This window comes from Argiope bruennichi, chromosome 3, assembly GCF_947563725.1.
Source record: "Argiope bruennichi chromosome 3, qqArgBrue1.1, whole genome shotgun sequence".
NCBI lineage: Eukaryota > Metazoa > Arthropoda > Arachnida > Araneae > Araneidae > Argiope > Argiope bruennichi.
The window spans coordinates 35,828,640-35,972,818 of record NC_079153.1 but is presented as its reverse complement, the minus strand read 5'-3'; the positions used below and the strand labels follow the sequence as shown (position 1 = coordinate 35,972,818).

The window sequence follows — 144,179 nt, the reverse complement described above, 5'->3', positions numbered from 1 at the left end:
TTATAAAGGTGTCACACGATTAAATGTTTTATTTCTGATTGTTGTAACATTTATTACTAATAAAAATGTTCATACAGATATTAAATTAAAAGCAATAAAAATATTTTATTTGGGAATTTTAAAGGAGGCCCCAAAATTTACATTACTTAAGGACCCCCTACCGAGTTTAGTTCAACCTTGTGTATAGTTTCATTTTTTTCAGTTAAAGAATTCACATACTTACATAGGCAATCCATATATTGACGGATTTTCCGTTTTGAACTAAAATCTATATATAATTTAGTCGTATAATCCTATAAGAAAAAAGAAATCCTCAAATGAAAAAAGAAAATGAGGTGTTTTTTTTATCCAAATGCCATCTGTGTAATAAGAAAAACCAGACATTTCAGTATAAAGTCAGTCTACAATATATAATCCACTTGTTTTGATATTCACAATTTTTTTTTTCTGTTACAGGCATCACTTTTGAAAAATACAAGACATTAATTCATTTTGCCAGAGGTGGCATTTGAAAGCAACAAAAACTTTTGCGTTTTCCTTTGACTTAGTGTCACTTTTAACAGTATTGGACATTATAGTTCAGAGCATTTTGGAGTTTTAATATTCAGATTATTAAACAGTCAGCAAATTAAGCTGTGTTTAAATTTTAAAAATGTTTTTTTTATTCAGTTATTCTTAGTTTAAATCTTTTATTCGACCTAATTTTATCAAAAAGGTGTACTTATTGGAATATTTAAAGCACTTTGTTGTTTTTACTTCCTTCTGTGAGAAGAATACAAAAAGAAAGAATTATAATCGTCAAAAAATTCTAACTCGTAATCTTGATAAATAATAATCTTGGACCTCTCTGAATCAGAAAGAAAAAGAAAAAAAAGAAAAAAAAAACATTTTTTTTTTTTTTTTTTTTGAGATTATGTCTTTCTATCTGTCTATGAACCCCGTAACTTAAAAACGTTTTGAGCTACATGGATGAAATTCGATATGTGGCCTATCTATCCAATTTGTAAGATTTTGTCGAATTTTGAATGAAATCTATTCACAAAAAGTCTGGTTGATTGATTGTCGGAGTGCAAGTGAAGATGATAACAACAAAACATAAATAGTTATATAAATAAAATTTGGCTCACAGTTTTAGCATCTAAAATAAAGAAGCCTATAAAATTTTGAATCAAAACCAATGATGGATTGATTCTCTATTGGTTTGGCCTATACTTTCACATGTATGCAAACAATAAATGCAACAATTGAAATAAATTAAATTTAGTGTGTTAATTTTTTATTAAAATTAAAATTTGAGTCAAATTTTGTTTTCAACCAATCAAACGAAAAGTCCAAAATTGCATATTTAATTTTCTTTACTATACCACGAAGCACAAACTTCTCACACGTAGGACTCTGAAAATAAAAATCTGAGCACTCGTGATGTTCACTGCCAACCCCAAGGTCCGTAATTTCATGCAGGTGGAAGAGGGAATAACATATTTATTAGAGCATGCGAAGAAATTTTGGGAAGACTTTGACTGCTGGTTTTATTGTTCCTATTCTTTATCTAATCAGTGTATCAATTTTTCTGCATTTCTTTTATCTGCAAAAGGGTCTAAACGGATCAATTTTTTTTAACAAGAAATCTTATGTCTTGATTGTTTACCTTAATAATTAACTTAATCGCTAATTATCGTCTCTTAATCGATAAATATCCAATTTTGAGAAATTTATCCTAAGATGTTTGAAACACTGAAATGATTTCTGTTTTATTACTTGATTGATCATTTGATTAGATTACAAATATCAATATAAAAAAAACCTGTAAATCGACGCATAAATGCGATAAGTAATTGCATACGAAAGGGCTAAAAATAATTGAACATCATGAATCGGATATGATTCTGTATGACGTAATACCTTTTCAATATTCATTTGAATTATATGATTGAATGACAAATAAAATAATGCTCTGAAGTTCGAGATTTTTCTCTCTACTCTATTCGAGATTTTACTCTCTAAATAGATATTGTTTTAGATATAAACCTTTAAACATTCCCTTTTAAACATGAATTTATTGTACATCCTAAAAATAAATTATTTTCATTAAATATTATTTTATTAAATATTTCATTCAAAAATTTCGAGCAGTTTTATCATAATATATCTAAATGCTTTAGAAATTTTTCTTGGGTGACATTTTTTAATAGAAAAAGCTTCAAATGTTTTATACAATATTCTTTTCCTCTTCAAATTATTTACTAAGTGTTTACATAAGAATACGAAAATTAGAAGTCCCACGAAGCTCGTCCATCAACCCAAAACAAGATAAGTCAGATAGGACCAAATAGGAACCGCAAAATAATTCTTTTTCTCGAAGTTGAAAGTGATTATAAATAATTAGTAAAGCACATTTTCCAAGCATGCATTAAGTAACGGATATCTGGAAACAATTATCATCATTCTTAAATCTACATATGCGTAACCCATTTGCCACCCAAGTAGATTGCAGTGTTAAATAATATGCATTCCATATCTATTAACAATTGTATAGTTACTTCTTAATATTTACTTACAACATATATTTATGGCTGCAAATTAAATTTTATTCTGGAAATTTCAGTCAATCTTACTTGTTTTAGGGATATAAAAAAAATATTGTAATTACTAAAAACCTTGATTACGACCTTGATGAATCATGATGTTTTAAATCTCTTTGAATCAGAAAAAGATTTTTGAAATTATTTGGTTTTAATGAATCATCACATTTTAGATATCTCTGAATCAGAAAACGATTTTTAGAATCATTTCTCTCTATCTGTCGGTGAAGATAATTCTTAAACTTAAAATTTCATCTTCCGCATTATTTTGGAAGATGAAATTTAATGCATCATCATTATACTGTTATAAGTGATCGAGTTAAAAAATTAGAAAAAGATTTTTGAAATTATTTGGTTTTAATGAATCATCACATTTTAGATATCTCTGAATCAGAAAACGATTTTTAGAATCATTTCTCTCTATCTGTCTGAAGATAATTCCTAAACGCATTATTTTGGAAGATGAAATTTGATGCATCATCATTTGTTATAAGTTATCAAGTTAAAAAAAAAATTACAAAAAGGAATTATTATTCTCAAGTTGGTTGTAAAACACCATCTTTGCCCATGTCACTTAATGGTATTTTAATAGTGCAGCCAATAGAGAACAAGTCTTATAGAGTAGGATTCCCATAATTTACAATAAAAATGACTAACCATGGTTTATCGTTTTTATTTTATATTAGTTGGTAAATGACAATTAAATTAAATACAACTGTCTCACTTAAACATTTTTACGTACGGATAATTCGTTACATAATACTGATTAACTACCTTCGATTATTTTTAAAGATTATTGGTTATTATAAGGAGATTGTCTGAAATAATAAAACAAGTTTGAAAATAAAATTATTTTTTTGTTTTTCAGGACCAAATGACTTTGCTTGCCTTTTCATTGTTTTATCAAGATTTTCGAAGATAATGGTAAAGTAAGATTTTTTTTCCCTCTCTAGTAAGTGAATGATTTTTATTAGTTGCTATTAAAAATAAGAATATTTTCCATGCAAATGAAAAGCAGTAAGTGTAACTATATGGTTTTGCACAAAAATTGTAGATAATTATTGGATGTGATTCGTTTTATAGAAAAATACATCTGTCTCACACAATATATTAGAATATGGTGGTTTAAAATCGCAGCGAGCAAAATAGAGAAAATTTCACTTGTAGTTTTGTCACCAAAACTTTTACTGCCGACATTTTATTGCATATTGTCTAAAAATGCAATTAATTAGTTCTTTACTTTAAAAATACGTAACAGCTCTTAAATCTGGAACACGAAAATAAAGTAAAGCTAGTTATCCAGATTTATGTTGAGGCACACGTTTTTCTTTTATTGCATTAAAATTTGAATTTTTCTTACAGAATATTTATGCACATTTGCATTAGACTTTATTATTACACTTTCATTAGGGAAAATGTTCAAAACCTGAATAAATCATAAAATTAAAAATGAATGAATCATAAAATTGATTTTAATACTCATGAGAATTGATTGAAACTATTTTAAGATGAAAACAATGGACAAAAGTAAGAAAGAAAACACTGCTATCGAGTCATTTAAAAGCTTTATAAACTGTTATGTATTTCACTTAAGTATTTTAATTGCAGTACAATTTTTTAAAGTTTTCTAAAAAAAATTAATTGAAAGGTTAGTTTTACGAAAATAGTTGACTCAGATATAAAGCAGCACTTATTAAATTCGTAAAAATTTTTTTAAAAAAAATCGAATACATGTTTGTTATTGAAATAAATTAAATATTTAGTATATTATCCAAGACATAAATTTTATTAGAGCTATAAGCTTATTCCTTTGTTTCTCCAAGAAATACAGTAATCCAACATATGAAATAAATATGTAATAAAGTCGAATATTCTGGTATTAAAAGATAATAAATGTTACACTTTTATATTAAATATTGTAATAAAATTTACTTCCTGTACCTGAATTTGTTTACATCAGTAAAGAGAGTGAAGTGAATGCTTATCATATATACCTATTATAAATCATATATCATAAATCATATCAGATATCTGTAAACTACAGGCTCCGTCCAGGCTGTGTGTGACGTTATTGCCCCGCCGCTCATCATCCGGGTATGCTTCTAAAAAAAGCTATTCTCTCTTCGGAACGCTCTCGCGCACTGCGACGGTGAAGCTCGTAGTAAAAATCAAATGTTCAATTTCTTTAGTTAAAATATAAATAAAATTATTTTTCTAAAACGTCCCAATAATTGGAGTCGTAACAAATACACGCAACCCTAATTACGACAAGAGAAAACATTATTTGTTTTAATGACTATTGGAGTTATTTAGCTAGCTAAATGATGACATAAATCAATACAAAATCAATATATATATAATCAAATTTTTTTAAAAAGGAAATAATGTTTATGAAAAAAAAAGTGCGAGTAAAATTAAATTTAACAATAACTTTTAAAAATTATCTTGCATCACCAAAAACTTTATTGAAGAAACATTTTAGAGAATTTCTGGTTTAAAGCAAGACTTCAAATTCGTCTATTTTTCTGTTTAAAAATTTTTAATATTTCTTATCGATTCTCACTAATTTTTAAAATTTCTGTTGGAATAAAAAAAATATGTTGAAAATCTTTGTTGTATTTTCTTAAAGTATATACTCCCCCCCTCCTCCTCTTCCCTCCCCTCTCTTTCTTAAGCCGCGTTCCTACGACCTGTGGCCTTACGGATTTGGTCATAAATCTGTCAACTAACCCATTATATAACCATCCTCGCTTATGGACGTCGGTCCGAAGTTTTCCTCAAATTACTGAACAGACATCAAAGAACCCCGGAAAACCACAAAGGAGGGGAAAGTGTGCCTATCTCCAGACACGCATAGGTCGTTGGAATGGGGCTTCATACATAGAAGGACACGCTCACATTTAAAATCTCTATCGGCTTCCCAGGCTCTATTCTCCTTAAAGGCAAATTCGTAAACATTATGACAGTGTTTTTATAAATAGGTTTTTCGGAAAGTATATCAATTTCAGCTCTGGTAATAGTAACATCTTCATTGAAGAATTATATTGATCATATTTTATTTTCTTCAAAAAATATGTGAGATAAAAAGAAAATAATTATGTTGTAATAAATTCTAGTCCATTGGTTATAAGTTTTTATCCGAGAAGAGCTCTTTATAATCATTCATAAAATTACTATACAAGAAAAAAAGATCAGACGATTCATTTAAAGATGCTTATTATATTAAAATTCGATTTAAAAATACCAGGAAAAAAGGCTTAGTTTACTATACAAGAAAAAAAATTCATAATTTCTTTTTCTTTATTTCAGAACTCTTTCTAGTAAAGAAAAGCACTCTTTTCAGCAATTTTTTTCTTTATTTCTTCCAAATACATGTTTTCCCCATGGAATATGTATAAAAATATAGTAACAATTCCTAAGAAATTCGATTTTTGCTAATCATTTTGAATATCTGAATAGTAAGAAAATGGTAAATTTAGTATAAATAATGATTTTGCTGTCCTTCTTTGTGGTATGTAAATTGCCACATTGGATGCATCGAAAAATGTTTTTGCAAATGACTTGTTGTTTTACAGAAAGGTTTGTGATGACTAACGTATTTGATTAGATCGTTTTTCCTAGTATGACAATATATTTTGCATATTTGAAATAGTTTATGGAAAATACGAAAACAAGCAATTTACTGACATTTCAATCACTTCCGAGTTGTAATATTACAGTTTCTCGCAATTTTTCTGGATTGCAAATTTACAGAAATATTTTTATAAACGTGATATGCTTTTAGAGCATATAATCGTTTCTTGTTTGTTTATTTGTTTAGTCCAGATAATATTAGTTGATTTTATATGGAAATTAATTTCATTTAGATTTTTCTCTATTTAAATTCGTTGGACCTATCGTCTAAAAGACATAGAAAAAACGCTAATAATTCAACAAATCAATATCCAAATTTGCACTCAAACCAGCGTAGTAATTTAAAAGCAAACATCACTAAGGCACACTGAGTGTTGTATTTTTTACATTCATTTTATTAAATTAATTCTTAGAATGAAAAGGTTAATAAAGTTTAGGCTCAAATTAATTTCATTAGACTTTTTTTTTTCCTGTCTAAATTTGTTGGACTATCTTCTGATAGATCAGAAAAAAAATCTAATGAAATGTAATGTCAATATCCAAATTTGTAAACAAACCAGCGTAGTAATTTAAAAGCAAACATCACTAAGGCACACTGAAGTTTTGAATTTTTATCATTAATTTAATTAAATAAATTCTTCGAGTGAAATGGTTTATGAAGTTTAGACTCAAATTAATTTATGCGAAAACAAACCTTTTCTGAATTTTTGTCAGTAAAAAAAAAAGCAACTAAAATCCTTTTTATCTATATTTGATCGTAAAAAAATATTATAAAAAGCACATAGTACAATTGGTTAAGCTAATTCCAATGCTATTAATTTTAAATAAAAAAATTCCTCTCGGCAAACTGGAAGACAAATGCAGATTCCAGTACTTGACAAGTTACAACTATCTGGCAACATTAATTGTTGATGTTAGAAACAGTCAAAATTAGAGTGTGAAAATCACTTTTCGGCCTCTAACTTTTAAGATATTACAATTATTGTAAAACTTGAAATGCAGAAGTAACTCGTCTTAACGAGGCGCTAATTTGACTTATTTTTCTATCTTTAATATTAAGAATTTATCGGGGAATGAAAATTTCAACCCCTTAACATTTCCACCCTCTTTCAACTAGATGGGCCGTTTACGAACTCGTCAGAGACTTTAATATTTCTAACAAAATATTTAAAGTCAGTTAAAATTCAAACAAAATTACTCTAGTTACACACACACATACAAAAACACAGATATAAACTTTTGAATGAAGGGTGTTTTTGATTTCTAAGGACCGTGATCGTTGAAGAACTGAAGAAATTTTTATGAAATATAGTCATGAGAACCTTTGCAATATGTAGTCTTCCGATAGGAATCTACCAAAAGATTGAGATAGAACGAAAATTATTTTTTTCCCTTGTTTTTTGACTGTCCTTTTGAAATAATGCTAAAAACATTGTTCAATAATTTGAGTTTACATTTTCTAATTCGACATCAAAACTAAAAACTGCGATTTTTTTAAAAAAAATTTTGTATTATTTTCAAAAATTGAAAGTTTTCAAATGTACATAGAAATTTTATTGAACAAATTGCTGCCATTAAAGTAAACCATTGTTAAATTATTATTTTTTATGTTTCCTTTTTTAAAATATTCCTTTTCTCATGCCGTACATATTTAGGTCCAATTTTTCAAGGCTTGAATTTTCGGTAAATTTTTTCGACTAAATTTTTTCTTAGTCTTTTTCAATTAATTAAGATTCACTATATTATTGTTCACTATTATCGCTTTTCAAACTGAGACTTCAATCGGCATATTTTGAACAAAGTGGAAATCGCAATAACAGACGGTTTCTTCACATGGCTATGAAAACGTTCCATCATTGAGTTCTCTTGCTAAACATCTTTGAAATCTGACGCCTTTGGCAGGCGGACTCGAAATCATGACAGATCGACCATGTTAGGTGTCCAGTCCATACTTGAAATGCCCTCACGCCACATGCCCTTATTAAGAAAATAGAGACGCACACATTGCACACTAGTGGAAAATCTTTTCTGACATTGTATTTAGACAATTTGACGGATCTGCCATCCATTGGGAGGTCTTCTGAAGATCAGAAATAGCGGGCGTATCTGAAGATAATGAATCATCCCTTGATCTTTTCGGAAGATTCCTCTTGCCAAAGAGAGATCACCATCTTTTTTTCCCTCGAAGATCTTTCTTCTCTCAGGATCTTTACGGTCTAACTCTTAAAAGTGGATTCTTATCTCCCTGACATCTGTAGTCATTAAGCGATTTTAGTCTTCGTTGTGGGTCCTTAAACGCTTGCTTCCTCTTCGGAGTTTTTGTTTTGGCTTTTCGGGTTGATTTTCTGGTTTCATTAGATCCGGCGGGGTGTTGGAATCAATGTGTTTCTTGTTTAACGGTGATTCCACTTCGTTTAGACAGCGGGGAGCCACGTGATTCGTAATGATTAATTTAACCGAAACTAGTGCTTCCAGTGAGTCACATGACAGCGGCCGAAGCTAATGGAGTTGAAGAAGGTGTACACGCTGATGTACCACGCTATTTTAGAAGCTTCTGTGATTGTGTAGATAAACACAGATGTCTCATGTAGGGCTTTTTCGAGAGGAACTTACGAAAAATCGTTTGATTAATTACTTGTTAGAGTGTTGCGGCGAACACATTTTCAGCTCTAACTTGAAAATACAAAGAACAGCAATGTTTATTTTGGGTGATCACTCAACTTTCCATCATTGTACTGGAACGTTTGTGAAAAGTATAAAGCCCTAAGCTCATTTCCTCGCACAAATGTAAAAAAAATTTTTCTCTCTTTTGTTTCAAACACAGAAAAAAAAAAGCATTTGCTTTATTGTTTTATTTATGGAGATTTGGCGCTATTTCAGGACTAAAAATTTAAATTGCCTATTTATTTTGTGCATAAAATTTTAAAAAATACTACTATCCATAAAATAATTATAAATCTTTATTCAATCTAATCTACATTTTGCTCCAAAAGGTTTGGAAAAAAAATTACAACAAAACTTTCACTTAACAATCCTGTATATTACAATTAATATACGGTGTGCGAGAATTTACTCAAAATTTAATACATGTGTTTGATTATACATTTTTGTACGTTTAATAACACAAACTCTTAATATACAATGTCGTATTAAGCAAAAAGTTTCATTTATAAATTATTAAGTCTTTGTCTTCCAGCTAGTCGGCCGGTGATTTTGATTATATTTAATCTCAGTTAACCCTTTAAAGGGCCATTTTTTTCCAGTCATATTATTTAACATAATATGACTGGAAAAAAATGGCCCTTTAAAGGGTTAACTGAGATTAAATATTTTTAGACTTGAAATTAGAATAAGAAAAGGGATTCATTTAGCTTATTAGATAAATTTAATTTGATGAATTAATTAATTTGGTTAATTAATAATTAACCAAACATTTGTCAGACACATCATTTTGTCTGAGATAAAGAACTGAAGCATCTAAGTTTCTGACTTACTAAAAAAATTTGTCAGAAGTTATGCCAATGTGCATAATTTCATACAAAGATTGATAAATTTGGTGGGAAGCATACTTCCCACGGCTCTAGAAAAGGTTAAATCGTTTAGATATACTTTATGTCCATGATTCTGTTATATTTTTCAAGCATTAAGTCGTGTTATGTTAATTGTTCTTAGACAATTCTCTTGTCATCATAGTGCCATTAAAAACATAAATGCAAATTCATTGTTGAAATAACGCAAAAAAAAAAAAAATTAATTAAAACTTGCTAAGATTTAGAAAAAAAAATTACACGACTATTAAATTGGCATCAATAAAACGATAATTTTAAATTTGAAACGATGTAAAATTTATTTTTGTACAATAATATTGTAAGAAATTATCATGGAAAAACGCCAAAATTCAGTTTAATTTTAATCAATTAAAATTACACCCGTTTGAAGTACATATTACTTACTTCTAAGATATATATTTGTGTCAAATTTAGTATATGTTGGTCGAATAGGCCTATATAGCCCCAACAGACACATATATTCTTGTTTATAATCATTAAAGATTTAATTTACTTATAAACGAAAAAGGCTAAGATCCATAAAATCTTAAAGATGCGTTGTTGCACAGTTTATTAAATGCATGTCAAAGTTTTAAAGCCGCTAAAAGTTAGAGAATTCACCAATTTTTCCAATTAAAACTTATGAATATTTCTTTTAGCCTTTTAAAATTGCTTTTGGCAATAAATTGCAATTAGTTAATTATTGCACTTTTTTTTCCTACTTTGGGTTTGGAAAGAAAAATAGCATCCTTATTTATGATAACCGAGCTGATTCTTTGCATATAATGTCCAATCTTTTATGTTTAAATTTGGGGATAATCTAGAGTAACAGTGGATTTAAAAGATGAAAATTCGTGTATACATCTTATTTTTTCCTATCTAAGCTATTATTTGTTAATTGAAAGGGATATGGGAGGGAACTTGGAAATACTTCATATTTAAAATGTTTCATTCATTACAAAATATTTTTTAATTAATTAAAACTCTTCCTTTATTATCCCTCATCCAGATCTTGATACCCAAGGCCCAATGAAACCCACTCCAGCACAAATTAAAAGTGAAAATACTTAGTAAAAAAAGGACATAACTTCGGTGATCACATATTTTGTTACAGGCTCAAAAATGCTTAATTATCTCAGATTTCCTACACTTTTTTCAAAATTGAAATAAGTAATGATACATATCCTTAAGAAGGTATTAGGAAGTTAAATAAATTGATAATCAATAGTTTAAGAAAATAAACAATATCATAAACTCTTGATCAGATTTATCGGATGGCAATCTCAGTCTCCGAATTAATCTTTGACCCAATTCCATGAAAGATTTGTGGTGCATGTAGACATGGTGCGAGCAAGATCCATGCTTATTATTAATTTTTAATTTTCAACATTTTTATGCAAAAAAAATAATATTAATTAGTTACTATATTTCTTGCAAACATCTTTCCTTTCTTGAGCAAATTTTTTATAAATGCATATTTTACAATAATTGCAAGCTAAACCAATGCTATTTCCGTTGAAATAACCAATTCGGCATGATTTGCCTTGCAAGAAAGTTATATAAATTAAAATTCATAATGTATTATATATGTGCAGAAATCGTATTCATGTCATAATGAAATTGATACATCATTATATAATTCTGTGTATATTCTTATATGTTCTGTGTATATTCTTATATATTCTTCTGTGCATATTATCTGTTCATATATTCTTCTGTGCAGAAAAATCTTTAAAAAAGCATTTACTATTGAAGCTACTGTACTCCAAAATTATATTTTATAACCATATTTGAAGACTCGTGATTTAACTCCTAACGGCGAAAGATTCTACCACGAGGACCTAACACTTACGCATTAGAAAACTAAAGGCCCCGTTGCGGTGACATAGCACTAATGTCAAAGAAAACGAAAAACACCAGTGAGAGGGCATAAAAGGAATTTAAATTTAATTTAATTTATTTCTTATTTATTCTTATTTCTTTCATTTATTCATTATTAATTCTTATAATGTAATTTATATTGACTCTCCGGTCACAAGGTGACCGCCACGGCAATCAAGATGTTAAAAATCTGGGAAAAAAGTATTTACTATTAAAGCTAATGTACTATTAATTTATAGTTATAATAATTAATAGTAATAGTTAATTAGTTACTATTACTATTAAAGCTAATATTTGAAGATTCATGGTTTAACTCTTAACGGCGAAAAGTTCCCCCACGAGGACTTAATACTCATGCCTTAGAAAATTAAAGACATTTCGGAGACATAGCATTTATGCCATAGATGCCAACTAATAACGTTGGAACCCCAATGAGGAAAAACTCCAATAAGGTTGATATGAAAGGAATTTAGTTTTAATTTCATTTCGTTATTATTGCTGAGCTACTTTTGTCAAATATTGCAACTTATTACATCATTCAAAAGACGCTCTCGGCTGTTAAGGGTTAAATAGCCTCAGATTGGGGTGCTCCAATATGAGGCTATGTACAATGCAATATCCAACTTAAAAATGTAATAACCCTGAAATCCACGACCAATGTTACTGTAGATGTAAAATCTCTTAGCATCTATCCGAAGCGTGAAGAGTTAACAAGAAGGTCTGATCTACAACTGGCGCGCCAGAAGACGTGAGAGAAATAAAATTCCGTCGAGTGAAATTACTTCTTGGGAAAGAATTCCAGTTACTGTTGCATAAAAAATAAAAAGAGGGGAAGGAGTTCTGCAGCCAGCATTTTAATGTTACAATGATGTGAATGGGGTGGGAGCGAGCACGTGCACTGGAAAAAAGGGTTCCGGGGTAAAAACCTTCTCCATTCGAAAGTTGGCCATACCATCATCCACACCATTATTATAGGTCTACGAAGATCAAAGTGCGTACATTATTTCGGCCGTTTCTTAACGGAAACACGTACTAGAAGTAGGTATCCTCTTACCATAGATATTATTCTGAGGGACTGGAGAACAAAGCTCGATTTCAAAATGTAGATTCAATGTTAGATAGTAAACCAAATCATTCATTCATTAGGTTTTGTTATAAATTTTTTCCAATTATACGCATTATTAATTTAATTTATATAATTTTGTGCATCTAATGTTTGTTTCCCAGTTATTCTTCTATATTCAAAGCAAATCATAATTTCCTTAGAAATTATAATTTTATAATAAAAATATTTTAAATTCCAGAACGCAAAACTTTACATTTTCGAAAAACGTTGAGTTGTACTAGAGTGTGCTAAAAGTTTACTTCTCATCGCGCTATGAATGGCCTTATCTGGCTATGCTTGTGCAAACATGCAGGCTTATCTATTAACCGTCTATGTCATCGGTTTCAGTCGTACCAGAGCTCTACTACACCTCAAGCCGGGACTACACCCCCCCCCAAAAAAAAAAGTTCTTTTGTCCATTTAGTGGGATTGGAAAGGCGTAATTTTCTACGAGCTTCTTCCTCAAGGTGAAACAACAAATTCTACGAAATACTGTCATCAACTGGATCAATTGCAAGCTGTCATAGCAAAAAACGGCCAGAATTAAAGAATCGACGAGACGTTGTTTTTCAGGACACAACGAGACCACATATTGCATTAGTTAAGAGAAAAGCTCTTACAGTTTGATTGGGATGTTTTACCGCATCCTGCATACTCTCCAGATCTCGCTCCATCTGATTATTACTTCTTTCTGCCCTTAAAAGTTTCTCTTCGCGATAAGCGCTTTAAATCTATCAGCGAAATAAAAGCGCACTTCGATGATTACTTCTTGTCAAAAACACAACAATTTTGGAAAGAAGGCATCGTGAGTAGGGATTGCAATACCGGACCAAAATTTCAATACCGGTATTCGGTATTTTTAAAATCTTAATACCGGGATACCGGTTTTAATACCGGTATTAGAAATTTTAGAAAAAGAAAGAAAACACAGGTGTTTCTTTGTTTTATTTGCCAGTTTTGTTAGAAAGTGTAAATATCTCAAAAAATAATCTGTAACTTATAAATTATAACAGTATATAATCACAAAAAGTAAAGAAACATCTTATTTATTTAAATCACAAAAAAAAAGTGTAAATATCACTATTTAATCAGTGGTACTATTACAAATTTTTGAAATGTGATCTTAAAAAAACTTAATGCATCAATTGTACTGTCATTAAGCCTGAAAAGTAATTTTGTGTAAAATTTACCAGCTGTCGAAAACGCTCTTTCGGCATCAACGCTAGTTGGTGGTACTGTTAGCAATGCGCGATATACTTTTTCCAAGTATTTACCTCTAAATCCCTCATCTTCACATAAATCGATTTCTTGTCGGATGGTTTTGGATATAGCCGATTTCTGTATTGTATTTTGGTTCGTTGAAATCTTTTTATTTATCGCTATTTCTAATTTTTGTTCAAGAGACAATTCCTTTTCACTGTCGACAGTAGTGACATCATAATCTTCGATAACTGAACCGAATTCTTCTGAATGTGGATAGGTTTGTGGGTAAAAAGTTTTAAGAAAATTTACTCTAAACTTCATCAGATTTGAATTGGTTATTTTCTTTTCTTCTTTTTCATTTTTAAGATCATTATAATTATGTAAATACCATAAGACATTTTCTATTTCGGTATGCCTATCTTCTGTGTGATTTTTCAATGTAATATATAATTCTTCAGATAGTGATGTGTGCTGTTCTTTCAGTGACTGCAACATGAAATTTTTTGTTAATTAGAATCTCTCCGACATTAGAATCTAATATTAACTCCGACTCTATAAATTAGAATCTCTCCGACATAATGCCTCAATAGTCAGTTTTATTGGAAGTAGAGCTGATATAGTTCTGGATATTAAGTCGAATTCACTATCTGAAAAATTAATTTACAGATTTAAGTCGATTATTTCTTTTTGGATTGGATTTCTCAGTTTCAAAAATCGTTCCATCATTAGGAGTAAATTGTTCCAACGTGTTTTAGAATCTAATATTAACATATATTCTGTTTTATTATCAGTTAGTATATATTTTAGTAATATATCCTTTTTATAGGGGAACATTTAAATATCTTAACTATTTTTCGAACTTTATAAATTATAGGAAGCAATTCTTGATAGGTTAATATTTCATCCTCATTAGCAATATCTTCTTCAACAATTACATTGCCATTATCTTCATTGTCAATATCACTCTCACTCTTACTCTTTTCAAAGTTGGAATCCGAAATTCCTATATCCACAATATTTCGCTTCTTCTGTTCTTCATTTTTTTTTTTTTTTTTTTTGGTATAATACATCTGTTACTCCTAATTGAATTCCATGTGCATAGCACAACTGCTGATTTGCACCAATCAACTTTCCAACTTTTTTCATAATTGTTGCCCCATCAGTCGTTATGGACACAATATTTTCTTTCAGGATAATCCATGTTTCTCTAATTTAGATTTAAGCAATTAATTAAGCCATTAATTATCTAATTAATTTCCCCCGTTAGGAAGACATAAAAACAAAAACGTATAATATTTTGGTATGTTCGCGATACCTGAACATATAATGGAGACAATTTTAAAAATTTCTAGTAAATACCGAAAAACCGGTATTTAAACTTTGGAATACCGGTATTACAAAATTGTACAAATGGCTCAAAATACCGGTATTCGGTATCCCGGTATACCGGTATTGCAATCCCTAATCGTGAGGCTTTCTGAGAGATGGAAGAAGGTAATACAGCAAAAGGGTTCTTATATATATATATATAAATAATATCTTAAACAGTAAATATTGTGCATTCATTTCATATTAGAAATAGGATAGAAATATATGGGACTCCCTAATAAATTAAAATCTTCATTTATTATGTTTTATTATAATATGCTTTAAAAAGTTTATTCATGGGATTGAATACATTTTTCAAACTATTATTACTTTTTCGGTCAAAAATTAATATATATATGTGTGCGGAGGTTGCGTAAAATGAATGAAAAGAGCAAGCGGACTGTAATAATGTGTTTGTTTTGCTGCGTGTTTAAAGAAACTGTCTCCGAGCATCCCGCACGGCGTTGAAATATGTATATGTTTCAATATAGAAAAATGTATATAAAGTTACATCACTAATTTTGACACATAAAAGTAAAAAAAAATAATAACACAATAATAATTTGCATAATGAACACAGTTAGTGTAATAATTAAACAAATACAAATGAATATTTCAATTCAAATCAAAATTATCTACAATAGGTAAAATGCAAATTTTAGAAATACGTCTTCTAAAATTTCCTTTTGCAGTGCGTATATCTGCTACTCTAAACATTACCATCTGAGCCTGAAATTACCTTAAGGATTCGACCTAAAGGTCAATGGTAAGTTGGAAGTTGAATGTCCTTTATTAGAACTAGCATGCCATTAGTTGAATTTTGTTTGTTAAGCAGCCACTTTGAGCGCTGTTGTAAATGGCTAAAATAACTATTCTGATTAAAATTTAAATTAGAATGCGCAAATCTACCACCTACCCTAATTAGTCCATCGGATGGATCTATGAAGGGATTAAGAAATTTCAACTTACTCGTAGATGGAACTGACTTTCTTTTTTCTACAGCCGAGATTTCAGTAGAAAAATGGTTTACTTGTATCAATTTTAAGAGTACCTTTTCAGCGTTCATGTTCTCTCGTTCTCTTGTTTGAGAAATCTCTTTTCCTTTTCAGGAAAATAGCAATTTCGAACAAACTTAAAAATAAATCCTAGAATTCTGATTAGTTTATGAAAATCATTTGTGATGGCAAGTAAATCATCTAAAAATTTAGAGTCATTATTTAAAGACAAAGTTATGTTGGAAACTGGCTTGAGCTCATTGATATAAAGTTTGTCGGTTGAGCCACTAGAAATTTGCACAGTCTGAAAAGCAGATAAGTTTTATTCTGAAAAGCCTGCTCTTTTAAACCACAATTCACTAGTTACAAGGTCTTCACATCCAGTCCAAGGGAAATGAAATCTGCAGTATTGCCTTCTGATGGGATGTGCTGCCAATGGAAATCCTTGGATTACTGCTGGATTTGGGACACTCTGTTGCTGACGAAGGTCTGGAGTCTGTTTGGAGGGTCTGGAGTCCAAGAGAGAACTATAGTAGAGTCTGTATGAACAACGACATCATCTATTTCTATCTTGAGAGCATGAATTATCCTTTTCACCAATTGCGATAGTAGAAGACAAGCTGACAACTCCAAACGTGGATACTCTGGATTTACTAGCGATAAGCTAAATGACAATTGAGTTGGTTTCACTTATACTTTTCACGTAGACAGCAGCTCCATATGCAACTTGTGAAGAGACAGCAAATCCACCCAAGATTGTTTTCTTGATAGCATCTGCAAAAATGTATCTGTCAATATGTAGTTCTTCAATGAATTTCATAGAATCCACAAAATATTTCCATTGCGATGCAAGAGTTTCAGGAAATTCATCATTCCAATTCATCTTTAGAAGCCATAACTTTTGAAGAATCACTTTTGTTTCTTTTGCTTTTATTATAACAGGTCCAATGAAACCTAAGAGATCTTACAACCTAGCTATCATACTCAAGACATCCCGTTTTGTATAAGATGCCTCCTCAGTAATTGACATCTTAAATGAGATCATTTTGTGGTTTCCATGTGGATTATTTGTAGGTTTCCATGTAATTCCTAATGTTTTTACTGATGGTTCAGCTGTAGATAAAAATTTATGTTCCTGATCACTAGATACACCACTGTTCCATAATTCCTTTGAATTGGAACTCCATTTATGTAGAGTCATTCCACCAAACTTTAGCATGTTTCGAAGCTGGGATTGAAGTTCCATTGCTTGACCTAAGCTTGATGTTCCAGAAACTATATCATCCATGTAAGTATCTTGCTGAATGACATCTGAAGCCCATGGAAAGCTTGAAGATTCGTCCAAAGCTAAATGTTTCTGAGTTCTTATTGCCAAGAACGGAGCACTGGCTGTGCCATAAGTCATTGTTTTGAACCTGTATTCAATTGGGTCTGCATCCTCTCTGTCTTTCCAAATGATTCTTAACAGATCACTCTGCGCTTGATCTATCAGCATCTGGCGATACATCTTTTGAATGTTCACAGTAAAATCAAATTTGTGCTTTCTGACTCTTGTCATGATTTCAAATATGTCTTCCTTGACAAGTCCTTTCAAAAGATGATCATTGAGACTACTGCTCTATGTTGTAGGAGAAGAGGCATTAAATACAACTCGAAGCTTTGTTGATTTCTTTTCAGGTCGAAAGATTCCATGATGAGGAAGGTAATAGCAAAGAGGCGAGACTGACTTTACATCATTAACTTTCTCCATGTGATCGAGATCTAAGTACTCTTGCATGATACCTTATACAATTTTTGCATTGCTTCATCCCTTGAAAACCTTTTCCAAAGTTGATCTAATCTTTTTAGTGCAACAGAACTTTTCAATATCTTTTACTGGCATCTGGACAATATATCTGCCTGATCCATCACATTTATGCGTTGTTTTGTAATGATGCTCTCAAAACTCTTTTTCACTCAACAAATTCTCAGATTCAGAAATTGTCTCTATTCCCAGAATTTTGTCAAAAGCTTCTAAGCCCCTAGACAAAAGGCAACATTTTGTTGAAGTATCAAAATTATCATAGAAATGCTGCCGGAAACGGGATAACCGAAACAGCTAGATTGTAGGAATAAGTTACTCCCTATTTTAATTTTATCTTTCTCTAAGAATGCTATGAATAACTCGGCACCTATCAACAAATCTATCTTTTGAGGAATAGAAAATGTTGGATCTGCAAGATGTTTATTCTTAGGAATACTCAAATACGAAATATTAATCCTCTCAGCAAGCGAAAATTTACTAATTCTTGGAACAAGTAATAAATCAACTTCTCATTGCGTATCAGTTTTTTCATTTGATATCTGAGCGGATTTTTTTTTATATTTATAGATGAGTCATTCAAACCGCTAATCGAAATGTTTATTTTTTCGTTTTTTAATCCTAATACATCTGTTGCACTCCAACTAATAAAGGAAAATTCGGAAGCACTATCCAAAATCGCACGAAAAGGTTTAATACCTGTGACATCTTAGACATAAATCATTGTAGTATTTATCCATAGAGCTGAGATCAGCTCTATGTATTTATCAAAATGTTTTTATCATTCCCATTTGTATGAAATGAAAAGCAAGCATTTTCCGAAGAAGCAGTTAATTCTGAGTTGTTTACAACTTCCGGTGAAGGATCATCGGTTGGTACCAGACTGTCTGGATCAGCCCTGGAATTATTCTCTGGCGTAGAATATTTATGAAGCAATGATGTTTTTTCTTACAGACGAAACATGAAGTCTTCGATTTACAAGAGGATAGAATATAAAATTCACTTAAGCAATTAAAACAAACATGATGTTTTTTAACCAAATCAAGTCTCTCTGACAATTTCATTGCTTTAAATTTATTGCATTGATCCAATGAATGAGATTGCGTTTTACAGGCGGCACACATCTTTGAATTATTAAATTTAATAAAAAGAGATTTTGATCTTTCACTGTTTGATTTCGAAGGAATATTGCTATTGATACTGCTTAAAATTTAGATCTTCTTTCTAGGAATTCCAAACACAGATAAAAACTAGGCACTCCATTATCTTTTAATGTTAACTCATATGTTTTAGCTCTCTGTTGTTAGCTCTTTTGCTTTCGTATCTTTGCTTTACACCTTTGAAAAGCGAAGTAAAGTCGTCATCAGAAGTTTCGATGATTTTAGCTTCTCCCTTTAAAGAACTGCGTAAATAATAAAGTTTTTCATTTTCAGAAAGTTCAGGGTTTTCACTAATTAGGCTATTAAATTGAATTTTGAATAAATTCCATTCCTCGAATTTTCCGCTGAAGTGGAATTTTTGAAAGTTTGATGAATGCCTTTTTAGACTGATCACTAATAATAGTCATCAACATTTTGATTATGCACAGAGTCAATTCTTATAGTTTTTAATTTATTAATAGAGGTTTTAAGGCTTACCTTAATTTTTGAATGTCATCATCCACTTCGAATAGACAGGTTTCGATTTTCTGGAAATCTTCTTTGGCTATTTTGTAGTAGTCATCTTTTAATTCTTCGAATTTGTGTTTGATATTTAGCACAATGCCCAGTTGAGCTTGAAGCTCAGGAATGTCCATCTTGTTTTGTCCTTCGTAAGGGCATTATTTAATTTCGTAAGCTGGCTTTTGATGCTTCCAAGCTTGCGATTAAGCGATGTCTTATTTATATATCTGTCATATTTAGCGTAAGGAATTTATTAAATTCAATGATAAGAATTATTCCATAGGATCTGGATGAGCTCCGGGACGCTTAAGATCAAAATGTGCGGAGGTTGGGTAAAATGAATGAAAAGAGCAAACGGATTGTAAAAATGCGTTTATTTTGCTGCGTGTTTAGCGAGACTGGATCAGAAACTGTTCTGAGAAATTATATGGTTGCCAGGTTGGAGTAGTTACAGAGTGCGCCGAGGAAAGATGCCCCGCAGCCAAAGGCGTGATTTTACAAGTACGAAACAAATTATATACTAGATAAAACTTTTATACACAAGAAATTTCTTAATATAATTTCTATGATTTTATGCTTCAAATTGTTTGCTATTGATATAAACAAATATAAACAAACATTTTAATGCTTCAATTTTATTGAATTCAGTATTCTTTTCGATATTCAGTTTAAAGCACAACTGTCTGCCCTTTTAAATTCCCGTTCCGTTCCGGGGTTTCCCCCCTTCTTTTTAAGGTTTTTTTAGCTGCATCACTATATTCTGACAACAATCTTCACAATCTCTCAAAAATAATAATTTACTTACATTTAGATTCTGACACTGTACACGAGGAAACCTAATTTCACATCTTTCTTATTTATCATGTTGCCTTACATCGTAAGAGCCGTAGAAGAAACGACAAGAAAAAGTATTTTAACTTTAGATATGTGAAATAATGAAACCATTTTAGAAAAGAAAACTTGAATGTAAAAAATTGCAAAAAAAAAATAAAAAAAAAAATCAGGACATTTTAATTTATTTCGAACATTATTTTATATAAAAAAAAACAGCATGCATTATTAAGCAGAAAGTAATAAACCTTATAAAAGCTGATTAGAAACATAGCCTCTGAAATATTTGGTTACAAATTGAAGTGGGCTTGTGTCACTTTTTTTTTCCCTCTAGAAACTGTAAACTGTTAGAACATGCTTTATTTTTCCATAATTGAAAGAGCGCTAATCTTGGGGAGGGGGGGGGGGGCATGGGAAAAACATTAAAGTGTTTACGCAGTTTAAGTTGAAATCTTGTGGGGGGGGGTAAAGAAAATAATGACATATCCTAGAAGCCACTTATCCTCGCTAAGCACTGAATGGAAGGTTTTAAAAATTATATTTGTTTTATTTGTTTATGGTCAAAAACAAAAATTAAGAAAATTGAGCTTGATCCATTTGTCTGTGAAAAAGAGAAAAAATTAACGAAATTATCTGTGACTTGACAAAACATAAAGTGATGATTAAAGCCATAGATTGATTTAAATATAATCGACAACAAAGATTAAGAACTTCTTAGAAATTCTTTAAAAATATAAAACAAATTTTTATAAAACACGTTTTAATATGTCATGGGTTAATTTATCTTTGAATTAATTTTTTTAGATAAAAGTTGAGATAAGAAGAATAATTTAAATTCAATAAATAAATAATGAAAAAAAAAACTCCGGAAGGAAAACAATATTCACATTTCTACTATCATGCCAAAAAATGCTGTTTTACATCGTGATATAGCCATGCTTCAATACACTTTAAAACACATCGCCCAGCATCGTATCCATTACATTTCCACAATTTATATAATTCAGAAATAACACAAATCTTCTGTAATTCTATCTCTTAAAATTGTTTATCCTTTTATTCCCATCAAAAACAACTCCTCGGTACTAACTTGCTGATAGCTAACGGTCAAAACAAAACTTGTCAGAACACACACAAACTAAAAAAAAAATCTGAAAAAAATTTTAAACAGCGAAGAAAACAAACTTACTGGAAAGGATTGTCTCACCAAACATATCATTCGGGCCATTTTATGTAAATTTCACTGTATAATATCGTATACAAATACGCCCTTCATGCTTCGATGCTCATGGTAGCGAATTTTCTGTAATACGGCGTTTGTCACGCCATAGGTGTTGGTCATCTAGTCCTTCACACGTTGAAAATAAAAATCATAAAAATTACATCCATTTCTACTGAGCGGTTCCATTGAAGCCGAATGATTGCATTCCTTTTCGCAACCAAAATTCTGCGAACTTTTTATTCAAAGTGTTCCTCGTCTTTTATTTATTTATTTATTTTGCTCTTTTTGCGGGGTGCAAAATTATAGTTCATACTTTCATAGTGATCTACCTTTCACAAAGAAAGCGGCCCTTTTTTTCCAAGCGGTGTTCTTCTTTAAACTTGTTTTTAAATTTTTTTAATATGACCGTATGTAATGATTCATGAATTTTGACTCATTCGAATTAATGGCCACCTGGGTCGCACAAAAAAAAATTAGAGCGATTTTTTTTTTTTTTTTTTCGCTTAAAACATTAATGCCCCTTTTTTCCTAGTAATAATTACTTTTTGAACTTTCCGATAAAAGTGGTGCAGCTGAGTCTTAATATACCTCCTGGATACAAATTCACGTGCTAAGCGCCTTTCTTTCGATTTCAAGGTCATAGACGAAATATACAGAATGAAAAGAAAACTCATCACGACATTGTTATTGCATAGCATCACAATTAGCAATTATGCTGTCTCGAAAAGATGAGTTTATAAAAGTTATATTGATAAAAAAAATCTGACATTAATAAATGAAACTTTAAAAATAATTCATAAAAGAATGTTTTTAAAAATATTTATGCACTCAAAATGGTTTGTTTTTTCAACGAATGAATTATGTAAATCTACATTGAAGTCTGGAATTTCGTAGGGATGTCAAAATGTCGAAGGGATAGATATTACTTGCAAAATAACATCTAATATAACATTACAAATATTCATTGTTTTATTATTTGCCATAGGTAGTAGTATGGACAGTGCAAGAATTAGTTCTTTTTTATAACTTTCTAAATCTATTCCTTTAAACTTCGCATATCTGAAAACTGTTAACTTAATTGACACATAAATGTGAAGAGATGCAAGAATAAACAGATTAGAATACCAGAAATACAAGAATAAGCAGACTGCAGTTCTTTGGAAGTACACATGCAACTCTGATGTAAATTGCAAACAAAACTATCGTACTTTTTTGGTTAACACTTTTAAAAGTATTATTCTCGCAATAAGAATTTCATTCGTTTTATGAGTTTCACAAGATTTAAAATCTTGAAGTTAAAGTGTTAAAGAAGTTACGTCTTAAAGATACTCAATAGATTGCTTGGTATTTGCTTAAATAGATGTTCCGCGTTCTGTTTAAACAAATACCATTGAAAAAAATCGCTTTTCGTTTGATAGAATAACATTTTTCAAGTAATGCGTAGTCGCAGTTGGAGCAGTTCCTCTTCCAGCGTTTAGTTTCTCACAGCAAAAAAACATATATTTAATTTTTGTTCACGATATATTCAGATCTGTTTAATTATATGAATAGATATTTCAGACTTGAATTCCGTTAAATATAAAATTTAGAAGTCAAATAATGGATATCAATTTAGAATCAAGCTTTAAATTGAAAACAAACAGTTTCATACAGGAACTCTGTTAAAAAAAAAGGAAAACTTAATACATGAATGGTTAAACATTGAACAGGATCACATTAATTAGAGGACAAATGCTTAGGATTCCTGCAATTTCGGACTGACCAGAGGCCTGGATTTTTTTTTTGGGGGGGGGGGATTCTTTTCAGGCATATTTAGTTTTGTGTTTTTATTTCATTCAAATGAGACATCTGTTAGAACTTATTCAAATTATAATCATCGTTTAAATCTATAAACATTATTCTTAAAATTTTCATGTTTTTTAACAGATCTATCAGATCTAATTTATTTTGTAATTCAATGATTATTTACAAATCAGTAGCAAGACAGAAATTGTATTAGAGTGTTTAAGTTGAGCTGAAAAAGTTTAATTTAAAATTGCCTATAAAATAAAAGTTCTGTGAGCACGAAATGTTGGGAATCAGTTCTCTTGAATATATATTTTATAATATTTTTTTAGTTTGTTATAATATTTACTTGAAACAGCTCATATAAATATTGAATTAAAATCAATTAAAAGATATCATCATTTAGAAATTCGAGTGGAAACCTCTGTAAAACTTAATCCATGATTGACACTGATAGAAATCCTATGTTAAATTCTCTTATTTTGCTAAAGATATAGTAAACACTTGCATTGCTTATAATATTATAAATTTAAAATTTTCCTCAATTTTAAATATATATTTATAGCTATCGAAATTGAAAATTAAGTATTATAAAAAAGAATCCATCTCTTATGTTCAAAACTTACTAACCTTTCGTCTTTATCATTAAAAGATTAGATTCCAAAACATTCTTTGTCACAATTAAATGTGAATGACTATTCAAATGGTATTAATCATATGGCAAAAGAGAATTGTATGACAGTTTTTTATTATTATAATTTCAGTTTACCAATAAAAAATTTTAAAAATTGAAAGAATTCCAGACAGAAATTCCTGTATAGAATATTAAATTTCTTGCTGTCCATGTGGCAGTTTACACATTACTTAAAATACAATAATGGCAATATTACCCATTTCACTCCGTGAATTAAACAAATAATCTTTCTCCAACAGAAAAATTAAAATTCAGTTATACGATAGCATTCTATGTTATTTTGTGGTGATTTCTTGTCATTTATCCTTCCGTATCATTAGTGATTTTTTACATTCAAGTTGATAAAATAATGCAATTCGTTTCATTTTTTACATTTCATTCATTTTGGTTGATTTCAATTTTCATACAGTACATTTCATTCATTTTGGTTGATTTCAATTTTCATACAGTGCATTTCATTCATTTTGGTTGATTTCAATTTTCATACAGTGCATTTCATTCATTTTGGTTGATTTCAATTTTCATACAGTACATTTCATTCATTTTGGTTGATTTCAATTTTCATACAATACATTTCATTTATTTTGGTTGATTTCAAAAAAATTTATAGTTTTTGTGTAGCATAACGAAAAGATTTTCGGCATCATTAAACTCTCTATCAACTCAATTTATTATGAATTTTTGCTAGTTAATGGCTTCATCTGATAGGTGAAAATTCTAACCTTATTTTCAAACAATGATTCTGTAAAAAAAAAATAATCTATAGGGTTTTTTTTTTTTTTTTTTTTTTTTGCTTTCTTTAATTAATTTTTTTTTTTTTTTTTGGTTTTAAGCATGTTTAAAATTATGCATTATTAATAATAAAATTTTGGAAACAGGTCCACGAATAAAATTTATTTAAATTCCTTAAATTCAGTAAGACAAACAGACCTCTAATTTTATATCCTCTCAGAGCAGCAACAAATTATTATAGCGAAAACAGTTACGCTTTTTTTTATCTCCAAAACAATATCGAAATTAATTGTTAATAGATTTTTCAATGAAATCATTTTTATCATAGTATTTGCTAAAATTTGGGATTTTAAATACTTTGATTTTATCCAAAAATATAATAACAAGGGATAAAGGTAATTTGCAAAATTTTGTTGATCAAGTTTTCTGAAATTTTTATCGGTTGTAAAACAATGGACATAGTTCTCAAACAAAGGAATCGGAATTAAGCATTTTCTTTATTCCCATGGCGGCATAAAATTTAATTAACGGTCTTATTAAAGATGGTGTTATCTGATGATGATATGGGTTCGCGGCATGGTGCACACATAAAATGGCTTTCTTTGACGAAAACACAGAACCCTTGTTTCTGATACATGACGGCCGGTTATTCATGCATATGCGGGATATGGTAAAGGAGACCAATGTTCCAATTTCAGAGATAATCGAAATTTTCAGCAACAATTAATTCTTAATCTAGTACAGCATGACTAAATCAAATCAGATAGGACAGTAATAAAAAATTGATTTATCTAGAAATTCGTATCAAGTAAAACTGGATCTAAAATTCAGATAGCAAGATAAAATGGCAATCCTGATATTAAAAAAGACAGTTAATAATTTTAATATAGGGAAACACAGATTAACCGAACTAAAGATAACGATTTTTTTTGATAAAACCATGACGTTTTTACTATTTTGTATTTATTTACTGGATGTATTTCTAAAAATTTTTGTGTGTGAAGGGAAATCAAACTCTCTCTATAAGTTGTAAATTTAAAATTAAAATTTTGAGATTACAGCAAACACATCAGTATATACTTAGTGTTACTTTCTGGAACATGAAATGTTCATCAAGTAATCTTTGTTTCATTCCTTTCTACGTTTTGGATCAGCGGAATCCGTCATTTTTTTTTCAATAAAAAGATAACAGACAGCATTAATTCACTACATAGTTTTTGAAAAAAAAAAAAAAAATTGAAGAAAATCTTAAAACAATACATGTACTTTTATTTCTGAGTTAATTAAAAAATATATATAAATATAATAAAAAAATATATATGCAGCATACAATAAGCTACACTTGATGCAATGGTCATTTATATATATTTTAATTTTTTAAAAACAAAGAATAAAATTTTTTTTCAGACTATTAAAGGGACAAGAAAAATTCGAATTAATAATGATTTTAGAAACAATCAAACAAGTCAAATTCATTCAACGTAAAATCTAAATGTCGTCTAATCTAATCTTATTAAAGGACACATTAAACTCTTAGTTTGGCTTACTTATTCTCTTCAAAAATCATTTTCAACTATCATTCACTTCGGCTAACTAATTCGATTAAATCAAATTTTACAGCCGCATTGTTTTTACAACTTCTTGATTGTGATTTCTTCCGAATCATAGCCACAATTCATTCATTCTTCTCCCATCCCCCCCCCACATCTTTGCATCAAGATATTCTCATTAAAATTCCTATGAAAATTCAAGGGCATTTCAGAGAACCAACCCTCTTTAGGTTAGCCGAGTTCGATTTACCGGGGTTTCACTGCAGTTAAAAAAATTATGTACATATTTGTCATTATTTTTTAGACATTGTATAATTAATAAATAAACAGTAGCTAATTTTAAAAAAATAATTATCATAGTTTTAAAAATTAATAAATTTAATAAATATTACATAAACAAACAATATATAGTATTATGTATCTTAATAAACAAATAAAATATAATATTTTGAATATTGCAGCTGGATCCTAAGACTTTCAAGCGAACAGAAAAATATATATGGCGTGTTAATTTCTTTGAAACGATAAGAAAAATTTTTTTACTGCTTTGATTGAACACATTATGCAGCAATATAATCATCGAATAAATTAAAGGCTTCATTTTTTTAGTCACTTCATTGAGGGCATTAGATACAGACGTTTTTATTTAGTATAAACAATTAAAAATAAAAACAATCAAGTTTAGTTTGGATTTGGATCTAAATAGAACAAATTTAAATTTTCTAAGATATCTTAATATTATATTACTAAGATCTGATCAGAAAAAAAATCGAATTAATAATGAATTTAATTTAAAATACTCAATCTAGTCAAACCCATATAAGTCAAAAATGATTGAAATTATATTTGTTTGAATTAACTGCCCAGAAGAGTTCTTAAAAATTAACTCTTGATCAATCATATTAGTGTGATATAGTTTGTTTAATCATATTAGCATTTCAAAATACGCTAAGAAGTTGCTTACAAAAATTAGCGTATTGTGTTTAAAGAACAGAATAAAAGGGATGTTATGATTTATTTATTTTCATATTCAAAATGCATTTTCTTGAAGGAAATTCAAATACCTTACGCAGTCATAAAAATATTGAAAAAATATTAAAAATTAGAGTGAGAAATATATATTTATAAACAAGTTTTAATTTTTAAATATGTTTTTACTACAAAACAGACAGGAGATGCTGATTGCGGCTAATTATACTTTTTTTATTTATAATGAAAAAAAATTTCTTACCCGCAAATGATTCAAGTACAGTTTTTTTTATCAGCTATTTATTGGAACTTGGGTGAGTCTTTTCTTTTGGTATATTGAATTTCTTAATAATATACTATTGAAATATCGTCCATAATTTAAATTTATTTTGGAAACTCTGAAGATGAAAAATTGCTTTCATTTGTTAAACACATTACATCTTGTGCTTTCAGTGCTCATAAATATGTAATAATTTTAAGCCCTTAATATACTCGAGGATTTAAGGTTATACAACATAAATAATCGAAAATAATAAAAAAAAATCCCATTTAAAGTTTAAACACATTTGATATGAATTATATTGTTTCTCTTGAGTTTTTCCTAAAAAAATTGTTGTATTCAACATAACATGCATTGTTTAGTATAAAAATTACTTTCCTATTTAATGATATTATATTTAAGTTAACAAAAATGGTAAACATTATTTACTAAAATTCTATTAAGTTCAATGTTATTATACTAGCCGCCTTTGTCGATCAGTTGGTTCCCGGGATTAATAATTGTTGAAAATTTTGATTAAATATTGTATGTAACTATGTCGTAATGCTTCCTCAGTTAAATATTTTTAAATTTCACATTTTTTATGTACATACTATATATACTATTTTTTTAATTGTTACATTTTGTTCTTAGTGTTCAGAATTTTTATAATTTATCTATATTTGCCTATCTTTGTACATTCAGTTATATCCCAGGAAAAAATAGTAACGTTTAAAACTGGATGCATTATACAAAAAATCTACCGTTATTGATTTCGAAGTCGCAACTTAATTGTAAGTACAACAAGATTTCAAATATTTTATTAGGAACATGTCTTGTACTGAAACCTACACAAAAAATAAGTTGAATCTTCATATCCTAAATACCAAGAATGGGAGGAAAAAAGTTAAGTTGAAATATTAGCAGCAACAACAACAACAAAAAAAAAGTTAAGTTTGTGTTTTTTGTCAACAATGAAATATATATTAACAAAATCCGCCCAAAATATCTTCTTAAATAGATTTAAAAAGAGAAAAAAAACATACAACAAAAATTGGTATAACTGAAAATGTAATTTTTTGAATTTAAAAATGATGTCATTCATGATGAAAATCATTTTTGGACTGTGATATTTTCGTACGTTACCTCGAAAATAATGTCTCTTTTGAAGATTGCGGTTGATGATTAATTATTAAAATTTCAAAAAAAATTCCTCCATATTATATAAATGTGTATTATATAAATGTTATTATATTATAATGTCAATGTATTATATAAATATTATTATATTATAATGTCAAATTTCGGTAGTTTTAAGTAAAATGGTCTGGCTTTTAGAACACCAATACATTCACATTATCGTTTCTATTAATAGAGATAGGGCTAAAAATAAATATAAAAATTAGTTATAATAATTATATATTACAATTTCTTTAAGTTCATTATTAATTACATACTACTCATTAAAATTGATAAATTTATAACTTAATGATATTAAAATTTTCTTTTTTTACTGCGCTCTTTTTTATATTCTTTAAATTCATTTAATTAAAGTTTATAAAAAAATCCGATTTTTACTGTGATTCGCCATCCTTGAATTAGACAAAATTTCACTGCATTTGGAATTTTTGAAACTGCCAATTATATATCCTTAAAACTGATTTTTCAGTCCATTAATAAAGACGCCAAAATACAATAGCAGTTCCCTCTAAGAACTTCACTAAAAAAATCTTTTGTGTAATTTAGGAATAACTCGAAACCATTCCCATTGATAAAGAACGCACAGGAAATACTATACCACCCCTGCGCAATCTACTTTCAGCAAAACGGCACCTCTTCCATATTGCACGCAGTTAAAGTAGCACTTTCGAGCATAAGTATCGCTTCGGCATTCTACTGCAGACCGTTATCGCAAACACACTCCCTGAAATCAATGTGCTGCATGGTAATGTGCTCTAAAAAGACAATTCTTACTTTCGCACACGGAATATAGCCAACCCTTTTTTTCCCCCCCCCCCTTCCCTTTCTAGAACTTTATTTTTCTGTAAAATCTTTTTTTATTACCTTGTTATTTTTTTTTCTAAAATTTTTCCTTATTTTACAAATTATTTTAATTTCTTTTTTTAGGAACTGGGAATAAGAAACCTTTCAGTATATTACTTAATATATTTCTGAATTACTATATTATTTTTATCGGTTTTCACCCTTGATTAATGTGTAATTACATTTCATGTATATCCCTTGCTTTCTTCAAATACATTCCATATAGATTTATGTATGTTTTTAATTTTATCTTCTTAAATTATATTTATGGAATTAAAGTTTTTCTAGAATTTTTCTCAGTTATATAAGAAAGAAGAAATCATGTGATTCATTCTACAGAGGATTTTGTTTCCCTCTTTTTTGTGTTTTTTTCAGACAGTATCAAATTTTGATATTTTTAATATTGACGATTGACTTGTGAAATCGACTTATACTTCGATTAATTATGATAAATACCAAACAACACATAAATACAATATAGCTTTAATGAAATGCAACAATGCATGTATTATAGTGATAGACCCTGAAAAATGATCAATTTCCATGTAGTTTTCTTTATATACATATATAATTTCACTTTAATTTTCTTTTCCATTTATTGCACTTTGAAATAATTAATTTATAATTAATTGTAATAATATAAAGAAAAAGCTTTATTTAAGCTCCGTTTTCTAAGAAAAATGTAAAAACTTTTAAAATAACTTTTAAAGATAAAATTTCTAATTCAGCAACAGAACTTAATGAAATATGCATTTCAATCATCTTTTAAATCTGTAAAAAAGGGCAACCTATCCACTCACATTTATATTCTAAGAAGTACATTTACCTAATTTTAAAAGTATGTACTAAATTATAATATCTAAGTACGGCTTAATTACTTTTCATGCATACTTTTAAAAATCATTTTTTTTCCTTTAATTGTAGCTAAACTTTAAAGCAAATATTTAATTAAAAATGATAAAAAAGTATCAGTGAAAAATGAAATACTTTTTCTAAATTAAACTTTGGAACTTAATTCATATATCCTAATTATTTTGTTAGTAATATCAAATATCGAAGAAGAAAGTCAAAGAAGATTTGAGCCTCATTCTGAAACATCTTAGAGTGGCCATATTTTAGACTTGATTCGTTGATCTTTTGATTATTTTCAAATATTTAATTTTAATCATAGCACCTAATAACGTGCACATAAATGTATTTAATATCAGTGAAATTCACGTGAGTATAAATCCAATTAATAAAATAAAGAACAGTGTTATGATAAAATAAACTTAAAATTATGTTTAAAAATTTACTAAAATAAAAACTGTTCATATATATATACAATATCCTTGTAAAAAAAACTATTTTTTTTAAATTTTGAAGTTGAACAAAAATTGGTTTGTGTAGTAAAAAAAACAACTTTAAATTTTGGTTAACGTTTAATTAAAGTTTTTATTAGAATTCTGAAAATTTTCATAACGATCACTTACTACTCAAGAAGTAATTAAGAGCCAAAATTGAAAACTCTAGGTCCAGTGTAATTTCGAAAGATTTCAGTATTATACTTGTCACATGTCCACAGCATGTAGTTAATTTATAGCATCCATTCTATAAACATTATTATTTAAAAACATTATAGAGCTCAACATTTTACTATAATTTGCTTACAGTTCTTTTTATGAATGGTTTTCTTTTATCATGGTGATTTTATTACATTCATATCTTAATTTTTTAAATATATTTTACATATATTGCTTTATATAATTCAAATCACAATAGCTATTCATTGAATTTTAGCGAAATATTCTATTAATTTTTATTACAAATACTAAAGAATTTGAAAAAAAAAAAAGGCTGCAAAATTTAACACAATTAATTATTTTACCAGATCCCACTTGAATCGTGACCCAACTTTCAAAGAGCCCTGCAGTAGAATACAAATTTTATATCATTGTTATCTGACCACAATTAAAAATTCGGAAAATCTTCTTCAAGAACTTTTAACCTAAATATATAGCATTTTAATATTTAAACGTTAAATGATAAGCATTTGATCCTCAAACCATATTTATAAAGTTAAACAAGACACTAATTAATATTTTCCAGTGTTTATAATATTTATACAATGAAATTGTATAAATAATATAAACATGTTAGCAATAAATTCGAAATCCACGAGTTCGCAACAAAAAAAATTAATTTAAGCAAAATTTTAAATAAAGGAAAACTAGACCTAAATATGACGACAATGATATAAAAAAGGAAGCAGTATTTTTTAAACTAAAAATGGCAAAGATCTCATTCTTATAATAAAACAAGATTAATTACTAATATATACTTAATAAATACACAGTAAATAATTTTAATAAAGTGTTATTATTTAAAATCTTTTAATAATTTTAAAAGCAATAATTTTAATAAATAAACAGTATGCAGTATATTAAATATAATATTTGTTCTTTTGTTTTCCAAAGATGCCGAATGGACGTTTTCAACTTACGAAAATAATTCAGAAAAAGAATGAATTTAGACAAAGAATTAATTAAAATAAAATCGCCTTATAGACGATACATTAATGTTCGGTTAGCAATAAATTCGAAATACTACCTGTTTTAAATTTAAAACATTCGAATTTGCCAAGTGCATTGTAAACAAAATTTTTCATCTAAAATTACTTCAATCTGAAATATGAGTAAATTTCCTTTACTTTTAATTAGGAAATTCAGCAACTAACTAATAATGGGGAAATAGAAAGAATTTTTTTCTATTCATAGTTAAAAAAAAAAAATCAGTAATCATTTTACATGGAACAATTAATGATGCGTTAATAATAATCGTTCATGCTGCCACGTGCGGTTCCACAGACGAATAACTGAATAGCTTTTATATCCTGCTACAGTCACGCAGATTAATTATCGATAATAATGGCGCTATCATTCAAAACCGGAAGCGGTGGAATGTACAGATGAGAATAAAGCAAAACATCGAAAATACAGGAATAAAGAACTGGAAGGAAAAACAATTTCCAAATTCTCACTATCCGCCTTTGGTGACCAGTTTGTTCGATGAAATAAATGACTTATGGAAACTTTAATCAAATATTTTGTGTGGCTTGGTTTTAATGGCCAATATTTAAAGAATTTTTAAAGCAAATTTTGATAAACATGTAACTTACGCTATTTTAGAAACTACATCGGTCGATTCATCATGCGACGTATTTCCCTCATTTTCTGCATCTTTATGCATCCAGTTATATCACGGCATAAAAAAACAGCACGATTGGAAGATGAACATCTAAAATGTTTTCAACATTTGGTTCAGGATTTGAAACTAATCCTTAATTGAAAGTACAACAAAAGTTCCAAAATTTTTTTTTTAAGTGTGCCTTAATTCTGAAGCTAACTCAACATTTAAATATAAACTATATATTGATCATCATATATAGATATTGTTCATTCTTGTATCATATATTGATCATCAAAAATGTAAGAATCTCCAATAAAATATCAGTACTAATAATGAAAACGATTTGAGTTTCACTTCAGCATTGAAATATATATTTGTATGCTTAGAGTATTCTTTCTTTTCATAAAAATCAGTTAAAAATAGAAAAAAAAAATCTATGATAAAAAAAATAATATTATTGAAAAGACAGTTTTCAAATGACGTATAAATAATTTTTATGTTTATTTATTTATTTGAAATTATAATGAAAAAAAAATCTATCTGAGGTACTGATTCTAACTTTCTAAAGTACTTTCTCTAAAACTTTTCGTAGCATTATATGATATCTTTATGCCAGGGAATTTTGTTATTACTCAAAGGTATTGCCCATTTGAGCTAATTAGAATTTCGAATGCTGATATTTTGATGATTAAGATAAGGTTAACTATAATTTGATCGATTAATAATTCCAAAAAAATTAATTTGAGTAATCATTGTTCTCTTAAATGCTGATCGGACAGACAGAGCGACAGACATAGTTTTAAGAAACTCGGGGACATCTGAAACGTCAGGATTCGTCAAAATGCCAAGCGAATTTTTTAATGATTACAATATTATTATTTTTATTTCAATTTAACAAAATAATCTACTTAATTGAATTTATTTTTAATTATCATTTGTAAATGTTTCATTTCACCGCTTATGCCCTAATTAAAGCTATTTTTAGCATTAGATAGTCAAATATTTTTCTAATCGAAATAAAATCGCTAACTGAAAAAGTTTAAGCAAGGAGCATAACATTTTATGTTATTATTTATTGCATTTATGCAGTGTTAGCACCAATCTCAATTTTTTCATGGATCCGTAAATTTTAGAAAACAAACATTTTTAAATATATATACATATTCAAATTTCAAACTAAGCATTACTCTTCAAAAACTCGAATTCCGACTTCACGTCATTTTAGCTTCTAAGTTGCTCCGTCGATCCATTTCCTCCCTTCCAAAACACAGTGTCGCCAAATTCTTTTCTGAATTTATATAAGATCCAAATATATTCTAATGGGTATTTCATTCTCGCTTTCTGCCTTCCAAATCAGTTCGCTACATTGCTATTGCCATGGCTTAGACAAGGAGATCTTCAAAAAAAAAAAAAAAAAATTGGATAATTTTTTTGAATTTGGTGAGAAATAAAAATCGTTCAAGAACTTCACGACTATTTCTTCAAAACAGTTTTTACCTATATATGTTCATATGAATGAGAATATAAGGAATGATATTATGAAAGACAAAAATGTTATAAAAACATTATTACAAAAACATGTGCAGACTTTTTGGGAATATTCCATTGAAATATACGATTCTAATTACTATAACGAAAAATACAGAATGGACAAATCCGAATTTTCGACTTTGTTTCTAATTTATTTTAATATGCATCTACCTTTTTTCAATCAGAATGTCAAATTCCAACAGAATATATTTATATCCGACATATAATAAATATATACTTATTACATTTTAAAGTTAAAAAGAAGGCAAAAACAAACTAATTAGATTATGTTGTTTATTATAGTATTTGAAAAACACGGTATGTGGTTTAGGTCACAGTTGATTTAGAATGATCTAATCGTTTCAAATAAAATGAAAAATATAAATTATAATAGTTAATTTCAGCATAATTGTTTTAAATACTGTCTATAAATTATATGATACAAAATGCATAATACAAACATTACATAAAACACGCTGTAATGCATATCGCTAGATCTAGAGTATCAAACGTATCTCTAGGCAAACGTATCAAATGGCGCATAGCATTTGAGTATTAAATGCTCTTTAATTCAAAATTCATTTTTTAAAAATTTCATTAGTTTTTCAAAATTTAATTAAAAAAATTAATCGATATTTCGACGTTTCTCCTCATTAAGTTGGAAGCATGTTATTGCACAAAAAACTGTTTTTGCATTAAAATATAAAAAAATAATCCTCTAGGTGACGCCAGTTTTATTTTCCTACGATATTTTTTTCAATATTAATGAATTTTAAAATTTTAAATACATTTTATGACAAAAATTTTTATGATTTTAATGACTGCTACCAAGATCATTGTAATGATGTTAAATAGACCATTTTTGTTCATGCACATGATCAGTACCATGCAATTGACGATAAATTTTAAAATAAAATAAAGATAGACGAATCAAGCGTAAAATTTTATCATGATACGATGTTTCAGACAAATGGTTCGAAACTTTTTAACCCTGTGAGAACTATTGTAGAAACTTTTTTTTAAATCATATACTAAGTAAATAGGATACGTATGATATATTTACTCGTCTTTTGAAATTTATTTTAATTATTACCCAGAAATCCGTATACGAATCCGAGCTTATAATAATATCCGTGTAAAACATTTAGAGGTGTAGATTCCGCCCACGAGAATTAATGAAAATACATGTTGCTTCCGAGTAACAGTGCAAAAAAAAAAAAATTTTTTATTAGTTCCATTTGAAATATTTTGCTAATTAATTGAAAGATGAACTTTCTCATTTCATGAACATAATATCCGATTAGTTATATTTGCCAAAGACTATTATTTTCCATATAGCCGTAACAAAATATCAATGTTATGATAATCGCAAAGCAATGAATACAGTATGCTTGATCGCATCTCAGTTACGGCGGTTCTTTTTTTCTAATTTCCTGATAAATCGATAGTTTCTTGATAAATGAAACCGTTTAAGAGCGTTACCACGGTATCGCTTACCGATATCCATTCTCTTATTTTCCGTACATCCTTTTAGAGATATTGCAGAGAGGTTTTAATTTACTCAAATATGATCATAATCCAAGTTGGCTCGTTTACAAAGAGTATTAAGGTTCAACGCCTGTTTCAAGTTTCCAACCCCATATTTTTTTGTTATAAAAAATTCCGTTGGTCTGTTTTTTATGGTAACAAATCCTATTCATGTCTATTAATAATGAAGATGAATGTGTATTAATATATGTGTCTATCTGTATTGGTGGTCTACAGGCCAAGCTATTTGACCAATACTTAACAAACTTTGGGGGATTGGACTATGCACTAATGAGAGATTCTTTTGAAAGTTTAATTAGAATTAATAAAAAATACTAAGAGAAATTATGAGTATCATTTTAAAATTTAAAAAGGTTTTGCTAGAATGATTGCACTATTTTGTCGTATATTTTTTAACTATTTTAATTACTTTTAAACGTATTTTACAACAATACATTTCAGCGTTGAAAGGAAACTTGTTTCATTTCGATGTTGGCTGCTAATCTTGGGGTGATTGTTTTTTCCCTTGTTAGTGATCAAATTATGTAGATTTGTCTTATTTTTTCCATATTAAATAGACTTTAGTATAAGGCATGCCTTTAACAACAATTTTGAAATTTTGTTGTATTTATCATTATTGCTTGATCTTGAAGTTAAAAAATGATTTTTTTTAAATACGTCCATTTTTTTTAAATACTACTGCTTTATGCATCCAATTATATCACATGAAAAAGATATAGATTGAAAATTAGGGAAATGCACAACATAATGAACAAATTACTGTAAGGTTGCTAAAATAATATAAGTTATAAGTCTATCAAAATTTGAAATTTAAAATTATTTCTTTGAGTAAATAATAAAGGCCAAGTTACCCTAGATACTTAATTGAAATTTTTTCCAGTCATTAATCCTGGCGATTCAGCTGGTCGCCAAAAGTGGCAAGTTAGGAATATTTGAACCCTAATTAATATATTAATTTCTCATTTTGGGACTACAAATGATGTTCTGGGGTAGTTCTCGTTATTTCACATCACTTCAGGGGAAAAGTATTTGACATCGTCAGATTTTATTCTCAGATTCGTTAATACGATGAATCTTTTGTGGAATCGAATTTCAAACCTGCTATCTTCTCTGTACCTCTGTTACCAAGATTTCAAACATCTACAATTCTCTATACAATACGAAATTTGTATGAATAAAGTTTTACGTATAATAAAGACGAATTCTGAAATAGCATTATATTGAAAGTTGAAACTAGGGTATTCGTTTAAAATTATGCAAAGTAAAATGATAGATTAAATATGTAAAATACAAAAAAAAAAAAAAATCTCCCAAACTATTTCGACACCTAAAAGTTTTAACTTCCAGACTGATCACTATTTTATCAGAAGTGATTAGATTATTTTTGCTGTTAAATGATGTATATCTTTTAATATAACTTTTAAATCATTCTAGAAATTACCCATGTGCGAAATACAAATAGTTAGAATTTATATTTAACACAAGCATCTTATATTTATAGTCAATGCATTTAGTCATGATTTATTAAACATCATTACTGTGAAGAAAAAAAAAACTACATTTGTGATTTGCGTCCAGTTTTAAAAATAATATAAGCATTCACATCACTGTTCAGATCTTTTAATTAATCTAAAATCACTTTTATTTCATATTACATCTCTGTCATCATTTTTTTCCCTAATGGAACCAAAACTAATGAACTGAATGACGATAAATTTCGTTTATAAATTCGAAAGCCATAGAGAGATAAATTTCTCAAAAGGAAAAAAAAAAAAAAAAAAAAAAAAAAAAAAAAAACTATGATAGGACAAATGTGGGCTCTTTCGGACCAATAACGGATCACAAGAAACGCGTTATCAGATAGATAATGAAATTTTCATTAATGTTCGAGTGTATAAAAGCGAATTCAATGACATATAGTTTGAAAGTCATCGGAAATATTTTTATGAATCAACATTAGCATCGTTTTCAATGCACTAATCTCCTCTGTAAATGTATCTGTAATTTCAGATATTTTGTTTTATTTTTTGAGGAATTCGCCTCCTCATTTTGTATATAAAATATTTAGTTGCATTCCCGAAATTAATTTTAACTGCAACTTTAACTTTGTGTTTTACACACTCCTAAATGAAATTGGCAAATTATGCCGCATTATTTATTAGCGTTATGTTGCGTATAAAGTCATTTGGGAGAAATTTAGTTACAAGTGTGGTTAAGTATCCTTGGGCTTTTTTGTTAGAAAAACGTTGATGGTTCCGATAAGTATGAATGGTGAAATGGCTCCAATGATCTCTGAAATGAACCAAACGTGTGATATTTTGAAACCTGGTATCATCATTTAGCAATTTTTGAAGTATATTGCAAGTACGAAAAGTATATGAATTGTTATGAAATAAATGTATTGCCATTAAACAAGAATTAAAAAATTCTTTTTTGTTATTTCTGGAATCGGATACAGATAACCCAGAAGTAGTTTTTCTTTTACTTGATAGAAATATAGTCGATTTTACTCAATTCAGTTATTAATTCTGAAAACTTTAACCGATTGATAAAAATAAGTCCAAAGGTTATATTTAGCGAAAGTTACTATATATCCAGACGTTTATGTCCAGTGACGGTGTTCTTGAAGAAGAGACAATGAACCGTCGTTTTGCTTACCGTAAAAGAAATGTTGATTCCCATTCCAGAAAACCAATAGTAAGAAATGCAATTAGTTTTCACGGCTATTTGTCATGTGAACAAGTTTTCACTATTATTTAGAAAGGCTTTTGATATTTATTAATTGATAATTAAACAAACACAAAGTAGATTCAGAAAAATCGTTTATTCATCACAAAAATGATGCTTTAATTCGGAAATAGCTATTTTTCGAATGCCCAGAAATGCAATAATCTTATTTTACAAATATGAACATTCTTTCCGATTTCAAGCATTGCCACATCATTCAGATAAATGCTAATAATAAAACATAAATAATTTTAGGCATCTTACATAATTTCTGATCACAACACTCAGCACTAAATTTATATTATCTACATTTTTTCGAATTTCTTTTTATATATAAACACAATATAAAAAAATGCTAGTTTGAAGATCATATGCACATAATTTTTTTTACATCCAAACATCAAAATCATTGCTTGAAGTTTTTTATTTCTAAATCAGGGCTTCTTAAACACTTTTTTTGTTTCGCTTTCTCAACATCTTTCCCTTGCAAAATGAGTTTTCTATGTGTCAAAATTAAAAAAGTCAACGAAGAGACGAACTAATAATTTTTGATAGATTAGTCGAAAATTTCATTCGATTTAAAATTATCACATGACAATTTTTTAAATCAAATGGTATAAAGTATTATCGATAAAAAAATAACATTATAAATTCCGGATTTAAAAATTTTTTTGAATAATTTTAGATCCTGATTTCGTTTTACATGATTTTACAAGCTTGAGATCCTTTGTTTAAGAAGCCCTGGTCTAAATTTTCATCGTTGAAAATTTTCTATGTTACAATTACTTCTGTACTATTTCAGAGTGATAAAAAATTACTAATTTTTATTCGTAATCTTTTATCTATAAATATAAAGAAACAGGTCAGAAAATAATTTTCTTATAATTGATAAGTATAAATATATTACAACATTATTACAATTGTATTTCCACAAAAAACATAAAATCACAGAATCTTTGGTACAATATAATGCTAGATTATCATCGACACATCATGTGTGAAAGACGTATACATGTTTATAAGGAACATACGTAACAAAAGAGAAATCTGTGAATCTTTTGGTACATAAATATTATATATATATTGCAACTTTCTTTTTCAATGTGCTCTCATTTATGCAGCATTAAAGTCACTGTCGTAACTACCGTCCTCAGTTCTAAAATTTACAATTTTTAACTGATGCAATTTAGAATACTTTCTCAATTCTTATTGATGTTTTAATGGCAACCCATCATACCGAGTTCCTGATTGGGAAAAATAGAATAATTATTTAATTATGAATTAGACCAGCATTTTTTTTTTTTTTTTACAGTATTGGTTATTTTAATCTGTTCAATAATTTTTACAGATTCTTTCTAATGTTTTCAGCTGATAAAATAAAAAATTATTGCTATGAGTTCTCCTTTCATGCGCAGATGAGATTATTTCCATTCAACATTACATAGACTGACTGAGTCAGTCTATATAATGAGTTTTATGTTCAAAATTTCTATTTTTAAAGCAGATGACTAGAATAATGAACTAATATTTTTCATTTTTAAATATCTTTTATGGAGATCGATGGCATCTTTTATCTTATTTATATTTACTGTAAGGGGGATAGATGGCAAATAGTTCTGGTGATGAAAAGTCAAAGAATACAATTTCTATTTCAGCAAAAATGTGTGGGTTAGACTTCAAGGATTTCACTTAATTCTCGAATCAGAATTTGGAAGTTATTTTCATTTAGAGAAATAAAGGCACAACTAAGCTATTTGTTAAATGATAAAAAAAAGATCATTATCCGAATCAACAAATTTCTTTTGTTGAAAAAAAAAAAAAAGACCAAATCGATCGATTTCAAATAATTTGTATTTTTATAACTTTATATATGATGCTTTAAGAATGGAGACGCCATCCTCTGTTAAGGTGGTTAGTTTAAAACTGAAGTGTCTAAATAAAACCGAATGTTTAAAATGGCAGCAACAAGGTTTATAGTTCGAATCTTAAACACCATACATAATTCCAGCGAGTCCCACAATGCATTGGCATGTGGTATTAAATGCACGGCGTCGTAGAAATGTACTAAGTACTAAGCTCAGCGATGCAATGTTTAGTCAAATCTCGAAGACTATTTGCCAGATACTTTGTGTCATATCTAACGATTAGTATTGGGCTCTCTACTGCGATCTGCCAAAAAATAAATATCTTCCATAGAGTCAGAATATGGAATTATTGGATATAACAAAATTTGTCTGTATTTTGCTTTATTACCATTAATTGAACTCATAACATGAGGATATCTGTGTTCCGAATTCCATCCAAAAACAATTCCATTCAGAAAATCTTTTTGAGATCTTGCATTTTTTATGTTTGTAAATTCAAATTTGCAAGGCATGTTTAAAATAATTTTATTCCAACAAAGACAGGACTATTCTTAAAACGATTTCTATTGATTACTATAAAATAGCAAATAAATAAATAAAATATACTGATTTAAATGCCGATAAAAATAAAAATTTTAAACTACAGTTTAAAACTAACAATTAAATACTTAATTTACGTTTAGAACAGTCATTGCTTGCTGACATGATGGATTCCGGAAATAGTATTGATAAGATTGGCAACTATTGATTTTTTTTAAAGTAATGCGTGTGAAAATATAATGGTGATCAATAAAAAAAATGCAAAATTCTTTAAACATGATGGGAAAGATAATGAATGAACACATCTGACGATTGCAAGTGAGAAACTGTTCTCACATTTCGAACTTCTGGGTCTTTTGCATTGACTCTTAAACCACCAGTCAACAAGAATGATTTCTTTGCTATTTTTTACCAAATCTGAAGCCAGAACTGGAGACCAATGCCGCTCGAGACGAAACGTCTGTCTGTGATCATACAGCAGCTCTATATGTACATCAAGACTTACAGAAAGAGTCATTTTCTCATCTCATATTTGGTGAAGATGTCCCTGGATCGCTACCATTGGTCTGTTCTTTTCTGGTGTACATATAAGGCATGTACCTATGGTTTGGGGATCCGTCCACTGAGGTTGGATGACTAGCTAAAGGCCTTAGGGCACTGACAGGAGGGGGGCAAGAGCCAGATGCCATATTGTTCATCAACATATTGTATTGACTAAGTCCAGAAAGAGATGATGGACTGCTGGCCCAGTGCTGTAGCATCTGTGGTGGCAACACCATCCCCCCAGCAGCTCGAGACAGTGCATAGGAGTGTGGTGGTAGGCAACTAACCTGAGACGACAAAAGATGGTACGAATCTCCTGGTGGATAACCAGGATTCGGTGGTCTCCAGGACTGGAGGGGAAAGAAAGGGTGTCTAGAAGCGTAGCCAAGAGCTTCTGCTTTATCACGCATAAATAAGAAGTCTTCTCGTTCCATGTCGAGGAAAGGTCTCAGCGGAGTTCTCGAATATGTATGCTCTGTCATCAAGGACTCCATTGTCTCCCTGGAAGAGCAATACATATTTAGTTGAGGCTCAAAACTGAAATCAAAAACAAAAAGAAATGATCAAAATAAGAATTAATGATGAACACGTTGTAACCACAAGCAATTATTTTCAAAAAAGACTAATAAAAAAATGATAAAAATTAATGAACACCTTGTAACCACAAGCAATTATTTTCAAAATAAAAATAATAATAATTTTAAAAAAATCAGCTGCCTTGCCAAAGAGCAAAAGCCAAAACTTTTTTAACAAATACTTTTGAATAAAATGGAGGCTACTTTCAAAGTCCCAGTATTATTTCGTATTCTCATCATATTTGAAAAAAAAAAATCTTATTGCATTTTTTAGTTTTTAATATTTTTGTAAATCATAGTTTGTGCTTCCACTCTATGCATGAGATTACATTAATAGTTGGTTTACTTTTCTGATAGATTCCATACATGATTGGATAGCAAGATTTAAAAGAAATGCAGTTGGTTCTCTTTTCCTCAAAAAAATAATATCAGATTTAAAAAGATGAGTGTGTTTGCTTCTTTTCAGAAGCAGTGACGAATAAGTGTTCCATCAGATATTAATTATGTCATTGGCCCCATCATATACTTTAAGAAAGATAATTAACATAACCATATACGTATGAAATGTTATTGGACAGTACATTTCTATTTCTTGTTGTATATGATGGTATATTTCCATCATTTAAGAACATCATTTCTGTAATAAGACGCACATTAACTACGCTATTCATTTCAAGACAGAAAATATTGAAATTTTATTAAAAAGCATAAACATAGTCTTTTTAGAATCAGTGCAGTTGTTCCATCTCACCTTACTTACGTCAATTACCCCACCATATACTTTAAGAAAGGTAATAATGAAAGGTTATTGGACGCTACACATCTATTTCTTAAATATGATGACGTATTTTCATCATTTAAAAGCATCATTGCCCTAATAAGACCACATTAACTCTGTCATTCAATTCAAGGCAGAAAATATTGAAATTTTATTAAACAGCACAAACATAAAATTCCTGACAATTAACAGATGAAAAAAACAAACGAAGGTGAATCGAAACCACATCTTCCAACCGGAAGAGGCGCGACTCGCGGAATAAGGAAACCAGCCAGAAAAGAGCACCAGAGCGTCTTTGCACGATTAACTAATTTTCATTATCCCACTCTCCGAAGACATTATAAGCATTTTCTTCGCAGCCACCTTAGATGAGGCAGGGCGAGAAAAAATTCACCTCAAGATTGAATTTAGCCATCCATCATGCTCTGACAGCCATTTATCGGCGGGCCTAGATCACAAGCCTGGATGCCGCGGCTCTGCCTCAATAACAGAGCTTCGCAACACACCTTTTGGCGGGTGGGCGGGTTATCTGTCAATCTTTATCACACGTCCTATAGGTCAGGGCCTCAGGTAAGATGAGGCTTCCTATTTTATTTTCTTTCCTCCCCATCATGCATGGATTATTACGGCTTTTGTTTTGATTGTGTTTTGGAGGAGGTTGAAAAGATACTGAATCGCTTCTCGTGATACTTTTAGTCGGTGTTGATTACAGTAACTCCTCCTGAAAACCTCATACGTGGACGAGTTTTTTTTCTTTTCTTTGTGTTTTGTTTCATTTCGTTTCGTGTGGTATTTCCGAACTGAGTTCCACGATTACGTCCATATTTGATGAATTGGATTGAATGAAGTAAGGATTTTAATTTTATGGCCGTTATTAAAAATAATTTTTTTTTGAGGAAATTCAGAGGAACAGGAACTTAAAATCGGCATTTGTACTCATTATTTAAACCACTTCATTTAATGTAATAATATTTAGAATTTTTAGTCGTACTTTTTTCGCATATAAAATAAGTAACTCAAAACCACTTAAATTCGTATATATTTATTAATTTCAACCAGTAATTACCACGTGATATTAAATTCAAAGATATAACAAGAATTTTTCCTATTATTAGTCAAATCTATAGTTAATCAGTGTACAGTTAATACAAAAACTGCCATTTTATATGTATATAAAAAAAATACCTCCTCTTTCTATGTAAAAAAAACTGTTAAATTAAATAGATAAATTGCAGGAAAAGAGGTTCCGCATTTTATGTCCGCTTCGCTTTTGCGCGAAATAACACACTTTAATTGAAATTACTTGACTGAAATGATTTTTTTTTAATTTAATAAGATTCCTAAAAAAATAAGCAGCCTCATTCACTTTTGAGCAAGAAGTTATTCTTCAGAATCTCAAAAGAAATATAAATTGAAAACTAAATTTATTCAATAAAACCTTCAATCAATTTAAAATAAATATTGATATTCATCATTTGACCTACTTTACTATTTTTAGTCAAACACCCAAAAAAATTACTTGCATGACAAGTAATTTCAAGTAAAACTCCCAGGATTATTGAATGAACCTCGCATCCATAATTCACATTTTCATCCGAAAATGAATCTGACTTTTATTATGTGACTGTAATTTCCCTGCTTTTTAAATTAGTAATTCCAACTCGTATATTTCTAGCGTCAAATAAATAAATTGTTTTTATTATGTATGATTTACAAATTCATCGGGTCATTAAATTTTATTTTCGTCCAGGAAAAATAAAAAATCAACCCCAAAATTGAAATTGGAGCACTTCATCCATTTGTTGGCTTGGCTTCCTCTTCAAAATAGCCAACAAATGACTACCCCGCCTGATTACGGCACTTAAAAAGTTACATGATCTCTGCTACAGACATTATCATACGGAAGCAACCCATCCATACGCCATCCCCCACCACAGAATTCTAATATTAGACACCCTTTTAACGTTAAATCATCTGTCACTCCTCGCGACGAAAATCCTCCAGTTTTACGCCAAACCTGCCATCCCAGGGGAAATTCGCAAATTTACACTCTCCAGGCCGCCAATTTCCAGCCACAGGACTTGGGGTTCCTATCTTTTCAGCACGTGTCATTAGCACACTCGGATCTTCTAATCAAATAAGTGCGCTATCTATTCATTATTTCCGATAATACATCATGCTGTCGGCTCTGTTTACTGGATTACAGTCGGCGGAGATGCCTCCGTTAAAGCAATTCAGTGAAGATGGGTTGAAAGCCAAGGAAGGCGCTGACTCATTAATGGTATCAGGGTATTATGACTTGAGGAAGTGAGAATGTGCGAGGACAACAAACAGATATAAATAGGCTGCTAAATCATCGCTCATTGTTGAGGCATTTGGGTATGAAACAGAAATCTAATTATTTGCCCACATAAGCAGGCTGCTGTTAGCAGTAGATGCTGGAGTTGGATTGTTGTCGGACTTGTCTTCACGTAATCGTTAAGAGACTTAAAATTTGCTATAGATTTGGGAAGATGGGTTTTCTGTTGATGAAGATTAGGGAATTCCCTATGGCAATATATATTAATGTAACTTATATATATTATATTAATGTAATATATATATATAATATATTAATGTAAACTATCATATCTACGAATAGTTTTGGAATTTATGATTGGTAAGAATTAAATATTAGATAAGATATTCAAGAGGGAATTACGAGTATTTTAAATCCTATCGCTCTAAAATATTCAAGGAAATTTCTAGTATTATCAAAAACAAAAACTTGGCTAAAAGAATTCGTGGTTCGTCTTCATTATAATACAGAAACAAACATTACACAGATGTAAGATATTAATTACAAGTTCGAAATGGATAATTTAAAAAAAAGTGGCATTAAAGTTTCTGAAACTATTACTGCCAATTGTTAACCATTCAAAACTAACAAATCAACCTTTTTAATTCCTGAAGCTAAAAATAATCAAACAAAATATATCATCTGACTAGTCAATTAAATCTCTGACTGAAAGCTTAAAAATTGAAAGTTATAAATTGAATTGCATTAAAAAAAATTCAGCGGATAACTTTTGTTTTTAATTACAATTAAATTTCTGGAATCTATAAACACTTTGCATTAAAGTTTTTTAAAAAAATACACAAATATATTAAAATTATATTTGTTATTCATATTCTAGATTGTTTTCAAATGAAACACATGAAACATATGACGTGACCGTTATGATAATGTAATTACCTAAATTTTATATGAAAAAATATGTTTTCAAGTAATATTTATTTGCTATTAATGGAATTTAAAAAATAATATAAAGATTTATATTGGATTTCCATAATTTACAAGAGCTAATAAGTATACTTGTAAATTATTAACGAACCACTGCTGCTTTGGGTAAGTACCAAAAAGCTAGCCAGTTTTCGAATCATTTTTCATCCATTTCCCCCTTTTCTTTCGTGAAATATTACATATATCCCGGTGAAAGAAAGAAGGGAAAGAGGGAAAAAATATTACTTCCAGATCTTCCTTGGATGTAAGTGTGGACAGAAGACTAAGTTCCTAGCGAATAAAAACAAACAAAATGAGCAAGGAAATAGCAACAAAAAATGTCGCTATGGTAAGTCATTCCAGTGATCTGTGGGTGGCAAGGTGTCGGGTGTCAAGACACGGGCCATTGCCGGCCGTCATCAGGATTAACCATCTCTCTGCCTGTAAGACGATCCCCAAAAGCTGGCAGGATGAAAGAAGTCAATTAACAGCCTCGACAAGACGGACACGGTGGCTAGGACTGAAGACTAAGGTTTCTGTATCCTACAGGCTGGGTTTCAATGTGGGAGGTCTTTCGCTTTTTTAAAATTTTTTCACCATTTGGGGCGAAATGCCAACAAGCCAGCTTGTTGAAACTCTGCTCGGACCGTAAAGGGGAACATGTTTCTGCAGAGAGCTTAACGTGAAAAAGAGACGGATATTTTTCGCATTCCCACTGCTTTTTTATTTTTACATCATTTTTTTCTTTCCTAAGAAAGATTAAATGCTTAAGGAAGTTGTTAAACGCTGTTGTCACCTAGACTGCTGAAGGACTGGGGGAAACACCATTTTTGATGGGACTAGGGATGGGACTTCCTGCAGAAAAGGCAGCATTTCGCTATTCGAAAAGAAATTTTTTGTATATTCTTTGCCTACTAATAGCCTAAAGAATAAAAACCATAATAATACGGGGACAAATGACTATTATACAAACTTATATCAGAAGGTTGTCAGGAAAAAAAATAGCAACAATCATTGATATGTGTTGCAATAACCATCAACTGTCTACCTTAAAATTTTACCAATGTAAATTAAGGCGGTTTTACTATAGAAGTACCTGAGAAACCGCGCTTAATTAGGCATTTTTTTTTGAAGTATTTAGATACGACTGACATACTGATTACATGTGTATATTTTTCAATCTTATTTACATATGAACTGGCCATTTAAAGAAAAAAAAAATCGTGGATGCACTTAAATTAACATATTATTCGAATTGGTTAATACAATGCTTGCATTGTTGCTATTGAATGTGAGCTGAACGGATTATGTTGGATCATAATGTCATAATGTATTCGAATAATGTCATATAGCACATAATATTTTGAGATATGAGTAGGTTATCATCTTATGGCAACAATGTAAGTATCACAAAAATTTACGAGATGAGGCTATATGGCATTGTCAATAGGAGAGCAGATAGAAAAAGTCTCTAATAGTTAGAAAAAATTATTGTTAGTTAGTTTTTTTTTTTTTTTTTTTTTTTTTTTTTGTGTGTGTGTGTGCGTGTGTGTGTGTAAAACCGCATTTTTGCAGGAAAGACACCTAAATAGGTAACCTTAAAGATCAAAACCATATCTAAATATAAAATTTGATCCAAATCGTTGGAGCCGTTTCCGAGATACACGAAATATATATAAGAATCACACTATTAAAGTTATAAGGTTTTCTAAATTCGAGTCCCATACCGAATAATCACTAATTATATTAAATAATTTCTCTAATATATGATTTGCAATGTTAGAAAATAGCACTGATATCGCTAAATAATTTTTGATAAAGATTTTTAAATGTTTTTATTCAAATTCATGGGAATCCAGCTTTAGCATATGAATCCTGTGCGACAAAATTGTTCCAACTTGCCCACTCTTATGAACGGATATCCTATTCTTTTAACAGGCAAAAGAATAGGATTAGAAAAAAATTAGCAATAAAAGAACAGGCACCGAAAAATTAAGCTATATGGAATTTAACTTCCCAGATGATATAAAGGCAAGAATACTGCATTTCGAGATTAAATTTTTTTTAGATAAAAATATGTAATAATGAACATTCTATAGAACCTATGCGAGGAAAATCTCAAGCTGATAATAATGCATAATAAAATTGCTACCGCGAATTTTATTCATAAGTTAAGATTACTGGGATTATTCAAATGTTAAAAATACATTCTGATTATCAAGCTTATTACGAAGTTATTACAGTTTTTCAATAAAAATTAAGTAAAGTTATTGCAATTATGATGCTTATCATTAATCATTTTAAATAAGCATGAACTTATTTTAAAAGAAATGGAGTAAACAAGTAAAAAAGAGATGCTCATTCATCTTTTGTGAAGTCCCAATTCTTTGAAACAAAATCGGTAAAAACGATATTTAGATTTAAAAATTGCATTAAAAATAGAGAAGAATGGGAAAAAAAAAACAGCGTTCTTTACAACTCGGAAGTATAAGGAGCAAAAACACATTGTCCGTAACCACAACGAAAACCACTCCCAAAACTCGTTGGTCAAAATTTCGGGCATTATGTTGGCAAATTATGTATTTGTAATGCTGGCGCGCCCATTTTTATTTCAAACATGAAAAGATAATGAAAGTTCCTCGCTACCGAAAATTTATAGTCGTCTTAAAAAGAACTATGGGTTTCTTGAAACGAAGAACGAAAAATTAATTTTCTTTTGACAATATTTATATGTGATCTGATTAACACACATTTTAAACTATTAGTTTTATTTTATTTAATAAGTTTCTTATGCTTTGTGCAGTGAAGAAGTTTCTTATGCAGTAAACACTTCGGGAAAAATCCAGATATAATACCAGCAGGAATGGCCACCCAAAAACAGTCTCCCATACTCTGTTATAAATCTATCGTGCCCGAGAACCCATTACATGGCATTGGCGTACAATAGTTACGAAATATTAACTTCTGGCATGAATTTAGCATTTTTATTAAATTTATTGTGTCATCTTGTAGTGGCGAGTTATTTGGCGATTCATTACTGGGATGGGTTAATAATACCCAAAATCGCATTTGTGTTTTAGATACGTTTTTTTCAATCTGTTGAAACAAAAATTTGACACAAAACTTCACTTGTAGTCACAAAATCCCATATCAAATTTGATATGTTTAAATCACTGCGATTGTGAATCATCACATTTACATGTTTCTGAAAGTATAGACCGAGAAAGAGTCAACTCAAGAGTTGGATTTGGCTCAAAATTTGACAAGTATCTACACTATAGATGTAGAATCTTGCGTCGGATTTTATATATCTAGCTCTCTTTGTTTTGCAATTACCGTGTTAATTTGTATTCGAACAATCAGACAGTCGAACTTTCTCTGAGTAGATTTTTCTCAAAATTTAATAGAAATCTGCAAATTTGTATAAAAAGCGTACGTATATCCAATTTCCTCCCACGAACTCAAAACACATTTGAGTTATGTTTGTCGCAGACAGACATTTTCTAAAGATTAATTTTTGAACTCTGCCGGTCTACAAAGTGAAGATTCGAGAAAACCTACAGTTCGAATTTTTCGACGATTACTATTTTTTCTCTATACTACGTATAAGAGAAAGTAATAAGAAGAAGCCTCCTTGCATTAAAATATGGAAAGGAAAGATATATATAACCCTCCAATTTTATATTAAATATAAAATAAATATATTTCTTAAAGAATTTATAACAAAAATCTTTTGTGGATATTTTTAAATTGTCTTTTCTGCTATAAATGTATTATTTTTGGTTAAAGGAAAGTATGGGTAAACAGTAATGTCATGATTGTTCAATATTAATAAGCAAAATAACAATATCTATCGCCTTTATTTCAAATATATCAGAAACTAAAATAATATTTGATGATTTTTATCAATAAAGAATGTTTCATTTTAAATATAAATGTACACATTCGGAAATGCGAAATATGTCCATTAAACAGCCACATAATGTTTTTGTATCCAAAATTGCATTGCACACGTTTAAAGTTTAAGATTTCAGCGAGGCTTTTAAATATTTTCACAGAAGCACTTTTGTAAGAAAATAATTCTGTTACTTCCTTTTTTTTTTTTTTTTCCATGCTCAAACTTTCATCCGATTATCATTTTTGAAAATAAAGTTACCCAAATGATAATTAAAAAAAATACTCAGAATCTTAATAAGATTGATTAATTTTAATGATCTCTACGAAATAAAAATGAAATTCAAATCAAATCCGTTTTATATTTAGAAGTAAAAAATTCCGCAGAAATATAAGCTCAATGTTTTGCTACCTAAGATGATGTAATCTGATGCCAGACTTCCGCTGAAATTTTTTTTATTTTATAATAGCGCACCTCAAGGTGAAAGCGTAAATATAGTTACCGAGGTTCTGAAATTTAAACAAAAGAAAACAAACGATTTTAAAGAAAATTCAGTAAAGTAAAAAACATGATGTTTCTGTTCTCGTGAACAGGCTTGTAAGCATGTAAAAATTCTCAGTTAGAAAGACTACTTTAAAAATAAATTGCGGAATACTTTTTCGGATAAATCATGGTAGAAAATAAAAGTGCTAATTCATGAATTAATAAACATATTAGAAAATTAAAAAATTACCTTTCTAATTCCGTTAGTCTAGAAGAGTCTCTGAATCCTTTGGCAAATGGATTGCTGTCGATTTTTAATTTGGTTATCTAATAAAAAATGTAAAGAATGTAATTTATTATTATAAATTGTAAACAAATGCAAAATTTGAATTCTAAATAAAGAATAAATAAGAAGGATATAAAAATTCCTAACACGAAATGCAATGAATTTTAGCCTATATTTTTTCACGTAAAATTTATACAACTTAAAAACATGAAATATTGCAGATAACTATCATATCTTCTCACTTGATTAATCATGTAAAACAAGGTAAGAGTTTTAACACTTATTCATCTTGAATTAACTGAGAAACTGAAAACCTACCAGTTGATTTTGGTATGCCGTGACTGCTGTGAACACCGTTTCAGGAAAAATATAAGTTCGAAATTCTTCATTTTCCAGTTCTGACGGAGAAGATAATGTTGAATTGCCTGGTTTCTTTACTAAATGTATCCTAGGTTGATACCTGTGCATAGAATTCAAAACAATCTGCAAAGAAAAGTTATTTTCAAATCAATCTTTGAATTGAAATAAATTCTACAAATTATGGAAATTAAGTCCTCATGAAAGTTAAAAAGATAACCAAATATTTTTTTTTACCCCAATTTCGATCGGTATAGTATATGATTATAAAAAGTAAAACATACGTCATTTCTCTAAAATTAGTTGTTTCGAAAATAAAAATTTCACTATAAATATTCTTTCATGGCAGTAAAAAAATTAGATTCTTTAAATAATTAATAGTTAGTTTTACATACAGGATTGGAAGTTTATTCATTAAAAGTAGTTAATAAATTGAGGAGCTTATCACAAATTTTGTATTACTAATTGTTACATTTTTTTATGATTTTTGTAAAATAAATCTTATAGCAAGGTTATAATAATAACAATTCCTATCTTTATTTTTGTTACATGAGATTGCTGTAACTATTCTTATCAAAAAAAGTAGATTAGATTAAATTTAACGTTTCAAAAGACATATCTGACCATAATGCCTTATTCGTATTGTCAAATTAACTTGGATTTAAAATAGGTAGATGAAATAGTTTTGATTTTGTAAATAACTTGTTTATTAAGAGTTGCTATAGTATAAATATAAATTATGCTTAAATTTTAAAATAATCTAACATAATGAATTATCTATAGATTATACTATATGCATAGCAAGTATATAAATTAATTAAAACAATGATTTCGTACAGAACAAATGTTTTCACTAATCAAAATAATCAGATTTTGCTGGTAGTATAAGAACCATATGTAAACATTTAATCCAATGCATATTCATAGCAAGTGTGCAATTTACTTAAATGGTTGATTTTATACGAAACAAATGTTATTACAAATCAAAATAATCAAATTTTGCAGATTATATAAGAACCATATGTAAACATTTAATCTATTTTTACCTTCAAAATTACAATCTTTTGCAAGAAATGCCAAGAAAATTAAATTTTTAAATACCACATTGATGACTTTTCATCATGGCAAAAACACAGCAATATTGAATAACAGAGACAATTATTTATTAGAATTTCCATCCTATAGTCTCCGACTAATGTAGCTTTAAATATACTACACTATTATTAGAATATCCATCCTATAGTCTCCGACTAATGTAGCTTTAAATATATACTATTATTAGAATTTCCATCCTATAGTCTCCGACTATTGTAGCTTTAAATATACACAATTATTATGACAATATAAACACAGTTATTAATATTGTCATCTCATTGCCACTGACTAATGTAGCTTTAAATGTACACAATTATTAGAATTTTCATTCTATAGTCACCGACTTATGAAGCTTTAAATATATACAATTATTGACGAAGAATTAATTTTGAGATGTTAAGACATTTTGCTTCTTATTGGTTTAATATTTTAATTAATATTAGAGACCTATAAATAGACAAAAATAGAATCAGCCTCTAAAATATCTATTTTTATAGCTAGAACCATTTCCAAGTGAATCTCCATGAAAATCTCAAAAATGTACTAGTAAAATTCGATCAGATCTGTTCGTTTACGCCATCTGATTCCACAAACGAATTCCTGACAACCAATTCGGGAGGGCCATTCCACACTCGACAGAGCAGCGTGTACTGTTTCGTGGCAATCGTAATAAGTGAGCGTCACGACCGGGTTATTTATTGGCAATCGAAGGGTGGAATCGGTTGACGTTGTTGTGTGATTTGTTGGCGTCGCGTGAGCCAGGAATACAAAGCGCACCAAGCCTCCTTCCAACTTGCATTGAAATATCGAATTTGTGATGAAAGCTGACTCATTCGTCCATCTGCCGATGGCCGGGGCACGAAAACATCCAAATTTCATGTCTAATAAGGAATTTCAACGATTATGGCTTAAAAGTCAACGAGTTACCCAAGATGGCGCGGTTTATACAGGTTGACATATTGATTTGAGGTTTAAAAAAAAGCTTATGATACAAATGGAAAATGGGCAAGTGGAGAAAAATAAATGAAAATCATTACACGTCGTATATTTTTTTTAAGAAAAAAATATTTAATTATTACTATGAATTAAGAAAAAATATTTAATTATTAGCTGGAGCACAGAAACATCCAAATTTCGTGTCTAATAAGGAATTTTGACGATATTGACTTAAAAGTCAACAAGTTACCCAAGATCGCACGGCTTATACAGATTGATATATCGATTTGAGGAGAGAAAAGTTTGTTACAAATGGGAAAAGTGTAGAGGAGAAAAATAAATAAAAATCATTACACATCATATATTTTTTTATGAAAAAATATTTAACTATTATCATGCTCATATCCTTCATGACTGTTAAGTTAAAAATACAAGGTAAAATACTGTTATGAAGTTAAGGTATCCGACTAGATGAAGACATGAATTTGGAATAAAAATTTGCATTATTATTGCAGTTTCAAAAATAGGTACGTTTCTGTTTCCAGTGATATCTTTATTTTGTCTCTATGTCAATTAGAAGCCAAGTTATAACAAACAATTCACATCTAAATGATACTTATATTTATAACCATTTAAAAACTTTAAACGCATTTTCTAAAAAAGGAGTTTTTTTTTTCATAATTATTCTATACGCGTATTGTCATATCTCAAAAAATAATCGAGATATCCTAATTGAATTTATAATTAGCGCGTGTTATGTGATGCAGAATGTAAGGAACTAGGGATTTGATGCTGAATGCCTCTAGAAGTGGATTTATCATTGTTTAAAGTAAATATTGTTGAAAAAAATTCCACAATTTCATTGATATTACACTTCAATATATTACACACAAAAATTTCATTTTTATATACTTTTTAGATTATAGTTAGTTCAATTCTAAGATACGTTGCACGTGTAATGTTACAAAGATAAATGAAAACACTGTAAAAAAATTTTTTTCTCTTGAATAATCCTAATTTTTGTAAATAAACATTAAAATTTATATCAAAATATGCTTTTTCTTCAAAATCTACATATATATTTAAATCTTTTCACTTTTAGTCTTCATTTTAATTTTCTATTAAAAAATATCATATAGACATTAAAATATTTGCTTTTTTCAAAAATCGTCTCTGAACCTAATCGGACGTCTTAAAAATTTATATCCTTTAGAAAGTCTTTTATATATATTTATCATAGAAAGTAAATTGTGGAAAATTCTGGCTTTGGAAAAAATACTCTGAAATGAATAAGATATTTTTAAATTGAGTCTAGGAAAAATTCTTACATATAAAACAGCATATCATGTCAATTATGCTTCTTAATTAGATAAAATAATTTCCATTTAGTTCTGAAAAATTTCAACTTTTACTAAAGTTTTAGAAAAATGCACCCCTTCCCCCCCCCCCAAAAAAAAAGAAGAACAATCAGCTCCAAGACGTAAGATCATGGAAATTCTACTCGATAGGTTTCATCCGTAATGCAAAGGATGCAACTTGTACAAATACTGTTGCTGATTCAATGCTAGATTTGTATATGCCAAATCTATAATTAAATCCTCAACCATATTTGTACAAGTCTGGTAACATTAGGTTATGAAGCAATTTTCATTTTTGGGAACTCTAAAAAAAAATATTATTCAATCATTGTCATTGATAGTAAAATAATAGCAGTAACCACCTTTTCCATTTTTCTTTGTTTCAATATAATGTTAAGTGTGAAGTAATAAATCGCAATAAAACATCAGAAAGTATATGTACGGAACAATAAATATTCAGTCATTGTCTACCCATGCAAAAAAAAAAAAAAAAAAAAAAAAAAAAAAAAACTAGTTCGAAGAAACAATTCCTCAAAAAAGAAAGCATCTTTTACGTAGTAAAATTCGCAACAATTAAATTATTCCAACCGAAAACAAAAACAGCTTGCTTTCACAGCAGTGTGCCCAATTGAGGCCTCAACCCTTCATGTACACTTTGATTAAGCGGGCGTAAAATGCAGCAATCATTAAACGTACAATCATTACCAAAATTCCGTTCATATTATCCTTGCTTTTTCACGTTCTGCAGAACAATGCTGCGTCCGCCATAAAAGAATATCTTGGCGGTTACGAAGGCCATCGAGGTGGGGTGGGGGAAATTACTAATCACTATCGCGCCCAGTAGCCTATAATATTCCCAGCAGCCGTTGCCCTCCCCCCAGCCTACTAAAAAATTCAGCCTTTGAAGTTCGCCGACAGCGCTCAATAAGGCGGGGTTTCACTACAGATGATTTGTTACTCTGACAGGGGCGTAGAGTTTGAATTCGAGAACCTTTTTAGCAGACGCTTAAAACAAAGAAGATTTAAATCCCGCGTAAATCCTATTGTGTTACTATGTAGAAAGGGAAGATATTGATAAGCTACTTCGCACTGTAGTATGTGCGATAAGCTGCAGATTTCAACTCTTCAAGAAATCATAATATCTAAATCCTTATTCAAGCCAACTTTATGCCGATCGTTAAAATTTTGCTTTTTTTTTACATCTATTTTTATAAATGGAGAGCAAATAGATGAATCTAAGTTTATTAGATATTAATCAATAGTGTTGTAATTTAATAGCGCAAAAATGCAAAAACATGAACTTGTTTCTAGAAATGTTTTTAGTAATTTTGGTTTTAATGTTGGAATAAATCCCCCGTTTCTTGATTAATTAAAGAAGAGTCGATTAATAAGCACAATAATGACAAGGATAAATAAATCAAAACTATAAGAATACCCAACGTATTTCAGTATGGGTATAATTAAAATACTGTTTCTCAGGTAGGCAAAGTAAGCAATTGCTATGATCATCGAAACTTTGGAATTTTTTTTTTTCCCTGATGTTTTCATAGTAATTTAATTTTTTTGCTTTCGTCTGATTCAAAAGAGTAGCACAATCGAAATGTTTCAAATTAAAATCAATTAGTATTTAAATTTTTAGAAAATTATTTTGGAATTTCTAAATAATGATATTTTATAAATTTTAAATTATGTTGTCTGAAATTTCTAAAAAAAAAAAAAAAAAAAAAAAAAAAAATACGTCGTTTTATAATTTAAAAAAATGGCGGATACTGTCTTTAAATATAACAGACTATACACAAAATTTGTTTTACTTTTTTTTTCCTGCTAATTTGTTTGCTTTAAAATGAAAGACTAATGCTTATTTAAAACTGAAATCAGTTTTTTTTGAAAACGACTTGCATAACGGTTATTTTTCCCCCTTCAAGTTGTTGAAATTTGTTGTTTAAAACTGCTTATATATGTGCAAAAGTAGAATAAGCAAAAAATATCTAAGTAGGTAAAAGAAGTCCTGAGATTTATATTGTTTAAAATTGCGTAGAGTGCTAAATTTCATTGTTGCCTTAGTTATCTATTTATTTATTTATTATAACTTATTAAATTTGACAAAATATTTTTTAATGAAATCTTTAAGCAGAATTTCGTATTCATATTACTTTCTCAATTAATTATTTTTAACAACATGACTATATTGAATATCAAATATTATGTTTATAGTGGAGATTCTATTTAATTTATTTTCATTTTTGCTACAACCCTATCACCCACAAGATTCTTCAAATTTCCGTACACATGGGAAGGTATTGAAATGAAGTAGCAGACTTCAGCAGCAACAACAACAACAGCAGCAACAAAAAGACACGATAAATAAGAGTAATATACAGTGAGTCCTCTCTAATTGTGAACGAGCATCTAATTTCTAAACTATTAAAGATGAAGTGAAAAAATGTTTTACATGACGTGAAGAACGAACTATATTATATCTTGTTTGAGTAAATATATGTATTGCTAAAAAAATTATTAAAAAAAAAGTCAAAACGTTCATACAATTCCTCGGTTCTGTTAGTTGTATTCGTTGAATTATATTTTACATATTCATCTTTTCAATAAATTTTCATTCTGATGCTAGTTAAACCGGTTAGAATCATTAGCTACGCTTTAAATTTCATTCTTTTAGTTCAATCAGCGGCCGCTTTATGGGTGCACCATGGTAGAATTTCCTTGAGATAATCATAAAACTAAATTAGTGATATTAATTTTAACATAGAAAATGGACACCTCCCCCCAATTCATTAAAATGTTAGCATGAAAGAATATTATACTAAATTTGATTGATAAGAACGTGAAGCTGCATAAAAATTTCATTCCGTAACTTCTTCAGAATTGAACATTTAGTGATTCAAATAATTTTTTTTACTTCATTTAGAGGATTTTATCTTTTATTTTAAAGTATACAATGATAATTCAGAAATTAGATACGGTACCATGATTATAAAGCATACTTTGTATACACCGCTCGTTAAATTAATCGTCTTTCGGAAATCAACTTAAAATGTGATAATTTATTTTATAGAAAACGGCAAGTAAATTTTTCTTTTCTTTTCAAGGCCACCATCGCCAGATATCTACAAAGAAATACCGCCAATTCACTTGACATTTCTGATCTCTTTATTTTCCGTTAGATTATCAAATCTGATCCACCAATAAACATCCAATTATTTTTAGTTTACGAGTACTTTCTCACACCTGTAAGAAGAAAAAAACTACAAACCAGTGCCGAAAAAAGAAAAAATTCGATATTTATGTCGATAAGGTTAATTTCGCCATTAAAGCAGCTCAGGCAGTTAAACAACCACTCACAATGAACAAATATTAATTCAAATCATCAGATTCGTTTCTTCAACAATGCCTTAATCTCTTAAATGCGAAGCCATAAAGAACCCCGACCAATCAAAGCACCCCGTTTTATGCGTCCAATGCACCTACCAGCCAAAGAGCTTGGGTGTGAACTTCAACTCCATAAAGCATCACTTTTAACCTTCAGCCATGGTCAGCGTGTGGCTAAAGACCGCTTTATCAATTCAAAGTGACAATGAAAAAAAATAAAATAATGTCATAAATATAAGCGCTTTCCAGTCGAAGTGTTTTGAAAAAGAAAGAGCCGTAAAAATGCCGAATTCGCCTTTCTTTCCCTCTCTCTCTCTGTGTTATCTTAATTTTTATTTTTATTTCCGAAGTGCACTTTAAAAAAAGATCACTTTCGATGGTTTTGTAAAAATGCAACTCCACCCCTCGTAAAACACGCTAGAACGATGAAAGGAGACGTGAAGTCAAACGGACGGGTTTTTCGAGTTGTCATATAAATATTGCGTTTGTCTCGATCCTTGACAATAAATGATTTTGTGTGAAGACATGAATGCTCACAGCAGGCAGCAGACTCGATGCATGTCGAACTTGAATCTGCATTTGCGCAATGTAATGTCAGACATATATTTCCATTATCTTTCTTTAAGTATCCACTGTCAATTCTTTTCTTTTTTTTTTTTTTTAAATTAATTCAGAGATTGGCAGAAATGCTGAATATTGTTTTTTAATTCTCACGGACTGCTAATTCCGTTATGAAAACATTATTTAACTCCATCATACAGCATATGTTTAATAATATTCAATAAACGAAACTAGCATATTATATTTGAACCCTTTGCATGCCGCCATCCTGGCCTAGGGTTAGCGCGTCTTCCCTGTGTCCGGGCCTTCCAGGTTCGAATCCAGGTTGTTCTTTACTCTGAGTTCTAACTGTAAGGGTGTGAAAGAGCCCCCCCCCCCCCGTAAAGGGGTGCAAGTGAGTGTGTGAGTGCCATCTTCATATGAGCTAAAGTCAGACTTTTGCCTTCGGGATCTTAGGGGTTTTTATCCTCAAAAGCTACTGCACCCTTCTTTCCCCGATCTCTTGGTTTGATTGGAGTTCAATCCAAGGGGGGTAAGTAACAATAACAACCCTTTTAATTCGACTGGTGACTCTCACTCATCATTTAAGACGGTGCATCATTTCAACGTTTTATTTATTTTTCAATTTTAACTGTTAAAAATGCCTACAGAATGATAAAAGTCGTAGATTAATTTTCTGGGGAAATTCAACTTTGAAACATTTATATATATATAGATTTATTTTTTGGAGCAATACACAAACTCTTGTATTAAGTGAATAATTATGCATCGAATTACTTTTTTGAGTGCGAAGGGTAAAAAGCTTCACATTTTGAAAGACCATGGATTTTATACGTAAATTTATTTTCTTGGTCGGCATTGAAAAAAGTGTAATAATACGGCGTTCCTAATTAGTGTTTTGCAATTTTATTACAGTTTTCTACAACTTTTTTAAAAGTCATCAAATTTTTGGAAATTTTACCCACTTATGGAGAAATTAGTTACAATCAAAAATTGCTCGTAAGCTTGGCTTAATATAACAGTACCCCATTTAGAATCAACAAAAAGGCTATTTTGAAACTGTCCGTAAGAATAGAATTATATTTATTGATTTTGGAATTCATAATTATTTTAAATCTAGGTAATATCTCACCTTTCCACCACCCCTTAAAAGTACGTTTTGTTAAACTTTAGTGAAGTTAAATTCCTTAATTATATTTAGGAATTAAAACTGACATTCTTCATAATCAGATTGCAACTATTACCCATTTTACTAAATTATGCATTAACAAAAATTATTTAAAAATTGTAGGATATTTAGAATAAAATGTTAATATATACATAATATTTCATATACTACATGCAATAAAGCTTTAACTTGGCGAGAATAAACAGCGCCAACGATTGTATTTTTCGCCATCTTGGGTTGCTTGATTTTAAAAAGTAATAAAAGCTCACTAATACTTGTTTTTAAGATGTCGAGTTACTACTTTTCTGTAGCTTTTCTGTTACTACTTTTCTGCGTTGAAGTATTATGGCATACAATATATAACTTTTTTTTATTGGCACATACATCTAACATCTCCTTTTTAGTTTTACTTTGAAATTTTACGAACTACTAATGAAAATTAAATGATAGGTATATGTTTGTAAGTGATACTTTTTTGAGATTGTTAATATATTTTTTAATTTTTTACGTTAAAGAAAATGACATAAATAAGTTAAAATAGCAAAATTGTGTACATTTCTAAGAACTTTTCTCCGACCAATATCTACCAAATCAAAATGTAATGTAATTTCATTAAAATTTGCCAAATTCAGAAAATTAAAATATAGCATTTTCGACTAAAAAAAACACTTTTAAAAAATCTGTATTTATAAAACGCATAAAAGAAAAGAGGGTAAATAATGCAGCAAAATTATAATTTCAAAAATATATACTATAAATCCAATTGCGAAACTCGCAGACAAGGACATAGATTAAGAGCCACTGTAGAAACAAACCAACTTCGGTAACTCATCACTTTGTGTTAATCAGAAAAGGAACAAGGCTTTCAGCATACATGTGTTTCACGTGTTCTGTTTCAGCGAATTTAATTCTCCCCATTAGTAAATCGCATTTCCCACTCAATTACAATAATTCAATTTATCAAGCTATCATAGTCTCGTAAAGGCATTGGGCGGACGTATCCACCGGAAAAAAAACCTGTTGCAAAACCTGAAATATACTGCCAATTGCCCAACTAACAACTATGATTACAACTTAAATATCACTTTCTACTGTTTCTAGCAATGAAAATCTTATTACTGTTGAGTTAATAAACGGGGGGAACATCGAGCCTTAAGTAAAACATAAAATTGGCTTGGGGGGGATAGAAATGTGAGATAAAGAAAAAAGAATAAAATCGCGGAAGATATCGAGGTTCTAAATTATACGACTTGGTGCAGTAGCTTTCGGGAGTACCTATATTAAGTTATTAGACTCATATTTATCATGCGTTATTAATTTGAAGTGCTGGCGTTATGTAGTAGAAAACATTACTTATAATTTTTTTTATTTCATTCCCCCCACTTGGCGGTTATGTTTTCTGTTTTAATAGAGAGACATTGCGTGATTGTGGATAATTTTTCATCGAGTCTCCACAGCGCCGTGTCACCTCTTAGGGACTGGATTTTTAGAAGATAGGAAAGGGGAGGAGGGGAAAGAAGGCTCAGTTGCCAGATCCTTTCCTGATTTTTTTTTCTTTTGGTATCCTCAAGGTTAATTCGTGACTGTGCTTAAAGCATCCCGTCGTCATTTTAAAGCAAATTAAATTTGCTTGCTGATTTTTATGTTGAAAATATTTTCGGATCCAGTTGTATGAAAAAGAAATTGTGATAGAACGCCGGTGGCAATCGGGGTGATGTCACTTGCCTTTGAATTTCTTCAAATTGCCTCGAAAGATGTTATTAATTAAGTGAATTTCTCACAAAAAAAAATACCTCATGACAATATTTTTATAACAATTATTCATTAAATGATAATTTGATTAATTTATTATTATTATTTGATAATTCAAAAAAATATTTAAGAATTATTTTTTTATATCAGATCTGAATGTTAATTATCCTTTGCCAGCGTTTCAGTTTTTATCATTAGATAGTAAAAGATAATTTTACATGAGCGTATGAAATCTGTTATTAATGGGAATGCGGTTGATAATTCAATAGTTTTTCTCATCATATTTTGATCAGTGCCAAATTTCCGACAAAGCATTTGCTTAAGACCGCATGACTGAAGAGGGGCCCACAGACAAAGTGGGCCCGCTTTTACAAAATATAAATTATCTTAATTATAAAATTAACAGTATATAAACTAAACATTCATTAGTGTTGACTTCATACACTAAAATATATTTAATCAAGTTCTTACCTTTATCATTATTTTATTTAATTATTACAGCATTTATATGCAACCGAGCATCTGATTGAATAATTGTACTTAGAAATTGCACGATCATGAATAAAAAATAAATTATTATATTACATATGCGCATTTATTAAACTAAAAAATTAATCCAAAATAAACTATTAACGTCTTGAATTAAATTAAAATGTGTTGAAATGGGAAATGAAAGGACACTTCGTTAAAAGTTAATAACTATTTATAATTAATCTCATCATGTACACGGATTAGGGCTACAAAATAATTAAGTCCACCACTGATTTGAATTCAAAAGGAAGCACATGTACTTGAGAAACGGGTATTTTATCAAAAAAGAAAAGAGAGAGAGAGAGAGAGAAAGTTGAAGCATTATCCTAGACTCCTTTTAGAATAAGTGATTTCCAGATTATTTAGATTTCCTACATATACGTCTGTTTGTGTGTGTGTGTGCGCGCGCCACAACAAAGATGTCTTTTCATTAATGGCTGACATTGACAAGTCTAGTGTTTCATTTCTCATGATAGTGTCATATCCCCCCCCAGAAAGCTCACATTTCAAGTTAACTGCTTTCTCAAAATCTAAACTGTTCACTTCTGATAACACAAGTTACACTGCCTAATAACACAAATCGGCAAATGGAAACATCAGAACATAAATTTACTGAAAAGAATTTTCAATGAATATTTCTCACGAACTCACATGTCCTTGCTTGTCCATTTCGTTATTCGTCAGCTTGACTTTCTCGAACGAAACAATCTGTTTCTTGAGCTGTTCTCCTGTAAAAGGAGAGTCCGGGTGCAGGTACAACCTCGAAGGCGAAGGAGGATCAGCTTTTCCAGCCACAAGCCACGACGACCTGTGGTAAGCATACCTGTACCTTTTATTGTCCACAGGCACAATGTCCATGTACACCCAGTACTTTGTGTGCATTTCTGTACCCGAGAAGGAAACCCTCACAGTGGGAAACATCCGCCTGAAAGAAGAATTGTAACATAAATAAATGTGAGAAAATGTATCTAGATACGAATATAATAAATTATATTTTACAGGAAATGATACTCAATGTTTTCATTAAATTGAGAGCTTTTCAATGCTTTTATCAAAAGACATTTTATACTATATTGCATGATATTTTTTTATATCATAGAGTTATTGTTCTGCGTGCTATTATTTCTATATAGTTAAAATAGGTGGGTAAATCTTATAACTAGTCCCTAATCCTATAACTATCCTATAACTTAGGCTTCAAACACTTCATCAATTTTTCTAAAAATTTTTTCCATGTGAAAAATCCATAGATATCCACCTACAAATAAGTCATCTTAGTAAGAAACCCATACTTGAGAGAGATCGCAGATAAAGCCCCCGGTCCTAACATTAAAAAATTGCGCCCATTTCGTTCGAAAATCTATTTTGTCACTTTGCAAATATAGCCAACCAATTTAGAATTCTGTATTCATTGTACACGTATAATTTACAATAACATTTTCTTTCGTTTTGATAACATGTAGTTCATCAAAAGTAGTTAAGATTGTTAGATTAATATTTATATGATGGTGGGAGAACAATTGATTGTCAAAGGCGGCTAGTATACTATTAAATATAATATAATACCATATAAGAAAAGTATTAACATTAATATGGATTTATCACCCTTTTAATGCGAAAACTGCTTAACTCATGCTTCATCGCCACTAATATTATATTATATATATGTTACCGTTAAAGTATATAATGCAGTTATTTCATAGAATACCTAGTTATTCCATGAAATAACTGATCGTGTCCGTTAAAGTGTGTAATATGTTATTAATTTGACACTTTAACTAGTTATTCTATGAAATAACTAGGTATTCTATAAATTAACTAATGAGAGACAGTTAAAGTGTAAAATAAACAATTTTATCTAAAATGAAATTAAACTAATAATAGACAATTAAAATGAAAAAAAGCAATTTATCTAATTTTTGCAGCGTATAAATGATATTTATGGAAACGTACCATAAAATCATTTGTTACAACAAGGATTACTAAAATGACACTTGGAATTACAAAGAACATTATTTCTAAAACAAACAAACAAAAACATAAATGCAGTAGGGATGGAAGGTAAATGTATTTGTCGTGCGAGATATATGATATAGATTATTTTACACTTTAACGGGCTGCAGATCGTTATTCTATGAAATAACTAGTTAAACCATGAAATACAAGAGAGTTTTATACTTTAACGGACACGATCAGTTATTTCATGGAATAACTAGGTATTCTATAAAATAACGGATTTCATACTTTAACGGTAACGTATATATTCCTAGGTCGAAAGTCTAATAGGCTTGAATTTTCATTACTTCATTTTTAATATAAAAATTTCCCTAGTTTTCTATATTTTTAAGGAATTATAATTTAAAACGCGTCGATTTCCAGTGAATGGCATTGATTTCCAAAAGAAAACGTAATAAAATCTTTTGATGATCATTCTTTTAGATATCAATAACCACATCTATTTATTCGCTTTACGAAATAAAAAGAAGGAATAGCATAAAATCATAAAAATCACGTTAAATAATTTTTCTGAAATTTGTCATCTCTGAATAGGAGAGATAAATTTAAACTGTGCTCACATATTTATTTAAGGAAAAACAATCTATATAAATCCACTATCATATCTAGACGCATCAATCAGTTTATTTTTAATAACGATACGTGATCACCTAATCAGCGGTGTCTGTTTCCAGAACAAAGCAGCCGGCACCAAGTACAAAGGGAAAAAATGCCGAAAAATAAATAGATGAAACAATCACCGATAAAAAGCTATATCTAGTAGTGAAAAAACTTAGTAACAAAAGAGCAGGAACCGAAAAAATTTGTCCGCGTGATTCGTTAAAAAAAACCGCACGAATCCAAATCCAGGAGTCAGAGAAAAGCAGCAAACAAAAACATATCACCATCGAAATCAAACAAAAGCAAGAAGGCGCCTGAGAATCACCATTGAACAAACAAGATGGTGAAATAATGGCACGGCTAAGAGGAAAGGAATGAAAAAAAAGCTTCGGAACTCGATACCTACTTAAATTGAGGGAGGCCAATAATCGTTATCACTTAACAACACTGCTGACGCTTCCTTCAATATTGTGGGGACGCGAGACGTAGCGACGCATGCTTGCCCAAACACTGGGATCTTGGCGTCGCCGTGGAACTGATAAAAAGTCCCGAACTGTGTAAACACTCACGTCTGTCTGGATGGCTCTTAAAGTCGCTTTTTAGATGATTGTTCAACGCCAGCGATTAAAAGCCACTAAATAAGAAGTCGAGGAAAGATCCCAGGGGGAATGCTGCCTACCGCTACAACGGAATTCCGGGTTGTCTGTGTGGCCAATCTTCACCAGATCGAATTAGGATTAGAATATTATATATATAAATGGGAAGTGTTTACTATTTAATATATCAGCGCAATAAGATTTCTTAAATTTCTTTTTCAATAATTTAATTAATTAAAAAATTATATCAAATGAATATTTACTTTCTAATTATTTATCTCTTATGACTCTCGCTTTTCCAGTGTATAAGTTTGTGCACAATAGTATTGAGATTAAACACAACCGAAGTCAAATATCCAAATAAATAATATATTGGACACAATAAATGTTCTTAAATTTCTTTATCGTTAATTTAATTAATTAAAAAATTACATCAAATGAAGATTCACTTTGATTGCCGTTATCGAATATAAGCAGTTCACGGTTTTAGACAATGTTCATGATGAGGCCCTTCTTTTAGTAAGTGTTCAATTTAGCCAATTGGTAACGGTCAATTCATATTTTAATGCAGTTTTAACAGTTGTGTTATCTAAAATTATACTTTTATTTTATTGTTTTATAAAATAACACCAGATGAAATATGAAATAAAATGACTTCGGATGTTTTTAAATATCCAAATAACTAAGAGAATACTATGAAATATATAAGAAAATTGACCACTTATATATAATGAAGCGTTATTATCGTCATCATATTTCATAATTCACAGAATATACAAAAAAAAAAAAAAAAATCTTTTAGTAAATAGGAAAAAAATGTGTCGGCAACCCCCCCTCCCTCCCCTCAACTTAGCAGCTGCCTATTATGGCTAATTGAAAATCCGCCACTAATTAGGAATTTTTTTAAAAAAATTGGAAATATGATATCTAGTATGTTATGTAGGAAATAAGTGTTTTTAAGTTTATCAGTTTAATTAAATCACGTCAAATCAAATTATAACAAATTGATTCACGACTCATCTTGATTTTAGTTGTTTTTAGCCATTTTACATAATAGTTTTTAAATATTTTACATCAAGAAATTATCTGAATCAATAATTATTATTTCATTCAAACTTAATAATCAACAGCTTTTCACTGGATATTTTTCAATTATGTCTAACTGATTCTTTGATTTCAGCAAATTTTTTTGTAAATAGTATATGACAGAAATAGTATAGTTAGTGAGAAACGTTAAGAATTTTATTAAAAAGGGGAGCAATCACTTTTTTCTCTCTCTAATGTACTCTTATTACATACTTATAAATGAAATGTTTCTGACAAAAATTTACTGTCAATAGATTTGCATCAAATCTCTTTGAATATTCGCAATAAATACTTATACTTCACTAAAATGACTTTCTTCTCAAAATATGGGAATTAAAATATGGTTAAACCGTGAAATATTTAAATGCAGATAATTTCTTGATATACTTGATCTCAATGTAAAATGTTTAAAAACCGCAATGTAAAATAGTTAAAAACAACTAAAATAAAGATGAATTAAATTATAGTAATTTTAAATCCATTTCTAAAGTTTAAAAGAACATTTTATTTTAGAGAAAGCAGGTGAATATATTTCACTATTTTAACATATATTAAAAATATATATTCAACATTGAAGTGAAATATCTCGTGAAATTCATATCTAACGAAAGCATATCAAACGAAATAGCTTAATAATAATTTGTAAACTCTGGTAAGATATCAATTTATATTCATATCTGAAGCGTTTTTGAGCAAATATCAACTAATTGTATATAATTATTGAAGATATCAGTATTCTTACTAGCTATTAAAAAAAAAGATACGGTTAAAAATAATTAGGCTTCTCAAATTATCGCCAAATAATACGCCAAGTATATTAGCCCATTTAGTCTTCGAGCCACTTCACTGGCGACTACAGCCCATGAATCAGAAAGAGGACGCAAAAATAAGACAATAAAAAAGGACGACTTTTTCCATTTACTTACATTAAAGCTTAGTTATATATCTTTATCTCATTTCAGTGCTTACAGCAGCTCTGATCAAAACAGTTGGGAGCACTAAAACGTGTGAAGTCTCGGCGTCAATTAGAGAGCTGGATAAGATGTCTGCATGTGGTGACCCCTGTTTGGGTCCATCATGGAAGAAAAAGATGGCTTTTTCTTCTTTTCGAGTCCGTTGGCGTACATTAGCGAAATGGTTCTTTTCGAGAACGTATTTGAGGGGAACGATACAAACTTCTCTCAATATGTTTGAAATGCTCAAAAAAAGTAATAGTTGGTGCAATGTCATGATGATAATTTTCTTTCGGTTATAAATTTCTGCATTATCCTAATAAGTTAGAATTTTCCCAAATTTCAAGCTTTTTTTTTTTTTTTACTTTTTCGTATACTTAGTATAAAGAAAGTATCGTTAAAAAATTCGAACTCGAGATTTTGACGAATCTCCCCGAATTCGCAAAACACATTTTTGGAAAATGACCGTCCGTCTGTCTGTGACAAAGATAACTCAAAAATGCTTTGAGCTAATCGGATGGTATACGGCCTTTACACTAAATTTGTTGATTTCTATCAAATTTTGGGAAAAATTTGTTCTGAAGTCTGCCTGTCCAAATACAAATTAATACGATAATTACAAGATGAAGAAAACTAGATACACAAATTTAATATGTATAGTATAGATGCCTATTGAAGTTTGTAGCCAAATCGAACTACGAGTTGACTGTCTGCCCATCTGTACTTTCAGAAACATATAAACCGATAATTGAAAATTACAATGACTTATTTATATCAAATTTGGTAAAGGATTTTGTGACTAGAAGTGCAGTTTTGTGTCAAATGTTTGTTTCAATAGGTTGGAAAAAAACGTGTCTAAAACACAAACTATTAACACGTTTGACAGTGATTAATCGCCAAATAACTCGCCAAGGATGACATGATAGATTCAGTAAAAATGCTAAATGCATGCCAAAAATTAATATTTCATAACTATTGTATGCCAATACCATGTAAGGCGTTATCTGGTATGGCAAGTTTAATAGAAAGTATGCGAGTAAGTTTTGGGAGACAACTACTACTGGTTTAGATTTTAGTCTATAATTTTCTATAAGTCTATAATTGGGATTCTATAATTTAATCTATCATTGGGATTCGAAAAATAATTAAAATTTTGTATGTTTTGAAAAGCAATGAAATTTATGATCGATACTTCTTATTTAAAGAAATTAATGATTGATTATATTTAAAATTATATTTTTATTATATTTTAAAAAGATATAATTTACTAAACTTAATACACGTATACACGATAAGCATTATCACTGAGATAAAATTATGGAATTTTCAGAAAAGTTTTAATATTTTTTTAATTTGATAAAATAGAGATTTACTCAGAAATATATATATATATATATATACAGAATATAGTATACAAAAGAGATCATTCTTTAAATTCTTTTCAGAGGATTAGTATTCATTATAGCAATATACTTATACCATTAAACAAGCATAAATCATCAAGCATACAATGGGAAAGAAGTGTAACGTTTATAACTGGCGCAGATTCAACAAAAAAATTCTTTCAAAAGAATTTTAAGTTCAAAATTCGATTTTAAATGCAAACCCGATTAAATAAAATCGATCAATGCGATTCAAAAATAATCAAATCATCTTTCAATGATGGTATATATTGATAATAAGATATTCGAAAAATGTTAATTTTATAAGAGAATGAGTTACTTAGCAATTAAGCAAAATCAATCATAGGTATGCTGACCCTAAAGATTGCAATTAAAACCATAAATGGCTATACCATTACACACCCCTATCATTAAAAATATCAAATGCATTCGATTGTTCGTGTCCTCATTATCCGAAATTCGGTATTGGAAATCATTTCTAATGAGTATACCTTTAATCTGTATAGACTGAGAAATTGATTTCTGAATTAGATGTCGGGAATTTAAATTTTCATTCCAATTGAACTGTCGATGTTCCTCAGACACTATTCAATCATGAAGAGGGGTTTCGTCCAATTAATCTTCCACCTTTAAAAAGAATGTTTGATTGAAAAAGAAAACGGGAAAAAAACGGCTGGATAGCTAGCTGCTAGGCAAATTAAATTACAAGAATAAAAAGAACCGCGTCTGCAGGGAAAGTGATTTGCGGATATCTTTTGTCGCCAATCCTGTCGCATCTATCAGTTTACAGCTGAATGTGTTTCGTCTGCCTGATTTTCAGGATGTTTTGTCGAAATAAACTTGATTCAACGCATGAATTCCGGCAATGCACACCACTGCACACTCGGTCAATGCCATTTCCTTCGCGGCTACTCTGAGAGAATTTGTTACGAATTTGAGTGAGTGATTACAACCATTTATCGCTTATTTTCAAATAAATAACTCTTTTTAAAACGTACAGCGAAGCATGTAATGATTTATTTCAAATGTAAACTTATGCTGAAATAGGCAGATCACGAGTATTTATCTTCATAGAATGACGCTTATTGCCATCAACTATATCTTCGTTAACTATCCATATGATTTCCTTAAATTATAAATGTTACATTGTTGTTTGCTTTTTCGATGTGCTGTTTTATACTTCTTTTGATGATGCAGTTTTGTATGTTTTTGCTATTTGCGATTGAAATTTATTTTCTTTGACATTCTTTATAAAATTAAATAGGTCTTGTTATAAAATCGTAAACAATATCTAAAAGTTAAACGATTGACTTTCTTGCAAAATGAATATATTTATTATATATACAATTTGTTCAAACTTCATAAGGAACCTAAATTCTTCACTGTATCATCATAAAAAGTTATTTTTTAATTTGATTCTGATTGAAATGGACTAGGTCTTCAGTTTATAATAACATTTTATAATTGTAATTTAATAGATTTTTCTTGTAACTGAAGATGTAAATATGATTATTGCTTGGCTTGGTGTTAATTGGTGCAAAAGCCATGATTGGTTATACTGCGACAAGCATAAAGTTTAACACACATAACATGAGATCCATTCACTTAATTACAAAAGCAAACCAATTGAGAGAAAAAAATGAATAATATATGATAAAGCAATAATGAATGGATATTTCTCTACGTATTGCAAATGTTTACTTAATAAAATATGCTTTGAACAAGAGTTAAATTTGTTTGTGTTTTATGGCACAAAATCTATCTTTAGCCAAGCTGCGCCACATTCGTGAAATTATAATATCTGTATCAATTTACATTAAAATTGAAATATGGAATGTCTACGAAATCCAAATGTCTAAAAGTGTAAAAATGAGAGTCATGAAAAAGCTGAATAATGATTAAAAAGGCTTTGGACATGAACACAGCACACTGTTGATATGATCTATTTTGAATGATGATTCATTTCCCTACCACAACAATAATAGTCAATGATTTATTCTCAGAATATTATAATGAAAGTTAAATTGCAGTGAACTAATTGCAGAACTAAAATAAAATTCCTTCCAGCCATTGAGAAGCTTTTTTTTATTTTGTTGCCAGTCCCCATTTTCCCAGCTTCCATTGTTCCAACGATGAGAGCCCACTGCAGATAGTGCCATGTCCAGAACTCTACTTACCGAATTCCACTATCGTCAGTCGAAATGGCCGACCAAAGTATGCCCGGGCTCTGCGCACGTCGTCCTCCATTTAAAGTGCTTTATTAGCTTCCAAAGTTGTGGACGCCCCCATTATACTGATAACCCGACGGGAAGAGCTATCTGCCCAACCCCTAATGTCCGACCGGGCTCGGTATCGAGAGAGTGGAGCTCTCGGTATCGCGCGAGCTTGGCGCCGAAAAGGTTCCTTTTCTTAACAGTTGCCTGCAGTAGCTGCGTGAGAAAATTTGCTGGTAATTAATCAGCTACTGTGCAGAGAAGGAGAGAGAGAAAAGAAGTGTGGTAATTGTGCGATAAACTTTGTCCTCAAGAGCTTTAATGCCGAAATGTGCATTTACTCGCAAATTGTTTGAAGCTGGCTCGAAGAACGGACAAGGACGCTCTGGGACAAAATTTATATGTTTATTACAAGACTAATTATATATATTCTGTTACGTACGAAAGACACACGTGAAAGTTAGTTTTACCTGAAAATAAAATGTGATCATAAACTCTTATGTTTTATTAATCATTAGAGTATGGGTGATGACTGTTTGCAGTTTCCTTTTCTTGTAGAAATATCATTTAAATAGAATTATTTCTATCCAATGAGTAAAATATAACCAGTCGTTCATAAAAAAATATTAAATTTCGAAATAGATTTTTGAAACAACTCCGTATTAAAACAAAATATGGGGTTGTTTAACATATTGTGTCATGCGGGAAACTTGATGGGCCGCCGAAGAGCAACCCCACATAGCATGAAGGGACAAACTACACTTGATGACATTGGATCCTTGCAAACAATTAAGAATCCTCTAGAGAATACGCATATTGGTACAGAAAATAAACTACATTTTATATTACATATTAAATTCTGAAACATTCATTTAATGTATATTATTCATTTTAGTGTTAACTTGTTACATTAGGAGAGAGCTAAATGCAATAAGATTTGACAAAATGTCCCTATTAAAAGATTTAATGACTAGACTTTTTATGAGTTCTTCGACGCCAAGAGACATCCATTTGAGCCTGGGATCCCGCCATAGTGCACAGGCTTTGATTCATAGATCCTTCTTCATTGCTACACTGACAACTCGGAATTTGTTCAAAGAAACGACTTTGATGCTCAAAAGTTGTTTTAAAAAATTACATGCTACTCTTAATTTCCATGCAATAGATAAACGGCCAATATCGAACCTTTCATTGTAGTTGAAATCAATTCAGAAAAATCCATGATACAAAGATATCTTATTCATTATCCCCTCCACACCCTCATCCCTATTTTTTCAAAGATGTGCTGAATCGTCACTCTCTAGAAATCTGGGCAAATTTAGACACCTCATTATTATTGAAAAAGCGACACTAATTTTAAAATCAGCAAAAATATTGCACAATAATAATAAACATATTTTAAACTGCGATGTCAACTCTGAAATGCTTTTCTTGTTTAATACACAATAAATGCATTACACTAAAGATAAGAAAACTGGGTAGCAGCACTAAGGCACTCTCTGCAACAACGTTAAAAGTGCAGACTTTCGGGGATGGTGCAGCCTTTTCTGTGGCCACTTCAGATGTTTGGCACCAGGCGGGGCCGATACCCGAGTATAACTTTCCTCACTATCTTCTGCAGGAAAAGAATCTGGGGGCACCCGTCGTGGGAGGGCGCGATCTGCGACACGACACCGACTGCCCTTGATAAGGGGGTTTTTGGGGACCAACCTAATAGAGAGGGGTGTGGAACCTCTCCTGTAAAGAGTTTTGTGGTCACGCGCCTGTGTTCTTATGTTGGCGCTGTCACACTTCTGACTGAAGAGGGTCAACATGCCTGCTTTCAAGTGTTGAGGGGCCAGATCTCTGAAAGGGGTTGAAGAGCTCTCATTGTAAGAGAAAAGACTTTTCTGCCACAGGTTTAATGGGCAGATATTTTCGTTGATGGGTAAAATATGGAGTGTATTATGATATTCCTTAAAGGAATATACTTAGTAATATTCTGAAAGGACACGGCGCAATAGATTGCTACTATAAGAATAATGCGAGATTAGAAGATGTATTCTGATGATTAAGTGTGCGCCAAAAGTAGCGTTTCACCAGAAAAAAGCTCATAGTTAAAAAAAAAAAAAAAACAGAATTTAAATAGCTATCAAAGAACTAACTATTTTTTAAAAAAATCTTTCATATGCATGTGCATTAGATTCAAAAGAAGCTAAAGACAAAAAAGCCGGAGCAAACAATAAAGTGGCAGGCATATAAAGAAAAAGTGGAAAAAGTCTAAATAACTCAAGCAGAAGAGCCTACATAATAATTTACAGTAACAGTATCATTAAAACATAATTAGTAAATAATAAAATTTATCATAACTAGACATTTTAAACTTCAAAAACAGAAAAAAAAAGTTTAAAAAATTTAAGCAAAGAGAAAAATATAAATAAATAAATGAAAAAATAAGTAAATAAACAGGAAAAATAACTATATACATTGGCTCAGTCTAAGGTTGACCCATGATTAGGAATAAAAAACTAGCTAAAGAGAGAGAGATTAGAAGATGATTTAACATCTTTCTTTTTCAATAAAATACGATGGGATTATTCTTATTCTTGTTAAAAATGTATATAAATGTATATCATCTTTTTTTTTTTTTTTTTTTTTTTGCGAAGGATATAATTTTTCCTGTTTCTCTGGGGCATTATATTTAACAATATTTAAAAGTGCTTGCTTTTACTGGGCCTTATATTTTTACTCATGAATTTCATAGTTTATATAGCTTGAAACCTTATATTTACGCAGTACCAAAACGATGGGAGTAAATGAATACTAATAGCTAAAAATATCTAATAAATTCTAATACAAAAACAATAAAATTTTAATATAAAGAATATAAATCTAATATTAAAATAATAATTCTAATATAAAAATAATAATTCTAACATTAAAATAATAATTTTAATATAAAATTCCAATAAAATTTTACTAATGAATCTAATAAATTCATTAGTAAAAATTTATCGTTAGTAAAGCTGAAAGTTGTATCTTTCATTCATTTTACTAATAAAGAGATATAAATTAATATAATCTGTTTTTCGAAGAACAGTATAAAAAAAACCCACTAAAGTGTAAGAAAAGTAATCTTTTACAAGAAAAAAAAAATTACCAAAACAAGAACATTCAATTCGGCAAACCGGTTAACAAAGTGTCTCTTAGCAGTAGCAAAACCAAACCCCGAGGCGAGAAATGTAACTAACTCGACGAATTCGGCAATTCATTTTCAAAAGGTCTCATTTTTTTCCCCTTCATTTTCTACCTCTTTCTTTTACATATATACATTAATGGGACGGCAATGGAAAGGATGAGCGATGAAAATTACGTTCCTTGTTTGTTGATCTGGATTTTCAGAGGTGTTGATGATTTTAGTGAAAGATCTACCACTGAGGCATGAAGCATCAACATAATCAATATTCAAAGAGTGTGTTACAAGTTGAATGGAGGAGGTCGTCCTTTGAAAACAAAGTATTCTCTGAAACACTGAAAACAGTAAGAAGATATAGAGCAGCTGGCTATAATCTTACGAACACAGTCAACTAAGCTGAAAATTACCATAATACAATCTTGACATCTGGATTTTCATTTTTTTTTTTTTTTATAAATATGTAATTCTGTTGTGCATCGACACTGTGAACTTTAGAAGAATGTAAATGTTTACTTAATCAATATTACTGATGCCAACATCATCAAATGCAATAATCATACGAAAAATTTTGATTGTTGTTGTTGGATTTGTTTCCAAATCAAAAAGTTTCTTGAAAAAAGAATGTAAATGTATATTTATTTCTACTCTTGTCAGCAGCATCACATGTAATATTCTTACGAAAGATTTTGATTGTTGTAGTGGTTGGATTTGATACCAAATCAGAAAATTTCTTGAAAACAGGTAGGGTAGAAATTATTTTTATACATTATTACATAATTATTTAATTTTCAGTATTGATAACATTTTTATTAGAAATAAACATCTATATTAAATTTGAAAGTCATACACAAATAAATAACAGATTACCACGCGCTCAAAATGACGTAACGTAATAGAATATTTCGGAAATTTTTGTAATCTTAACTTTATTTTAAAGTAGAAACAAGTCAAATTTTTTGTGGTTAACACCTTGACTGCCATGGGAATCACCGGTGACCGGCAACACATTTAAATTACTTTGTAAGAAATTCAACGTAGCAGAAAATGTGTTAAATGTCATGAAAAATTAAAATTCCAATGAATCCGTTATTAGAATCAACTTCAAATAAATCGAAATACGAATGCAAGAGAATTCCACCCTTGGCATGATATTATTTAGAATGAGACATAAATGAATCCAAACAAACAAATATTCAACGATTCGCAGTTATTTCTGCTGTTTCAAAAGATTTTGCTCAAACAACACACGAAATAGCATTTAATCTTTCAACACCTAACATCAACGCAACTTTTCAGCCAAATTCTGAAACAACAGCTGAAAAAAAAATATACATTTCTTTTGCTGAAATAAGTGATGTCCACTTAGAAATTGGCAAGAAGAGATGGGCATCCATGGAACAAATAAAATGCCAAAACTTTTCGAAAACAATATTCTCAAAAGCATCCAAGAAGCAGTGGACAACTCAACTCACATAAAGAGGGATGTGTCAGAAAGTGGAAAGCTTAGGAGAGAATTTCTTCAAACCGTTAACGAATACCTCACTCCCCCCCCCCCTTCTTGAAAAAAAAGCTAGAGACCGAAGTGACCAGAAATACCTTAAAAGCATTTACAGGCGAAGGAGAGATGCTTTTTGGTCAATGCTTGTTTATACGACCACCAGAGACGTTATATTTCGGATATCAGGGGTATAAGACATATAAGCACGAACCACGAGAACTGCTGAGTGACGTCATATACCAACAGACTGTCTCATTGACAGGTTTCAGTCTGACGAGTTTTTAGAAAGAGATACATTGAATTGGAGTTTTTTCTCTCTTTCTAGTTTTTTTTTTTAAAGTATTTTCTCTTTCAAACATTTACTCGTATAAGAGACATTTTTTATAACTTTTGCGCGAATCTCACGTAGCAGATAGTCGGTTCTTATTATTTTCACTCGTTTTTCGTGACATCTGTGTATTGTGGTTCGAAATTCGACAACTGCTTTCACCGTATTAAGAAACTAACACGAAAGCGGTTTATGGTCGTCAAAACAAGTAACGAAGTTGCTGATGGATAGTTACAGTTTCTTGGTATTTTTTTCTGAAAAGGGATTGAAAGAAATCATTATAGTATTCGAAACCGTCAGCTAATAGAAAACTACTTGGAACAGCATTGTTTGCTGCAAGGATTTTTTGGATTGTTAGATAAAGAATGTATATTAAAAATAAAAGAATAAATAAAAATAAATAAATTTTTCTAATTGAATATGTTAATTAATCAATTCACATAAACTTGTCTAACTGAATATGTTAACTATGCACCGTAAAATCACAACATTTTTTTTTTAAAAACAAGTATATATTGAGGGTTTAAATGATCCATTTAAAAAAAGAAATGTTTACTAAAAAAACATGATTTCTAATTCAATTTTTTTTTTCTATTTAAAATGTTAAAAAAAAAAAAAAAGGTTTTTAATTTTATTCATATTTGCCAATTACTTGTATATTTGACTTTTCATTGCTTGCGATTTAATTTAAAGTGACATATTTAGCGAAATAGATTTTCTCAAAAATTAGTTTAAAATATTATGCATGCAAACTGAATCCATAAATGATTAATTTTTTTTTATTCGCAAAGAAGGCGAATCATGAAAAGGCATAAAAGTACAATTTTTACACATTAATTATGAAATATATTAATATCACCAGTGAGATTTTATTTATTTGTTTAAATAAATAACTGAATTATAAAATGAAGTTTTAATGTTATAATAAAACTCTTCATGTAATTCTTGCAGTAATTGAATGCCTATGAAAGAACAAATTTACAGATTTTCTCAGAGCAAATGACCTGACTAGCATGATAAAGCACATACATCATTACATAGACTTTTAGAAGGAAAAAAAAAAAAAAAATAGGCAGTTAGAAAGTAAAAGAAGCTGAAGTCATAAACGCCGCAAAACCAATTCTTTCTTGTACCTTTAATTACAGAAATTTTTTTAAAAAATCGCGTCCTTTTCCTAACACAAAAGAACAAGCAAATGCCTCTGCGTCTGGAATAATAACTCTTCTCTGCAGGGCTGAATAAAAAAAAATAATAAAAGATAATAATAAAATAAATAAATAAATGAAAAGTATGAAGTGTGAGTGGGGAGGGCGTCAGCGGCTACGAGACGTAGACATATTTCATCAGTGCTGGCACGCAAAGCTGTTTGGTAGTACGGTCACGGTATGTCGTCCTGTCGTCAGGCTCTGCCCCTGTGACAATCGGGCCCAACGCTTGACACAATATATGGCCACAGAATCTCTTTCAGCATTCATAAGAAACAGATCATTTGGAAAAAGCCTCGGTGGTTGCTATATCTGCCCTATTAGAGGACAATTGAAAGTGTGAGGCAGGGATTCGACAAATGCAAAGCCTTTTAGCGCAGTCGCAAAAATTCATCATGTTAGCAAGTAGAAGGTTGGAACTCTGTCTGGCCCGGAAATTAAAGGATCTTTCTTGCGTTTATCTTTTTTACTGTTATAACTATTTTCTTATGCTTATTATGACTATAGATATTTTTCTTCTGTTTATCATGACTATAGCTATTTTCTTCTGTTTATCATGACTGTAGTATTTTCCAAGATATGGCTTTTTTTATCATGACTACAGTTTAAAATAGCTATAGTCTTGTGCCGATCGTGACTACAGCTATTTTCTTAAGACAATATCATTCTAATTAAATAGGAATTTAATAAGAGGTTTTATTACCGTTTCACTAGAGTTGCAATTCTTATATCTACAGTAATAATTCTATCCAGAAATAATTCTCGGTAGAAAATTTTCACCGTGTGATATATTCGCGCTAGTTTGAAACATTTTAAATTTTGGCAAAGTTCCAAATGTAAATTCATGCGGGTTTTTTTTGTTTGTTTGTTTTAAATGATAAATGTTACTTTATCCTCGTAATATTACTTTTTTCCACTTATCAAATGGTGCATATATCCCATCTTGCGCAATGAGAATTTCTATATTTATTGCAATTCCTATATCTATAAATCTATTGCAATTCATATATCTACAATAATAACTCTTCAAAAATAATTCGCGGAGAAAAACTTTTCATCGTTTGATATATTCTCGCCAGTTTGAAACATTCCAGTTTTTGGCAGAGTTCCATATTTAAATTCGTGCAATTTCTTGTCATCTTAAATATGTTACTCTTGTTACTTGTTCCTACTTATCAAATGGTTCATATATCCCAATTTATGCACTGAAAAATAAATTTTTGAATGGCTGCTGCAAATAACTGTGTAAAAAATTATTAAAAAAATAGTCGATGAAAACAATTTAGTTACTATTTTTCTGAATTCAATTATTATTTCTAAAGAATGGACACTTAGTATCATCAAATAGTGGAGAATAAAAAAACATATTTTTCAATAATCATCCGATAATACTTTACACTGATAAAAATAATTTATATTTGCCACCACTTTTTTTAAAAAATTAAAGCAACTAAAGAAATTCAGAATAGTAATCTACGATCAGTTAAATTCAGCCACTTTGCGCAATATTAAACAATTTACTTCTATAGTCAACTTATCATCAAATCAGAATTCTCTTGTTTGGCGAGAATTGTCTACAGTCAGTTAAATTCTGCTATTATCCGTCATTCTAATCAATTTATTTCAATCGTCAACTGCCTACCAAATCAGAATTTCACCTACTTTGTTCGGCACGAATAGTAAACAATAGATTTTTGAAATTCCGTACCTGTTCTTAGTCATTATATTCTAATGAAGCAACACCCTTATTCATGGTCAAATACATTTGACGCACAATCAAACATTGACAACTTATTATCACAAATACACGCTTCGCCTGATGCAGTCAAGCAAGAAAGATTTACTATGTATCCAGATCCAATTCAGTACGCTGTGGAGAAGATTTCCAACTAGAAACACAGGCTATCGTTTCTTTAAAGTTCGAAAGTAGTATTAAGAATGTTTTAAGTGCGATTTTCTCAGATTAAAGCATAACTTGTATCTGTTTCATGATAGTCATGCCTCATTAATCTTAATTCAGTTGGCAGAGAAAAAGTCTTCCCCGTGCAATAAATCCTCGCCAATTTCGTAACACGCCATATCTTTAGGCAGAATTCTAATTTTAAATTCACGCGAGTTGTTTTAGAAAGATACTGACTGTTCAGATCTCTTTCGATTCGCATATTTAAAATAAGATTTTTTTTTATATATATACATTGGTTGTATGGACTTCAAGCATTTTCAGGAAACAAAACTCTTCTTTTTATGGTTTAGCTTCTTCAAACAAGCGGTGGCTTCAAATATAAGTATGCAATATAAACATTAATATAACCACAGTTAATCACTTCCATTTATAGACTGTGCTTTCTGAACTTTTGAAACAGAGTGCGTTTGTTTTACGAAATTCTTATAGCGATTCACTGATTTAAAATACGTTTTTTTTTTTTGGTTTTTTTTATATTGGTTGTATAGACGTTCAGTTTTTTTTTTTTTTTTCATGCAACAAGAATCACCTTTTTATACTTTAGCCACTTCGAATGTAACTAGAAAAATGGCGACTTCAAATATAAGTATGCAATAAAATATTAGTATAACTAATCATTTCCATTTTAGACTGCGCTTTCTGAACTTTTGAAACAGAGTACTTAGATTTTACAAGGCTCTTTCTTTATTATTGATATATATTATGGTATAAACAAGCTATCATTTGAATGGTACTGATATCCAATGCTGGAAGCTTATTTTTGATGTGATTTGATTTATATTGTTAATAATGTCTCTAGTAAAATAAAAAGAAGTAAAAATACAATTAACTTTGTCTTAATGCTAATGATGTCAAACCGAAATCAAGGAAGATAAAATGACAAATAAGACATGAAATAGTTTCAGGGCATGTTATATTATTTTGATATAAATATTTATTTTGGATCAGCAATTATAATACAACGATTCCTTGACCTTTATGCAATAAAGATCAAAAATCTTTCCAATAAAAGATTCAAAATTTCTGGCATCATTAACCACAGATTTTATTCCTTAAAAACTTAAAACGATCCGCTCTTAACTTAGTAAAATGCAACGGTAAACGACAGCTTCCAAGCAATCTTTGCAGTAAAAGTTCCCCCTCTTCTATTCCGATCGTATACCCAAACACACAATTACACGGTACTTGATATAATCCGTAGCGATTTAACAAATGTTCCATTTACGGAAAAGCATTAGTCCAGTCCCACATCATTTAACCTTCCTGTCCTTCATCCGATCCACAATGTATCACTTCTGTCAGATCAAGAGGGGCACCCCCCTTATGGCACCCCAGGGATCCTCCCCTTTCATTTTCCAACCCCATGCAAAGATGAGGAGGCTACACAACAATGTACATATTGGATATTGAACAGCCATGGGAAGAGCTTTCCACTGTTTGGGTGAAGAGGAAGTCAGGGTTTTGACACCTTTGACCGAAATAAGCTAGTTAAACGGTTTAACTAGTTTCAGATGAGCTAGTTAAGCCTCTTAACTAGTTCATCTGAAGACCTATATCATATTTTATTCTATAATCAAAGAAATTTACTGTGGTCTTTACTTTTGTTTTTGTTTTACTACAAGCAACTTATTTTTAAAACTTATTATTATATGTAAGAAAGGAAAAAGTCTTAGATATATCCCCTTTATATCCTTCCTAAGAATATTGTGTTTCGATATACAGGATGACATGCAAGACTGGATTAAACCATCTAAGAGTCCTTAGGCAGTTCAAATATCGGGGTCCCTTTTTCCCTTCAGATTTTAAAAACTTAATATTTTTAATAAATTTTAATTTAATCTTTATATTAGTAACTTTAAGTAATAAATTTTGACATATTGAAATAGTAAAACGCTTAGTTGTAAATGATTTTGAAATAAGTTGATTTTAATATATAGCGTATTAAAAAATGCACAACTTAAGTTTAAAAATAATTTTAAATAAAATAATAACAAAGGAATGGCGAAACTTTTGTTAATGCAATCAAAATCCATTCAATAGTGGTTATATTTCAGGTTATTTTTTTAATAAAAAAGCTCTACTTTTTTTTAAATTATAAAATAGCAAAATAAAACTTGCAATGTTAATTAGGAATGATCCAAGAAAAAATGTTCCAAAAATAATTTAAACAATATCTGATCTTAATTTAAATAAGTTCAATTTCACAACTTTTATAGTTAAATGAAAGCAGAAAATTAAATGATTTTCAAAATATTGCAGAAAAAAAAATTTCGAGGGCTCAGAGATGCTTGAAGTTGTAGGATCCTTAGACAAATGCTTAATTTGTCTAATTAATGTGCTTATTTAATAATCCGGCTTGCTGATAATGATGCAATATATTATCTTAACTTTATGATATTGTTGCTACAATCAACAAATGATATCTAATATAAGGACTATCTGTATATAATGTTATTTTTTTAATGATTTCTTATAGTTATTTGAAACATTAGAAAAACAACAAGAAATTACTAAATGATATTTTATTGCCATGCCATTAAAAAATTTCACGCTAATTCTACAAAAAACGGCGATTTATTGTATTTTGCAAGACTTTTTTTTTTTTAATTCGGTATTACTCGGCCATTATTATATTTTCTTTCCAAGTTTCTAATACAGTTTCTTTTTGTCGTTTGCAACGATAACTTAACCATAAAACGCAGACACCAGCGAAGCAACAACAATGAAAAATAATAATAATAGAAAATGTGGAGGGGGGGAGGGGGGATTTCACCAAAACTAATTTATACTCAATATTATTGCTAAATCAAAAATGTTTCGTATAATTTCAATTCAGTTAAAATATTTCATCTGTATCATCGATTCCATCCAGATACAACATTTTGAAAACTGCCAGCTCAACCTGAAGACAGCACAGTATTACCTGAACAAAGTTATATTCCGAGTTTTCTGAAGTGACAGGTTTTAAAATTCATTTATTTCATTGCAATTTGCACAAAAATATTGAACATCTCACTTTACGATTTCAAATATTTTAATCTCTTTGAATAAGTAATTACAGTTAAAATAAGCAACAACTAGTGCTTTGAATGCGAGCTGCTAAATAACTAATATAAATATATTTTAACGAGAATTTCGCTATATGTAGTGTTTGTTGAGAGAGCGAAAAGAACTAAACAAATGAGGGAGGGGGGTCGGGCGTTGGATGGGGGTTAGACTAATTCAAATGAATTAAATTTACACCCCGCTTTCGTTTGGTGCTAATTTTTCATGCCTGAAGTCATGGTCCAGCGGATTTCTCTGTGTTAACAAAAGCGCCATCTCAGCATCGGATACGGTCCATCGACGGTCACGTGACTCAGCCTAACAACCCGACAATGGAAAAGTTTGCAAAGAGGGGGTGCTGTCCCCTTAAACCGACAAGGGTAGATAATAGGGCCGATCAAATGCCAGTCAAAAGCCGAGTTTTAGAATAGTTTAAATATTAAGTAAAAAGAAAATGCAAAATGAATGAGAAAATATCCAAATAATTTTAAAAAGAAAGCATGCTATTAAATACTTATGTTTCAATAAAGTAGTCTGATGTGATAAAATTTATAAGATATTTTCTAAATATATTTAATTAATGTGCCTATTATTTTAAGATGTAAAACTAAAGAAATATATGCACATTGAAGGGCCATACACACAAATGAAGCTGCTGTAATTTCATTTTAAAAAATGTGAATACCTTTCCTAGCTAATTATTTGCTGTGCTCAAATTATTTTGCATTTAAAATTTTATTTTTTAAATGTAATCACAGCACTTTCTGGACATGATAAAGCTTTTTAGCTTGTTCATTGTAATCTAATAAATTAACTAGTTATACACAATAATCCATGATTTCTATGCACATATTATTCATTTGTCATCATATTGAAATCAGTTGCAAAGATTCTACTATAATGTTTAAATACTTATATATATATATATATATATAAGCGAACATATTGCATTAAATTTCATAAATCAATTCCGAGTAATACTCAAGACTCTTTGCTTGGCCAATCTAAGAAATAAGAAGTACGGAATGTATGAAATAATGTACATAATAAGGATTAAATATAATGCTTAAAAAAATACACAACCATTCTATGCGACAGTAAAGCAATTATTTCATCAATTAATCAATGACTGGAAATCTATAACATTTTACTCAAGTTTCGATTTTTTTTATATTAATATTGATTGTAAAATTATGTATCAAATCTCTCAAACTTTTCTTTAGTTTATTATTTAAATAAATGATAATAGAGGTTAAAGATAAAAAAAAAATCTTTTTCGACAGAGCAGGGTCTGTAACAGCTCTATTTGGACCGCTTCATACACTCAGCGCAGCAGTTTTCGAGGCAATTGTCTCATCAGTCATTTTGCGGCCACAAACGACTGTGTAAAGAAATGCAGTACTCATTACTGCAGATTTGGCAGATAGTGCGTTTTTTCCCCGTAATGATAGACGGTGACAGTATCTTATTAGGCGATATCCATCTACCATAGCGAAGGAAGCATCCGGCCTCTAAATTGATATTCCGCATGCGGCCCCGGCCCTCACAGGTCTCCTGTCCATGAAATTATTGTTTGTGGCAGGAGGACATGCCATATTGTTTCATAAAAGGAAGACCAAAAAAAAAAAAAAAAAGATATCATCTCAGGACTGTCGAGTTTTACAATTTTGCAGTAACTTTTAAGGTTTTTAATAATTTTAAGTTGCTGAGATATATCGACATAAAATATATCGAAATAATAACAGGATAAATGTTTTCTTTCAGCTCAGAAAATAAGAATGAAAAGGAGTTAATTTCATTGTTAAATAATCTTATGCAATAAGTTTCCGTGCAATTAATATCTGATTTTTTCGAATGGCATAAAAGTGTACTTCTGTCTATAAAATTATTTCTTATGGTAGGAGGAAATGACATAATTAATTACCATAGAAAGGAGACCAAAAAAGTCTCAAAGAGTTCAAATATCAAGCTTCTTAATCATTTTAAATTGCTTAAATATATCGTCATAAAACAGGATAAAAATTTGCTTTGTATTATAAATATCACAATTATAAATTGGGATTTTAAACCTTTATTTCTGATAAGAAAATAATAATGAAACAGAAATAAAATTATTGATAAATTTCAGGTAATAATAATCCGGGTAATTGTTATCAGTTTTTAGAATTATTATCAGGTTTTGTGTCATCCTATTCTATGAAATTATTATTTGTGGTAGAAGGAAATATCGAACTTAATTATCGTAAAAAAGAAGTCGCTTCAGAAACATTGAGAATAAAATATTCGTAATTATTACGAATAATTTCATATTCGTTTTATTACGAATATAAAATATTCCTAAAAAAAGAAACCACTTCAGAAATATTAAGAACATGAAATATTCGTAAAAACTGCGAATATAAAATATTCCTAAAAAAAGAAACCACTTCAGAAATATTAAGAACATGAAATATTCGTAAAAACTGCGAATATAAAATATTCCTAAAAATAAAAATCGCTTCAGAAATATTGTTATACCATTTTAAAGTGACTTCATAAGTTTTGCTCAATATAACTTCACAGCATGGGATTTAAATTTACATTGTGCTATAAATATCACAATTTAGATTAAATTTTTTTGTCCTAATAGATGAAAAAATAATAATGAAACAAGAGTATACTTTTTTTGTTACATTTCAGGTAATAAATTTTCCTGGAATTCATTTTTCGAACAGCATAAAAAAGTACTAAAAATATTCAGTCTTTTCTTTTTAATATCAAAATCAAGGATGGAATAAAAGGATCGTGTCCATTATTAAAAACAGAACGTTAGAAATAATAAACTGACTAGCTTAGATATTTTTTGTTTGTACTTTATCAAAAAATCATATAAGAATATTTTATGTAATCGCTTTTAAATTGAAAAAGGTTTGAATAAAATATGATTGCCAATTGTATTAAATTTAGCATAATTTGAACTGTGTAACAAATTTAAAATTTACCATCCCTACTTATGCAAATTTCCAGTAAAATATTTCAAGGATTAAAGAATTAAAATTTAAAGAATCTAATAGCATTTAAATATCGAGACTTACACAATAAATATATGAAATTAGAACGAAAATTAGGAAGTAATTCCAATTTTTATGCTATTTAGTGATATTATACTAACTTAAAAATGAAATTTCAATCAAATTGACACATTTTAAAATATAAAAATAAAAGTATATAAGCATTAAAACGTTTAATATCAAATTAATCAAACTTCCTCAACTTTCTAAATAATCACCACAAGGAAAAAAAATGAGATTCTTTTTATTGATTAAACAATTTATATTTAATGATTAAAAATGCATAATTTCATTTCATTTAAAAATAAAAAAGTCACTAAAAAATATCAAGTTTTTGAAAAGTCGCAACAACTTTTTTTGCAAATGACACTCACTTATCAAAAACGAAATCTTCGATTAAAATCTATTGTTCACCGATAATCAAAATAAACTTTCAATCAATCGAGCGTCTTTCATCAATGATAAATTTCTCTTTGTTTTCCGTAAAAGCAGAGATTCCGAATCTGGCTTGATAACAGTTATTAAAGTGACTACAAAAAACAGAAGTCTCTTCAAATCAAAGTCACCGTTCTCTGATTTCATAACACGATACTTGGGCTGGTAATTATACGTTATACAAATAGAAAAGAATAACTTCATAAGTATTAAGGATGTTTGAACGCTAACTGTCGGAGTTGAAATGATAATTTGACTGTATTATATGAATTCTGTTGTCCTTTTCATAGTAGATAGCAATCATAAAAACACACACTTGTAGAAAATCACGCAATCAGAAACTGAAGAAATTTAAACAATGCACTTAGAATTGTCACTGATAATTCCGCATTCGCATTAGTCATGTCAAATTGAAGTCTTGGTAGATTGTTTTAAAAATGGAAGAACTTCTATGTTGGAAAAACCGCAATTATATATATTAAAAAAAAATGTCATTTTCTTTAGTGCTAACAGGGAAATGATAAATTTATTTGAAGAACATTAAATTGTGGTTTATTCATTTAGCAGAATATTATGGCGTATAAAAATTCTCTTTATCCTAAAATCTACAGATTTCAAATAAGAGAAATAATTTTCAAAATGATGATTGAAAATCAGGGAAAGAAAGATTTCGTGGACATTTATACTACATGGTCATATGATATTAAGTTAATTTTTCGAAGATAAAATGTATTTGATATACCTGCGTATGAGGAAGAATTATTGAACATTTTCAGGACGAAGGTTGCCCTCCCCCTTTTGTAATTCAGTTGCATTATTTTTTGTCTCTTATACATATTTTAAAATCTCAAACATGTCAAACAAAAACAACAACAACAAAAATGTCAAGTACTTTTCTCTATGTATTTGACAGATATTAAATAAAAGAAGTGTTTTTGTTGTTTTTTACCCCAAAAGCAAAAAATACGACAATTAACCAGCCATTGTAAAATTTCAATTGACTAGTTTAAACCTTTTCTTTTTTTTTAATTTGATTCTTTTTAAAATCGGTAAATAATTTTAAGATCTACCAAAAACACATAGATAATAATTTATTTTTACATTAAATTAGAGAACTAAATGTTATAACATTCGCTTGATTTTTTTTTTTCAAAATATAAATGAATGATATAGCATTTTGCATGCGAAGATATTAAGAAATGTCGCATAGCATTGATACTCGAATTTGTTATTATATTATATTATGAATTTTACCAAAATCATAATGTAAAAAATAAAACTCAACATATTACAAAACTGAAATATGTGCATGAAGATATAAGATTAATCTTCTGGTATATGGAAGCCTCTTTCTAATGCTCTGCATAGATACGAACTATGTCCATTTCTTTATATATTTCAGGGATTTTAAATATTTTTTTTTTAAATTTTGGGCCATATAAATAGGAGACCAAATTATGTTCCAAAGGAGCGAGGGTTATTATTTTATATTTATTTAATTTTTCTAATGTAAAAACTGTAATAGTTAAATAATGTAATGACCCATAAATGAAACTAGACAACAAGCTTGTGGAACCCTGGCATATTGCATCACCTATAATAACACCATATTGAATCTCTTTGTATTCTAGCATATATTGACCCATTTTCAGTCAACTATTTCTGAATTGTAAAATTCTCTTTTCTTTATACAAGACAGAAATATGATATAGAACTAGAAACCATTTCAATGGATCATTTAAATATTTTATTGTACAATTTATGAATATTTATTTAAAATTTCAGTCTTTACCAAATTATCTACTAAAAGAATCACTAAAACATTTTACGAGGTAGAATTTTCTTAATAATGCTTTTCCTCACTAAAACTATTTCCTTATTCTTTTTCACGTTCCCATAACGTGAATCATTATATATTCACATACAATAAAAAATAAATAAAATCATCCCATTTACTTGTCATTGTGTTCTTTCTCATAAACAGAAACTAAGTAGCAGATTTCCCCCCTCCATTTTGCAAATAAATTGCACTTGTGGACAAAAAAGACGAAAAAATAACCCCAAATGCAGCGTCCTTTTAAAAGCAAAGAAACACTCATGAAGTGTCATCAAAACAAACAGGAAGACAGCAAGCAGACGATGCACAGAAGGCATGTCAATATCAAACAAACACCCCAGAAGTCAGTAATTACACCACTCAACCAACCCTTTCCGCTTCTTGCTTTTCAAAACGATCTCCAAAAAGTTGCCACTAATTGGAGAAACTGACAGCTGATAGCATGGGCCTTCTTCGTTGCGGTGACGTCAGTAGCGACAGTAGCAACTTGCAACTCATCGTGTGTTGATAAAAAGTTGAGTGACTGCTAAAGACAAGAGAGTGACAGTTTTCACGGTTGGGGCTTTTTGTTTGTTCGTGTATTTTCAGGAAAAGTTCCCCACGGTTTTCCGCTACTTTTTTTTCTACTCGATTGCTTATCGGGATATAGGAACAATTCTTGAAATGCTGTGGACTGCGTTAAGTGGAACAGGAACTATTTGTAGACAACGGATTAATTATCCAAAATCCTAATCCATATCTCAGCTAAATCTAACAAATACACTATAAATAATACGAAAGGTCCTATATTTATAAAAAGCCTTCCTATATTTCAGTATTATCATATATATTTATCTTAAATTATGAATTGTTAAACTGATTTCAGGGGAACTTTATTATAGGAAATATTTATGGATTTTGCCAGTTTCTAGAGGGATATTATTTTTTATTTTGAAAAATAAGTATTTATATATTAATTAATAAGAACAGGAATTAATTCCATAAATTAATGCAAATCTAATTAAGAATTATTATTTTCATCAAACATTTTAAGCCATATCTAGTTGAAAATATCTACAGCTCAGCTAAATATAAGATATACTTTATAAATATACGATCTTATAATTCATTTAGTCTTTATCTTTTATATGATTTTTTGAGAATTTAAAAAAAAATTATAAATGTAAGGTATTTGAATAAAGTCAATTTTTAAAATAATGATATTTGAAGTAATATTTTCATTTATATAAAAGTTTAATGTATACTGCAAAAATGTTTATATATATATTACAATTTGCATCATTTTTACACCACATTCGACTGTTTTTCAAATATTCCCTTTTAAAAACAAATTACAGGGATGTTATAATCTTTGTATAAGTAATTGTTAATGCATTGTCTAGGAAGGAAACAAAAGTTAAAAAATAACTCAAAATTCCGGCAAATGATAAGGGTTATAGTGTAAACCTATTTTTTATTTTAGGGGTGGCCCTCTTTCAAAGCTCAAAATGCGCATAACCTTACTATGATTCGCCACTGAACTCATAAATTGGTTCGGTTACTAGACAGTATTATAAATAAAATGCATGCTAAATTTTGGACAAATATTTTAAATATTATTTTAGTAAAATTTGTTGCTTGAAAAATGAAAATTTTTCGAGGAACCCCAATAAAAGATGTTTTAAAGCTTTTATTTTTAATTTCCAGTGCGATCAAAATGAGAATTTTTTTTTCTTCAAAATTTTATAGATTGCTTAGTTATTCTTTCCTTTTCTTGGACGTTATTATTATTTTAATTCTCAGGTTTAGGAAATTTTTTTGCAGTGAATATTTTTTTCGATCTGCTTTGCAACCGACTCTAGCAGATATTTCTTCAGTCTCTTCACTTCAATACGCATATTAACTAACCTGAAAATATTGCTATTAATCAAAAATTTTCATAAGTACGATTTACATGTTTTCAATGCTTTATTACCAGAAATTAATGCACCATAGGAAAATAAAAATAAGCGATTCAGAACTATCCAGATTTACAATACAAAAAAAAAAATCATTCTGAAATCATTCCAAAATAATATCTAGTATATGCTAAAGTAAATGAATTAGAAAGGTCAATTTTTAAATAATCTAAATAAAAATAGTGAAAAATTCATATTTATATTTTCGATTGTTAAGTTCTATAAAAATATTCTTCGGTTTCATTTCTAATTATAGCAGACATAGAATAGAAACGGTTTTCAGAATGTAAAGTTAGTTAGTTAGTTCTGATTTTGTGGCACAAGAGCCATATCTGGCTATGATGTTCAGAATGTAAAGGAATAGACCTTAAGATAAACTAATAAAAAAACGATATTTTAGGTCAAATAATAAAAAAATATAAGCGAGAACCTTAATTTAATATATAAGCTTTTAATATAAGCTAAGAACTTAATATAATATATGAGTTTTAATATAAGAGAAAAACTTTAAATTTGGTGAACTAATAATCCTTTAAGGAAAAGAGATTTTTTTTTTTTTACCATGAAGCTTTAATCCTTTTTAAATTTTACTTTCACCAACTCAAAAGACAAAATTTAATCTAGGCATTTAGGCTTATATATAGTAGAAGCAGAAATGATATCTAAGTAATTTTGATTGATTGACAGGGTTTTTATTTTATGCTGTCACAAAAAACTATTTTGGAATTAATTAAGAATTAAAAAGAAAATATCTTTCCTTTCTAGTAGATAGTTTTTTTCCCCATGCAATTAGGTTTTATTATCTCTGCCATCAAAGACATAAAAGTGCCAGGCATTTAGTGCTGCATTGATACTGATTACCGAATCGATAAAATCACTAATTTATAAATCAATGCTAAAGCTTATTACGAATTGAATTTTAGATATTATCTTATCAAATGCTATGTCCGATTACGATTCTTCGGAATTTATGGTTCCTGATGACTGATTTGATATATGTAATTATGAATTTTTATAACATTAAAACGAAAGAAAGCACTTTCAGTTCCTTAAGAAAAATCGATACATTATCGATGTTTCTATTGAAAAATTAAAAAAATATATCGGCAAAAAGGCCTATCTTAGTGACTAAGAACTTGTCAGAGTCGTATTATGTTAATATTATTCAGTTGTGTCCATAAGGGCAGAATAACGAAACGCCAAGGGAGAAATGTTATCGGAAACATCGCAACTTTTCTCACCGGATTATTTTCTCAAAAAATGGGAGCACGTTTTGGCGTAACGAAGTTAAGTGGGTGAAAAATACGAGATTGAGACCAGGTGATAAAATCTTCAACAGTTTTCGATCGTATCTCTCGCACTTAACGATATTTACTCATATTACTCGAAAACTACCTACAATTCAAACTTTCCGGGTTTAATCAGCAGATATTTTAGGTTATCGGGCGATTACAATTACGGATTATATTTTAAATTTTACTCAAAATAATTGTTTTCCTACCGGTAGTATTTCCGCTTCGATAATTTGACTTTTTCCAGCTAAAAGTGTAGAAACTTAGCAAATACTTTCTCCCGATTTCTATCAGCGCTATAAAGCCAAGTGAAAAATGTTGTTTGTCGAATAGGGTTGATTTTATCGTGTAAAATTGTTGACTATTTAGTTATAATCATGCGAATAAAAAGAGTTTCCTTAAAAATTAATTCTAGTTTTCTTCATTTTTATACTAACTTTTGTTGATATTTATTAAAATATGCCAGCCAAACATTTATCAGAAACTTTTTGACGAATTAAAATGACAAATTTCCAAGTATTTCTCTTTTAAATTATGCAAATTTGCTACTTCTTAATAATGAAATTTTTTATTTTATTTGTGGTGGTTCATTTTCCTCCTTTATAGCCTTACAATACAAAAATTCATAAATTAAATAATTTAAATGCAATGCCCTTCAAATATTAGATAAAGTAATATCCATATTATAAATGCAAAATAAATATTATAAATGCAAAATTACAAAATAAAATTTCATATCGTTTTTTTTGTATAAACAAAAGGTAAGTTTGCGATTATTTAATTCCCGCAGTAGGTTTGATGAAGGATATTTAACATTCTAATGAAATATATCTTTGATCTTAGAGTGACCTGTAAACAAATTTTATCTCAATAGTTCTATTCTTTAAAATATCCATTGAGTAATACAAAGTACCATAAAGATGAAGATAGTGTTCCAATGACAATAATTTTAAGATATTTAGATTTTTTAAAATACTTTAATTTAAAAAATTACTGAACATTCTTTACTATTAAGATGTTTTTATCTTTATTAAAACAACCCAAAGGAAAATTTCCTCTTGTTATAAATGAAATTTTTGCTCAAAATCAGCAAGCTTGCAATGTTTTGGAAAATATTAAACAATTGTGAAAAACGTTGTAGGTAAAGCAGTATACAATCTTAACCTATCATCAAGGTTACTGATTTCACTTTTGACAGAATCTTAGCATCTAGAATTTTTAAGAATTATTTAAATATCTCAGTAAACAAGAAAAAAATTTAAAATTTCTTAAATGATTTTTATATTGTTAGTTCAAATCATTATTTTATCTAGCCTCAAATGTTGCACATTTGTAGTCTACCTACAGTTCGTAGTTTCAGTCTTCAGTTTATGCTAACACTTGATTAGGTCTGAAGCTTTTATTATTCGTCTGCAAATAATTAATATTAACTTAATTCTAATTAAGGTTTCTATAGAATATCTACAGTCTGCGGGATATAATGTTCATGTTTAGAGTTAACATACTAAAGCATGGCCAGTAATGGTCATCATGCATTTCGTGTTAGCATACAGACTGATCCTTTCTCACGTGCTGACCATGCCCTTTCTCCAGCCTCCCGGAATCTCGTTCCAGCGGCGTCTGGCCTATGCCCATTCCTTCGAAACGACCATCGCAAATCCACTGGCCACTAGTATTCCCAGACAACAACAATTAATCAACCCCCCTAACTTGCTCTCCAACACGCCTAAACCCGCGCCTTTAATGTTAACCCTCCCACTGCCCCGTGCAACTTAATGCTCCCGGACCACACAATCCGGCTAGGCTTGCGCGGAAAATTCATTAAGCCTGGACATCTCCATATAAACCGGAAGAGTCACTCAATTACTTGGAGTCATTTGGGTTAGGAATAAGTATGGTCATTAGGCTGTTGTTAACTGCCGTGTTAGAAGCTCCGAGGGAAGATTTCAGCGAGAATTGTTGTTGAGAAAGCCTCGGAGAGTTGAATTAACAGAGTGACTGCTGTTAAGGTTGTGGATGAAATGAGTTTTCCTAATACACCTTCGTAATGACAGCTTTGAGGTTTCGAGAGTTTGTTGCGAAGCGTGTGAGTGTGGCCACTTGCAGAAATGTTCTGGAGGAAGGGGTCTTGGTAATTTGTTGGGCTCAGCGAGATCTTGGTGATTTTCTTCACTCCGATTACTGCCGAAATTTTCATGTGAGAGGAAGGGAAGAACATTTGCAACAACACAGGAAAATTAAAGTCGCCAACAGATTTTCCAACACTGTTGTGGTAATACATAGTTTTAACAAATTGGCTTTTGTTGATAATTAGAAGTGTAAGCCGTTGAGGCATTTTTTTTTTTTTTTTTGCATATTAATGGGTTCAACTTAATTAGGCCTAATTTAAATTATCTTTGAATGTAACAGGAGGAAATAATCAGAAAGAAATAAGAATTTCCTCGTAAATTAAATTTAATCATAAATTTTCGGGATAACTCAATTTTGTTTATAACTTCATGATAACGAATCGATTTGACGAAAAAGAAATGATTAAGAAGAAACAAGAAATGAAGCAAATGTGAAAAACAATACCAAAATAATGCTTAATATCTATAATAGGTAATATTACCAACATAGCTGCTTATATTCGCTTGTCCTTAACTAAAGTTACTATTACCATATGTCCCTTTCTCTCAATTTCTGTGACTAATTATTACACGTGGTTGTATATAATATGAAAAATTAATACTGTATTTTTTATTACATTATTTGTAAACTATCTTGTGTGTATATAAACACCCCCCGCTCTGCTCAGATGTACGGTTCATTTCATTATTTTCGTGTTTCATTATTACACGTGGTTGTTTATAATATGAAAAATTAATACATCATTTATTACATTATTTGTAAACTATCCTGTATATAACAATATGCCCCGCTCTGCTCAGATGCCCAATTCATTTCATTGTTTTCGTCGCTCATTATTATATGTGGTTGTATTTAATATGGAACGTTAATGCTGTATTACATTATTTGTTAAACTATCTTGTGTGTAAACCAACAAGCACCGCTCTGCTCAGATTCACGATTCATTTCATTGTTTACATGGTTCATGATTACATGTGGTCGCATATAATATGAAAAATTAATACTGTGTCTATTACATTATTTGAAAACTATTTGTTGAGTATACCACCACTACCCGCCATTCTCAGATGCAGGATTCATTTCATTTTTTTCATAGCTCATTATTACATTTGATTGTATACAATATGAAAAATTAATACTGTATTACATATGTAAACAATCTTGTGTAAGCCAACAATCAAAATTATAACTGTAAATAAGTACAAAGCATTGTTGATAAATGCCCCATTTGCTTATGACTTTAAAAACTACTATCCATTGATGTTTTAACAAGATAAATATTGAGCCTTTAAATATTAGGCACTTGCATGTATTTTGATCATTTTTTTTCACTTTAAAAAGGCATTTATTGAGAAACATTGGAAATAAGTACAAAACATTGTTGATAAATGCCCCATTTGCTTATGACTTTAAAAACTACTATCCATTGGTGTTTTAATAAGATAAATATTAAACCTTTAAATATTAGGCACTTGCATGTATTTTGATCCCTTTTTCACTTTAAAAAGGCATTTATTGAGAAACATTGGTACACTGTATATCAATCAAAATATTTTCCATCATTTTCAACAACTTTTTCCCATTTTTATCCAATAAATCTTGAAATTAATTGTCTTCGAATTTTTTTTTGGTCCTCCAGGCTGTATTTTGTCATTGATGCCGAAATTCCCACTCTTAAATCGTTGAAGCCAAAACCGACAATTGGAATATGATGGAGCAGCATCACCATAAGTTTTTTAAAATGTGTGATGGACTTCAACAGCAGATTTCTACAAATTAAACAAAAATACCAATGTATGTCGAAAAGGCAATTTGGAGAGTTCCATGATTGGGGTCTTTATACACTGAATAACTCAATAACACTAAATGGAAAACTTTCAAAATGATAACAATAAAGTAATAGTAAATTGGTAAAACCCAAAATAGAATCGTTTATATAGATACTTCGCATGTTTACCAATAGATGTCGCTGATTAAAATACATGCAAACACCTAATAGATTATAGCATGTAATTTAAAATAATGTATATTTCTGTAGTTATTGTATTACTTTACTAAATTCAAGGAGCATTTCACCGAATATGATTGCTTAATTTTTTTTTTTTTTTTTTCAAGGAAACTAAAACAGATGCCAACACGCAAGTCTTTCTTCAGCAGAACTTGACATTCAAAATCTTGAAATACGGTCTTGAAAACTGGAAGAATATGGCGGAAATACGACGCATAACAATTCCAACCACCCTGCTCACTTCCGGGAAGCCCAACATAGAAAAAAGGAGCATGATGCAACGATGTGGAAGAGAGGTAAAGAAATAAAAAGTCAAAAATGGAAAACTGGCAAATAAATAAATAAATAAATAAAACGACGTTTGTAAATATAACAACGCCTTTGTCTCAAAAAGTTTTACACGCGCGTGATTCAGGACCGTGATTTAATGCAAGCCGTTTACCGGACACGCAACTCCGAACGTGATCTCGACGAAAGTTGACATCTCGATTTTTGGAGCTTACGACTGTGTGAAACGAAAAGTAATATCGCCTCCCCCTGCACCACACACCCACACAATCTGCGAACTGCGCACAGTTTTCCCAGACGTCCGTCCGTCCGTGACCGTGGACATCATCTGCCAAAGTATGGATGGAGAAGAATTCCTCGAAGGAAAGAAAAAACAAAAGTGTTCATGGAATTTTTTTTTCCGCTTTCGACAAAAGCGATTGCGGATAGGTAAAGTGGAAATGCTGTTGACGTATTTCGATTTGTGTTGTTATGGAAATGTATGCTGCGGTTATGTATAAGTTTGAGGAACTTCTTTTTAAAACCTAAACACACTAACTCTCTGTGACGATGGCAAGCGTCAACAGGGGAATATCATTCTTATTTCACACTTACAAAATTCAATACCTTGGATAATAATTTCAAAAAAAATTGAAATTTCACCATTCACCATACATTAATTTAATTTGAACAACAAATTATTAATTATTTAAATTTATAATCAAATCAAAACAATTAATTTAAAATGTAAAAATCAACTGGGCATGCTTAAGTTCCTTTCCATTCTCGTATGGATTGTAATAAAGGATAGATGTCCAAATAGGATATATCTAAGTTAACCCATTGCACTGGGAAAAGTAATTCGACGCTTAATTATTCACCTAATAAAAGATTTGTTTATTGCTCTGAAAAATAAATATACATAATTGTTTTAAGCCGAATTTTTTTGAAAAACTAATCTACAACTTTTTTATCACTCATGTAGGCGTTTTTAACAATCAAAATTGTAAAATAAATAAATAAAACTTCAAAAGGATGCACCATCTTGAATGAAAAATGAGAGGCCCATCCGATTGCAAAGGGTTCAATTCCCTAAGTCAAGCGCCTAAAGACTCATTTTAAAGATAAATATGGGAGATTCCTTAGGTTACGGTAATTTTCAACCGAGTCCAAATCTGAGACAGCAATTCAATTTTCAAACTTCCACATGATACCAATATGAAAAAAACCATGCATAAAGTCTGTATCCAGATCGGATTCTTGGTATTCTGCTAACACCCAGTTTCAAAACACCCCTTAACACCCAGTTTCAAAACATGAGAGATTGCTATTAGTTATTTGGAAGGATATGGTAATTTTCAACCTAGTCCAAATCCTGAGGCAGCAATTCAGTTTTCAAACCTCCACACGATAACAATACGAGAACTCCATGCATAAAGTTTGTATCCAGATCGCATTCTTACCCTTTTGCTATTCTAACGTCCAGTTTCAAAGTAACAACAGTGCAACTTTGAGACTGTGCATCATAAGTTTGAACCATAGTTCTAAGGATGAAGATGATACGTTCTACATAAAAGACGATACATAGTTCTAAGGATGAAGATGATACGTTCTACATAAAAGACGATACATAGTTCTAAGGAGAAGGTTCTTTATCCCTTCTCCAAACTTCCACATAACATCAGTAATAGGTTGTTCTTCACCAATGTATTTAAAGTATTACATTAGGCACACTCAACGGTAAACCTATGATAGATTCACGCCTCGAACTTGTGGTTTTCCGGTCTCCAAATGCAAGCTACCCTCAAACTTAAGTTTCTCACAATAATAAGAAAAAAAATGTATCTTTTCTTGACTTCAACATAAATTTAAGATAGAATCAACATCAATTAAGATCCCAGAATGTTTGCACATGAGTGAAATGATGTTAAATACCATAGTATATGTTAATTAGATGTTATAATAAAAATTTTATACACAGATCTACATTTCTTTTCTCAAATGTGAAGCAATGGTAAATTTACAAAAAAGTCAAATATAAAGAAGAGTCACTTCAGTACAAACATGATCTCGAATTCTCTTTAAACCTTGAATTCTTAAAGAACATTTGGTAGGTCAATTGCGAGAGAAATGCATTCAGAGTAGCAGACAGAACCTAATATAAATTCCGGAATCGCACATCGGTAAGAACCCATAAACCAACGATGTTCAGCAACCCTTATTTCCTAAATCGTGCTCTTTTCTGCAGAAGTGTAGTAATACTTCGTGAGGAATACCTTCGTCGCAATCCACGGAAATGAATGTCTTATTTCTTCGTGGTACTAAGGAAGAAGCATGAATGTAGGTCGGTTTTGCCTCTGTTTTATTTCTTGGAAAGAATACTTATTCGAAGCGTTTTGTAGCTTAGTAACGAGAAATGCCGATGAATAACAACTGGAAGGTCAAGGACAGTATGAATCCATGAAAAGCACTGTACTGGTTTAATATTTTGATGACCTTATTTAAATATTTGGAAATAAAAATGCAATAAATGATGACGGAGACATGAGTTGAAACAACAAAAGAACTAGTCCTGGAAGGGGAAACTGAGTGGTAATAAAATCTGGAAGTATTTTAACTGTTTTTGACGAGTATACTCTTCAGAGGAAAAAAAGTACATTTTGCGTTCTGACTCTATTCATCAGGAGCAATAAGTAGGGACAATTTACAGTTTGAATTACAATTTTAGTAAAATCTCAAACATATTCGTAAGTTTCAAGATGTTTAAAATATTTTGTGGCCAAGTCGAAATCAAAGAAACAAATAAAAGATTATTAATAATTATTATAAAAAACCCGCATATAATATTAATTGTTTTTCTTAAATGTATCGCTGTGTTGTATTAGGCATCTAACTTTGTTTCTTTTCGTTCGTATGCAAAAAATGTATGTTAGTTTAAGTAAATAAATAATTGTGATTATTGAAATAAAAAAGTCATTTCATTATAAAATAATTCCATATTACATATACTCTGTGTTTGACGAGTATACTCGCCATCGCTAAATTTTTGTGACACTAGTTAGGTACTCATTTTCCGAAGAGGTCGAAACAGTCAACTGGTTAAAAGAGTTCTTTTTTTCCACGCTCGTTTCTCAAGGTGTGCTATGATTTTTTAAAGAGCTGTTTATCTGGAGAGTGAAATATTGTAAAAAGTGTACCATAGTGCTAAAATAAGTCTCTATAAATTTAACTTTTCATTATTAATATCCCAGAATAATCCTTTATTGATTATAATTTTACATTAACAGAATTAATTGCCTACCATACTAATTATATCAAGTGCTTTTTTTTACGAGAATTTACAACTAAGACTAATTATGAATAAATGGAAAATTTTTACTATTAATAATGCTTCTTGTTAATTGAATCTTCTTGTTGCAGACTTAATCTTAAAGATCTTTCCTTGCCATAACGATATAAAAGTAATCAAAAGTAATCTTTAAGAAACCAGTATTGAAAGTATTTTCATACATAAACCTCGTAATAATGTACTTTATTCCCTCGACGATCATAGTGAAAATCGGCGATCATAGTAAGATTTTCGATCCGAAATGAATTTAAGATTTGAACCTGAAACAACTAACCTTGCAATTATTTACTTAATTAGTCCAAACTATTCATATTTAAAATTTTGAATGGATTTCTTAATTGAACTTTATTTGTAATTTGATCCCGATTCATAATCATGGGGATGTATATTCAAGGGTAGAATATATGTAAAAGGAATATCACAGGATATGTATCTGACAAACTCACCTTCCTGATTTGGTTATAATCATCTCAGTTCCGAGATCGTGGAATTTGTCCCAGAGGTCCTTGTTCTCCAGGACGCAGTCCACCCCCTGCAGAGCCTCGCTGTTACAGCGGGGTTTGAGACCCGCTGCAAACGGGTTGTGCGATGGGCGGGTGGCGGCGGCCGGTGTAGGGGAATCCCGGTCCCCAGCTTCCGAACTGGGGCGGGATGAACCGGGCCTGGGTGATGGAGTCTCGTCCAGGTCCGAAGATACGGAGGAGGAGCGAGGGGACAGGACGGCGGAGTCCGGTTTGAGTCGAGGCGGTGGCCGGACATCCGATTCTCCATTACAAGGTGGTGTACGAAAATCTGGGAGTAAATAAAAAAAATATTACAGCTATTAAACAGGTTTTATTAAATAACAATAACACACTATAATATTTATCTATAGTCTAGGGGAAATAAAGATTACAGTTATTGAACAAACTTTATTAAATAACATTAACACAATAATATTTATGACATTCAAAGAAAAATGAGAAAATGTTAACAAGAAAATATTGAAATGTGTTACATTTTTCAATTAATTTATCATTTTTTTTATTGTTTAGATTATATATTTTACTATTTTAAATGCTATATGTCATCATTTTTAATACAGAAAATTTAAAACTGTATGCATTGAATGAGCCAGAGATGAACATAAGAAAATGAACATATGAAACTGTTTGACAGTTAAATAGAATTTGGTTCATCTCTTAATTTTGTTAGTATTTTTTGTAACAAATCATTAAAATTTCCATAATATGTCTTGGAGTATGAAATGATATCACAATAATTATAACAAAATTTTCCTTTAAAAAAAATTCCAAAAATTAGAAGATTCAAATAATACTTGACTTTAAATGCGATTGTACATTTTTCAGGAAAATTCAATAGTTTTAAAAATATATAGCATTACCAGATAGCCATCTTAAATATGGTTTTAATATATCTTAATTTTATTAAATATAAACAAAAAAAAGTCTCACGTTGCTTTATCTATGGTTCAGTATTTAAAATCTTCCTCTTCTAAATTCTAACTTTTCTTTCAAGCATGAAATAATCTTTTAAACATGAATAAATCAGAAATTTAAAAAAAAATTAATAAATAAAGGAAATATTTTCAAAAATATATAACCACTTTCCGATTCCATCTTTTCCGCCACAAGAAAAGAATTGTAGTAAAGCAGGCTAAATTAAAACTTTTTCCCTTTTGATAAAAATCAAAATCTTTCAAATTTACTTCATGAGTTTCTATCATCCAATTGCATATATCACACAAATTCATTTGAAAATTTACAATTTCTATTTATTTCCATAATTTCTCCTCAATAACCCCGGACAGAACCAAATATTGCAAGAAGTTACGAAAAACCAGCAACCAAACATATCTAGAATTGGTATCTATCAGCTTTCATAACTTACCTTTCTGCATCCGTTCGAAACATATAAAGATCAACTATTTTAGATAATAAAGCGCCAAAAGCAGCATGTAAGGGAAGAATATCAATAACAAAATAATACTTCTATTTGAATACTAAACGTCGCCTTTGTTACCCAAGCATAACTAATAAACTTGAAGACCGTCTTAAAACATGTTAATTAATTCGGTTTTAAATTCTCTTCCAGTTACTCTGCTCCACTGCTTTTATGAATATTTATTGTCAGTATATCGGTTAAATATTTCTGATAGAAGTTTTTGGCAAATTTTCAGAACTTTCATGATTGATAAAAATATTTGAGCGGTTTGTTTGAAATCTTTATCGTTGGAAGTTATTAATAGACATGATGTCGTCATTACAATATTTTGCAGTGATTTTACAGATTAGAACAATATTGTGCAGCGATTATAGAAAAATGAGCAATATTGTGCAGCGATTATAGAAATATGAGCAATATTATGTAGCGATTATAGAAATTTGAGCAATATTGTGTAGCGATTATAGAAATACGAGCAATATTGTTCAGCAATTATAGAAAACATTTGAGCGGTTTGTTTGAAATCTTTATCGTTGGAAGTTATTAATACACAAGATGTCATCATTACAGTATTTTGCAGTGATTTTACAGATTAGAACAATATTGTGCAGCTATTATAGAAAAACGAGCAATATTGTACAGCGATTACAGAAATATGAGCAATATTATGTAGCGATTATAGAAATTTGAGCAATATTGTGTAGCGATTATAGAAATATGAGCAATATTGTTCAGCAATTATAGAAAACATTTGAGCGGTTTGTTTGAAATCTTTATCGTTGGAAGTTATTAATACACAAGATGTCATCATTACAGTATTTTGCAGTGATATTACAGATTAGAACAATATTGTGCAGCTATTATAGAAAAACGAGCAATATTGTACAGCGATTACAGAAATATGAGCAATATTATGTAGCGATTATAGAAATTTGAGCAATATTGTGTAGCGATTATAGAAATATGAGCAATATTGTTCAGCAATTATAGAAAACATTTGAGCGGTTTGTTTGAAATCTTTATCGTTGGAAGTTATTAATACACAAGATGTCATCATTACAGTATTTTGCAGTGATTTTACAGATTAGAACAATATTGTGCAGCGATTATAGAAAAATGAGCAATATTGTGCAGCAATTATAGAAATATAAGCAATATTGTTCAGCAATTATAGAGATATGAACAATATTGCGCAGCGATTATAGAGATATGAACGATATTGTGGAGCGATTATACAAAAATGTACAGTATTGCGTTTCTAAAATATATGTAATTAATTTCATTTCGGAACTTGTATGTCATTTATTTGGCAGGTAGTTTTTTTATTTGCCTATTTTTAGGCTTTTGAAATATAAATTTTTCCAAAATGTGAATATTATGAAAGCAGATAATTTAAATAGCACAAACTTCTCAGCAAAATTTAAGAATTCTTTGTATGCTTAACACAGTAACTTGAATATATATTCGAAAGTATATATATATATATTCAAAATAGTTTTACACACTCAAATTTATAATTCATGTGTTATTTATAAATACAAGCCGAAAATAAACTTTAAAAATGTGTCATTCATTTGACTAAAATATTTTTAGGTTTATAACTAAGAGAAAAATTCTGTCAAAAATCAAGTTTTCTTGGGGGGAAACCAAGGGGGTTGGAGGATGGGGAGACAGAGAAAGGAAAAACACTTCAGAAATAATGTATATACCTATGATGAATTCTTCAATAAATAACGAAATACAGCAAAACCGCTAGAAGAACATTGTAATGCTATTAATGAAAATCCTCATGATTAAAATAACCTGAAATATAGCCCAATAAATCGCTTCCGATATAGTACACGATTATAATGTTGTAGCAAGTACTAAAAGGGCTGACATTATAGTCAGACTGATGTTATGAAATTTAACTAATCTTAATATTATAAATAATTTATGATTTCTATATTAAAATTAAATTTAAGCACTGGGCAATATAAACAGTAAAGGAATTCGTTTCTGGAAATGCTAGATTTTCAATAAATCTATGGCTTGATTGAATTTTGAAAACAATGCCAAATGCTCTTAAACATAAATTCCTTTGTTTTAATATTATGCAGAACTTAAAATTATTACATCGTTCTGTTTATAACATTGCAACGATAAATGCCTACAAGTGGGATATTATTTTAATTACATTTGCTTACATAAATTCATGAAAGGACTCAAGCTTAAACAGCATAAACTAAGTGACAACGCCGATATTATATTTATGTAAAAACTCTAGTCAAGTACACAATTTTTTTTTACTTTCTCGTATACATAGTAAAGAGAAAGTATAGCAATCATCCAAAAATTCAGATTCAAGATTTTGGCTAATGTCCACGTCTCAGATCTCTCTGAATTCGAAAAACACATTATTGGAAAATGTCCATCTGTCTGTCTTTGACAAAGATAACTCAAAAAACGGTTTGATCTAGATGGATGAAATTTAGCATGCAGTCTTTTTTACCTAATGTGTAGATTTCTATCAAATTTTAAGAAAACTCCGCACAGTGAAAATCTGTCTGTCCGACTATTCGCATATAGTTTCACACGATAACTGCAAAACGAAGAGAGTAGATAGAAAAAATTCGATTATAAATAATAGCTATAGTTTAGACACTTATCAAATTTTGAGCTGAATAAGGGAATAAGAGATAAGGATAATCCCTTATTGGAATCCCAATAAGGGATTGACCGTTCGTTAGTCTGTACTTTTAGAAACATTTAAACGCGATAACTAAAAAACGCAATGGCTTAAAATATATCAAATCTAATATGGAAATTTGTGACTACAAATGTAGTTTTGTGTTATATTTTTTTGTTTCAGTCGGTTGAGGAAAATCCGTCTAAAACACAAATTCAATTTCCAAATACTATTAACTGCATGCCAGAGATTAATCGCCAAGTTACTCACCAAGGATGTCACGATAAATTCAGTAAAAAGGCTAAATTCACGCCAAAGATTAATATGTCGTAACTACACGCCAATGCTACGTAAGGCATTCTCTAGGGGTAACACATTTATTAGTGTATGTGCTGGTTTCTACCAATATAACAAATTGCTTTCCTGCCTAAATGGCTTTATAATTAGTGCCAATTCAGTAACAGGGTTTTGTCTATATCAGATAGGTATATTTTGTCTATATCAGATAACGAGACCAATATAACGAATCCGGCACTAAATCCGGTAATAAATAGCAACAAACAAGTTTATTTTGAAAAAAAGTATATCCTTATATACCAGGTGGCCATATAAAAGGAACAATCTTTTATGCATGCATTACAATGCAGAACGTCACAGATCGAATTATTAATTCGTGAGGCAGTCACATTTCTCAGAAGACAAGATATGCCGAATATCATCGCCTTATTTGTAAAGAAGGCACGCAGCAGCGGGCCTCTTGCGAAAGAGAAATTTACACTTACGCTGACAGGATATTGAGAGTCAACAGTCATGACACTTTTGCAATATTAATCAGAAAAACCGAATTCTAACTGTAAGATGTACAAACAAGATAAAGCGCTTCGCAAATGATGGCGCGGAACACTTAACGATTGTTGCCGACTCTGGTGTGAGAAATTTGCATTCAATTTCAACCTCTCGGGCAGCTGAAGACACAGCAAAGAGATATTTTTACCTGGTGTTGGTCAATAAAAAAAAAATGACTTTATGCTCGTTGCACGCCTTGCATCAAGCAAACGCTTCCATTTTGCACCTGTTAAAGGTCGACATGAACACAGAACGGAAAAGAAAAAAATGATGCATGAATTTGTATGAGGGAGATTTATTATAGTCTTACCTTATATATTCATGCTGATTAAATTTGTCAGTTCCCCAGCAGGATTTGATTATTTATGCAAAAAAAAAAAAAAAAAAAAAACGGCCTGCAGATAAAATCGGAGGACATAACTAATGTAATAAAGAGGCCAACGTCAAAAAAATGACAAATAATAAAACTTAACAAGAGGCATAAAACTGAATTTGCGTGTTTTATTACTTACGGTGAAAACCAAAAGGACGTAATAACTACGTAACACTAGATTTCCCAAATTTGATTTTAATCTCATTTTTTTTAAATCATAAAACAATTCAACTTAAAAGGTAAGGTTAAAAGAAAAATGAAGCATTTTGAAATTTTATATCTTTCCTGGTGTTCGCCAAGATTATTAATACGCCATTTCTTCAAAAATATCATTATTTTATTGTTATATAATAAAGGAAATATCTGATGAAACAAATGATCAAATAATTCAAGCTATAGTTAACCTTTAAATAAAAAGGAATAAACTCTTTGCTGTCGTTTTGAGCAGGATAAGATTTTTATCTGAAGACACGAAATATTCCATTAAGAATTTTCAAGAAGACACAAATTTAAATGGAAAATAATAATAATAATAATAATTTTTTACACTGAATTTCCTTTCATTTAGATTGTTCTATCCCTAGGTTTACATCTCTAAATTTTTATTTACTTATTATTTTATTTGACTCGCTTAAAGACTCAATTAGATCAAATCTTCTGTAATCAAATTTTAACATGAAATAAATGGAAACAACTAGTCTATTGTTTCCAAATTACTCATGAAGGCATAAAGAGACAGATTACTGTTTTCTTTTGGAAAAATTAATGAAATCCCTTAAATAACTTAAATTCGCTATATATTTTAATGAAACTAACTTCTTGCCAATAATAATAAGGTATATACCCATTCAAAAGCTGTATTTGTAATTCGCTAATGAAGATTAACTTTAAATCAAAATCTGCATTATTTAATTTCGGAAATGTATTTTAGCAATAATTCAAAAACAATGGCTTTGAATAGTATTGTCCAAAAACATTCAATGCTTCTTTCTTCATATTTATAAACATCGATTTTTTTAAAAAATAACCGTAATTAAACAAGTTCAGTTGAAATTTGCTAAAGAAATAGTCATCATTTTATTTTCTTGATTATTTTCCTTTTTTGCAATTGTGACAAAACATTTCCTCAAAAATGTAAATGTATTTCTAAGAGTTCATAAATCCCTAGTCCATAAACAGAAAAATCAGTTTTATGTATCTTATAATTTTCACATTCAATATATACCTAATTCAATGCCCCTATGTGTGAAGTAAAAAAATTAGCAAAAATGTATAAATTATAACCTACGTATATGCATAACTTTGAAAGTATAAAAGTTGCATTCACTAAATGGCAATAATTAAATCTGTGTGTTCATAAAGACAACAAATATAAATGTATGAAAAAAAGTCATAAATAAAAACACGAGTGCAGATAAAACGTCAATATCATTTGATTTTTTTTATTAGTATTGACTTTCCTTAACGATACTTAAATTATTTATAATGTAAATAATTATTTCGGTTTTTAAGAATATATTATATAAAAACATTAAAAATTCTGATTACTATATAATTTACTATAAAATAAAAATGATTTCTATTAATGTAAAATACCAATGTAAAAACATGCTGCCAATATAGATATATGCATGCGTGAAGTACTTTATATATACATGCATGTATAAAATTCTATACATGCATAAAATTCTAATAAAAATATATGCACACATAAAGTATTAATAAAGAAGTATGCATGATGCATGTATAAAGAGCTAATATAAATACATACATGCATAGTTCTAATAAATTATGCATACATAAAGTTCCAATATAAATACATGCACAAAGAATAGTATAGAAGTATATCCATTAAGAGCCTTAATAAAATATAACCAACACAAAAAAAATTAAGATATCTGAAACATCTCATAGATGAATTAACCAGATAATCAACATTGACATTAAATTTGTCTTTCGACAATGTAATGAAATAACTAGTGATCTTTTCAAGTCTGAAAAAAAGGGAACCAATAAACCGAAAAATTCCTTTAAAAATGCTTTAAAATAAGAATAAACGTTAAAAAATATTTTAATTAAAAGTGGCAACATTCAGGGCCTTTACTTTTATCCTTAAATCCTGTCTACTAAAAAAAATGAAATAAAATATATCACGATAATAGACCTTCTCATTACTCCTATATTACAGTTGTTTAAACAATTTTGGATTCAACGGTCATTTGATGTAACCATTTGTTGAAATAATCCAGTCGGTCATTAAATTACTCGTCCGCTAACTCACATCTTTCTAAGCTCTATGGCCACTTTTTTTTCTCCACCTAATTTATATTCGCGAAAGCACTTTTTTCAAAACGTAAACTCGACCTTAAACCTTAAAACTGCCAACAGAAATCTCCGCATCTTCTTTATCTTTCTTTTCTGCATTCACTCGAATATGTTTATAGGCTGACAAAGCCCTCAAAACATACTGCCTGAATGCGAATTATTTTGCTATCCAAAATAATAGAGGTAAACTCGATTGTTACGGCTACGGAAGATTGCATGCCGTAAAATAAAAGTCAGCGCTACAACATGGAAGCACGGCGTGTAGGCGATTTTCGAGATAAACAAAGTAGGTAAATCCGAGATTATCTTGGATTCTGTCATAAATATGAATGAAGGAAGAACAGAAGCAAAGAGTACGCGCGTATTCGAAAGGTGACTTACAACAGCAAAAGCTACAATGTATGGAAATTCAATCAAAGAAATGGCAAATAAATATCTGTTCGAAGCAAATAAAATCAATCATTGAACAATCACTCGATTCAATGCTTTTTTCCGTCAGGAGAAATCTTGAGTCTTTATAAATAAAGCAGCTTTAAATGTGTTAAATGGAGTTTAAAGTTTGTCTATGTAAGCCAAGGTGTCAAATTCGATGTCTGTAACGTATTTCTTCGTGCTTCAGCAAACATATCAATATGTAACAAAACTTTTCGTAAGAGTTTCGCATCTTAATTTGGAGATTTCTAATTATAAAGTGGTCACAAAAACCTTTCCTTGATTACAAATAAAAAAAAACTATTACAAAGAAACTATTGAATATAATGTTATGAAGTTTTTACTGTGTAACAGACGTGTTCTTATTTTTTTTTCCCTGACACATTGTGTAACTAATGTAAACATAATTAATTTGCATTCGGATGTTATCAAAATGGCGTCAAGGAAGGAAAAAGTTCTATGTATTCTTTGGTTTTATAAATCCAAATTGGCCATTACTGTTCAATGCCAATTTTGAATTTACATACAGGATAGAATGTTTGTAATACCAGTTGAAGATATTGGCACACTCAAAGTTAGGATCATAAGATAGTTTGTCTAATGTGACAGACTAAATGTTAGGCAATGCTTGACGAGAACAGGAATACTCCCTCGACAATCTTCGATCTACCAAGGGTGCTAAAGAAATGAAATTTACAATATATCACACCACCCATATCTTCAATTATAATAGTTTTTTGCAATATTTTTTTTATAATTAAGGGAAGACTTTATGCCCTTCATGAATCGCTATTAATAAAAAAAATCGCAATTTTCGCCAATTACCAGGCATGATATATCAACACACCCCTCCCTTCCCAATAGCAGAAAATATCTTAATAGAAGATAATATAAAATTCAGTGGAAGCTAGGATGCCTAAATTTTATAAATATTTCGTTGATAGATTCCAAAATACTCGAAAATTGAAATGCGAAATTATCTCATGTTTAAAAGTATCAATCATTTCGAGCAATTATTTTTACATACAGTAGACTCCCGATTATCCGCGCCTACCGCACAAAGTTTTTTTTTTTTTTTTTTCTTTTTTTTTTTTTTTTTTTTTACTGTTTTTTTCAAAAAGGTGCAGTTTTACAGTTATGCTTTTGTAATTACATAATACATTACAGTATTAAAACAGTACATATGTATTAATTTTTCTGTGTATCCTTGACGCCTCTCGTAAATACAAAGCACTTTTCTGTTTTCATTAACAAAATGCATTTTAGGTTAGTTTTGAGTGATATACTAAAATATTAAGCGTTAGTTAAACATTTCCTGCTGTTTATTTTACGTTTTATTGTACATAAAACGATTTTTCAAAGTTGGAATGACTGTTTTCTCTTTTGCTATACCCGTTTTTAGATTTTTTCGGATTATCCGCGATTTTTGTTATCCGCGGCGGCCGCGCCACCCAATTCCGCGGATAATCGGGAGTGTACTGTATAAAAATTAAAGAATTACGTAAGGCTGTGAGAGTACGTCTGACATTCACCTTGTTTTCAAATTAATCACTGCAGGCAAAATATCCCTAGAAATGGAAAGATGATAGTAGGGAAAAACGCCAAGTGTCAGTTTTTTTTTTTTTTTTTTTTTTTTTTTTTTTTTTTTTAATAAGTCTACTTTTGGTGTGTGAGTATGGAGCACATTAAATTAAATTTCATTTATATGGCTAATTACATTTAGTTTCACATTCTTTTGATAAAGATCCTTTGTTATCGTTATTCAAGTTCAGAACATATTAAGTTATGGATCGAAACCGAAAAAATTATTATTTTCAACTCTATATGTAGGGGAACCAGACGAATTTGCATTTTTTGTCTCTTGAATCTCCTATTAACATAACACATATATGCCGTTTACAGTTCGAATTTTTTTAGCTAAACTAAAAGTAAAGTAAAATAGTTCTGATGTTTTAAAAATATTTTTATATATTTTAATGAATTCATGCCTCGTGTTATCTATATTATTATAAAAAATATTCAATTAGAAAAAAAAAGTTTGAACATGCTACAAGTGTATTATACGGTTTATTTTGAAATTTTTATAATTGTCAACTAATTTTTAAAAAAAACAACCCAAAGTGTTATAAATTGTTTAAAATTATTTACTGAAATATTTAATAAAGCTACCATTTTTAAAATTAAATCTTTCTTTATTATTATTATTATCGCTCGTTGTTTATTTATTGGTTTAAGTTACTTTATTTACGCAAATTATTTTTTTAAAAAGTCATCTAAAACTTTTAATTTTAAATAAACTTAAATAAACTTTTAAATAAACTTAATATTAAATAAACTTTTTTTTTTAATTTTGATGCACTCATTTTTGGATTACTCCCCCCTCCCCTTCTTTAAATATTAAAAAAAAAATTAGACAGCACTTAAAAAAACCAAATGAAAGAATTTATCCAAAGACTCGAAAAGTTCTACATCTGATTCTAACTAATATTTTGCATAATTATGCAGATAAGTTTCGTAACTATAATTGCACATTCAAAAGCAAAAATAGCATTTTTTTTTTTTGGTCTTGATAACAATGGCATGTCCTATATTTGTCTATCTAGTTAAATCCATAACTAATTTCTGAAACCATTGAGGTCAAATAAACTGTTTTCGCTCTTAACTGCTTCAGTAAAAGTTCAATGATCTGACAGCTGTCAATCATGACCGTCTGTTGCGAAACTAGGCAAAGGTACGCATATAGAAAACGGTCTAGTAAAGTTGTACATAATGCAATAGTTTTATATAATTTATGTCATCCATTTAAACTGTACAAAGTTCTATTATGGATTTTTATGCACTAATACACAAAATAAAAATTAAACATTCAATAACATTATTATTTAAATTTAATATAATAATATTCAACTACTATCATATTATTACTTAAAATAATCTCAGGAAAAATTAATTAGGGATAAGATACTTTTAAGTAGTTCTCAAAAGTAATTTGCAAATGAAATTATATTTGCTAGTTTTTGGTAAGAAACTACATTCTGATCTTTTACGCGATAAGCTGAACCTTTTTTAAATTTGTCAATTATTTAAACATAACATTAACTTGTTTCAATCTGTGTATCATTCAATATTGATATAAATACTGTCTAAACAATAACCAAACGGTTTAGGAATCTTGGTTTGGAATATCACTGCTTTAAAATTTTAGTGCTTTACTACATGCTCATTATAAGAATGGCTGTATATTAGAATTTATATACGGAATTATGTCACTCCTTTGTCATATAAAAACTAATTAGATACTTTTAAATACTCTGTCAATTGCATTCTCAAATTAAACTCCTTAAAAAACAATACAATTATTTTGATTGGCAAATAAAATTCTGGCAAATAAAATCTGTCTATATTGTTTGATAAAAGAGAACTTGTGTTCATGTGTTTAATAAACATATAATTATACTCACTGTGCTCACACATTGGTACGCTAAATGATACAGTTGAAATTTTGCTTATTGCAAGCTATACATCGAAACATTAGAACAACAATTTTCTAGATTTATTAAACTAACAAGGAATGGAAACTTTCCACGAAATCTAGACTAAAAATAAATATTTGATTAACATAATAACAACGGAAAAATTCAACTAATTATCAAACTTAATGTATAAAAATATTTTTTTAAAGGCACTAAAATTCAAAAGAATATTTTACAACAATCTTTGCATAAAAATATAAAGAAAATCGCATTTATTGCTATCAATACTTGAATAAATTAATTTCTTATCAGTAAATTTGACTTCTGATAACATTATCAAATCGAAAAAAGAAAAAAAGAAGCAAAAGAGTTTCAAATTACAAAGGTAAATGACCGAAATTTTAAAATATTTTTTTAAAAAACAACGCACTACAATTAAAAAAAAAATATTTCACCAAAAAAAATCGCATTAATTTTTTTATCAATAGTTTAAATTAATTTCTTATCAGTAAATTTGAATTTTGATAACATTATCAAATCGAAGAGGAGAGATGAAAGGGGGAAAAAAGTAGCAAAGGAGTTTCAAATTACAAAGGTAAATGATCGAAATCTGCATTGCGGCAACCAAGTTATATATTTTTTTAGCCTCTTAACCAAACTCTGCGTTCTTCATCTCCAGGCGGATTATGAGTAATGTCAATTTGCACAAGAAGCCGCAACCGGCCGCGTGCATTACTGGGTGCTAACGTGGCAAAACCTCAAGTTATATTTGCGCCCCGCGCTCCCTGGATCGTCATCAGCGCCAGGATCTCCAACGATAGACACGAGCATCGGCCAGCTGAGCCAATGCAGTGAGCACCTGTTGAAAATCACACGGAACAACGCCACTCTCACAGTCGAATCTGAAGCTCTCACAAATTTAGAGAGCTCTTATGAAAAAGGCTCGGGTTTTTTTAAAAGAAACTGGGTGGCGGCGCTTGAATCTCTTGCGACTTACATATCAGTTTCAATCGCGTGGTGCTAAACATGGATACCTTGTAAAAGTGATTAATACATTCTTGGGGTGGTAACTCAGGGAGGGAAATATGATAATATTCTTCAATATGCGATAGAAATTTCTGCAATTGAAATTTCATTATGAGAATGTTCCATAAAATCGATGCTTGACTAGCGGTTGATTTCCGATTAAGACAGCTGCACCGAGAACTGCCTCAGGCAGATCTTAATATTAGTTCGGTTGTTAAATAAATAAATTTTCAAAAAAGTATAAACCCTTTTGAACTATAAATCACTAGGATCATAATATATGTTAACAGTGAATTATAAAAATCTTCAACTTTAATCATTATAATTAATAAATAATTATTAATCATTACGTAATATATTAAATTGATTATTACGCATTGAAATATTACTCATTAATTCGTTTTGTTGCATTCCACTTATCAGGTTCAACAAATTAATTTTTTTAAATATTTCTTTGAAGTTTATTATTTATTTTAATCCATCACAATAATTAAATGATTTGCAAATTAGAAATTACTAACTAATGATTTAATTCAACAAACATTTTATTACTTCATTTTTTTTTCCTTCATAATTATACATTTCAAAAATAAAAAATATATTTCCACATACTTACTTAAATAAAAAATTAAACTAAATTAATTCATTCACATGTTAATTTAAAAATACGTTGAAATGGGAAACTAAATTGATTAGCAATTGAAAGAAAGGCGTTGTACTGAATAGTGCCTAGGGCCGTACAATGTTTAAATCCTTCTCAATGCTTAATCTTCGTAGGATAAATGGTTCAACAAAAATAGAACCAGAATGTTTTGTATATTTCATAGTTTTTCAAGTTGAAATTCTGGAGTAGAAACCTATAAAATATTTCATTCAGACTGTTTGCTTTAACATCCGTTGGAAGTTTTGAAATATATCTCATAATTTTGATCAGTGTTAGATGACACTAAACCCCATATATTAAATTGCCACACCAAATAAACGTGAGGTATTTGTCTCAAGACAGCAGGTTTATCGAGGACTAGACCTACATATACAACGGATATATAGTGAAAGCGAATTCACAACCCCTGATTTTTCGATCCTAAAATAAGGATTTTAGCAATTTTAAAAAAAGATAATCAAATCACAAAATCATATACAAATCATCGTCATGCCGCCCACTTATTTATTTCGGTACTATTTATAAATGCAAAGTTAAATAATGCATATATTACAAATTTTTATTTAAAAAAATTGCTTCTTAGTTAATCTAAAAATATTAAACTAATATTTCAGTAAGATTTTCAGTATGTAATACAGATATTATGACACGAAATGATGAGAATTTTATTCAGAACTTGAAAAAGGAATAAAAAGGGGGGGGGGGAATGTTTCCTTTTTTTTCATATAAAAAGACCAAATATTTTTATAATAATTTTTGCAGGTAATCATTAATTTCCATCCAACTTCTAAACTATTTTTCCTAAACTCTGAAATACCGCTTGATCAAATAATAATAAAATAAATAAAACAAAACAAAAGTCTCATTTAAGAGTTGAAGAATTTCATTCATAAATCTTTATAAATATAACATTCTTATATTTATAAACTCCGAATAGAATGTTTATATTTATAAATCAAAAGCAGGTAAAACCATTTATGCGGTAACAATTCGCTTTTTTTTTTTTTTTTACAAGTAAAATTTTCTGCTGAAAAAAATTTTTAATAAAAATAATGACAGCTCAAAATAAATGAAAAAAGTTAAGTGAATAAGATGTCTTTCAACAAGAAAAATAAAATGAAAAAAAAACCCCTGTTACTTTGATTATTTTTCCCAATTCGATTAGTTCCTAATTTAATTTTAACAAATGAAGAGAAGAGAGAAAATGGAAAGGAAAAATTTTAAAAGGTATAGTTCCTCTTGATATGATGGGAAAGGAAGTGATAATTGGTATCATTTCCTCAATAAATATCCCTAAAACAATTCGCTTAAGTTTCCTGTGATGATAAAGTATGAATGGCTTTGATTTCAAATATCTCTCGGTTACTTCGTCCCAATAAGTCAATAACTTTCTCTAGTGATACATTAATGCATAATGGTAATAAAACAATTTTCAATTGTAAATTTACTTTCACAGATCAATAAATGATTACATACTGTGTAAACGGACTCAAAAACAAAGGAATGTATTTGGGGTTAAGGTTAGATACTTGAAAATAAAAAGAAAAAGACTCAAGGATTTATCTTTACTAATCCGGTGTAAGAATCAGATATATTAGCATTTTCTTTATAAAAATCTCTGTAATCCGCATTCTTTAGAAGATAACTTTTTTTAAAAAAAGAATTCTACGCATTTTTAAATGGTTGAGTTAACAAAATATCTAAACATTTAAAACAGTTATTTATGATCAAGTGTTTGAATGAGTTTTGTTCAAATCATATTACTCATCCATTTAAAGTGTAGATTTGCAGACACGTATTAATACTCTGCATTTTTTATGCCGAGTTTGACTTGCTATTCTGAAGAAGTAACGTTTTCGCATTCTTGTTAGTTAAAGATTATAAAAACCGTATAATAGGAAAAAAATACATTAATTTTTAAGGATTGTAACAAAATTATATATTATATTTTTGAGCTTCCTAAGCATTAAAAAAAAATATATCCCTACGTGTACGTGTGCCACCATATAATGTGTGTGTGTGTGTGTGTGTGTGTGTGTGTGTGTGTGTGTGTGTGTGTGTGTGTGTGTGTGTGTGTGTGTGTGTGTGTGTGTTTTCTATGTTTGCTTCAGCTTTTTATTTGCGTCTATTCCTGAAGTAATTTTAAAAGCCAACGGTCTGAAGATATTACAGAACTTCATTTGTTTCCTACACGATAATACAGATGTAACACCATGGATTGCTTTCTGAAAATTACAATAGGTTTGTATATATTATATATATATATATATATATATATATATATATATATATATATATATATATATATATAATAAAAAGATTATGCAAAGATTAGAAGCTGGGAATAATATCATTTATATGCCACCATATAATATTCTTGCGCCAAGATTGATTGAATAAATTGAAAATCACATTTTTGTCATTATTTACGCTTTGCAGTCAGGCGACACCACGTTGGTTATGCGAAAACTATCGGACAAATACCGATGACATTACATTAGTGTCGCAATTTTTTTTATTTTATGTTTTTTATTTTAATTATTTACTATTAATTATGTATTATGAAAAATATCATTTTAATGAGTTATTTATTTTAAGAAAATGAAAATTGTTATCTCCCTAAAACCTCGAAAAACGCCGGCAACAAAAATCCTACCGGTGCCAAACAAAAAAAATTCCGATCAGACGTTCGGAAGGCATGGCGTTAATAGCTATCAAAACATGAAAAACTGCGCAACTTCAAAATCTATTAATATTTTCGAGTCTTTATATTGATTTCGAACTTGCCACTTATATTAATTGATTTCAAAGTACTTAATCTCAATTGTCGATAAATTTTAACCAGTAAAACAATGAATTGAACCATTTTTCTAAAAATCTAACTATACAATTATTTTCCGGAATGTAAAATAATGAAAATATCAAAAAAAAAAAAAAAAAATACATCATGATAGAAACATTGAAGTGGAAGAAATGTTTAAAAAAAAAGTTAACGAAAATGTTTCCAGTTTTCTCGCATCTTTCAAATGTGAGGAGGGTGCTTTATGAGAAGGGATCCAATGTGAATTTAAGAAAAAAATCTTTCTTTGATCTATTTGGCATAAAATCTGACACTGATTCTTTTTCTTTTTAGAAAATGTTGATGTGAAAGTCACATTCTTAAATTTGCCCATTTTTCTTCCTTTTTCCAATATCGCGTCACATCTACGCGCTTAAATGGTTTAATAAACAATCACCCCTTTAATGGGAATTGAATTCAAAATTTGATGCAATTAATAAAAACTAAATATTAAATTTCACTCCTTTGGCTCATTGAGTTTTACAATTATAGTGTTCCCATACACATAAATAGAGATTCTTTTTGTATGCTAGTTATCTGTTTGGGGCTAGGTGGGTTAAAAATTGTCCTACCTTTTGCTTAGTTTTTACGTACATTGGAATATATTATAATCTACTTACTGGAAAAACTGAAATTACTCATAGCGATACAGTTTAATATTTTATTTAAAATTTTTCATTCAGTTGACTATGCTCTGTACCAGTGGTAAATGTGAAAATAAGAAGAAAAAAAAATTATTCAGTTCAAAACGCATTAGTAGCATGAGTGTGCTGCTATTAAGATTGGTGCAGTATGTGATGCATCTTGTCATTCATAACAGTATTTGTAACTCATAACGGTAGGTATTGTTTTATTATGAGTGAATAAATTGTTTTATAATAAAACAATATGTAATATTTGAAGCTTTGCACTAATTTTGAATCTGTGAAGTAGTGGGATTATATATGTCCCACTCTATAAAAAGGACTTGTTGAGATTTTTTTTTTCTTTTTAGAATTATGCTTTGTGTTAAATAATCAAAGATAATTTTTTTTTTCATTTTTATAATAAAAAAATTCGGCGCAACTAGGGTTTATATTTTTTTTTTAATCGTGCGCCTCAAAGAGTTATAAAAGTAATAGAAAAATTCTGATTAAATGTAGCAATTTATAAGACGTATGCTGTTATGATTCTAAAATTAACCCCAACATTTACTTAGTTTCATTAAGCCTTCAAATTAATTTCTTAAATTTATATGATTGAAGGTCAATAAATGCACTGCGCCACTATTGATATAATGAAGTCTAAAACAATAAGACAAGTACGTATCCGCTGAGATAAAAAAATCGTCTTAAAATATGCTGTATAAAAATTACAAACTTACAAAGTATCTCTGCGATATCATCATTAACATTAATACTAGCTATGCTGCTTTATTTATGCATCACATTCAGGAAACACAAACGTTATGATACTGTTTCAGAATAAAGTTTCAATCGCTCCACCATAATTCTACCGCGCTTGAACGGTCCATTGTTTTATTTTACGGCCAAAAATAAACAGGGAGTTCAGTAAATAAAACAAAAGCAAACAGGCAGAATCCGTTTCTGACAATCGCCCATGTTTCATAATGGAACCGATTTGATCTGAATAAATTTCAGACAAAATCATGCTATAAATATGAATTTGATAGTTAAAGTGAAGAATATTTCCTCCATTTTTTTTAACTCGGCATTCTTCGAGGAGAGTAATAAAACCGGAGAATACACTAGAATGGCGGCACTGAGTCGGTTTGACTGTTCATATGTATCGAAATAAGTTATTCCAGAATTTCGTTGAAGAACAAAATCCTAGAATACTTTTTCAACAAGGCTACAGTCACTCTGCAGACATTTTAACAAAATCATGCTATAAATATGAATTTGATAGTTAAAGTGAAGAATATTTCCTCCATTTTTTTTAACTCGGCATTCTTCGAGGAGAGTAATAAAACCAGAGAATACACTAGAATGGCGGCACTGAGTCGGTTTGACTGTTCATATGTATCGAAATAAGTTATTCCTGAATTTCGTTGAAGAACAAAATCCTAGAATACTTTTTCAACAGGGCTACAGTCACTCTGCAGACATTTTAACAAAATCATGCTATAAATATGAATTTAATAGTTAAAATGAAGAATATTTCCTCCATTTTTTTTAACTCGGCATTCTTCGAGGAGAGTAATAAAGCCGGAGAATACTAAACTTAGAAGCAACTCGAAGTAAAATTAACATCTTTATATGACTTGATTTATTCGTAAAATTGCCTTTTTATCTTATACATGATAATTAGAAATTTTAATTTTATATTATTTAAGATTAAAATTCTTGTAAAATTATATTTAAAGGAGAATAAGTTAATACATGTATATAACAGATAACAAGATATTTTAACTATTTCTTAGAAAAATTTTAAATATTAATATGTGCTTTAAGTTTCCTTCTTGGGAAGCCTTCAAAATTTTTTAAAAATGAACTTTTCTTTCAGATTCTTAATGTTACGAATGCAAAATAAATCATTTTCAGAATAGGATATCAGTAACAAAACTGGAGGTCAACTTGTTATATTTTAAAGTATTTTAAAGAAAGTGTATTTTAAAGAAAGAAGGTGTAGCAATTTTTAAATATTCCTTGAAAAACATGCCAAATTAAATATTTTCCTTTAAATTCAGGATGAAAATTTTTAATCATTTGTATTAGTTTAAAGTTATGAAAAATAAAACTGCTTTAAAGTTATTATCCAAATACACGAAAGCAAGAAATTAAGTAGATAAATTTTGTTATGTGTTACGAAATACGTAAAATTCCAATTTATATAGAAAGTGTTAAAAAATTTGATAGAAAGTTTATTATTGAAGTAAACAAACTGGCTTCTAGTTTTTAAGTTAAAAAAAATATGCTTTTTGTCTTGAATTAGTTAGTTTTTAAAATTATTTTTTTCAAATTTAATTTTGTTTGAAAGGTATTTTCAGTCTTATATCTATTTAATAATGCATGTATAGTAATAAACATTCTAAAAATGATGATATTTCAATTTTTTTTATAAATATTACAATATAAATATCACAACAAACGTACAATGTTTTAAAACGTAACGTCTAAAATTACAAACTTGCCTTTTGAAATCATTCCGATTAAAAAATTTCAAGAAAATGGAGAAATAAGGAAACAAAAAACGAAAAAAAAAACACCGATATATTATTAAGATAAAAATAACAGAAAATAAAATAATATTAAATCTATATTTTTATTCTAATTTCAGCATGCAAAGATGGCACCAATTTTTCTCACAAATCAGTGAAAGGCAAAGTTACATTGTTAATATTGCTTATATACAAATGTATTAGATGTATAAATGTATTTGTAAATGTATATTTCCGAATTTTTTCACGAATGAAGATATTGGAACCAGTTTCATTAACTCCAGTATACTTCATTCCAGCGAAATGGATCATATACTATTTTAGTCGCAATAACAAATAATCCCAACTTAGCTTGCAGTACTCTTACATTACAGTAGCTCTAAAATTTCACATAAAGTAAATTGATGTAGCAGCAATAGTTATACATTATGCGATTCTATTCTTGAAATACGTTGGAATTAGCTTAAAATAGTAATGTAATGATTGCTATTCTTTTGATTTTATTAGACTTTAGTCGTACTATTTTTTTTATTTTCTATTTTTGTTAGAAAAATGTCATACTTCATACGAAATTTTAAGAAAAATGTTACACACAAAGAAATTTGCAATCATGCGAAGGCATGTTAAAAATTGAATCGATTTACTTTAAAGAACTTCCCAGACGCCTTCTATTTTAAATTGCTTAGCAATAAATCAAACGGCAATACATATGTAAGCAAAATTTATTTTTGCACCAACAATGCATCAAGATTTCTTAGATAACATTATATCTAATTCACGTAAAGTATTTTAGTTTCAAGGACAATACAAATTCTTGAGTATAATAATTAGACCCAAAAATAGAAAGAGGGGAAAAAATCAGAAATATTAAAAGTCTCAAATTTATTTAATATGTTTCTCAATAATGAGGCATAGAATGTTTGAATGTTTTATGTGCAAAAGAATACATCAGAAAGCACAGCAGCTAGAGGGTACATATTTGGCTAATTTGTAACAAAAAGTTGATTCCGTCATCAAAAAATGCTGTTTAATTATATAGTTTAAATTGAGAAAACTATCTTAAACAATTTTTATTATTTTGAAGCTCAGCTTGAGCACCTATTCTGCATCTTCAGTTAATAAAATACACGTGATTTATAAAATTCGTCTATATCTTGAAATAAATAGGAAATGTTCACTAAGGTTTGCGACTGCGTTCGGGACGAATTTCTTCAAAAAGTCTGGAAATAGTTATTATATATTTGAATATTTGGGTAAAAAGAAGATTGATAAAATATCTATGACACCTCAATATATCAGCGAAGTGGCAAAAGTGTTTTAAAAATAAGAAAAAAAGTTTTTTTAGGGGAGTTAAAAAGAGGTATAAAGAAAAAATTTCTAATTTAAAGGTTTATCAAATGCTTTACTTAAAACTTTGTAAATAACTTAAGAAATATTATCTAGCTCCCGAACTAAAAAATAAGCTTTATTTTTATACATTTTTTAATTACTGAGACTCGGCTGATAAATAATAGGATATTTCCATTTTTTTTTTTTTCACTTTGTGAAGTACTAAAACAACTATAAAATATTTCTAAATGAATAGACTGCTTATAGATTCAGGAATTACAGAACTTACAGAGAAAATATTATATCAAATTTGATCAAAAAAATGTGCATTAGATTTTAATTTATGAGATTTTTCGTCAGAAAATTTCATCAAAGATTAAAATTTGAGAAAACAGCATCTAAAGATGTAAAATAGCATTAAAACGAATAAAATGTAAATATAAAAATCAATGTAATTCCCGCAGAAATAGATTTAGAAACAAAATTCTAATGGTTTTATAAAGAAACTTGTTCAAAAATTAAGAACATTAAATAAATAAAAAATCATAATTTCACAAAAAATCAACTTTTTAAAGTAGAGACTTATGAAATTATTCCTGATATGACTATTTATACTTTAACTTTTCAAATTTCAAAAAAAAAAAAAAAAAATGATGATGTTGTAGTTTCATATAGAATGGAAATATCAGCATGATGATTTGTAACGTGTTGCCCAGCACAAATTAAAACTTTTGATTGATTGAAACTGATTTTAGTCATTCCATATAATTCAGCGACGGCACTATCAGGAATATTAGAAATAAATAGCAATAAACCAATATTGCAAATAAATAGCAATTTGTTTCGCAAACAAAATGTTTCAAATTAATAAATACCAATTTTTAAAAAATTGTTTTTCGTTTTGTACAGGAAAATGTAAAAAAATCGTTGAAAATTGGATCAAAATGAAAGTTTGAAAATTTTCACATAATATCCAAAAATTTAAACTCAATTTTTAAAGGAACATTCTTGAACATTTCAACTTTTTTTTTAACCATTTTTTTATGTTCTATCCCATCCGTTCATTCATAAATATTCGATAAAGTCACAATTTATTTTTATTGCCTTGGCGTTTTTATTTGAAAAAGTTTTTCGTATGTTTTATAAACACCTATTAAATATAAATAAATAATTATTCAACTAGGAACAGCATAGACGATTTGTGTAGTAAGCATAACACATTTTCATTTAAATATCACTTCTACCTAAATTCTAAAAATAAAAATAAAATCAAAGAATCGGAATTTTTGAAGCTTATAATGATGTACTGGAAACAATACTAATCATTTTAAATTGCATTTAACTTCGCTGATATTAGTTTTTGCATTTAAATTATAATGATACATTTTGACCTTTTTGATACTTAATTGCAAGTAGTTTATTTTGAGAGTTCTCATTAAAAAAATATCTTTTCTCAACTTTTATGGCTTTGCAAGAAGAAACTAATTGCTCCAAACCGAAATCCTTTAAGCAAAATAAGTACAGTTGGCAGTTGAAAACGTTCAGCAAATGTCAGCTCAGCAAATGAAATATCGCAGTAGTTCAAAAAAACCTGCACATAAGGTAATAATTTACGAGGTGGGTATAACCTATTCACTTGAAGGGGTGCTTTTCCCATAAAATGTGAGTATACAGCTGCTTTTTCACGACAGATGTTTAAAATCCTGAATGCTGTTTAGGGTTGAAATAATAAAACTTATCTAAATATAGTTAACAAGAATGTATTCAGATGTTTATTAGATAACTCCAGGAAACATTCCGCTGTGACATTGAAATTTCTGATGCAATTTAAACAAACAAAAATTATGACGCACTTCTCAATGCGGTTCCATAAATTTTACATGTTAATGAAGCTCTATTCTTCTGTATACCAAATATATTCTTCTTCTGTATTATTTTCTATTCTTCTCTATACCAAATATATTATTCTTCTGTATTATTCTCTGTTCTTCTGTATACCAAATATATTATTCTTCTGTATTATTCTCTATTCTTCTGTATACCAAATATATTATTCTTCTGTATTATTCTCTATTCTTCTGTATACTTATACCAAACTGATTTTTTTTAGAAAAAAATTACTTTAAAAAAAGTAAAAGTGTTTGCTTTAATTAATAAAAGTTAGATAATAAAAAAATTTTTTATCGTTAATTTTAATATGTAGATTTCCCGCACGCCCTTGAAAACATCTAGGAGCCTGATTTGGAAGTTAAATAGCGTTAACTGAATTTCCTAATGATCGAGCCAGTATATCATACGAGCCTTGTATTATCGTTTTTTGGCCTCATGAACTAAAATCATCCGAAGACTATAATTATATATATATATATATTATATATATATATATAAATTGTACATGAACATAAGTATTCCATAGATTCTTAATATTCTTAATCGAATCAATAACTCATTGAAAAGTGTCATCTAATTTCACTATTCAGTGGAGGTGAAGGGAAATGTATTTAAAATTGGAAAAAACTATCCATAAAAATATTATCATAAACTACTCCAATTTCTTTATTGAATTTCGTTAATTTTTAAATTGATACTAAGATCAACTATAGCTTTGATGCACCAACATAAAATCCTAAAATATAATGCCCTTCTTAACCCTTTGGATTCCAAAAAACAATAAGATGCATTATTATACATATGAAGTATAAGGATTCTTTTTTAGGGTTGGAATAGTTATAGGTTTGTTAACTAACTAACCTAAAACTTAATGTGAAAATTTTTCTATTATACGGCTTTTATAATAATCACTCAATAACAAGAATGTGAAGACGATGTATCCTGTACAATAGCAATCAAGCTGGAGATATAAATGATAAGGGTCAAATAATTAAATTATGCCTTGATCAAATGTTCGATAGATTGTTTTTTCAATTGCCGAATCACGGACGACACTAAATTTCCTTGAATACAATTTTACCCACTTTTGAAATCTTCTATTTTTAATATAATAATCTTAATGATGAATCCGAGACGCCGCATTTGCTTTAAATTCAATATTACTTCATTTTATGCTACAAATACTATTACGAATACATTAATGTTAACCAGATTACAGTCCTTAATCTGTTATATGCAATCTAATAAAACGGTCAATCTTTAACAAAACAGATCTAAATTATAAATTAATTGGAGTTTATCCTTTTCAAAAAGGGGACGTATTCGAATTTTTCGAACTGCAGGTATTTTTTTATTCAGTCACTTCTCCTTTCAAAAAATATTACATATTTTTTTAATATCCTTATTAAGAAATTTATATTTGTGAAAATCTAAAAATTTAAACCTTTCTAACTCAGGCTCATCCTGGTTCTATTAAAATAATCCCACTGGTTCCAAATACGGCTTCAGATTATGGAATAAAATCATAAAACATTTTGGAGATCATAACTTCTTGAATTCTTGATCAAGAGAAGAAAATTAATTTACTGTAAAGAAAAATTATGAAAATATGAAAAGAAAATAGCAATTGAAATCTTTTAAAAAGATTACGCCGTACTTTGTAACTATTTGCGCAGTGATTTTATTTTCAAATAGATGCATAAAACTTGATTTTATGAAACATTTATTTATTTTTACATACTATAATGTATTGAAGGAATTATGCAAATTTTAAGACACATTTTATTGCTTTTAGATTTATTCTGCTTCTTATCTTTTTTGCACATGTTATCAAAAATTATAGCAAATTTTGTAGATATTTCACTAAAGCAACAAAATAAACCATTAAATTAAGCTAGAATCAATTCAGTTTAATTTTTGGTTAAATTCAGGCAAAAAGCGCATTTCTAAAAATGAATTTTCAATCAGCCGGAAATATAATAAAAATATGCAATTTTTTATAATGATTACTCTATATTTGCGTAGTCTATATTCTGGAAATGCTAGACAAACGCACGTATTTATTTTCAGTCATACTCAGTGACGATAACTAAACTCGATTTGCATATTTTTAAAATTATCATTAACTAATTCCATTAATAATTAAATTTTATGCTGATGCAAATAAAAAATATGACTAGCAATAATTTTTTTTTAACTATTGTGTGTTTAAATGGGAGAATACTTATTTTATAAATAAAATGCAGGTAAGCTGCAACAACAATAGAGCTATCTTTTAAGCGAAACTGCTTTGTTATTATTTAAGAGCCAATAATAATAAAAAAGTAGTCTATAAACTTTAACTTGCTTGTTTGGGAAAAATTCCTAGTTTCACATCTGACGCTGCCATTAGTTTCAAAATAAAAATGAACTTCCAAAATCATGGGGGAAAATTATCTTTGAATTATGATATATATTTATATAAATCAGAATATTGTTCAAAGAGACGTTATAGTAATCGAATTGTGGGGAGTTATTTATGAAGTGCGTAAAAAGCAAAGTAAAAATTGGGGGGGGGACCCCGAACGATAAACAAACAAAAAGGCTAAATAATTTCTAAAATTTCAGCGTTTTTTAAATACACATGATTTACTTGTGATCCTTGTTTTCGGTTGAGCACTTATTACGATTGTCATGTTCGAAATTAAACATGTCATATTGGAATTTCGATTGCTTTAATACTTTATAATGACATTCACCGTATAGATATTTTTAAAATTTAATTGAAAGACTTTTAAATGCAATAATGCATTCGCACAGTTTGATATTATACCACCTTGAATATATAATTCTCTTAATAAAGAGAAAATTGTCACCTCTCCTCCAAACAACCTAACAATTTTGGCACGTCTGTTACGATTCTGTTAGAATATTTTAATAAAAAAAAAATTTGATTATTTGCTGAAAAAAATTAAATGTTTAGCACTTCTACTTAGATGAAATAAAATTGTAATGTAGTGAAATCTTTCATTTCGTGTATGAAATGGTCAAAAAAAATTTTTTTAATGGAATATGAACTTTCTTACTTTTAAGCACCAGTCCTCTTAAATATACCTCTTAAATAAATTTCTTGTATGTCTGAGATGTGGATTTTTAGTTAAAATTGGAGTGTCAATTGAATCAGTCGAATTTTAAGAAATGTCCAAAACTAATTTCCTTCATATAATATTAATACTCGTTACATTAGTACTGCAAATTTTGTTAGCACATTCTTAAATATAAGCAATGCTTTAAGGCACAATTAAATATAAGCAATGCTTTAAGGCACATTAAATATAAGCAATGCTTTAAGGCACATTAAATATAAGCAATGCTTTAAGGCACATTAAATATAAGCAATGCTTTAAGGCACATAAAATAAACCAAATCAACAGTATTTTTGGAAATTTTTTAGTGTGTTTTGGACAAGTTCTTCATATGTATTATTATTCAAGAATAAAATTATTTAACTTTCTCGTAGACCTTTTAGTTTTCATTATTTTTCTCCATATTTGAGTGAGTAGCTCAAGCTAGCTTATAAGCATCGTTAAATCACTGCTGTAAAATCTATAAAAGCGTTGTCAAAAGGCACATTAAAATAAAAGAGAAATTTAAACAGATGATAGTAGAACACTCAATGTGGAAAAAAGATAAAATGTCGGCCAATTTCTAACAGTGCATATGTAATTAAATTTTACACTTTGGAAAATTGACAATATTCTTTCTCTTGTGTAATAAATGTGTAAAATTTGTTGAATTCTGCCATATTGCGTAGAAGAAGATGAGGAACTTCATATATGCATAGCCATTATGACTTACTAATGTTCAGATAAATTGAAATCGAAAACATTCATTTTTGATTGAGATAAGAATATGAATTCAACCCGTCCGTATACATCAGATGATATAGTACTCACGCATTTGGTAACATTGCGAAAAAATTTAGCTGCAACATTTTTTCCCCTTGCTTTACCTATTCTGAGCGTCTTGAAAGACCGGGGAATTGGCAACCACCCTATCCATTAATTCACCTTTAAATTTGGCAATTATTTTATATATCATGTTTCAAATAACAAAAATACCGTTTGTAAAATTTCTTTTAACACTTCGACTGCCAAAAGGGATTTATTTAATTCCGTTGAAGCAACAAACTAAAATATAAAGTCACTTTTTTATTCCACAGAATTGCATTGTTTACGGCTGCTTCAAAACAAGTTAAAATATAAAGCAATTTTTAATTCTTTGAAAATCCCATTAAAAATTAATTGTGAGTTTTAATTATTGCAATGATTGCTATTAATTAAAATGATAATTATTAGTTTGCAGATTTTTTTACTTTTCTGCAGCTAGTTTATTCACTTATTAATTCCGCGCCTTTACAAAATTTCAATTATTTTAATAAGGGCAAATCATTTGGCATCAAAGCGAAATGTTATTTACAGCGCTTCCCGCCAAATTATATTAAATGATAAAACTGCATCTAAACGTTAAACTGCGTTAAATAAAGATGTTATTTTTATATTCTCTTGGTAAGAGGGTTAAAACTTATCATTTTCAATTAAATACAAAACGTTAGATATTGTTTTGCTTTTTTTTTTTTCGTAATTGTAATTTAGAATGTTTTAAATATATACAACAGCAAAATGCAAGTGAGAACACAGAGGTGGGGTGGGGAATGACTTATTTTCATAAATTACACTTTATTTGAAAAGATATGAAAAGAGTAAAATAATAGCAATTATTCGAACTGCACCTTAACTGTGTTTTTTGAAACGAATGATGATGGTTAATAATAATAAAAAAATGAATTAAAATTAAAATTGCATTTTTTTCTAATGTTCGAAATTTTCAAGCAATATTTTGTATCTAAAAAAACGTAGAGATATCTATTTAAACATATAGTTCAAATAAGAAAAAGAAAACTGCATAATATATTATATATAAGCATAGATTTTCTTAAATTACATTCTTACATAGCGAAGCTCCATTAACAATAGAAACGGATCATCATGACAATTAAGCTGGTGTAAATAACATAGTCTGGAATAATAAAATAGTAGCAGATCATGCAAGGCTCATTTAAAAGGAAATTATATATTTATAATTATTAAGTAAATCAGTTGCTTGAAGGGGGGGGGGCAAAGAAAGGCTATGTTATCACAGAGAAACCACAGTTTTTCGTAGTTAAATGTACCGGAAAAATTATGCAAGCATCTATTTGTTTTAATGAAATATATCCTTTATTAACTAAAATAATAAGCCAATTAGAAAGCGTGATCAATACTATAATTAAAAAGCAACAGGTTAAAAAAACAATGGTAACTAAATTAATAAGAGTTTATATTTTCTAACGCACAAGCAGGTATTGTGCTGTCATAGAAAAAAACTTTAGTCAATACATTTCATTCTCAATATAATATTTATGTTTTCGATAAAAAAATTTATAAACAAATCGATTAAAAAAAATAGGCATTTTTTCCAACCAATCGAATACTATTAACTACTGTTAACTACAAAAAAAATGCCTCATTATTACATATATAATTTTAAGTATTTTTAAATATTTTATTCAATTGAATTTATTTATTGAACTTCCATTTGCAGATGCAAATTATTCCTAATAATATTTTATAATTGGATTAGCGCTCTATGATTTCAAGATCATTAAATAACAAAACACAAATTCATTTTTGGAAATTCTCGTTCCTTTTCTTAGATATTCTTATTCAAACTAGTTCAGAAACTTTTTAATTAAAATGGGAAGTTTCAATTTTCGGATTAGAAAATTATAGAGATATAAATAGTACACACACTGATAAGTTATTTAAATCGCCAAACTAATATACATATTATGGTTTGTTACGATATTAATGCATAAAGCAAAAATTAGAGATATATGTAATACTATTTACTGTTGCATTAATAGTCTGTATAGATTTTGGAATTCTTTATTAAGAAATTGAAAAAAAAAATTAATCTTATAACAGGCGCGTTGTTTGAAGTAATTATATTAAAACAGGGAAATGTGTATATTATATTAGTTGTATTATTTCATAAATTAATCTCAAAGAACTAATTATTTAAGCAAAGCTTCGGAAGAAAATTACACGAAAAATTAAGCGCGCTTAATAACAGATTACATAAGGCCTGTTTAAACAGAAAAGTTAGATCCCAAGTAAGATTGCTAAAATTTTTTACGGTTCGTTTCATTTTAGATTCTGCCAATATTTGTAAATAAAAGTTTAAAAATAAAGCATCCACATGGTAAATATATCGATGAAATTATTTGAATGACTATTGTTTTTACTTATAATTAAAATATTATTTCATATTTGTTATTTAATTTTTGAGATCCCGATTTTTTGGGAAAAAAAATGGAAACAAAAATTTTCTTTTGTAAAATACAACTTTAGTTAGAAAACTCTATCGGACGCTTGTATAAAAACTGGCTTGAAACAATCACTCCAAAAACACACATATTTTCGAATTTACATAACAAAATATCCCATAAATTTATCAAGCGAACTTGGTTCACAATAGTCATATATCTGATCATTTTTCAGCAAACAAAATCAAATTTCTGCAACAAGCAAAAAACGGTTCACATTCTAGAAATTATTTAGTTAATAATTATTTAAATATTTCAAGAAAAATTAGTCAGATATAATTTTAAATTCATTTATAAATTTAGTGAACTTGGTCACATGTTTGGTCATAACAGATAAAAATCGTCCCTTAAATAGGCAAAAATTGATCGAATTATAGACATCATTTAAGGAATAATTATTAAAATATTTCAGAAATAATTACTGAAATATAATAGATATGAATCATTTTGAAAAAAAAAACTTATCAATCAAAAAAAAAAAAACTTACCAGAAAGAGTGGGATCAGGAGTTCGTTTTTTGGGTCCAGTAGATATCTGTCGTGCCATAATAGCGGCAATGGAAAAGTCTGTCGCCCTGTGACAGGGCTGGGGCTTTGTGACAGCATGGGGCGACTGAGACTTCTCATTCTCAGTCTGCATAGCGTCTTCAGAGATCAACATTGGGACCACACCAAAAAAAATCACAGTTCGTCCCTTTTCAAAGCGTCCAGTTCTATTTCTTTAAATAGTTTATATACAGAGCAAAATGTGTAGAAAAGTAACTATACACGACTAGAGTGGCAAGAGGAATGTATAGCCTGGGAAAATCTGCTCAGCTGCAGTACACCAGGTATGTAGCATCAAGAAGTTAGTTCCCTACCGGTTATGTTGCCCGTCGCTGTACCGCGATCGTCTCCCGCCGACTTTACGCGGAAAACAAGTGCCGTCGACCGATAGTTGCTACGTCACGGAATGATGAATTCCTCTTCAAATTCATGATTTTGGACATCATCGATTTCTCAATCATTAATTATTGATCGATCCAATATCGAGATTTTAGAAAAAAACAGTCAACAACTTCAGATAAACACTTCAAATAACTGCGGAGGAGCGACGCACCACTACTTCACACCACACATGAACTGCTTTATGCTAGCTTATTTCAGTTTCTACCGCGTTACGCTGAACTAACTCAAGATGGCGCTGCTGACCGGCAAATGGCTTGGCATGTTTTCCTTCACGGTAGGCGGTACTTAGCGACGGAGTCTGCGGCTATTGGTAGGCGTGTCGCTAATCAAGCGACAGCTGTTTCTCCACGAATCGGGAAGGAGATGTTTACATGATAAGGTTTTTATTGGCCAGTGATAGGAGGCGTAGAATTAGTTCTCAGTAGCGTGACAACTGAAGCACTGAGTGTTAAGCTGTGATAGAAAATTCGCACTAGCAATATGCACTTGAAATGAAAAACAATAAATGACATTTTTTTTTCAGAAATATGTAAAAGAATGTCTTTTTTTTTTTTTTTTTTTGCTAACTCATTTTTGGTTTGTATTTTTCAGAAATGGATGGATTTGAATTGTTTTCCCCCCCTGCAATATGGAAATTTTAAACTAACGTCAAGAAACTCACGGAAATGTTCTTCAAAAATTTATACAGGATAAGATAATGTGAAAATTCATTGTTTAGAAATGAGAATTCGTAATGTTTAAAAGCAAGTAAGAAAAATGAAGTCTTTAATTTATTTTTTTTTTACACGGGAAAAAAAATGCAAAAAAATACTTGCAAAGGCAGGACAATGAAGTAATGTCCCTCATCCATTAAAAGTTCTTTAAACTTCTTCCAATTTTGTAGACTATGTAAATTAAGAATATATTTAAAAGAATATTTTTTATGCTTCATTATGAAATATAGAAAAATATTTCTTAATGTGTATAGTCAAATGAAAAGTTCCTTTTTGGATCTAATTGTAAAACAACTAAGAACGATTTTGTTTTAAATGTTTTTTCGAAATATCCATTATTCATCAAAATATTTTATCTAATTTTTTTAGATTATTTCTTTTTAGTGACATTTCATCCACGTTTTTCATTACATTTAAATTTTTTATACAAATTTCAAGCTTTTTTGTAAATCAAAGTTTAGTTAGCCTTTCGAAAAATCGCTCCGTGTTTCTATGAGGATTTTCCACTCTTTCCAAATACTTTTTTTTTTTTTTTCATTTCTCCACTTTTTATGTTTTCCGTAAGTGGTTCGTAGGTCCATCATTACTTTTATTAACATACTATTGTTTGCCAACGGATTCTGAAACCTTCCGCACTTTTGCGCATGCTTTACGACTGCTTGAAATCGACAATATAGTTGAGAGGAATGATGAATGGAAAAGTTGTCTACATTTAACTATAAAGTAAATTCCGGAAATGCGCACATCCTTCCACGTTTCACCCCTTTGTAAGATCGTTGTCATGTCGAAAAGTGGTCTTCTCAGGACACTGAAACGAACAGTACTGATATATATAAGTTTTCACACAAAATATTAAGTATCCAGGGTAAACTAGCGGGTTTCTTCCTAGCTTTGAACTTAGTACGATGCTACCCCCCCCCCATCAAAGTACTTAAGTTAGGTGAGGGTCAAGGCGGTAACAGCCCTCCATTGTAAAAGAGAAAGGGAAGTCTTAGATAACAGAAAAACGTGTGAACTGATACTAGGGCAATGATTTATTGTATCTCCATGGGTGGTTTTTTCCCCCTTTGAAATTCCCCTTGCTTTCTTATGACAAAAACAGTAAAGTTGTAAAAGATAATTTTCCTTTCGTTACAAATGTCAGTTTTGAACTTACACACAAAAAGTAGGAAAGTTGGATACATCTCTTTTCAAAGGATTTCTGCCTGTTCTTTGAAGTTGTTCGGAAAAGTCACAGCAATTGTAAAGTAAGAAATCACAAAGTAAATCTAAGTAATTTCCTTAACAAAAGGTGACCTTCTTTCCCTTGGTAGCTAGCTCCATAATAGTTAACGATGTTAGAGTGCGACTCCTATTGTGTTGGAATTGGTACCACTTTGGCCAACATTTTGCATCGGATGAAGACTTTACCTATCGCATTTATATAAAGATTTAAAACTGCTGCAATATCAGGTTTTCATTTAAGTTTTTAATATTTGAAATGTATCAGTTTTCTTTGTGTTTGCAAAATAACTGTAAAGAATATAACTATTTTGATTGTGACAAAATATCCTATAGGAATTCAAAACAATCATAATCTGTTCTCTAACTGAAGTTGATTATTTGATGTGTATCCAAAACTTTCACATTAAATAAATCCTTTTTTGGAAATAATGTTTCCAAGGTAAAAAAAAAAAAAAATTAATTTATCCAAAATTTTATCTAATCAACTTCAGCGAAAGCTTTACCAATTCTTAAACTCAAACCATTCTAAATGAACCATCATGGGATAAAATGACGTGGCGAGAAAAACCCTGAGGCATTATGTTTTTTCCTCATTAATGATATATTTCTTTAAAAAGTGACATGAAAGCACTGTTGTTTATCCTCATGGCGTCCCTTGAGACAAGCGCTCGAGCCATCTGTGCCACTTGAGCCACCTTCCTCCATGTACGCCATGGTGAGATGGCCTTTCTATCTAAATGGAGGAAAATATTATCTTTATATCTTCCGAATATTTCTTTTAAGCAAATCCTATAGCTCTGATGTATGAATATTTTTTAATTCCATTATCTGACAGAGTTATCAAATTCATAGAAAAATACAAGAGATCTTAAATTTCACATATCAAGCAAGACTCCAATGATTAATAGTTTTGTAGAGTAAAGCTGAATAGAGACGCTTTCTCTGCAGATGCAATCCACCAGACGTCTACTAGGTGGTCCAACAACCCTTTCGATACATTCTTCACCAGATGTGGAGCATTGTAGTGAAGAGCTTTACCCTTATTTATGATTCAACTAATTCTATGCTACAAAGTAAATCCCACAGTCCCTAACAAGGGGACGTAGCATAGCTATAATCTGTTCGTAATCGATTAAGTATGGGCCAGTTGCAATGGATCCACTTGTCGGAACGACTTCGCACGGGAACCCAGATGGAGATTACATTCTGGGCGAGGACACAAGCACGAGCAGAATAATCAGTCATTGGCTTAGAAGATGATTGATAATAGAGTTATTGTATTATTATAATTAATTACAACAAAACAAGAATCCGGAAGAAAATTTTCTCACTAGTGAATGTTGTTTAAAAGTTGCCGCAAAGAATGTAAAGTGCCATCCAGTTTTCCCATAAGAAAAAGATGTGCTGTGGGTTAGATTATATGACAACGGGTTAATCTTTCAGCCACATATCCTTGCTTATTACATACGAGCTTATGGGTTTACCGTATATTAATTCAAAGCTGCCTACAGATAACAATTCGCTTCTTTCCAGAGATAATTATATCCATCAACAAATGTTGCGGGTGAATAGCAACTTTTAAAAATTCCGTAAAAGAAGAATTAAAAGAAGGCATTGTTTTATCACCGTTAAAGTATAAACAGAGGTGACTCATGCTTAAATATTGTGGAACTGTAGCACTCACGTGATTTTGTAATGCATACATAGAATCATTAATCTACGTAGTTTTGCCTGCTGTATCTAATCAATCAACAAGTCTAAATTATGCTTATTATTAGATAGTCGTATCTTCAGGAGATACGCTTGGAAAATCCTTGTATCTCTATTTCTAGAAAAAGGATACTTTTTAAAGAGTACTGTGATTGTAAACATTATTGATTTCTGCTATTATGTAAGCGCAAAAATAATAAGAAAAAAAGATGCATTCGTTTCACATGTTGAACGGAAAAGGTGTTTTTGAAAAATAGCTATTTCTGCTTTTCCAGGACAAGCGGGGATTTTAGAGAATTGCAGAAAATGTTTTAGCAAATCTTATACCCGAACATATTTTTTTTAAAGGAAAGTTATTTTAGGATAAATAAAGAAAAATAAAGCAATACTTTTTTTTTTTTTTTGTAAACTGAAATGAACATAAAATCCTTATTTGTGTGTTTATTTTGCTTAATACTTTTATGACCTTTTTTATTGTTCAGTAATAGTTGAATAAATCTACAAAAGGATAAAGAATACAAGAAATGTAATTCAAGCATTTACTTTAAAGTTTTTTTTAATTAATTAAATAATTGGTATTGCTTGGTTATATTTATCTTTTAGAAAAGGCAATATTTATGTTATACCAAAAATCAACACAATGTAGATTATAATGTGCTACATTAATCTACATGTAATCAACACCAATTCAATGTGGATCACTTTGCGCACCGATATTGCTTGAGTTAATGAACGACTATGAGAATATAATGCACTAAATATTAGAATAAAATAAAAAATATATATATTATGCCACACCATAGCGACACCACATTGGTGTCCCACGAATTTTTAATTTAAGAATTTTTTTCTTATTTTAATTATTATTTATTTGGGGAAAATTATTATTTTAATTGATTGTTTATTTATTTTATGGAAATAAAAATTTATGATCATAAAAAAAGTCTGAAAAAACGCCAGCGGCAGAAGCCCCAACGGCGTCAAACAAAAGAATCCCGATCAGACACATGGACAGCATAGTCGTTAATAAAGCCTTAATTTATAAGTGATATAGGCTATGTTAAAATTAAGAGAAAGTGAAAAACTCTTTAAATAATTTTTACATGTAAAAATTTTCCTCGTTTCAAATTCGATTAGCAAACCAGTGTTTTAAATTATATCTATCAGGTCGGACAAAAATAATTTGTGATTTTTATTCGTGTTCACTTTTTCATCTGAAAGTTAGCAATATTCTAGATAATAGTTTCGTAAAAAATTTCTGTCGACTGTTAAAATAAATAAATTCCAAAAAATTATTTTTAAATTAAAATTAGCACATACTTTAATAATTCTCAATTAATTGATTCCCAAATAGATGAAATACATGGTTTTATAAATAATATTACAGATCTAAATATATATGTAATTTTTATGAAATATATTTTCCATTATTAGTAAGTGCTGTCAAAATGCATTAACAAGACGAGTCATTATAAACCCTCCCCCCTCCCCTCACTTTAAGTTAACCTGTGAAGGCATGCATTCGTATTGAACACGTACATAAACATACCTTTACCTTTCATACTTCTTTCTAGAACATTTTTGGGGGAATGGGACTTAGATATTTATCAGAATTTTCATTATTACATTTAAGTACATGGACACTTGAGTTGTAACCTCTGATTTTTTTTTATTTATTTACCCATTTTTAAAGATGATTTTGCATTTTTTCTGAAGCAAGATCTTCGACTAAAATTTTTACTCTTTATATTAAGTAGATGATACGTTTGATAAATCGATTTTCTATGATACATTTTTTAAAGTTTCGGACGTCGAAAACACAAAAAAAACATTCTTTCGGCTTTCAGTTCAATGTATTGCGGAAAGAAAAAGAAAAAGGGGGAAAAAAACCCATCATCTTTTATTTTATCTTAATTTTGGGGAAATCAAAGCAGGGAGTGCGCAAAAGTGCAGAGGATTTCCGTCTCTGAAATGAACAGTAATGCAGTTTTTTCTTATAAAAAAATATAAATAAAATATCATAAGATCTAGGTTTAAAAAAAAGAAGTTATTAAAAGTTTCTAGCAAAATTATTAGATAATTCAATGAACTTTTTAAAAATCAAGCGAAGGTTTTTTTCTTTATAATTTAAAACTTTAAAGGTGGAAGTTAAACAAAATATAAGACATTTAATATGCATTGGAAGCAAAATCTCTAATGTTCTGAAATATCATCTAGACAATTATAATGAAAATACTATCACAAATGTTATCAAAAGCATCATCGAATTATGCTTTTGATAATATTTCCACTTAAATTATTTCCTACATCATAATATATATGAAATAATAATGATTGTATCAATACGTATGTGTGAAATAATGATGATTGTGTGAATACATGTGTGAAATAATGATGATTGTATGAATACATATGTGAAATAATGATCGGATAAATAATGATGCACAAAGACATATATAAAGCTTCACACTATGTCCTTGCTCTAAAGAGAATTTTCTTAACTCTTGTGTAATCTTTCTCAGTCCATTGCTGCATAAAGCCACAGTGTTCTTGTAAGCGCTACGTCAAGAAGTTTTAGAATCAGTTTCAAATCATTTGCTGCAAGGAATTAGACCATATTTTTTTTTCAAGACTTATGTCTTCATCTTTGTTTTCTCTTTATCTTTCTTTTCATTCTCCTGACTCCTCAACCTTATCGCTTCAATTTCTTCTGCTATTAAAAAAGTCGACTTACATATGTATCGGTGGTTCAATAATCAGATAATAATCGATTAAATCGAGCACTCGTTTCTCGAGAGAAAGTTTTGAAGCGTCACTGAATTTTGCGAGTAAAAGTTGCTAAACGAGAATAAATATGAAAAAATTAATGAATGAATGAATGAATTTATTCTGAAGTAATATTATATATATATATATATATATATATATATATATATATATATATATATATATATATATATATATATATATATATATAATCTGTAAACAATTTAAACAAAACAATTTTTCTCTCTCTTTATGGTGCTTTAAAAAGAAAGTGCCTTATTATAAGTAATATAATAAAGTGATAATTGTATGTATTTTATACATTCAGAATTTTAATAATTGTGGTTCTAAAAGGATTTGTTATGAAAACATATGGATTCACCCTAGCTAGGTTGAAAAGGCGCAGTGGAATGTTTCTGCAATGACACCCACACTCCATCTATATATACGACTCGAAAATGAATGAGCAAGCTGGAGTGGCATTTGGCATTTTTGAGAGGGAAGATTAAATTGAAGAGTTTTACTATAGGCATGAAACTCGTTGTTTAGTTTTTCAAGCAGAACTTTTTCCAATATGTCAAGTCTTAAATTGTGGGCGGGGGGGGGGATAAAAAACCATAACAAACCATATGTTCATTAACATTTATGGACTTAGACTGCATTAAAGGATCTTTAAAAATTCAACACAAAAAATGATATAGTAGAAGATGTTAAAAGTACAATATTTTGAATGGTAAATCTCATCACATTAGGTTAAAACTCACATTGGCATCAAAGGTAATGAATTAGCTGATCAGGCTGCCAAAGGTGCATCAATTAAACCCTCGTCAGACTATCGCCTTAAAGAATCTAAAAAATCACTAAAAATTCATTTTCGTAAAATTATCATCTATGACTGGCAATCAAGATAGGAAAATAATAAAAAAGGCCGCTTTATCTTAATTTTCTCAGATAAAAAGAAATAGATGTACTGATAATAAATATCTGACCCAATTAACTATAAACCATGGACTTTGCCCGCATTATCTTAAAAGACGCAGCTTGAGAAACTGTAGTTATAGATATGGTGATGAATAAAATTACATTCCATATTACATTTTTCACAACCAATTTTTCATCATTTGAGAAAAATTATTAAACTTCAAGAAAACATTTTCTAAGTTTTATCATATAAAAAATTGATTTTAGAACTCAAGCTATCTTGAATTTCCTGTATCACAATGAAAATAGGATTTTCCAAAGGGAATAATAATATATCCTCGTTCCCTTCATGTATGGACTAATCCTGCTTATTTTGGACATTGTTCTCATCGAGCCATATGATGTTTCGCTACAAAACCAAAATCTTTTTGTGTGTAATACCTTGTTGTATACTATTTTTATATTCATCTTAGTACTTCAAGTGCCAAAGTTTTTTTAACGATAGCAAACTTTAAATTGGACTCTACGATTGCTTGAGCCTTTCAAGGTATTCACAGAGAAATTCAAGTATTGCTAAAATTGGGCAGTTTCTTGTGAGTATAAGGGGGGGGGGGAATGCAAAATGAACTTTTGCTTTCATATTTCATGTAGTAATACCATACACAATGTTTAATTTCATGTGTATCGTTCTTTAAATTTTTTTAATATAAAAATTACTTCTGCAATTAAAAAAATGTTTGGGTTCAACCTATAATTTTCCCATATATTGCACATCTTAAAAACTCTTTGGGTTGAGAGATTTTTCTCATTTTATTAAAGTTTCAGATGATGAACTTTATTATAATAATATTATACAGAGAAAAGACATTAAATAGAGCACTTATAACTGATTTTATATATAACTATAAACTTCATTACAAATATTTTTCATGTTACAAATACTTCAATGTTACTAAAGTTTGAAAAATGCTTTAATGAAGTTTTCACAGCAGTTATTTAAATAGTTTATATTTCATTAGTAAAATGCACGAAAATAATTTCAACCTCAGAAACTCAATATATGTCAGTTAGTTACTTACAAACATAACTTCTTATTCAACTTTCACATTAAATTTGCAGTTACCCTTAATGTCACTGCAGTCTTCCGGATTTGGAACACCCACTAGTTACTTCTAGAAGATCATCATTATAAAATCTCAAACCATTTTTTGAAAATTATCTTGAAGACATTCTACATAGAAATTAAAATACTGTATACTAAAATTCAAAATATTCTTCTTAAGATTAAAAAGCGTGTTTTTTTTTTTGTTTTTTTTTCCCCTCTCAGTTTAGAAGTTGCAGTTTTCTAAAGAATTTTTGGGCCAATCTTGCTAGTAATAAAGCTAAAAATGTGTGCGTTGGCTCTTCACAGACCATTTGAATTAGAGCTTGACACACATATATTTTTAAACGAAAGAATAAGCGAGCAAAACTATAGAGAGATTTTTTGTAATTTTAGTTAGAATATCAATTAATTCAAATAAAGCAACATTTTTGCTTTTTAGAGATAATTTCTAAAATATAACAGTGCAAAAATAATTTTTACTTCGCCTTAAAAATTCAAAAAAAGCAATTATACCAATTTTTTCCCGTATGATTTATTTTCTACAAGAAATATAATTATATACTTTATTTAGACCATTTTGTTAGCATATGTATGTCTTAGCATATGTTAGCATATGTATTAAGCCTTGTCTTAAATAAAACTGCTTTATTGAATTAATAATTGATATTATGAAAGATCAAAGAAAACTTTTCTTTGCAATTACTTTTTAGAAAATATATTTCATATTTATTTCATTTTATTCAGACACGTGCTGAAAATTACACTTTCATACGTTTAATTTGCAATAACAGTTAACATATATATATATATATTTTTAATTTCAGCTTTTTCATGGCAATACGTTGATAAAAGCTAACTTTTCTTCACTGTAGAGTAACGTGCTTGTGCAGGTTAAACTTTATTTTTGTTTTGTGAGAAATAAATTGTTGAAAAATAGTTAAATAATTTTTTTAATTCATTAAAAACAGAAATTTAATTTACAAGTTAAAAAAATTAGCATCATTAAAACGATTATTTTTTTGAATTTCAATATGACGTAAAAATCAATTTCGTGCGATAATATTTTCGGAAGTTAAAGCAGAAAAACGTTAAACTTTCGCTTAATTAAAAATTAACTAAAATTCTATTTAAAAATCCAAAACAAAAATTCCTCCGAGGTGTACATTTCTGATCTCCAAGGTAAACATGTGCTAAATTTAGTAGCTGTAGGTCACGTGGTCTGTCTTATTGAGTGGCAACAAATACATATGCATTCATCATATTATAGGTACAGAATATACATAGATATAGATTATTTAAAATTAACATTATCAATTTATTACTCAAAAATATTTTAAGCATATTTTACAATAATATATTTCATTATTTAAGTAAAGCTGAACTCGTTTTTAGTATTGCTACTAATATTTCATCCTAGCTCCCCCCCCTCCACATCTTTTTTTTTTTTTTTTTTTGATGATCAAGGTTTTCAAGATCAAGAAATCCAACCAATCTGTAGTAGCTATGCGGGAGGATGATTAAGATATGGAATTTCAGTTTATTTTTAAAATTAAATGTATTAATTTCTTAAAAATTCCATCAAGTTCATATTCTAACTAAAGTATATATTTTACCAAGTAACTGTAGATCAAACATTCTGGCTTGTTGAATGCAAATGCATTAGGTTTGGTTATTAATAGATACATGATTTCATGTTTTGGTAGAAAATCAATCTATTTTTCATATTTTTCCCCAATCAACTGTATATATATGAAACAACACATTCCTCAAAACCTGTGTGCTATTGCATGGAAACAAAGGTTGACAAAGATTGCTACTTTCTTCTTTATTTCTTCTTTTTCTTATGATATCATATAGTAATGTTACTTTCAAAGGGTGCAATGTGACCTTCAACACCTTCACGTCTAACCCATTCCAAATTTTTCAAGAATTACCACGCTACAAGCGAGAAAGGATTCGCAATTAAGCAATTAATGAATGATTGCTCATCACTAATGATCCTCGACAACATGCTGAACCATCCCCGAGGTTCCTATGATGTGGCATCACACCCTCCCGGGAGGTTGAGGTGAAACATTTATGCTCGATTCAGGACCAGAAACACGTCATTAGCACTTGGAGGTATGAATCCTTTCCACGAACATTAGCGCAAACCTGTAATTTTCGAAGACGCGGTGAGCAATGCTACCCCCTACAAGATGGTAAACACCCACCTGTCTACGCAGCCCGGAAGAAAAACACGTTTCTGGATCTCAGAAAAGGAAAAATGAAGTTTTCATGTGTCTTGAGCAAATGTAAAATTTTTCAGATAGTCGTTTTTGGAATTCGATATCAGTTTCTCTGTGTAGTAATTCATTTTGCTGTAATTGTTGATATTCAGTTAATCTTTTTCGCAATCTTTTAACATTTAAGACCCTACTTTTCTCACGAGTTTTAATCGCATTTCTGCTTTTTCAAAAAATGTTATTCAGTTTTTTTTTTTATTCACATAAATATTGAAATTTTAATTAAATGTTAATCAATATATAAAACAATACAATATCTTTTGTATTGTTTATTATATAGGCGAAGATAAAATATTTTAAGAAATAAAAATTATGTATTGAATTTATAACATAAAGACGCAAGTTGTGGAACTAGTTTTGAAATGAGAAAAAAATGATTAGTGGATGATTAATGGCGAAATAAATGTACTTTAGATTACATGCCAAGTATATCTTTTAACAGAAATAATTTAAAGGAGCAGATGTCAACAGATAAAGGAAAAATCGATTTCTTTCATTTAGATTTAAAACAACTTTTTACATAGCGTTATTTACAGTGAAATTTGATATCTGACTCTTGGATTAATAGATTGAACACACATTTTTTTAATTTATGATTAGTCTCTTCTATGATTACTCTCTCGACAATTATTAGCTCGATTTTTTTCTGGAAATACTAATATATTACTATGATTCTTACGTCACGACTTCTGAAAAATTTATTCATATTTCCTCCTATAATAGTTCCTAAAACACAAAAGTCATTCCTCATTCAAAAATTTAAATACTCGAATAGCGTCGTGAGTATTATGACAATCCATCTTGAAATATCAGGATTCTAGGAATTATTTTTGAATAATTTCAATGCGAGTTGTGTGAACTAAAAGCATATTTGATGCATCTATGAATAAAATATTTGAATCAAATAAAATTGCTATATTTTGGTTTCGATTGTGATTACTATCATCGTGGTTACATTAGATTTAGTTTAGTTATATTAACTTCCTGTTTTAAAGCAACACTAGGGCTATTTTGGGATGGACCTCGTCATTTTGAACCGCGGTCAGATAACGAGGACGACACCTGAGTTGGTACATCCCTCTTCAAACCACACCACACCACACCAGCGGGGGGACGTTTGGTCATGACGTATTTAACGTGCAACATACCCCCTTACACGACGGTTCTACGGTGGAATCGGGTCACGAACCTGAAACCCTCCGGTTCTGAAGCCGAGACCTTATCACCGGGCCACCGCGGCCCCCTGGTTTCCTTAGAAGAATGAGACATAGTGTAGCGTTCGTCTCTTCAGAGCCTCCAGCCCAGAATGAATATGGTTTCATCAATTATAATCCTGTAAAATCTTGAACAATCCCAGATTTCATTCACAGCCCTTGGCATTACATTAACAATACCCCGATTATTCTACCATCTGTGTTCAGCTTCAAGAGTACAGTCACCAATTCCTTTTAGTGACTCGACAGCAAATCTGCTAGAAGTCACAAAGTTGATTTGACGATTTTATCTGATGACATAAATGCCTGCAGAACTTGGTGAAAAGTGAACAACTCTGTTCTTCAGCAATGAAAATTCAAAACAGTTATCAATTTTACCAGACTTTAGAGTATTAATTGGTGATGATGCATATACTTCACAATCGGAATTTTTAGACTTCCACCTAAATTACGACAAATACAATGCAACTTTATGTCAGTGTTTCTTTGTGAACAAAATAACGTGAGTGTGGCTTTAATCGGATTTGAATGGGTCGGGTATATGCTGTTGGGAAAATGAAAATCTCGGAAGTGTTCATAGACCGATCAACCGGCCCAAAACGGAGGAAAAGTTTAGTTTAGTTTAGTTATATTAACTTCCAATTTTAAAGTAACAGGAAGGCTGTATTGGTACGGACCTCGTAATTTTGAACTGTAATCAGATGATGAGGACGATACCTGAGCTGCATCTCCTTTTCCAGACCATTACACGACACCAACAGGAGGACATTTGACATCGGCGGATTTAACATGCGTCAGACCCATTTGCGTGATGTTTTTTCAGCGGAATCGGGTTTCGAAACTGAAACCCTCCGGCCCCGATACCAAGACCTTACCACCAGGCCTTCGCTGCCCACAAATAAGAGGAAAGGTAAGCGAGTGGACAGATTTCATTTTATAACCATTAAATATAAGATTATTCAAATAAATGAATGATTGCGTTGAACTAAAAGTTCTTTGAAAGCTAACCTCACCTCTTAGAAATTAGAAATCTATAATCTTAGTTGTAGATAGGAACATTGTTACATAATATCTATTCTTGATAAGGAAACTCTCCGTATTCTCGCACACGCACCGGAGGTGCCAATTTCTCCAAAATAAGGGTAAGATGAATGACGTTTTACTTAGCAATAACAGTAAACCTGATTATCAAATGAATTAAAAATCAGCCGCGGATAATTGTAAAATGACGGATAATTCATATTAGCTATAAATACTCATTTCAAATTAAAATAATATGGTCCAAATGACAATGAGAGTACTGAAAAGAAATGCGTTTAACAGGACGAAAGTCAAGGCTCTCTATACTCAAGAACTCTAGAAAAAAGAACTGTATACTCAAAGTTAGGATGACACATGCTGTTCTAGTGTGACAGCTGAAATGTTTATTACATGGTGAGAATCGGAATGTTACTTTGCCATTCTTCGAGCTACCAAGAGTGCTCACACTGAAATTTACAGAAGGAAGTGGCTTTATTAAAAGCTTTATTAATATCTTTGCAATATATCGAAATAACCATGGGCCAAATTATGAAGGTCGCTTTCTTTCTTTTTATAATAATTTTTCATAATTATCGAAATACTTTATGACCACCATGACCTTATGAACACGCAATTTAAGAGGAATGCACGTTTCTTTACATTTAGAAATTTTAAAATGTACTGGATTTTTTTTAAAAATCATAGCTTAATTTTGTAAACAACAACAATATAAATATATTTTATATAACGTTTTAACGAAGGGTGGTTGGGGGGTTTAGGGACAATGAAGTCTTGAAGAGAAACCATGCAATGAGATAGTCTTTCTATAGGAATTCTACCTAAAAAGATAAATCGAACAATTTAAATTCGACAGAAGATATGCTTAGACTAGTAAATTTATTTATGCTGATTATAATAATACATTTGTATAGCATCCAAATATATTTGTGGAAAAGAAATTGTCCATAGAAATTAACAAAATTTACATATTACGTTCCAAAATATGGATCCGATTCTGATATCTTACATTTAAGATTTGAAAAAGAAAAGAAATTAAGACATGCAATTTTATGATTTTATCAGCTTACAAAAAACGAATTTATTTTTTCTTGTTTTACATCAATGCTTCATATACATCTACATATGAACAAAATTGTTTAATACATTAAAGACAGCTAAAACTATAATAACCAGAAAATTCTTCTAAAATGTATTTTCTCAAAGTAATAGCTTGTTTACCTTTCTTTATTTTCTATTCAGGAACATGAATGGAAAACTATTTGGGACTCTATCGCATTGTCTTCATACTCATGGACCCCGAAGTGAAACTAGCCACTATTGCCCCCTCCCCATCATTAACAGGTGTTAAGAATATGAGAAATCTTAACACCTGCGCAACATTTCATTAGAGTAAGCTTTCGAGCCTAGTTCTGCATGCGAAGGCGGTGTGCATCTGTCTGCGGTTTCTTTTAAGTTCACCTCTCCTCGAGAATCATTAAAGGCAAGGTGGTAATTACCTCAAAAGGTAATGCAGATTTTAATTGTTTCGAATTCTAGAAGACTAACCGACAACGTCTTTTGCTCCCTTTCTTCCCTCCCTCCAGGGATTTTTTTTCTTCTTCTGTTGTTTACACCGCAGTGTGTGTATTTTCCACCGTGGAGTCGGAAAATAACTAGCAAAGTCATTAACCGAACTGTCAATGAAAATTCTTCCGCGAACAAATCGATTGTTAATAGTGGGGATATTTAAAAAGTAATTTATTTCGTTGAAAATCCGTTATTTCAAAAAGAAAGCAAAGATAGATCGATTGTTGACTGAATTATGCATTCGGCATGATAATGCCGTAAGTATTTAGTCATTTTTTTCTCTCCTCGAAGTTTTTTCTTAGTGTTTTTTCATTGAATTCGGGGGCATAATTTTTTTTTCATCGCATGCAAAGTAGATATTAATATGATGTTGTTTCAAGTAATCCATAAGGGATATGATTAAAAATTCAGATAGATAAGTTGAATATCTATCTGGATTTGATATAAATGATTCAAAGCTGTGAGGATGCAATGCCAATATTTCGAGTAAAATTTTCAAAAATTTATAAAATATGTACAACTAGACCCCTTTGTGGAGCAACTTGTTTACAAGGAATATTAGACTTCCTGTCGGTTAAATTATGAATATGAAATGCATTTATTGAACATTTTACTTTGTTATTTGATAAAATAGGAAAATATGAATTTATGAGAGCCTGTTATTAAAAAAATAAATAAAATAAATAAATAAATGCGTGCAAAATAAAATGCATATGCCACGA

The 144,179-nt window shown here is 29.5% G+C and overlaps 1 protein-coding gene across 2 annotated transcripts; it reads right to left on the bottom strand.

Annotated features, from left to right (window-relative positions):
• Window positions 1–38,935: 38,935 nt before the first annotated feature.
• Window positions 38,936–129,102, bottom strand: LOC129963557 (T-box transcription factor TBX20-like). Of its 2 annotated transcripts, none has more exons than XM_056078014.1 (6): window positions 128,454–129,102; window positions 99,037–99,382; window positions 62,856–63,129; window positions 51,381–51,545; window positions 51,027–51,103; window positions 38,936–42,320 (listed from the first exon to the last, which is right to left on the bottom strand). In XM_056078014.1, exons 1-6 carry the CDS (start codon window positions 128,623–128,625, stop codon window positions 41,762–41,764), a joined length of 1,593 nt encoding a protein of 530 aa, XP_055933989.1. In that variant the 5' UTR covers window positions 128,626–129,102; the 3' UTR covers window positions 38,936–41,761. The 2 variants fall into 2 exon arrangements, with proteins under 2 accessions (XP_055933989.1, XP_055933990.1); XM_056078015.1 differs by having other exon boundaries at window positions 38,936–42,284.
• Window positions 129,103–144,179: the final 15,077 nt, after the last annotated feature.

What these genes read in the sequence shown, in the direction of transcription:
- LOC129963557 (XM_056078014.1), bottom strand. Translation starts at nt 128,625, where the DNA reads ATGTTGATCTCTGAAGACGCTATGCAGACTGAGAATGAGAAGTCTCAG. An exon ending in CGGCATACCAAAATCAACTG is followed by an intron (nt 51,104 to 51,380) that starts GTAGGTTTTCAG and finishes ATTTTTTATTAG; the next exon opens with ATAACCAAATTAAAAATCGA. An exon ending in AGACTAACGGAATTAGAAAG is followed by an intron (nt 42,321 to 51,026) that starts GTAATTTTTTAA and finishes TTTTGATTTCAG; the next exon opens with TTTTGAGCCTCAACTAAATA.